The sequence below is a fragment of the Thamnophis sirtalis genome, unplaced genomic scaffold, assembly GCF_051295495.1.
Source record: "Thamnophis sirtalis isolate CommonGarterSnake01/CBP01778 unplaced genomic scaffold, rThaSir2_p1.2 scaffold_5, whole genome shotgun sequence".
NCBI classification, from domain to species: domain Eukaryota; kingdom Metazoa; phylum Chordata; class Lepidosauria; order Squamata; family Natricidae; genus Thamnophis; species Thamnophis sirtalis.
The window spans coordinates 22,665,441-22,809,619 of NW_028261385.1; the positions used below are offsets into that span (position 1 = coordinate 22,665,441).

Sequence of the window (144,179 nt, forward strand, 5' to 3'; positions counted from 1 at the left end):
ATGATTATCACTTATTTATTTTCTTTTCCAATAGTTATAGCCTGCCCCAATCCTGAAGACTTGACTGTGATACAAATTCAGATCAATGACAGTTATACAAAATTAAAAGGATATCATAAAAGTTCTAAATAATATTAAGGGCTGAATGCATGCTGGATTAAAATTGTGTTGATTTGCTTACAAAATTTAATTATTTTTATTATTGTTGTTGTTGTAGTAATAAAAGGAAACCAGGCCTCTAAAAAAACATGGTGACTGGATACCATCAAAGCTGACATCAACCAGAGCATAGAACAACTCAAAGAAGTAGTGCAAGATTGGAAGTTGTGGAGAGACCTGATCCAAAGAAACACCAAAAGTTGGATGGGTGAATGGATATCATCATTGTATTATTATTTATTTAAATTTATTTTCCACCCATCTCGCTATAAAACTGATAGCTAGGTCAATTCCTTCAAGGGAAAGGTACTCTATAATGTATAGGTCACGAATCATGAAAGAGACATCAAAACACGGTACTTTTGTGGCCAGACCTAACAGTCATCAATCTCCATGGAAGAGAATCTTATGCTGTTTGCTGTGCAATCACAGATATCAAATTTAATTATTTTAAGTTTAAAAAGAATTCAAAATTTTACAACATCACAACATTTCTCTTACAAGTTATCATTCCTTTTTAAAAAAAATATAAATTTGTATTTAAAGTTTTAAAAAGATTAAAAACTAATACTAACCAAATAAAAGTACAAAAAAAGAAAAGAAATACAATAAGCTTCCAATTTTCTTTGCAGCAAATACAAGTATGATTCCAAAGTTATTCTGTAGTTACAACATAGATCTTGGACCTTCTTCAAGCTAATCATACCCTGTATTCTAAAAACCAGGTTGATAACTGTTCAGTGGCAATGATGCCTTATAGTTGTGGTGCCTATTTAAGAATAAGTGAAGACATTTGCAATGAAGAAACATGACAAAAAGCAAGCCACCATATAGAAAACTTTAAATCTTTATTTTTTTTAGAGAACAAAATCTACAAAGATTAAAAACGTAATATAATGCATAACTCCAAACTCCTGGATGCCATAGCAACATGCTACTATAATTAAGTCAAGAGTTCCAAGGATAGAATCTGAACACAAAAGAAAATGTTAAAAAAGGCATAAATTACATTGACTATTTAAAAAAAAATGCCTTTATAACTACCAAATAAGATAATTAATTCTCTAGGGAAGTCGTATTCTATCTGTCATGCTAAAGATTTTTGCATCTATATTTTTGTAGCTTGGAAACAGTTATGTAGTTATGCCATTTTATGCATCAGCATCCATCAACTATGTAGGATTGTCCTATGATGGATAATCTTGTGGACCAGAAAATGAAGCCTAGCATCTTCTGTTTGTTTCTCCTGTAATCAATGCTGTCTCTAAACATTGTGCCAGCCTATGTGCATGGGCAATTACTTCCCTACTTTTTCCTCCCATTTAAGGAGGATTTTTTTTTTGCCACAGCTAGCAGGGTAATTGTTAGATGGCAACTCCTTTGACTTAATGTTTTCAAAAGGATGTCAGACAGGAAACATAACCTGTTCATGTATACAGGTAGTCCTTAACTTACAACCACAATAGACACCAGAGTTTCCATTGCCAAGCCATGTGGTTTTTAAGTGAATCATGTCCTGATTTTATGACCTTTTGGCCACAGTTAACTGAATCACTGCAGTTGTTAAGTGAATCATGTGGCTGCTAAGCAAATCCAGCTTCTCTCATAGGCTTCGTTTGTAAGAAGCTGCTGGGAAAGTCACAGATGATGATCTCATGACCATCAGACACTGCAACCCTCCTAAATATATGTTGGCTGCCAAGTGCTGAAATTTTGATCATGTGACGGGGGATGGTGCAATGGGTGTAAGAGCCAGGACTGGTTGCCACTTTGAGCTGTCATTAATGGTTATAGTCAAGGGCTACCAGTAGAAGACTGAAATATACGGTGAAATATTTTAGTCTACATTCTGCAACAAAGAGGCCATCCAGTCATGAGTCCTATATCTAATCTCTCCAAGCGCTTAATCATTTCTCTTTACCAGGTGGGTTGAATAGAGAGATGAAATGACAAGAGAAAGAGTGGATTATGGTAGGTCTTTGTGCAATTATTTGTGTATGCTATATTTTATATTAGAAACCAGAGGTGCTATGCTGGGTGAACCGGTAGTGGTGGCGGTGCGAGGCTCCGCCCGTCCGTGTAAGTGCAGAAGGTTCGCGCACGCTCCCGCTACCGAACCAGTAGTGAAGAAAATAGAATACCCTTACTGTTAGAAATCAATCACTGTTGGGTATACCACATTGAATAATTTTGGATGGGTCATATTCAGACCGAAATGGGGCTGTTCTCTTCGGTGTATGGACTAACATGTTCACATTAGGGAAGGTTGCAGTTCAGAAAGTTTTATTGTTGTACTGTTTGGGGACATTGGCAGACAGAGTGGAGGAAAGTTTGATTCTGGAAATTTTGAGATGGATGGGCAAGTGAGATGATGCTGAAGACCACAGTCGAGAACTTGCTTAATGCACAAACTCTTGACATGATATGGCTTGATTGCAAACAAGAATGAATCTATACAGTATATGCCCAAAGAATCTGCCCACTGCAGTACGCAAAAATGAAAGATCTCTGTTTTTAAAATCTAGGTCCCCATCGCAAGTCTAGGTAATTTTGGCTGTTTTTTCTCCCCACAACTCTCAGATTTGGAAGCGTTTGTTCAGTGGGGTCACAAGGGTTCTTTCTATGCTGGTTTTTGCCAGCTTCATTTACAATCTGCTGTGCTGGGAGTTGTTGAGGGGAAAGAGGAGTTGACACATGCCAGCCTTATTTTACTCTCCACATAAAAGTATTCTGGGATTCCTTTTGTTTGAGATTAAACCAGAGATGGTATTTGAATTTGAATTTGAATTTATTAAAATTTATAGGCCGCCCTTTTCCCTGAGGGGACTCAGGGCGGCTTACAATCACAAGGGAGGGAAGTGCAACATCAAAAACAAAACAAAATGTGAACAAAGAAAAAAATAGTAAAACACAACTTTCGTTCAACAATCAAACACTCGGGCGGGTGAATTAGGAACCTATCCCCAGGCCTGCTGGGAGAGCCAGATCTTGAGGGCTGCGCGGAAGGTCTGGACGGTGGTGAGGGTACGGATCTCAGCGGGGAGATCGTTCCACAGGGTCGGAGCTGCAACAGAAAAGGCTCTCCTCCGTGTGGTCGCCAGTCGGCATTGACTGGCAGATGGGATTCGGAGGAGGCCCAGTCTGTGCGATCGAATTGGTCGAAGGGAGGTAATCGGCAGGAGGCGGTCTCTCAAGTACCCAGATCCACTACCATGGAGTGCTTTAAAGGTGGTCATCAGTACCCTGAAGCGCACCCGGAGACCAACAGGTAGCCAGTGCAGCTCGCGGAGGACAGGTGTAACGTGGGCGAACCGCGGTGCGCCCACTATCACTCGCGCGGCTGCATTCTGGACTAACTGTAGTCGCCGGATGCACTTCAAGGGCAACCCCATGTAGAGCCCATTGCAGTATTCCAGCCTAGAGATCACAAGGGCTCGAGTGACTGTTGTGAGAGCCTCCCGGTCTAGGTAGGGCCGCAACTGGTGGACCAGGCGAACCTGGGCAAATGCCCCCCTGGTCACAGCTGACAGCTGGTGGTCAAAAGTCAGCTGTGGGTCCAGGAGGACTCCTAAGTTGCGGACCCTATCTGAGGGGTGTAAAATTTGACCCCCCAGCCTAAGTGTTGGTACATTAGCCAAATTATTGGGAGGGAAGCACAACAGCCACTCGGTCTTGTCCGGGTTGAGTACCAGTTTGTTAGCGCTCATCCAGTTCCTAACGGCCTCTAGACCCTGGTTCATCACGTCCACCGCTTCATTGAGTTGGCACGGGGCGGACAGATACAGTTGCGTATCATCCGCATATTGGTGGTATTTTATCCCGTGCCTCCGAATGATCTCGCCCAGCGGTTTCATGTAAATGTTAAATAGTAGGGGGGATAAGACCGAACCCTGTGGCACCCCACATGTTAGGGGCCTCAGGGACGATCTCTGCCCCCCGACCAACACCGACTGCGACCTGTCCGAGAGGTAGGAGGAGAACCACTGTAAAACAGTGCCTCCCACTCCCACCTCCCGCAGTCGTCGCAGAAGGATACCATGGTCGATGGTATCGAAAGCCGCTGAGAGGTCAAGGAGAACCAGGATGGATGCATAGCCTCCATCTCTGGCCCTCCAGAGATCATCGGTCAATGCGACCAAAGCGGTTTCTGTGCTGTAACCAGGTCTGAAGCCGGACTGGAAGGGGTCAAGATAAAGTATTCTGCTGGTTAGTGCCCGTTTGGCCAAACCTGTTGTGGCAGTGGCACGAGGCTCCACCCACCCATTCATACATCATCAAGGATCTTCTGCGCATGCACAGAAGGTTCTGTGCATGCCCAGACGAGCTGCGTGCGAGCAAAGAGAATGCATGGGCATGCGGGTGCGCTCCCGCTACCGAATCGGTCGTGAAGATAAGAGGATTAAACCCTATAACAACAAAAACTGTTCTGAGTTATGTTTTTGCTGAAACAAGGCCCACCTAGAATGGTTGACAATAGGTTTGTAGAATAGGTTTGGTTACTTTCAGTCCCTAAATCCTGCAGCCTTTCTGTTCTTAGGAAATGTGCCTCTGCTAACCAATTGAAAAAAATGTAGAAATCTTGTCCAACTGAAAATGAGAAACCAGAGAAGTATGTTGCCAATAACACTAATTTTGCCGTAACTGTTAATAACAGTTATTAAAATAGATCAAAAGCAAGAAACTTACAAGTAAATCAGACTGTTAAATGGTAAGAAAACAAAAATAGGAGGAAAATGAGGTTGAAGAGAATCTTGGGTTAATTTTTTTCTTTGCAGAAATTGTTGGGTCAGAATTTCTATTTTTAAGAAGTGAGTGAGAAAACGAGGAAAAGTAGTGATGAGAAGCAAAATTCACACTCTTATTTACAAACTGAAAACACATCGCAAGAATGTATCATTAAGAATTCCAAAGCGACATTCTTAATATCCTCACTAAAAGTTTATTCTAGATTTGACGTTTACATACAAGTCTAAGGAATAGTACATACTAATGGCACACTTAAAGGGAATTAAGATTCTACTGGCTGTTATTTCTTTTAGAAAAATAGGCAGAAAGCATGTAAAATATAATGTGTGTGAGGAAGAGAGAGAGAGAAAAAAGAAAAGAGATTTTGTGGAAGAAAATAAATAATATGCACAAAGCACTTCTGTGCTACAACTATTTTCAATTCCAAGTCCCTCAGAAATAATTTTGAATCCAACCTTCATTTTCATTTCTACTGACTTTAGAATGTAGAGAATGCATCAATGCACTACAACCGAATTAGTGCCTTTCCCTTTAGCTTACTAAGAGTATTAAGAGAGTGCAAAGGATATCATCACGACCATCCCATTTCTCAGTTGTCTGATTGCAGAATGACAAATAACCTTTTAGATTCAGTTTCGCATAAAAAATACAGTCTCTCCCGTCTGTGTTTTCTAGTACATATATTCATCTCCATTTTGTGGAGATTTGCTATTGTGGGCAGCTATATGAAGGAATGTCGATTATTAAAAACATAAACAAAAGCACCGAACTTTTCGCAGAGTTTCCCATATGTGTTTTACTGGCATTTCTCTATTACATTTTAAAAACATATGTGGGGTGTCATGATCATAATGCTGGCAATTTTGAGGTTGGGTGCTTTCCCCAGTAGCTGTGGGGCTTGGAGAGTCAAGGGAAAAAAAGTTCTAAAATATATTTTAAACATAAAGCAAGAGACCAGCTCCAGGAACAGGATGCTGAACTTCTTCAGGAATAGGGTAGACCAGGGATGTCAAATCTGTGGTATCACGTTGTCGTCACATGACGTATCATGACTCCCCCCCCCTTTACCAAAATAGGTGTGGCCAGCGTTTGACGCATCCGGCCCGCGGGCTGCAAGTTTGACACCTCTGGGGTAGAGGAATAAGTTATGACTGGCTTGAATTCAGGAGACGGATGCAAAAAGAGAATCATTGTTAGGTTTTTAGTGATGTGGAAATTTGAAGAATACTGTATTACTTGGTCGATAATCTCAAGAAAAACAGCAGAATCAGAAATACCTTGACTCATTTTCCCCAACTAGATGATGGTGTGAAACCAGCTAGGTCTGGAGCTGGTCCTGAAGTGGTACAAATCCCTTGTGTGAAAGTGTCCTAGAACTATACAATTCCCTTAGCGGTGGAGGAAGAAGGACATAACTATTTATTTATTAGAATTATATACATACAGTATATACTAATACAACTTACCAAGTAAGATTGAGAAAGAGAATTTGTGGTTCTTAAGATAAAGGTGAAGTATAACAGAAATCCTCCTACAGATAAACCCTTTTCAAATCCATTCTTAAAACCATCCCAAATCTAAAAAAACAAACAACTTTAAACCTCGCGTCCGAAATTTAGCTATACCGAATTTCACAGGCACAACTGCAGGATATTGGTTGCCCATTTCTGAGTTATAGGAAGGCAGATTCTGCCTGAATATTACAAAAAAGTTCAATAGCAGGTTGAATTAGCCCAGCTGCTACCAATTCTATGGTTTTGTAGTACGATGACTAGATAAAAATAACATAGAACTTATGAAGGACAGGTATCACGTCTGTGGGCACATTGGAATATTTCCAAAGCCCATTGTATGAATATGAGGAGGAGTATTGTACGTGCAAATTGCTGATTTAATCTGTAGCATGCTAAATAGAATATTTTGGATTGCGTTGGGGGATTTGCAAGAGAAAGCTGTCAAGTTATCCCACACCCAACATTGATTTAATAACATCCCGATTTGAAGATTTGGCTGATGGTTGCAAATCAAGAACATATTTGTGTAATGTTATCATGCTTCTGTGATAAAACCTGCTTCACAGTCCAGAAACTGGCGGGCTAGCTTAACCAAATCTTTTGTACATACACATAAATCCGAACTCTGAATAATAACTTTCTCTCTTATATCCACCAATCAAAAAAGGTGAAGACTGTGCCAAGATGAGGCCTGGAGCTAATCATTGTCATATGAATCTACGAAAGAGGGAAAAATGAAAAACAAATAAGTTTTGGATAAAATCTTCCTATCCTTACAATTAAAAACAAACCTATAGAAAAATATTTCAGTTGCCTTCATTCTTAATCATTAGGATTCCATTTTACTTATATTGTATATCTTACCATCTGCAATATCATCATATATTTCTTCATCACTGTAAATTTAGAAAGAGAAAATATGAATTTAGTTACTTTACATACATTAGGAATTGAGAAGAAGCATTACATACTTTTTACTAATACCCTCCTCTCAAATATAAACATTTTAAAACTATCCTTTGACCATTCTGAGAGACAGATAAAGATTTACTATGAAATTATTGCACTTACTCATGCACTAGACAGCTTCTTTGGACATAGCCATCTGAAAAATTAAATCATATATTCATCGTTATTTTCGAACTGACATCTCAGCTAAGAGAATCCAGACAAAAGAAAATTCTAATATTAAAATGCTATTTGTTATCTTTGAGTTCCATCTAGACCATATGAGACATATTGTCATTTTGGTGCAATGAAGAATATGCTGTATGATGACAAGTGGTCCATCTATATGAGAAAAACCCGCCAATTCCACCCACTATAGAACATTATTTTCTCTATTTTACAGTCATGCATAGAAATCAGACAAAAGGCTTTTTCTCACAACCCTTGCTCTATTTTTGAACTGGATTGAAACCAAACTCAGTGATGATCCGCTAAAATCACAGACAAGATGCTCTTTACCAAATATGCTTCAATTCCACCAGTGCTTCCATTGCCCAACTCCACAAAAGCAGTTTGAAGGTAACCCATAGACATTCATGTTTACCAATCTCAGAACTCTTGAGAAAGAGTCAAAATCACTGCCTCATAAGTGGATGATCCTTACAGATCCTTCAACAAAACACACAACTTCCTTATTCTTCCCTTGGCTAGTTATCTGCACAGTGGTCCCAAGGTTTGAGAATTAAGCACATGGCAACTCCGCCCCCCCCCCCCGCCCTGAAGACCTGCCAGGAAACTTCTTAATCAGGAGATGAAACCATAACTGTCAGGCCTGGAAGCCATCTTTTGCATTAGGCCTTCAGGCCTGACACATTTATTGCTGTGGGAAACTGGGAAGGGGGATTTTATGGAGTGGGGTAGATATAGTCAAAATAACATTCCTTTCTCTCTGAGTCAAGGACATCTTGCCCTGCACCCGGAGTGGTCTGACTAGGAGGCATCTCCAGTTTTGGATGGTGTCTGATTGGACCATGTGATGGACATGTGGGTGCTAGGCAGGGACTTGAACTTTGGTTTGGGTGGGGAAAACCTGGAAATTTTCAGATTCGGGTTTTTGCAGATGTGCCAATATGACATCTCTAATAAAATGGAACTTTGAGGAAATTCAAGCCTCGGAGTCTTCTTTTGTTGGGGGTGTTATTTGGAAGCCTGACAAACTGCCTGTTAGGGTATGTTGAAATGACTTTGAGAAACGGGACTAAGAGCCGCAATCCAGACAACCATCATGCAAAAAGTATCTAAGCCCACAGAAGGAAAATGGGTGTGGGAAGTGTTTCAGAGGGAGTCCTCCCTAGTTTTCTGGAGAATAAAAGTATAGGAGGGGATGAATGTTTAGGGCTGATAATGTCAAACTGGGACAACATAATGAAATCATATTTGTAACATTTCCACTAGAGCTTCAAACTGTTTTTTGGTCTAGATGGGCATGAATTTTTGTCTCCTCCCATTTTCCAAAACCTGTACTTTATCCCCCTGCCACTTCAATGACCAAAGCCAAGATATAGCAATAGCAGTAGCAGTTAGACTTATATACCGCTTCATAGGGCTTTCAGCCCTCTCTAAGCGGTTTACAGAGTCAGCATATTGCCCCCACAATTTGGGTCCTCATTTTACCCACCTCGGAAGGATGGAAGGCTGAGTCAACCTTGAGCCAGTGAGATTTGAACTGCCGAACTGCAACTAGCAGTCAGCTGAAGAGGCTGCAGTACTGCACTGTAACCACTGCGCCACCTCGGCTCTTCTCATCATACATATCATACAGGTAATCCTTGAGTTGCAACTGGTTGCGTAATGGCCGAAGCTATTCTACCCCCACAGCTACTTACAACCTATTTTTGAAGTTACGATAGCTGCGCACATGCCTGGAGTCATGTGATCACATTTATAATAGTTTGCATTATCCCATCTCATGTGACTGTGATTTGCAACATTTTCTCCTGGTTTCCGACATTTACTTCCTTTTTTCTGGCAAAAAAATATCCATTGGAGAAAATTGATTACACCCAACGATTGTCACAAAATATTATGAAAAATTGGGTTCAGTTATATGATGCCTCAATGTATGACTGTAACAACTTATGACCATAAGAACTGAATTCCCAGGCTGAATTATGGTCGTAAGTTGAGGACTACATATAATGCCTTTCTGCCGTTCTTCTTGAAGCTGAAAAAAAGACAGCTTGACTGAGCATGTGATAAAAACCAGGATAAAATCCAGGATTTTTACTTCTCATGATGAAAGCCTTATAACTAGGAAAGAAAGACTGGGAGCATTGACTGTCCCCTCCCCACCTTTTCCTGTCCCTTTCTTCATCCTTTTGGATGTAAATTGTAAATTATATACAGCAATTTACTTCCCTCTGCAGGATTTCTGCCACCATGTATTTTCCATGAGGTTGCCTTGGACCAAAAAGATGAAGAAAATACATAATGGCAGAAATCCTGCAGAGGGAAGTAAATTGCTGTATATTGCACATGTGTAGTGCAGAATATATATGCTTATTAATCATCTGCACATATACCTGCCTTCTGATAAGATTGCATCATGAAGCTAGAATTCTGTCCCTTTGCCAACATTATAGTACAAACAACATCAGAATTTTGTTTTGTGTGCTTTAGAAAAATCTTGGGAACACCCATTTTCTCTAAAACATTCAAACTGGCTTTAAAGAAATCTCTATTGGGCTTATTTATTATCCAGATCACTTCTGAGCTTTAGAATCAGTCACCAATATTAAAGGAGCAGGCAGTCAGGAAATATATCGCAGATTAGCACTTGATAGAATAGCCATGAAGACCTAGGAAAAGATATTCAAATGTTAGAACCATGCAAGCTATGATGTTGTCTATGAAACTCTATGGAAGTGAAAGATTCGAAGAAGTAGGAGAGAAAGAGTTTTGATGAGAAGGTAGCTAAAAGTCCCATGGACAGCCAAGGATACAAAGAAATGGATTCTCAAACAAATCAACCTACTCAAAGATACAAATGACCTGGCTCAAATTATCATACTTTGAGCAACAGTGGCACAGTGGTTAGAACACAGTACTGCAGGCTACTTCTGCTTCCTGATGGCTGCCTGCAATTTGGCAGTTCAAATCCCACCGGCTCAAGGTTGACTCAGCCTTCCATCCTTCCGAGGTGGGTAAAATGAGGAGCCAGATTGTTGGGGGCCTCTGTAAACTACTTAGAGAGGGCTGTAAAGCACTGTGAAGTGGTATATAGCGTATTTTTCAGACTATAAGATGCATCAGTGTATAAGACATAACAAGATTTCAAAGAGGTAAGTAAGAAAAAATGTTTTTGTCCTCCCTAGCCCCCAGGAGCACTCTTCAGGCTGGGGGAAGGCAAAAACACACCAGTTTTTGCGAAAAACAGCCTGTTTCTTTGCAAAAAATGGGATGGTGGGGGGGAGGGCTTCAGGAGGCCAAAAATGGCAGTATTCAGTGTATAAGATGCACCAACATTTCCACACTCTTTTAGGGGGGGAAAGGAGCGTCTTATACTCTGAAAAATAAATCTAAATGCTATTGCTATTAAGATAGGAAGGAGAAATATCAAATATAAGAAGCATCAAGTATCATTTAGGTCGATTTAGCTGCTATGCCGAGCTTCTAGTGGATAAATATAACATTATCCAAAAGCCTACTGTCTGAAGAAGGCTTAAGTGCTGGGAAAGCTGGGAGGAAAGAGAAAGCAGCAACAGCAGCAAGGTGGATGGACTCAATTAAGTAGTGATGAGTGCATCACTGGAAATGCTGAAGGAACAGGTTACGGGAGATATATGGAGAAAAGCTATCTGTGTGGTCACTAAGCGTCAAAACAACTCGATGGCACATAATTAACCAATTAATTGTGCTTATTTGATGTAGCCTTGGAGGGTGAGTTTCTCATACGAAGAAAAACCCAAACTTCCTGTCCTCCCAGTTAGATTTAAAAACTGCAAGGCAGACATTCCAAGTTTGATAAAACACCTCCCTCCTTGGCCTTTGAAATTGGAGTTCCTGTCATTCATTTTAAAGCAGAACGACTTCCCCTTAAGTGAAGGATTGCAAATTCACCGTGACTCCCATGGGGAAATGAGCTCATATCTGGGGTATTCTAATCTCCTTTTCTCTCTCATCTAAAAATAATCCTTGCCATAAACAAAACCTTTAGAGAAAAATCATCAATTTGCGACCTGGAAAAAGACACTGGGAAAGGGTGGAGAGGAGAAGGGAAGGGAGAAGGAAAAAGATAAGGGGGAAAGGTGAGGGGCGAACTATTTCAAAGAGAAGATATGGTATTAATATTGTTTCAATAAATATGTAACCAATTTGTGACATTTCATAACAAGTTATGGTATGTTTGAGCCATTGAAAATGGAGTTGAGTCTTCTAATGGTTTTCAGCTGAACTAAACAATCACCTTCTTCTGTTTATTCCATTTTGCAACTACAAATCTACTTCCTCAAAATAATAATTTTAAATGGTAATTTATTTATTGTATTTTGATGTAGAAAACATACAGTATGTATTGTATATTTGCTGGACTTGGTTAATATGCCAAAAAACAAGAATTTGAAATTGTTATCCTCGCTCTATATAACTACTATCTCCAGAAATAATTTTGTCCCTGACCATCTTCTCATTATTACATGTTTTTTCTTCTTTTCCCTACTGTCAAAAACTATACATACAAAATGTTTCTCTGCCAAGACCATATGCCATATTTCCAACAAAATTGACTGTAATGCACAGACATCTAAGTGATAATAAAATCAAATGGATTAGACTTTGTGTCAGGGTTCCAAATAACATCCAAAAGTAAATCAGAGTCCAAGGCAAAGAATTCCTCAAAGTTCCAATTTATTAAGACAGCCATGTTGGCACATCTGGGGAAACCCGAATCTGAAAGCTTCCTGGTTTTCCCCACCCAGTTGAAAGTTCAAGATCCTGCCTCTACACCCACAAGTCCATCACATGGTCCAATCTTCCACTGCCATGCTGGCAGTTCCACCCATCCAATTCCAGTGAGGTGCAGAGGTGTAAAGACAAAGGATGACCTTGGCTTTCTAGAAAGATTTTTGTTATGGCTACATAGTATCTAACTCCAATTCAATCCCCCTCCCATTTTCTCTCAATAGAAAATTCATGGTAGAATAATAGAAAGTGTGGCAGGCCAAAGATCCAAAAGAAAAGATGGTGGCAGGCTTGACACTTTGAAGTGCCAGAAGACAATCTGTATTTGTGAAGCATTGGAAAGTGGTGAATTTCTGATCTTGCTAATAATCCAAAAGAAAAGTTCTCTGCTTCAAAGATTTCAATTTTATCAGTATCTGACTTCTTCCACTCTGTATCAAATGCAGAATCATCTTTAAAGACCTTCAAGCATCAACTATATTACAAAGTCTAGTCAGACAGAACAAAGTATGAATATGTTAAAGATACCCTTGATTCTGTTGGTGGGTTTAACTTTTTTTAGAACCTCTTCTGTGGCCATGGCCTGCTTTGTGGGAGTGGCTTGCCAGCCATGTGACCAGGTAGGTGTGGATTGGCAGTCATGTGACTGGGTGGGCGTGGCCCTTGTAAAAAGTAGTGAAACTCACTTAACAATGCTCTTGCTTAGCAACCAAAATGTTGGCTCAGAAACTCTGGCATTTGAAGCATGCAAGTCTTAAAGGTGTCAAGTTACAAGACCCTTGCAATGCTAACCCTTTAGAAAAAAAACCAGGGGTGTTCAAACTTGACAGCTTTAAGACTTGTGGACTTCAACTCCCAGAATTCCTCCTCTCACTCTTCATCTTGATGATGTGCGGACGGACGGGAGAGGGAGCTGGAACTGGTTCTAAACGGCACTGTAGATTTGTGGAACCTCTTCTATAGAAGAGGTTAGAACTGGCAGGAACCCACCCCTCATTCTGTTGTTTATACAGATCTGCCCCTGTTTATTTCTTGGCAACCATTAAAAAAAATGGGATTTTTTCCCCAGGATAGTTGGTATGGGGAAAATAAGAGGAGGGAGCATTAGGGAATGCCTAATAGGCACGCCACCTCCAGTTGTGTAAAATAAAAATGAAATGCAAACCAAATAAATCAGTAAGGATTGTTCTCATTTTTTTCCCTGAGATTAGACAAGGTTGGCTAACTGCTGCCCTCTGCTGTAGACAGAATGGGAATAAAATCAGAGAGAAATACTGTAATGAATTATTTGCTAGATGAAATTTCAAGTACAGTAGAGAGAGAACCTAGCACAACGCAAAGTGCCAATTCTCTTATATGCTGATGATGCCGCTATCATTTCACAAACCCCTGTAGGACTAAAGAGAGCAATTAGGGCAACACTCGGCTATTGCAGGCAAAACAAGCTGGTCTTTAACTTTGATAAATCAAAAATTTTAGTTTTTGCTAAAAGACCAAGCCAATACTCCTGGAAAATAGAAGGACATAGTTTGGAACAGGTTAGAACATTTAGATACTTTGGGTGGTTTTCCACTCACAAGGAACATGGAAGGCACACCTGGATCACACATTGCAAGTAGCCAATAGATCCTCAAATGCAATTAAACATTTCTTTTACACAGGTCAGTTAGTACCTGCTGCCTTAAAACTTCTTGAGGCCAAAACATTGGCACAAATTCTATATGGGGCACAAACAGGAATCCTTGCAAAGAGACACTTGCTAGAAACCATACAAACCAAATTCTTGCGAGCAATCTTAGCTGCACCCAATGGAATTCCCAATTAAGAATTGAGACAGGCATGCCTCAAATTCAGGTAAGAGCCTGGAAGATGATGATCATTCACTGGCTTAAAATGCATTTCTTTCCAGAAGGACTGTCCCCACTAGTGTTGACTGACAATCCCCCCCCCCCACCTGGAAACAGCCAATTGATCACAAGCTGAGCTCTTATGGGCTCTCATGTTATTCTTAATGTCCCTAGGCCAGTGATGGCGAACCTATGACACGCGTGTCAGTGCTGACACGCGTAGCCATTTGGGGTGACACGCACAGGATTTCATGCGATTCATCCTCGGCTCCTGCACGGCCGCCGAGGATGAAAGAATCTGTGCTGGAGGAACGGGGGGGGGGACGTGTGATCTCCCCCACCCACACTCACTTACTGTATTGCCGCCACCCCTTTCTGAGTGCAGGGGCTGCTGGTAAGGCGTGCGTGCCGTGCGCACACACGTTATCAGCGCGGCGAGGGAGGACCCGCAGGAGAGGAGCGCAGGAACAGTGCGCGCCTCTCTCCAGTCAGGCCGGCACAGAGAGTCTACTCCTTGGACTGTCGGTTACGACCGCACCACAGCAGGGAACAGCCGAGTGCCAACGGGAACTGTGAGCGCCATTAGCAGCAACTATTGGGGTGCCATGGACTTGTAATTGCCCACAATAACTGAGATAAGTGAGGGGGAGGTTGTGTTAGCTTGTTAGGCTAGTTAACCCCTAATTGGCTATCTATAATTCTATCTGCTGTCACTGGCCCCCTGATGGAGCACCCAAAAAATAAAAAACAAAGGTTAAGTAAAGGGAGTGGTAGTGGCAGTGGCCGACCCTTTCAAGAGACATGGAGCGAGATGTATGGCATTATAGAAAAAAATGGCAGATCATTTTGCGTTCTATGTACTGAAACGGTAGTAAGCAGAACGTGGAATATAAATAGACATTTTGAAACTAATCATTCCCAGCTCTTGGAAAAAAGTGAGGATGAAAGGAGGGAATACATTTCCAGGAAGCTACACCTTTATAAGAGCCAATCTAACTCCATCCTTAAATTTATGAAAGGCTCTACAAATTTAAACTCTGCAAGTTTGAGCATTGCTCACTCCATAGCTCAGCATGCAAAAGCACTTAATGAGGGAGAATTTATTAAAGAAACTCTCCTAAGATGTGCGCCAGTTCTATTTCACGATATGCAGAATAAAGATGCAATTATTAAGAGAATATCTGAGTTCTCTTGGGGCGGGCTGGAGCGGCATGTTGATGAGGACGTGGAGCTGGAAGCAGCCGACTCCACAGCCCTGGTTCACGGCACCCCAAACAAGTTCAATAATATCAAGGGCAACATATGAAATCGACTGATGAACAAAGAAGTTACTAAGCAGGTATGTTAAATAATTTGTTTTTGGTTTATTAAATACAATTATATATTGCAATTATACATTGCGCAAAATTATGTTTTTGTCGAAGTGACACACAACGTGAGTTATGCTCGATTTTTTGCCGATTTTTGACACACCACGCCAAAAAGGTTGCCCATCACTGCCCTAGGCTTTGATCAAGCAAAGCAAGTAGTAATTAATAGAATGAAGGACATGGAGTTCCAAGAAGAGGTTGCCTCTCCACAGTAGGGACAGAATCAAGCAGGGTGTGTGGGAATCAGCAAGATATCTAAATGACCTGATCTTCTCACAACAAAGAATAGCTTTCTTCAGAGCCAGATTTAACATTCTTCCTTTAGCACTCCTCCAGGCCAGGTATAAGAGAACACCTATAGCAGAACGGGTTTGTATATGTGGTAAAGGAGAAGTGGAAGATAATTCACATGTTCGATTACACTGCGAGCTATACAGATCTTGTAGGTCTGCACATATTCTCCCCTTATTAGAGAGATTGCCAGGGAGGGCAGACAATTTTTATCTAGAAAAATTGGTAACTGGGTTAGTATCTCCTCCAGGATACTAACCCAGTTACCATGTATGCAGTGGCAAAGTTCTGTGCTGCTGCAATGTCCATAAAGAAAAAAAATGGCTACAGAAGTATAGTTGTCATCTTGTACCAATTATCTGGACATATCTCTAACAATCTTTGGACCATTGTATTCACTCCTATACTTAACAGTGTTGCACCCAGATAACCCAGGGAGTGACCCGAACAATCTGAGAACATGTATGTTATTTTCCACTTTTAACGTCAATACCTTTCAATTATATCTTAATGTCAGTACTTTTTAACATAGTGTAAAAACTAATGTGTATTGCGGATCTTTGACTGTAATAAAGATTTACTTACTTACTTACAAGTACAGTAGAAGCTAACAGACGGTTATTATTTGTAAGAGAGGATAAGGTATTCTTGTTTTTTTTTAAATTTTCCTACATATTGTTCATTCTGTTTTATTATCAGAAAAATGTATTCAGGGATTTTAGAATAGGATAGGATAGGATAGGATAGGATAGGATAGGATAGGATAGCATAGCATAGCATAGCATAGCATAGCATAGCATAGCATAGGATAGGATAGGATAGGATAGGATAGAATAGGATAGAATAGAATAGAATAGAATAAGAGAGTTGGAAGGGATCTTGGAGGTCTTCAACCCCCTGCTTAGGCAGGAAACCCTACACCACTTCAGACAAATGGTTATCCAACCTCTTCTTAAAAAAGAATTTTCTATTCATATCCAGCCGATTCAATTCCAGGAAGTCACAGAAAGAGCAATAACTTTTCCTTTCTTGGGAAGCATTAGTTTATAGCAACCGTTTTTCAAACTTATCTTAGTATTGTGTATGTTTGCTGCCTTGAGTTATTTATAAAAATAATAAAGGCAGGATAAAAATGAAAACCAAAAAACATAAAGAACCACAGAGTCGATCTTAGAGGAGGAATACGACAGTTCACAAAATATGATTTAAGGCCAGGAAAAGAAGATAACATTGACAAGAAACTTAAAATAGTCCACATTAAAAAATTTCCTCTGCGCACATGTCAATCTGGAGTCACTGCATTAGCTATACATGCTGCTCCTCCTTTGTGCAAATCTATGATGAAGCTATCCTTGAAATCTTTTGCATCAACTTTGATTCACCATCCATTCTGTCTTCATCCTATCACTTTATGTTTTACAATATATTCTTTTAGATAAACAATTTTCTCCATTTTTAGTTAATCATCTACAAAGATATAAACATGTATCTACTTCCTCTTTTTTTTTGCAAATCCTTCAGTTTTCCCTTTAAATATATATACACCCACACACATTTCTCAATGACTTACTGAAGAACAAATATCTGGTTGTTAGAAATACTATCTGGCATGTGTTGTTTATTTGCCCCACTTTTATCCTTTCAATCAGGATTTTGTCAAACTCCTTCCCAGACACTCTTAACAAACAAACTTCCCTGAATTCATTATTTGCCCTTTGAGTAATAATTCTTACAATTATCAGGCATAGAAGTGGCAAACAAATCACACAACCACTTCATAAGCAAGCCACATCCGTATTTTGACATTTCTCCTATGACATCAGCACTACCATTTTTCCAATTTTACAGATCATTTAGGACTCCATTTCATCTGTTTTCACTTGGACACATTTATAGCATTTGTTTTAAATCAATTCTTTGACATATCACTATTACCCATACTCCTGTCTCACTAGTCCTCTAAATATTACCTCCCTTCCGCTGGCAGCCCCAAATTGTTACCACTTTTACTTTTAATCCCATTTACTGTCAGGGACTCCTTCCTTAATCCCTTTCACTCACTTCCAAAACAAAATGTTTCCATCAAAGTTGCCCTGCATTTCTTTGTGTTGTCTAAGCTTTACCATTCCTTGCATTCTTTGATTACATTCTCTTCACCTGTCCTTTTCTTGCTCTATAAAGCAAACAACTTTTTGGAAGCAATTATTCTCTTCTTTGTATTTCCATCTATCTTTAGCTTCCTTAACTATACCATCCCACCAAGCCCCCTTTTCATACCTACAGCACATCTGTTGTACTCTGTAGCATAATTTGTTTCAATCTTCTTCAAGCAGGAATAGCATGCATCAGAAGAAGAAACAGAAACAGGCAACAGGTAGGTGGGTCACAGAAGTTGGGTGTGGTGGTGAGGGACATAGGGGGCCACACTTGAACCCTTGACTCACAGAATCTGGCAAACCTCCTGCAAGCTCTGCATCACAGATTATGCTTTAATGTGGTAGACCAAATAATTATATGATGGATAAAATGCAGAAGCAATGAAATATTAAAAGGAAGTTCTCCCTGGGAACCAAAAGTATTGCCATAGGACATTGGCGTGCAATCCTATTTACTAAAATCATTTTGTGAATGATGTCTTTGAAGGGAGGAAGGATGGGCTACATTATCTGGATTCCAGAAGGCAAATAATATAATCTCACCCCGATTTAGGAGTATCCCCTGTTGTTAAAACAAAAGTTGTGAACTTAAAGGGAAAAAGCAAAGGAGCAGAGCTGTAGTGCCAGCTTTTGGGGCTTTGGAGAGAAATAAAGTGAAAGGTCACACACAAGCTGCAGTCTGCATTCCTAAAATTCCAATTGTTAATACCTCCCAGGGGAAAGAGATGCGTAACAAATGGACTTATTCATGAGAACCAGGTGCCTTCAGAAAAGCAAATTAAAATTGCCATTCATTCAGCATAATGCTGAAAAAAGGCAGTTGGCCATAACACCATCATCTCATGGCTCCTTAATGAATTCTAAGAATTATTCAAACAAAATTATATTTTGCACATGTTAGACGAGGCATGAAAAGTTCCCTTCCATAACCTACTACCTTCCCAATAGATTGGGACGACAACACCTGCATTTTACACAATGCTGAAAAGAGATTTTAGGAACTGAAGTCCCATTGCATCAGAAGGGAGATAAGATGTAGAAAGAAAAACAGTTTTGAATGAGCCATGATATCTCAAAGATGGCAAACTAACAGTCCTTTGTCAAACCTTCAAGGTAAAGTCATGCATGCTAATTCTATTTTTATTGTAGCAGAACCTTGAAAGTCTGAATGCACTTCCCTCCCCGCCCCCTTTATCTTCATGAGAAATAGGGGAGTGCGGTCTGAGATCCTGTGGTTACAGTTCTGGGCCAACTCAGATTTTTAAAAATCTGATTGTTGTTTTGATAGTGACTCTTCTTCCTGTTCAAGGTTATTCTTTCTGTTGGTGACAACCTTCGACTCTCTGGGTGGGTTGGATAGCAACTCTCAGAATTCTGTAGGTTGTGTTGAGGAATTTGGAATCATAATCTACTTATTCCGGAGAACCAAAATGTAGAAAATGTTGCCCTATTATTTATTATCATATCACTTTCTCCAATCCCAATACAAAAATAACAAGTAGCAAAATACAAGATTATTTTATACAGAGATAGGACTTGCAACTCATAAGGATCGCTAAAATACTTTTTGAAAAACATTCTTAGAATCATTCTATTTCATACAAGATTAATCTTTAATGTTGTTACATTAGATGCTGCAGTGTAGCATCTAATTTTTGTCTGTTAGAATGAAGGGATAAGAACGTTCCAGACAACCAAAAGCCAAACCTGCTGTTCTGACCTAGGCTTCCCAAGAGCATGCAGCAAACTCCTTATCCCGACATAAAACTCCTCTTATTAATTTTCTATGAATTCTTCTAATTCACATCCAGCAAAGTCTTTCAAGGGAGGATTTGCAGTCACAGACCTTATCTGGCTTGGAGATTTGCCAGGCCAATATCTGCAAAACTTGGCAAGGAGTCTCAGAGAGTCATGAACCAATTAAGCAAACTAATTGTCTCCTGCAAACTCCATTCCCCTTTCTCTCCTCTTTTATTTCCTCTGGCAGGGGGCATTCATCGTCAACCTGTGGCCTTACTCCCAAGTTGACCCCTGTTCTTTAGCTGCTCCCTTCGTCTGGCAACTCTGTGCATGCACACAATGGGAACAAGCTCCAGCTGTTTGTCTGCCTCACTGATGTCTGCCTCTGAAGGCAGCTGATAACTGGCATATGGCTCTGGCCCCCTCTCTGCCTCTGACACAGAGCCCTCATCAGAGCCTTCCCCAGACTCCAGGACTAGCCCATATTCCTCCCCAACCTCTTCACTGTCTGAATCGGATGCCAGCTCTGCTGGCTGATGGTGGGCCACAACACCTGCTTTGTTTTCCCCTAGACGAAGGAGTGTCAAACTTGTGGCCCGTGAGCCAGATGGTCACGGGTGGGCCATGTCCATCTCTGGTTTAGCGAAGGGGAAAATTTGTGATATGTCATGTGATGATGACGTGACGACGCTAGTTTGACACCCCTTCCCTAGAGGCTTCATTTATTCAGAACTATCTGTAAACCTTTATGCATCTAACTTTGTTCAGCCTCATTATTATTTTCTTTTTACTAGGACAAGTCAGAGTTTTGGAGATTTGCCTTGAGTGCATTCATTAACATTGTTCAAGTATGTTTATTGATTTTTAAATTCTTGATATTACTCAAGCAGCACAATATTCCAGAAATGTTGGGTGCTCCATCACTGGAGGTCTTTATGAAAAGCCTGGACAGCTATTTATCCAGAATGATGTAGGGTCTCCTGCTTGAATAAGGGGTTGGAGTAGAAGACCTCCAATGTTCCTTACAACTCTGTTATACTGTTACTGTTACTATACTGAAAGTGTATAACTTAGTGGCACTGGCTCTTCAATTCCTTCTGACCACATGGGCTGTTGGAATGTAAACAGGGAGTTAGGGATTCACTCAATGTTCCCTTGTATTTCACTTTACTCAAACTTTTGCTTTTTGAGACTGCTAATCTCAGGGTCTTCCTTCTGCCCTTGTTCCAAAGCATGAATGCATGAAAGCTAGACACATAGAAATAAACAGCATCTACATACTGTGCAAAAGAGACAACCAACAAACCAAAATTGGAACAGAAAGACCAAAATATGTCCCCACCAACAATCAACATCCAGATGAGCATAGATGAACTCCATGATTAACATCTGACCAACAATCAAAAAGTAGACAACAACAAAAGTAAACCCCAATCAAGGAATTGCCAAACAATCTAATACCCCTGAAAATAAGACCTCCCCGGATAATAAGCCTAATCGGGCTTTTGAGTGCATGCACTAAAATAAGCCCTCCCCAAAAATGTTGCAATACAGCAGCAGCCATGAGGTGACCATGCTCGCCGCCTCCTGTACCTTGAAAATAATAAGACCTCCCCACAAATAAGGCCAAGCACTTATTTTGGGGGTCAAAAGAAAATAAGACCCTGTCTTATTTTTGGGGAAACACAGGTAGTAAATGCCCTACCAAAGAATCTCCAAGACTACCCCCACCAACACAGACAGGGCAAGCAACTAGAACAGGGCTGTCAAACTCCAAGCCCGCAAGCTGGATGCACTGGCCACTCCCACACCTGGTTCAGCCAAGGGGGAAAAAGTCCCGATACATCATGTGACACTGCCATGACAACATGAGTTTGACACCCCTGCACTAGAATATAAACTGAGAGCAAACCCCACTTCTTACTAGAACTGATGATATTACCTACTTTGGGTAATGAAACATCTGTTTTAAAAAAACCAAGCTCAGAGAGCAGCAAGAACCTCTCCTCTTTATCATATATTGGCTGTGGAATATGGGATTTTTGGACAGAAAAAAAGAAAGTGAGAAAGAGAGAGAGAAAGAAAGAAAAAGAAGGAAAGAAGGAGAAAGAAGAAAGAAAGAAAGAAGAAAGAAGAAGAAAGAAAGAAAGAAAGAAAGAAAGAAAGAAAGAGAAAGAACGATGGGGAGAAGTTTAGGTATGGCCTTGAGATGCAGCTGTGCTCTCATGGGAACAGATGAGCTGCCTTACTGATAACCAGGACTCTTAAGAGGCAGGTGGAGGTAGTATTTTTATTGGCCAAGCTTAGTGTTGAAAGTGGGGGAATCTAAAGACCTGATCTTCTTAGTTGTGGAGGAATGTATTGCCATGTTTGAAGCTGCATTGTTTTCAGGCATCAAGAGAGAGAGAGAGAGAGAGAACCTTTGGAGAGATCATATGGGAAGCTGGTGGCTGGAATGAGACATCACTGGGAGGGTTCTGGGAGAGAGGGGTAAAAATGTTGATTGGGAAAAGAGAAGCCCAAACCTGGACAAAGCGGTGTGTTTTACCAAACCCTAAGACCAGGGTTAGGGTTCAAAATTTTTAGCAAGGGGTTCTCTGCCCAGTTGCTGGGTGGGTGTGGCCATGGTGGGTATGGCCTAGTCAGCCTCCTGCACCACGGGGGGGGGGGCGTTTTTGGCCTCCCTGGGCTCTGGAGGCTTTCTTCGAGACTCTGGGAGGGCAAAAACGGCCTACCCAGGTTTTGAAGGGCCTTTGGAGGCCAGAAATGGGCCTTCCCAAACTTCTAGTAGGCCCATTTTTTACCCTCCTCAAGCCTCCGCGTGCACCCTACACTTACCTGCATCCAAAGTGGGCCACGTGGGGACTCCTGGGAAGTGTGGAGTGAGGGTCCAGTCAGGAGTGGGATTTGGGGGTTCTCCGAACTGCATAGAATCTTAGCTAGAGGTTCTCCTGAATCCCTGCGAACCCCCAGGAGCCCACCCCTGCTTAAGACCAATGGGGATAGCGAGAGGTAGCTGCCTGCAAAGGACATGTGGGGACCTGGAGGAAGCCCAAATTGGGAGGAGCTGAAGGAGATAGTAACTAAGCAGTGGAATGGATGGCCACTAGCAAATAGCTCTGGGAAAGAGGTAGATACAGTTACAACCTTTAGAGAGACAGGAAGGAGGAAGAAACTTTGTACTGGGAAGTTTGAACAAACTACTGTAAATACAGTGGTTCTATTTTTTCCCCCTTGTTCCTGTAAATCTTCTACTTGACATAGTAATGGAAACAAAAAAGTCTCTGTCCAGCAAATGTTCAGCTTAAAGTCACACGGACGGCCCACTGTATAAGTACCATCAGTCACACTTTGAAATTGCTTGAAATAAATCTACTTTCTCTTATAACTGGCTTTGCAAACTGTAACGTTCAGCTCAGAGGATTGTGCACACACATACACAGGCAATTTTCTTTTTTCCAGCACAAAACAGCTATTACTGCTAGCACAGCATTCAAAATTGTATTCAGGCTGGTGTTGGCCAAGAACCTAGCAATTCCCCAAATTTGTAGCTAAGAACCACATAAATATCTAGATTCATGAATGACACTAAATTAATAATAGGATGTGTTTGCCTTGGCCCTGGCCATTGAATCAATGTAGGTTATAAAGCTTGGCTAATAGTTACAATACAACTATCCAACTGGAGTTTAATGAACAACACCTGGTTAAATAAACTGTGGCTTAGTGTGACGTACGAACCAGTGGTGGGATTCAAATAATTTACCAACTGGTTCTCTGCCCTAATGACCAGTTGGATAGGCGTGGCTCAGTGGTCATGTGACCAAGTGGGATTGGCCAATCAATGTCACTCAGGTCGATGGGCGCTTTGCCTCAGCTGTGACAAGGCAATCAGGGTTAACTGGAGAGGCAGTTTATGTAATCAGGGCAATAAAGATGAGGCTAGAAACAACACCAGAATGTTTCCTTCCTGCCTTCCTTACAGGATTAGCCCTGTAAAGTGGGGAAAAAAACAAAAGGAGTTTTCTTCCAACAACCGGTTTTCCGAACTGCTTAGAAAGTTAACAACCGGTTCTCCCGAATAGGTGAGAACTGGCTGAATCCCACCACTGATATGAACTCACCCCTTCCCTCCAGATATACAAAGATCAGTGATGGCAAATCTATGGCACGTGTGCCAGAGGTGGCACACAGAGCCCTCTCTGTGGGCATGTGCGCCATCGCCAGCTGCTCTTCTGGTTTCTGGCGTGCGCATGCGCAGCAGCCCAGCCAGCTGGTTTTTGCAAGTGCTGGAGCGCCAGAAACCCAAAGACCAGCTTGCCAGCCACCTGGTTTTGGGATTTCAGGCACTCTGGTGCCTGCGAAGATCAGCTGTCCGGTGTGCATGCATGCACTGGAAACCCAAAGACCAGGAACACATTCCAATGCACACGTTCCAGTTTGGGCTCTCGGTACCAAAAAGGTTTGCCATCTCTGACATAGATAAATATTCTCTGAAACCAATTTTTTCTTTTAGAATGGAAGGGTTTATTTTAACCATAAATAGATTAGTCTCAATGTAAAAACAGCAATAGGAGCTTAGTAAGGACATATTATTTATTAAATAAAAAACATTGAGCAGTGTTCAAAATAATTATGTCCTGTAATTAATCTGAAAATCATTTGAGCTATTGCTAGTAATGCCTGCATGGTCCATGGTGACCTTAAATGTACAAAGATCCTGTATACTTTTATTGCCCTTTAACTGTTACTGGATTATGAATCCCATCATTTCTTATGTTTGGCCATAAGCATTAAGGCTAATGGAAGTTGGAGTTCAATAATATTTGGATGGCCATGGTGACCACTTCTGCTTTTCATCACTTATTTTCTTCCATTCTGTGTTAGTACTTACATTTTCCTTCTTCATTCCTACAAAGCACTTTAGTTTCATCCACATCTTGAATAACCTCAACCAGTTCTCCTGGCTTGACTTGCAAATCTTTGGAACCTCTTTTCTTTAGGGAGGGTGCGTTAGATATGGTAGTAGTGTAGAGAACTCGAATATCACCTTCATACTATGGAAATAAAATGAATGATTCATAAATAAAAATTAAACATCAATTGAAATTATACTTTTGGCTTTGTATACAGTTGAATAAATGTAATCTTGTTAGAAGAATAAATTCCCTCTCAAAGCACACAGTACAAGACAATTTGATTAGATAATGAGTGATCTTTGTTCAACTATTCTTCTTGCCTGATGACCCAGGAAAGGGACTGGATAGGATCCATATCAGAACAATATTCCAGTTGGTCCATCTGTTGCTTCTCCATCCCTGAGACCACAGTGTCAGCTTCACTGGATAAAGCAGATGGGAATCACAACTAGATGACCTACTAAGCTTCATTGAGTAGAATTCTTCCCCCCACCATCTGCCTCATTTACAGGCCAAGAAACTAGGGAGGGTCTCTTCTGAGCATCTTGTCCCAATCACTATGAGGGTTGTGGGCTATGCTGACTCTTACTTGATCGTTTCCTTGGCAGTGTCTCTTTGCCTAGTCTCCCAAGGTCTTTCCTATATACAATTAAACTCCCTAAAAACACATTACAGTGTTGGCACAATCAGAATTTTAGAACAATTCCCCTGTAAGAAAACAGTACAAATTTCTTAGAGTTTCTGAGTATTTTAACTTACTGTGTCTGTGTATAGTTTGCCATTTGCACAGTGGCAGATAGGACAGCGTTTCAGAGGGTCAACATCATTGCCCAGAGGATTATTGGTTGCCCTCTCCCCTCTTTGGAAAAGCTTTATAGTTCCCGCTGCTTTAAGAAAGTTCAAAACATTCTCAAGAATCCATCTCATCCTGGGCACTTTTTTTTTGAACTATTACCATCTGGCAGACGGTACAGGATAATAAAAACAAGGACAAACAGGCTGAAAAACAGCTTCTATCCCAGGGCAGTAACCATATTGAATTCTACGGTACAGTGCAATATCGGGTTTTCAATTTTAATTATATAGAAAGTAAAGGATGTATGTTTCTGTTTTTATTTTTATAGTTATAATGTGCCCTGAAGATGGTATTTAATTTGATTGTACCATGTGCAATGACAATAAAGTAAAAATCATAAAAGGGGACCATAACTGAAGACCATATCCACTATATGCATAGTGTGAGAAAAGGAATCTGAGATTATGAATGAACTTCTAGGAGTCATTCAGGAGATTTAGGATAAGACTATATATATTTTTTCTTTACACTGAGTATAATTGTGCTATCCCAACACTATATAGCTAATGTAGGAATTAAGAGCTGTTTCCTTTAAGCAACTACCTCATGGGAAACGTAACTACCTTATGGGAAATGTAGTTTCATAACATGTGACCACATCTGTGCTCCCTGATTGGGCAGTGGGGTACTCTGCCCGGGAAAATTGATTTATTACTGACTACTCACTGAATTGCCTTTTGTTCTACAAGAAAAGCAGCTTTGCACCAGCAGCATGGGTTAGAGGATATTACCGTAATGTCTTTTTACGTAATGGGACAAATCATGAAAGGTCAGAAGTATCTTAACATTGAACTGTAAGTTTTGCTATTAAGAATGCCTGATAATAAAAGTGATCTGAAAGAGATTCCTAAGCATGGAGTTAAACTGCATGCCCCAAGCAAGCCTGCAACGTCCGGGGCAGAACTATAATTAATCTATGAAATATGCAATGTGACACTATGTAAGATAGCCTTAAAAGAGGCCTAGACAGATACTGGGAGAATAAGGTTATTTAAAACGAGTCAGGATGGTAATATTTTACCATCTGCATGAGATGCAGTTTAAGCCTCTAAACCAGTCACTAAGCAATAGCAATAGCAGTAGACTTATATACCGCTTCATAGGGCTTTCAGCCCTCTCTAAGCGGTTTACAGAGAGTCAGCATATTGCCCCCAACAATCTGGGTCCTCATTTTACCCACCTCGGAAGGATGGAAGGCTGAGTCAACCCTGAGCCGGTGGGATTTGAACCGCTGAACTGCTGATCTAACAGTAGCCTGCAGTGCTGCATTTAACCACTGCGCCACCTTGGAACATGAGTGGGAAGTTCCTAATGCCCTCCTATTCTTCTGATGACCCTGATGACCCTGATGACCCTCTCAGAGGTATTTTGTCAGAGTGTTGGCAGTATGACTACTATTAGGAGACAACCAAGGAGCAAAATACAGCACACAGAGACTTAGACATTTAACAGTGGCTTATATACAACGTATACAGAAATATATGTGGTAGCAAATACCTGACAATCAATCAATCTTCTTCTTAACATTACAAGGAGAACTTAGCAATGGATACTGGACACAAGGAGAGAGAAACACGAAGAAAAGAGGTGCCTTTATATAGACACCTCTTAGGGTGATAAAGACTTGTGTGGACCCTGTCACACTCTTAAATTGGCTATACCAATGCTGATTCATCTTCATTGTATCAGCCTTATATGTCATCAGCTTTACAGTTGAATCAGCCTTACATTGGCTGGTCAGCTTTAAATCATCATTACCATGAGGTGTTTTTTTTGTTTGTTTCATCAAGATGGTGACCCCCCCCCCCCATCCTGGGCACAATGTTTTGGAAGTCAGATTCTGCCTGTCATAAGCCAGGACAAAAGGTGAGTGATGGAGGAGTAACACCTCCTTAAAAAACCTTGGTCCAGCTGTAGCACCTCATAAGTCCCCCTTTTCCAGGGTTACAGGAGAAGACGGTCAACGGTTTTGAAGGTGGAAGAAGGCTTTACGCCCCAACGACAGATAAAGCAGCAGAACCATCTTCTAGGAGAAGGGAAACTCTGATTACAAACCTCTACTGCCTTGTGGCTATATCCACTACTAGAAAAGGCTTCAGGAGTCAACCTCGAGGCAAAATCCGGAGCCGGAGTCCCGGAAGCAGTTCATGACTGTGTACAACCACATTCTGGTAACTCCTGCGACGCAGCTGGAACCAATTGTATCGGCTCTGCCGTTCCATTGGACTATTTCAGCAACGTGGAGAGGGGGTATTTGCTGCTTGGGTAACAGTCTATCCTCCATACCCAGGCCTCGTGCTCTGGAGAGGACACCTCTTTCCAGAACACGATACCATAGTCTTTTGAGACTGAAGGATGCCAATGCAATGCATCAAGGTGGAAAAAGAAACTAAGCTAGTTAGTCTTTAGTCTGATTTATCAGAGGACTTCTTTAATTAATCAGTCGTGCAATCCAGTCCTATGTGTACTCGGTTTTAAAAATTCAGAAGAGCAGCTGCAGCGCAAGGAAAGGCATAGTGCAGTAACATCCTACAAAGTTGCATCCTTTTTAAATTTTCTGATTCACAGAGAATTTCAAGTCAAACAACATAGCATGTTCTTCAGAGATTTGCATTTCCTCTGGATCAAAACTTGAACCCTCCTCTGAGACTACTGAATGACTTCCTCTCGCTATCAGACCTGCAAAACGCTTTGCTAACAGTGTGTTCAATGGGGAAATATGCTACTTTCACATTTTTTCCCAGGGGAACAAAAGAAGAGTAATAATTCTCCAAGGCAGCTTTTTGAAATGCTCCTTGGTACGCTTTTATGAATTAAGATTCTAAAGGGTCTAACTAAACCTAACTATTACTATCAGAAAATGAACTCTACTCAGTTCAATGAAAATGGAAGTGTGCAATGGACTTTTTGAGTAAAAAGTTACTTCTGATTTATGATTTTGATGACTAGATTAGAATAGATCACAAAAAGAAAATTAAAAAGACACTTGGAATACTGCATGCAGTTTTGGTCGCCCCAATGTCAAAAAGATGTGGAGACCCTAGAAAGAATACAGAGAATAGCAACAAAGATGATTAGGGGACTGGAGGCTAAAACATATGAAGAACGGTTGCAGGAACTGGGTATGTCTAGTTTAATGAAAAGAAGGACCAGGGGAGACATGATAGCAGTGTTCCAATATCTCAAGGGTTGCCACAAAAAAGAGGAAGTCAAACTATTCTCCAAGGCACCTGAGGGTAGAACAAGAAGCAATGGGTGGAAACTAATCAAGGAGAGAAGAAACCTAGAACTGAGCAGAAATTTCCTGACAGACAGAACAATTAATCAGTGGAACAGCTTGCCTCCAGAAGTTGTGAATGCCCCAACACTGGAAGTCTTTAAGAAGATGTTGGATAGCCATTCGTCTGAAGTGGTGTAGAGTGTCCTGTCTAAGCAGGAGGTTGGACTAGAAGAACTGCAAGGTCCCTTCCAAATCTGTTATTCTATGTCAAAAAATTATTACAAGGTAAGAGAGAGAAAATGAGAGACCCAATATTATGAGTCCCATGTAATATTCACTGCCATGTGAGCCATAACAGCTAGATTTGCCTAACAGAAGATATAGAAAGGATTTGGAGGGAATCAACCCAATTAATTTTGAATTGCAGAGGCAGATAAATACAGAAGTCACTTCCTGAGATATTTTATTTGTCAAACATATTTACCTGTCAAACTTAACTCTATGCAGATCACTCTGTCTGAAGCCATGTAGGACCTTAAAGGCAACATACAGCATCTAAAACTATACATAGAAGCCAATTTGCAATCATTGCAACTCTTAAGCAGTGGAGTCACTATTTGGGGGTACACCTGTTAATCCCTGAGCCTGAATCCCTGCATCTTGTATCAATTGTAACTTACGATATAAGTCCCAGAGCTCACTGTAATAGCATTGCCAAAAAGGCATTAAGAGTTGTTAACCTAATTTTGCTAAGCTTCTTCTCCGGTAACATTGTATTGCTAACTAGGGTGGACAAAACCTTTGGCAGACCAATCCTTGAATACAGCTCGTCTGCTTGGAATCCACACTGTGTATCTGACATTAATACGATTGAGCTAGTCCAGAAGTATTTCATGAGAAGAATACTCCACTGCTCTGCTCACAATAGAATCCCTTACACCACCAGGCTTGAAATTTTGGTCTTGGGCAATCTGGAACTGCGTTGCCTCCCGTCGGACCTACGCATAGTACACAAAATTGTCTGCTACAACATCCTACCTGTAAATGACTACTTTAACTTCAACCTCAATAATACACAGGCAAACAATCGATACAAACTCAAGGTAAACCACTCCAAACTCGATTGCAGAAAATACGACTTCAGCAACAGAGTGGTCAATGCCTGGAATGCTCTACCCTACTCCGTTGTTATATCCTAAAACCCTCACAGCTTCAACCTTGGACCTCACCCCATTCTTAAGACCTCACCCCATTCCTAAGAGGTCCCTAAAGGGAGCATACATAAGCGCAACAGCGTGCCTACCATCCCTGTCCTAAAGTCCTCATTTATTCGTATTCATTTCCTTTGTTCATGTCCATTGTTTATACTTATACCTGCTCTCCTGTACATGTTTGACAAACTAATAAATAAAATAAAAATAAATAAATAAACTTCCCCTTGTACAGCGCTTTACAATATTCCAAGCAGGGTAACTACTGTAAGGCATAGATAACTGCACAGGGCTTCCTCATTCAGAATTGTTGCTATTGCTGCAAAAAGAAAATGTCACTATACAAAATCTTCCTGGCCACAACTGCCACCTATTGTTCCTGCCCAATTGCATAACGCTTCTTTTCAGAGACAAACATAAATTTTCTCTGGAGTTCATCTCAGAAAAAAGCAGAGTTAGGAAATATCAGCATCAAACTGGATCCCTTGTCAGTATTTAAGGGCTTTTGCGAAGCTGGGAAATTATAGAATGATCAGATGTTGCCTTGATATGTTTAAGATTGCTTATGCGTTTATTTAACATATTTATGTTTACATACAATCAAACAAATACTTACTTTGAATTTTTTTCGAAAATCTTTCTCTTCTTTGTCCATCTTCTTAAACTTCTGTGAATCACGTTCATCAGATTTGCCCCTCCCAAAGTTCAAAGATTTGATATTTTTCCCGAGGCTAAAACAATACATTAGAACAAAAGGGGGAAAAAGCCATCAGTACATTAAGGTAAAGGTTCCCCTCACACATATGTGCTACTCGTTCCCGACTCTAGGGGGTGGTGCTCATCTCTGTTTCAAAGCCGAAGAGCCAGCGCTGTCCAGAGACGTCTCTGTGGTCATGTGGCCAGCATGACTAAACACCTGAGGCGCATGGAACGCTGTTACCTTCCCACCAAAGGTGGGTCCTATTTTTCTACTTGCATTTTTTACATGCTTTCGAACTGCTAGGTTGGCAGAAGCTGGGACAAGTAACAGGACATCACCCCATTACACAGCACTAGGGATTTGAACTGGCGACCTTTCGATCAACAAGCTCAGCGTCTTAGCCACTGAACCACCACGTCCCTATCAGTGCATTACATTGGTATATTTAGCTGCAACTGCAAATTATTTTTACTAGTTTACACAAGTCAACCAGCCCCCACTCTGTATGAAAGAATACAAAGAAACAAACTTTTTAATTTATTTTAACTTGCCTAATTTCTTTTGGTGGGAGCGGGAAGTCAGTGGATTCAACATCATCGTAAACATCACTGTCTCCAGTATCTAAGATAGATTTGTAGGGAAAAAAAGATAATTAACATTGGTTATATTTATACATATAGTTTGGTGATAAATTTGGACAAAAATAATAAATTAGGATTTCAATTTTAGACGAAGGTCATACTTTAAAGCAAGACGTTATCTTTATATTATCTTAAAAATTTGCTTCACACTTAACTTCGCAGTTTAAAAATAAACCAGTTTTTGTTTCCTGGATTGTTTAGCCATTCAAATAAAGCTTAGGCAAGGCAAAAGTTACCATGACATTTGCCATGTAAACCTGGCCAAGTAAATTGAGTAATATGTTGTAACAGTGAATTTGTGTGTTATGATATGCCATGACAAATATAAACCAGGCTATTACATGATCTTTCTTATATGAACAGAACAACATGTGTGTTGAACAGTCTAGAAATCTTCTGAGTTAATTAAGGCTTAGCTAATGCATTTCAGGGCACTACTGGCTTATGTATACACATATTTCTGGAGTGGATTGTGTCCTGTGTTTGCTGTTAAACTGTGTTACTAGATGTTATTAATTTCACTGAGTTGGAATCTGAAACCAGGAACTGCTGGAAAGAAGCAACACATTTCAAAATAATTCACTAAATATTATGTAGGTCCAAAGCTGCTTGTCAGTATTTGTTGCCTAAGGAGCATTATGCTTGTCACGACTGCAGATACCCCAAAATATCCCTTTCAACAGTCTCTGGCCTCAAACTACTTATCACATTACAAGTGTTACAGAGAGGTTTTATTTAGCGGCTGCCTCATTTAGTGGCCTTCACAGTTACAATGATGATTTCGTTGCGCTCCTACGCACTTGCTGTCCAGTGGTGGATTCCGAATGAGCCGGGCGGTGTCCACATGGACACGCGCAGCGCATGCGTCTTACCACCTCTGCGAGGCTCCAGCTGCTCAACGGAGCGTCGCACAGGTGCTGTATGTGCCATGCACATGTGCAGAAGCATGGAAGCCTTAAAAGACAGGTAAGGAGCTCAGGTGGGTAGGTGGGCTCTCTGGAACACCGTACCGGAACTGTATCCGGTGGTCCAGGCAGGCTCTGGTACGCCTGTACCGAGGCATACCATCTGCAACCCACCACTGTCGCTGACGATTCTGTGCATGAGCGAAGCATGTGGGCAGGTGGGCAGAATCTCCTGCCGTTGCTACTACCAATTTGCCCAATCCGGGCTGAACTAGCAGCAACCTACCTCTGCTCTAAACACAGGCTGTTTATTAAAGCACACACAATTTTAGCAGTCTGTGAAAGCATTCCGTGGCTTAACACTTCATCGGTCTGAGGAAGGCGAACACCGTCTGCCATTTTGAGCAATAGTACATTTGTATCTAGGCCTTGTCCTTAAGATGGATGTTCTTAACTCAGGGATTGCCTGAACTGGAACTGGTTTTGAGTTAGAAAGTAAGTCATTCAGGGCCAGCATGGAGGAACAAGGCAGTGGTGGGATTCTTTTTTTTTTCACTACTGGTTCCGTGGGTGTGGCGGCCTGTTGGACGTGGCGTGGCTTGTTGGGCATGGCTTGTTGGGTGTGGCAGGGGAAGCATACTGTAAAATCTCCATTCCCACCACACTCCAGGGGAAGGTTACTGCAAAATCCCCATTCCCTCCCGATCAACTGGGGACTCGAGAATAGATGGAAGTGGGGCAGTCAGAAGTGGTATTTATCGGTTCTCCGAACTACTCAAAATTTCCACTACCGGTTCTCCAGAACTGGTCAGAACCTGCTGAATACCACCTATGGAACAAGGGCATCTTTTCCACAATTCCAATATGTTTTGTGAGATAAAACTTACAACAGTATTGTATTAGCAAGAGGATGCAGCTAACAGGCTTAGCTCAGGGATTTAGGCTGGGTGCAGTGTGACCCATCCTGCCTTTTCCAAAAAAAGAAAAAAACCAGGATAAACTGGGTGAGACTAGGATGAATGGCAGAGAAGTCGATGGAGTAGGACTTTTTCTTCCTGCTGGCATTAATGTAACCTTTAGGGTGCATAATGATATAACTAGTGGTTATTGCTGTCCGAAAAACAATATGCTAACCAATAGTTGGATAACAGTTGGAAGAAGAAGAAATCCATATGTTTTACATAGAAGAAAGTATCTATGACATTTATACAAATCAAACCAGTGTTTCTCAAACATAGCTGGCTGGGGAATTCTGGGAGATAAAGTTCACATATCTTAAAGCTGCCAAGTTTGAGAAATACTAAGTTGAAGATATTCAGTTGGCAAAAGGCCACAAGCATGAGAAGGCAGCAAAAAGCGACAATATTTCAGATCTCTTTGCTGCCATCTCATGGTTATCCAGATTTCTGCATTCAAGATATATTAGTTCTAATTCAATTCAGCCACAGTCAAAGAATTTCATCCAATGACTTACCCGTCCCTGTTGGTTTTGCTAAAGGACTTCTTCTAGAAATAAATTTAGAAACAATTAATTAATTAATATATGAAATGGAAGAATTAGAATTATCTCAGCTTTAAATCATATGTGACTAAATATAAAAGAATAAAGCATACATCTTGAAATTTTGTCATTGAACCTGCAGATTAAGATTGGTAGGTTCAATGTCAAGAGCGCCATAAAATATCCATCCTTGCTTTATAAAATTAAACAACACATCTATATATATATTATAATAGCAAGAACCTCTACCTATTTCACACGTGAACTTTTCTTGGCTATAAATAGACTTCTATTTCTAAAGCTATTATACCACTCAAATAAATACCTTGGCCTGAAATATGTCAAAGGATTTTAAACAATTCCAAAGTATTACATAAATGCAATATATTATTGTCACTGTTGCTATTAAAGCAATATAATTAAAAGGAGGAGCATGCTGTTGAATGCTTCCTATTTATCTGTGGAATCCTGTGAAATCCACACTGTCATTGTTCCACTAGGAGTCACACTCTACCAGTATATTTTCCCGGACAAACCCAGCTAATGTGAATTAGAGCTATGCAAGGCCAATAATTTTGATTCCAGTAGGTCAGATCTGCCTGCTCCTAATTCTGCTACCCAGATTGGTACCATGAATCTGTTCTCAATAGAAGCCATCTAGATGATTAGAAGCCTGGAGGCTAAACTATATGACTTGAAGAGCAGTTGTAAGAACTGGGCATGGCTGGTCTAGTGAAGAGAAGATCAGAGGTGACATGATAGCAATATTCCAATATTTGAGGGAGTGTCACAGAGGGGAAGGGGACAAACTATTTTCCAAAGCACCTGAAGGCCAGACAAGGAAATATCAATGGAAACGGATCAAGGAGAGATTCAATCTTGAAATAAGGAAAAGTTTTCTGACAATCAACCAATGGAACAACTTGCCCTCAGAAGCTGTGTGGGTGCTTCACCCACTGGAGGCTTTCAAGAAAAGCCTGGACAGCCATTTGTCAGAAATGGTATAGGGTCTCCTGCTTGAGCAGGGGGTTGGAGTAGATGACCTATAACCATGATGGTGAACCTATGGCATACGTGTGGCATGCAGAGCCATCTCTGCAGTTATGTGAGCTGTTGCCCCAGCTCAGTGCCACCATGCATGCATGTGCACTTCACACCGGCCAGCTGATTTTTGGATCTCTGGTGTGCATGCAGGAGATGCATGCGCATGCATGGGGGGAGGGAGAGGCGGGGCGGAGAAGCGCTCCCCCATATTCTATTTTTGGTCCAAGGAGGTTTCAGGGAGGCATGCTAGGCCCAAAATGGGGTATAGGAGGTCACATGCATATGCGTGGGGGGACATGTGGGGAAGTGTTGCATGTGCATGCACACGGGGGAGGTGTCATGTGTTCATTGCATTATGGATGTGGGCATGTGCACGCTTTCAGTACGTGAGGAGGAAAAGGTTAGCCATCCCTGACCTACAAGGTTCCTCCCAACACTGTTATTTTGTTATTCATCTCTCCTTGCTTCATAGAAAAAATGCTCCTCTTATCATACAACCATGATAGTTAAAAGTTATCAAGTCACTGACAGAAAGGCCCAGCTTTTTAGTCAAGTAGTAGTTTCATAGCTTGAGTTATCTTATGCATATTTGATTTGTGGCTTATTAGGCTGCTGTGAGAAGTGGTTAGTAGAGCACAATCATCAATGAATCCGTGGTATTAGCTTTAGTGAGCTTTGCGTGTGTTACTTTTCACAGCAGTCTCTTACAAGGAATTTTCATCTTCTGTCACATTGACTTTGGATGGTGCCTCTCGCATACTTTTCTTTTGGTAATCTTTTCCCTTTAAAATCTTCAAAAGCCCCTTGGACCAGGTGTCACTTTTCTCTTCATCCTGTGACACAGATCTTTGAAGTATGCACACAATTATTATATAGTAGAATAAAAAAAATGTTAGCAAGTACTTTGGCCTAGTGAATTAATTGAATAATTGAAATACGTATTCAGGGATTATTTAGAGCAGTGTTTTTCAACTTTGGCAATTTTAAGATGTGTGAATTTCAACACCCGGAGTTCTCTCTGGGGAATTCTGGGCATTGAAATTCACACAATCTTGAAGCTGGTGAGTTTAACACTTTAGGCAGTTCTCCCCAGGGGTAAATCAAATTTGTGCTCTCTGTACAAATATATTTCCTGCCATAAACTAATGAAGGGTGCCTATTGTGCATGCAGACAAATACATCTGAATACATATGTTTAATAATATGGCTAGCATACCTTAATTATCTTTGCTATGGGAAGCATTAGCATTATCAGTGTTATACACCATAATTTGCTATATGAAATATAGTTTTCTTGAATGTTTAAAGTATACATCCCAACATAATGTGTGGATCAACTAAGATATATTTGAAAACATAAGTAATGTTCTTGAGTGTCCATATGAAGGTACATTGAGATTAGTTGTTCTATAGTGCATGAAATGGGCTAAGATGACAACAACAACAGCAATAATAACAAAGAAGAGAATCACACATGACTCATGACTTTAGCCCAGTCATAAACCTGTATACATAGGAGGAAATGTCAATTAATTCCATGGGACTTGGTGAAGGAAATATTCATAGGACTGAGTTCAGAAACCAATTTATCAATGAACACTTCTATAATTTCATTTTCAACAACTTGCAAAATTCACCCAGTGTGTAACTTGTTAATTTCCTAACACATTTATATCTTGAACTAACACTCTGTGGATAATTCATACTTACTTTGCTGGAATCTCATCATCTTCTACACCGTCATAAATGTCATCTGATGGAGGTGGCGGAAACCCTATTTTAAGGAGATAGGAGAAGAAATAGGGAGTAATATTTATGAAACAAGAATTTATAAATACAAAGAATACCAACAGAACAGTTAAAATATAAATACATATACCCGAATACATTTAAGGTTATTTACCATGCACCCAATACATTTCTACTCAGAAGTAGATCTCACTGAGTTCAGATTTAAAAAGGACAGATATCCTAGTTCACAGAAGAAATCTTTCAGCCTTGTCTAAGCTGGGGCTTTCCACACATGTTGGACTACAGATCTCATCATTCCCACTCAGAAAATAATGCTCTTCTTTAAAGGAATAAAATCTAAGCTGGCATTTTATTGCCCGTTAAGAATTAGCACTCCCTTGGTCCTCCCCTGTGCAATGGAATGTCTTGGATGGATTTGATACTAGATTAAGTCACATTAAATAAATATCTGGGAAAAACCTGATCACATGAGTAATATACCTGATCACATAGTAATATATACTATATTCGCCTAGAGTCTCTAGGGCAGTGTTTCTCAACCTTGGCCACTTGAAGATGTCTGGACTTCAACTCCCAGAATTCCCCAGCCAGCATTTGCTGGCTGGGGAATTCTGGGAGTTGAAGTCCAGACATCTTCAAGTAGCCAAGGTTGAGAAACACTGCTCTAGGGAGTGGGCGGCATACAAATGTTAATAAACCTAAACCTTAATAATATACTGTAGCTTGTAGATTCAGTAGTTACTAGCTCTCTCCATTTGCAGCTCTTGTTAAAAAAGTTAACGTTTACTTAGTTTTAAAACAAACATGATGATTATAGTAGAGGCTTTATTTTATACTCATTGTTTAAAGAATAAAGGTATTTACTTTGAACATTTAGCACAGGGCAAGCTTTTCTGACTGGTTGGTGTTCAGTGAGAGGAAGTCAGAGAAAGAAGTTTTGATTTGCTAAACATTTTAGTAAAGGGAGCATTAATATATGAACTGATTGATTTTTTTTTCTTGAATAAACAGGGCATTTTACAATTGTTATAAACTTGACTCATCATTTTACTGTGAAATAAAACTACTGAAATGTTGTTACGGACATCATCTTATTTTGAGATTACTTTCTTAAGATGGAGCTGCTCCCATTCTAAACTACTCGTTACTTGGTAATCCATTGTTTATAGTTGAGGATCTTGTGTGAATTCAGACATTTGGGGTTAATTCTGTCAGTCATTATTAAGCAAATCATTGATTGCCTAACATGTAGAAATCACAGCTTAGTCATACTGGAATACTGACAAACAAACTAAAACTGAAGGGTTTCCAACCTTTGGAGGACAATAATAGTTGTTTGGTCAATCACAATTGCCTCATATACCTAAAGATAAACAAAGCCTTGCACAATAACTATCCACCATTTTATTTTCCAAGAATGCCTCTAGGACAGTGTTTCTTAACCTTGGCCACTTGAAGATGTCCGGACTTCAACTCCCAGAATTCCCCAGCCAGCAAATGCTGGCTGGGGAATTCTGGGAGTTGGAGTCTGGACATCTTCAAGTGGCCAAGGTTGAGAAACACTGCTCTAGGATCTATGTGGGGGCCCAAAGGCATTATTGGAAATACAGATTATGCATCACATGGATTAGTTCTAGTTTCCATTGTTAAAAACAGCATCACAAAAGAACAATACAATGCTGGAGATACTATATTTTTCAGAGTATAAGACACACTGAAGTATAAGATGTACCAGAGTATAAGACGCACCAAGGTTTTGAAGAGGCAAATAAAAAAAAAGTTTTTTGCACTCTGCAAACCTCCCAAAAACAGGCCCGATTTTTTTTTCCAAAAAAAGGGCATGAATAGCCCTTAGGAGGCTTGTAGAGTGTTCCAGGGGAGGGGCCAAAAGCGAGCAAAAAACGGCCCATTTTTTTGTGAAAAAGAGCCCATTTTTGTCAAAAAAAAAGAGCATTAGGAAACTTATAGAGTGCTCCTAAGGGCTTGGGGAGGGGCAAAATTGAGCAAAAAACGGCCCAGGTTTTGCTCATTTCCGCCCTCCCAGCCCCTGGGAGCTCTCTGAAAACCTCCTACAAGCTATGCATGGCGATTTTGGTGAAGGGGCGGGGTTTCAGGAGGCAACAATGCTGTATTCAGTGTATAAGACGCACCCAGATTTTCAGCTTCTTTTTTGAGGGAAAAAGGTGCATCTTATACTCCAAAAATATGGGTAATTATTATTTAAGACTTTAATAAAAAAGGGAACTCACCTCCCATGGTACTCTGACTTCCACTTTACCCATAAAATGAACAAAGAAAAACAAAATGTTGAATGCCAAGAAAACCAGATACATTTTCACATACATGCAAAGTCACGTTAAGGGTTGATCACTCTCATAAATTCTTTTCATATTGTCGCTAATCTCTATAACTGTTTCTTGAGAAAAATGACAATATTTTTTGGGCCAATAGTGATCTTAGGAATTTCAAGAACCTGTCACAGGTTGATATAAGGGTGCTGTGTTCTATAGGTAAAGGTAAAAGTTCCCCTCGCACATATGTGCTAGTCATTCCCGACTCTAGGGGGCGGTGCTCATCTCCGTTCCAAAGCCAAAGAGCCAGCACTGCCCGAAGACGTTTCTGTGGTCATGTGGGCGACAGGACTAAACACTGAAGGCACACGGAATGCTGTTACTTTCCCACCAAAGTGGTCCCTATTTTTCCTCTTGCAATTTTACATACTTTCGAACTACTAGATTGCCAGAAGCTGGGACAAGTTAACGGGAGCTCACTCTGTTATGCAGGGCTAGAGATTCAAATCACTGAACTGCCGATCTTTCTGATCGGCAAGTTCAGCATCTTAGCCACTATGCCAATGCGTCCCTTCTGTTCCATACAGAATAGCTTTGTTTGCGCAACATACTTACAGATGTTTAACTGACCCATGGTTTTATTCTACAGATTAATTGGCACAAAGTTGGTTACATTCTAGCCAATGTGCTATGCAAACTTAGCCAATGTCTGTTTTAATGACTGGGTCAGATATAACATGTTTCCTTAAAGCAGTGGGTCTCAACCTTCCTAATGCCGCGACCCTTTAATATAGTTCCTCATGTTGTGGTGACCCCCAACCATAAAATTATTTTATGTTTTCCATGTTTCTTTGAAAATATGTGTTTTCCGATGGTCTTAGGCAACCCCTGTGAAAGGGTCGTTCGACCCCCAAAGGTGTCCCCACCCACAGGTTGAGAACCACTGCCTTAAAGTAAACTAAGGCTGTGCAACAATCCAGATTCAAAGGACAAAACTTGCTTTACAGCAATGTTACATGTCAGCTTTACAGCAGTGTTACATGTCAGCTTCCAATTAATTCCATTTGGAGTTAAAATATGCATTTTAAAGCAAATTTTAATGGCAACAGTACTATACAGTTGTTATAGTCCTCTAGGGGAAAAAAAACAGGTTGGGAAGTGTCTAAAGATGTGGGAGGATGAATCAGCACAAGAGGATGGACTACACAGAATTGGTGATAGTATTTAGGGGTTAGACATGGTGCTCATCACTTTGTTCAAAAATCTGTGACATACCTGCTGATACTGTCCTGGTCTCCAACATCATCGTACACTTCTTGATCACTGTCTGGTTGCTTTGCCTGAACATGCACGGGAGGCCGTGGCCTCTTTTTTAATGTATCGTAGTCAATTGCCACCATGGTAGTTTTGATGTAGCCATCTAAAACAAATATCATTTGGTGATATGGTTGCTTCGGTATAAAAAAAATACAACTGAAAAATCATCAAGCAAAATATATTGCGGTATAGAACAAAGAGGTAGCGAAATATCCTACTAATTCAACAGATGCAGAATATGCCTTACCCAAATGAGAAAAAGAATTGCTCTGTTTTGTAGATTACTCTCAATGAGATTATAAATCTGATTTTGGACAGTACCAGGACTCTTGGGCTTATGTTTTCCCCATAGAGAAATAAATAAGACACACTACATGGAAATCAAATTTATCGCAGGAAAAACAAAATTAGGATCTTTCTTCTTCTTATATTAATTTTCTATAAATATTATACATAATATTTTTTCCATTATGTAACCTCTCATCTGTAGTCTGAAGCCAGACAGTCCAGGTTTTATTGTACACCACCCAGAAGCAAATGCAGAGATACAAGAACTATATTCTTGGGAAAATTCAGGTTCTTTAATCACTATGATGGCATGAATTTTCTTAACTTCCACAGTATACCTACATGAGCCTTTTAATCTTCCTAACCATTTTCCTTCTGGATTGTCTGTGACGCGAAGTATTTCAATTAGATCTCCTTGTTTGAATGACAGATCATACTTTCCTCCTTTACAGTCTGTGGAAGCTCGTGCCTGGTGAATAACTTCAATGGGGCCTTCAAGCTACATAAAAGATGAAGATACATAGTTAGGTTTTAATACTTAGGGAGATTGAGAGAAAGGGAAAACCAAATCGTAGCTAACTTTAACCTTAAACTTGTCTACTGTTGACCTCACCCCATTCCTAATCTTATCTTGTACATGAGTGACAAACTAACTAAATAAATATCATATTTTTTGGACTATAAGACTCATCGGTGTATAAGACGCACCAGAATTTCGAAGATGTAAGTAAGAAAAATGTTTTTGTCCTCCCCTGCCCCCAGGAACACTCTGCAGGCTTCAGCAGGGCTGGGGTAAGGCAAAAGCGCCCCAGTTTTTCACCAAAATGGGGTATTTTTCCCTTTCCTCAGCCCTGCTGAATTCTGCAGAAGGCTCCTGGGGGGTGGAGGAAGGCAAAAACACCCCCGTTTTGAAAAATGACCTGTTTTTCACTCATTTTTCACCAAACAGGGGCATTTTTCCTTTCCCCCAGCCCTGCTGAAGCCTGCAAAGTTGGCCAAAATGCCCCTGTTTTTACAAAAAATGTCCCATTTTTCACAAAAATTGGATGTGGGGGCGGGGCTTTGGGAACCAAAAATGGCTGTATTTGGTGTATAAGATCCACCAACATTTCCACGCTATTTTAGGGGGGGAGGGGGAAAATACGGTAAATAATAAAATAAATAATATTAAAAGGTGTGTGTCTTGAGAATGAGACCTCTCCATCCCATAGACTTTATGCCCGCTCCCATTCCTGTAGTAAAGCTGCAAAAAGAAGCTTTAAAGTTCTGCTTTGATAACCTCACTTGGCTGTGTCTTCTGAACCAAGAGTTGTTGTTGTTGTTTCTAACCAGCTGACGGGGAAATTCAAGTGGGAACAAAATCTCCATAGTGTTCTTCCCTCCTTCCTTGGAATGGGGTGCATAAATGGGGTGAAGGAACACTCAGTTCACTTTTGAAAATGCACGAAATGACAAGGATATTGGGTTTTTTTCAGCAAAAATCCCTGACATGCTTACAGAAGTATAAGGTTCTGTTCAGAGGTTGATTTGGAGCACTTCCTAGAATGACTGTGACCATACAGTGTCAAGTATTCCCATGGCCATGCTGGTTTTTTTTCTCTCCAGTAGAATAATAAAGACAAAAGGATCCAGCATTTGATTCAGTGGACTATGACTATTATCTACCTTTTTTTAATTGAATGAGCTGACTTTGTTATTTTTCAAGGGTGCAAATAATGAAGAAACAGTGCTAGTTAAGTTGAACTTAACTATTTAAGTTACTTAAATTAAACTAGTTAAGTTTGATTAGTTAATTAACTTACTGATTAATGTCCGGGAATGACTTGATGGAATCAAAAATCAAAAGAACAAATGCAATGGCAATTTCTGCTAGATAATTTGGATAAGGCCATCAGTTACCCGTGGTACAAAATATTCCATGCTCACCACCAGGTTCTTTAACCCCTTTGAATTGAAATAACTCCATAAATGAAGAACCAACATGCTAAAAAGTCATCTTCATTTCCATAAGTTTTCCTTTGGCTGCCACATATGTTCCAGAAATATTTTCAGAAAATAAAAATAGATTTGGATTTGGATTTGGATTTTATTCAATTTGTAGGCCGCTCTATTCCCCGAAGGGACTCAGGGCGGCTGAACAAAGCCAAGGGAGGGGAAATTACAAAAAGTAAGACAAAGATAATCAGACAATACAAACAGTTTAAAAGCACAACAGACACAGCAGATTCGAGTGGGGCGGGGGACTCAACCCCAGGCTTGCTGGGACAGCCAGGTCTTCACGGCCGTCTGAAAGGCCTGAAGGGTGGAGAGGGTCCAAATCTCCACGGGGAGCCCGTTCCAAAGGGCCGGGGCAGTCACAGAGAAGGCCCTCCTCTGAGTAGTCGCCAGCCGACATTGGCTGGCAGATGGAATACGGAGGAGGCCTAATCTGTGGGATCGAATGGGTCTGTGGGAGGTAATCGGCAGAAGGCGGTCTCTCAAGTACAAAAATAGCTGGGGTTGGAGCCTAGTGCTTTTATGTGGAAAAGGAGCAAATGTAAACGGAGTTAATAGAGAGCATCTTGGAAAGCTTGATCTTATAGTAATTAGAATAATTTTGTGACTGAATCCATCAACCATGGCAACTTTACCAGAAGACAGCCATTTTATGAAAACACACAATGTGATCTCAAAATTCCAGACATTCTCTGTTAGCTGCTTGCATCTTTTGATTGTTTATGGTTTATAATATTGCTCTATCAATATTTGCTGAGCCTTGTGGGCGCAGTGATTAGAATACAGTATTGAAGACTAACTCTACCACAGTCTGGAGTTGGATTCTGACCAGCTCATGGTCGACTCAGCCTTCCATCCTTTCGAGGTTGGTAAAATGAGAACTCAGATTTTGGGGGGACAATATGCTGACCTTGTAAACTGCTCAGGGAGTGATGCAAAACACCATGGAGCGGTATATAAATCTAAATGCTATTGCTATGAATTTGGTTAATTCACTTGATTAAGCAGGCATTAAAATATTAACTTTTGCTGCTAAGTAAAAATACCAAGTGACAATTTTAACAACTTTAAAAACATAGAACATAGAATTATAGGCTGGAAGAGTTCTTGGGGGGGGGGGGAGGTGTCTTCTAATACAACCTCCTGCCCAAGGCAGGAAACATTATACCATCCCAGTTCAATGGTTGTCCAATCTATTTTTGAAAAGCTCCAGTGATGGAGCATCCACAACTCCTGGTAGTAAGCTATTCCATTGATCTATCTGTCTGTCTGTTTGTTTGTCTGTCTATATGTATATGTATATGTATGTTTGTGAATCAGTGGTGGGATACGACTGGTACACCCCGGTACGGGCATACCGGTGCCTGCTGGGAGGACCAGGTACCATTCCGGTACACTGCTCCAGAGGGCCCACCCGCCTTCCTTACCTGTATTTGAGCCAATCAGGGCTTACGTGCACATGCATGCATGGAGCATACGGCACCTGCGCAATGTTCAACTGAGTAGCTGGAGCGTTGCGGAACATTGCGGGTGGTAAGTAAACATGTGCGCACTGTGTGTGTGCTGCGTGCATGCATGTGGTGGACGCCCAGCCCCATTGCAGTGTATCTGGAACCCACCACTGATGTGTATGTAACTATGTGTATGTGTGTGTGTGTATCTATCTGTATCTGTATCTGTATCTGTATCTGTATCTGTATCTGTATCTGTATCTGTATCTGTATCTGTATCTGTATCTGTATCTGTATCTGTATCTGTATCTGTATCTGTATCTGTATCTATCTATCTATCTATCTATCTATCTATCTATCTATCTATCTATCTATCTATCTATCTATCTGCTGGTCTTGTTGTATTCGGGTCTTTTTCCATGTAAGATTGAGATTGTCTTGGCAACGTTTCGGTGAGGTCTCACGCACCACACCAGCCTGAGGATGACAAGTGTGACCTTGCCGAAACGTTGCCAAGACAATCTCAATCTTACACGGGAAAAGACCTGAATACAACAAGATCAGCATACTTACAACCATGAAAATCTACGAAAACACACGCACACATATATGTATATTCTCCAGTTCTTTGCATGATCTTCTTGAAAGAAGTTTTACCTTGAATTTCTTTCTGAGTTCTTGCTCCTTTTTATCCTTCTCCCTTTGTTCTTTCTTTTGATCAGCTTTTTTCTTTTCCTCCTTTTTCTTTTTTTCCTCTTCTTGTGGTGTAAACCTGCACAATAAGGAGACTTAATACGTCATTCAGCTGTGATGATGAATTGCCCCAAAAGATCATTTTTTTTTTTCATTTTGTGGTTTTATTTGAGGTGCAGCTCAAAGTTTTAAGAAAGGGGGAAACTTAGCAAGATCTCTGGAATCAGATGATATGTACCACCCAGGGGTAGGTTCCGGCAGTGTTAATTTGCTCGTGGGCGCGCATGCACAGTGCAATTAAAATTGTTCTCCGCATGCACAGAAGTGAAAAACAAGATGGCAGCCTGGAAAACTGGTTCAGGGGTATGGCAGGCCTAGGTTGCTGCTGGTTCCAGTGACCTAGGCTGCCAAACCACTACCGGTTCAGATGAACCGGTCTGAACCAGTAAGAACCCACCACTGGTACCCCCTCACTTTCCTCAAATCAACATTTTTAAGAGGCATTTCAAAAAACAAAAAATTACCATTAGGGGAAAGAATTTCCCAAAATGTCTGTTAAAATGGGAAGTGTGTGTTTGGGGTGAGGGGATGTTGACTACCAACCTATTAAAGTTAGTAAATCTTGCTACTGCTTACATCTGCTATTTTGATATTCTAAATAGGGGATTTTGTACCAACATTTCTTGTATGCAACCTCACTTTTAGTGGAAAGACCAGCAAATTGAGTAACAATCTGTTTTCTTAATCATCCTGATTGTCAGTCAAATCCAGTATTTTGTAACCAGCCAAATTCCAAGGTCCAACTGCTTTTGGGTTATCCCAAAATATCTTCTGATTATGCTAACAAATTTCAGAAATAAAAATTACCAAGTTCTCCATTTGGCTGTAAAGCTCAGGCTTAGCAAAAAGAAAGGAAGGAAGAATTTTGCAATATTCTATCTAATGTAACTTTACATTAAAAATTGTGTTGATGCTGCTGGCTGCGGCTCTTGTCTGGGCTATCTCGAAGGGCTAACAGACGTAGTATCCAGAAAACCAGAGAAGGTCCCTTTTGAAATACTTCTCAGGATTTCCCCCCATTTGCAAACCAAGTTCCCTCTTATGAGACCATTGCTCAATATGCAAGTCTTCCTTCTATCCCACAAGGTCATTTCTGCATATCATCACACTCCCCCAGTATCTCCCCCTCCCAGTGACATGCAGTCACTAGAGGCAGGGGAGGCGGGGCCTCACCAGTCTCCTGAGGAAAAGGAAACTATTTTTAAAATAATTAAAAAGGTCAAGGTAGTTGCTCCCAGACTCTAAGTCACAGTGACTCTGAGTCTCCTTAGTGCAGTTAGTAGGAGGACGCTAGAGAACTATGGGACTCCTTTGCATAAGGAATTTTTCGCCTTTTAAGAGTCAACCAAGGGTTAAAAAGCAAAAACTTCCGTATGCAAATGAGGGATGTGATTCTCCCGCCTCCTCCGGCAGAGGGCACTTTGTTTAGAGCCTATTTTAAAATGTTTAAGCAGAGTCATCCACGTGGTGACTCTAGCCATTGAACCACGGTGTCCCTTATCTGATCTGACCTTCCCCTACAAAGACTTAAATTCAGATTATGACCAGGAAAAATTAGTCTGCTTGCATAGGACAGATAATCTTTTGGATCGGTTTTCAGATCACCTGGATTTTTAAAAAAAAATAGTGATGCAACCAGAAAATGGACAATGAATAGTCAAATAGGGTGTTTATACTTTTGCCCATTTAATGCATTCTTAATGTAATTCTTTCCAGTCTTTTGTAATTCAAGAAATATTGACATAGCTGAAAGGAAATTGACTTATTCATGGTTAGACCAAAAGCCTCTAAAACGTGCAGGAAAAGAAAAGTCATGGATGATCAGGAAATATTGGACATTGGTAACCAGAATTCATGCCTAGAATGCCTCAATTGGAGCTTTACATTTTCTTTTGGATTTTTTTTTGCAAATAACTTTTGTTATTGTGGCCATGATTTAATAATAGCTGCGATTATTATAATATGAACAAAGGCCCACTTTATATATCTTTTTCATACCTCATCTCATTTATGTCTTCATACGTTTCTCCATCACTGTTCTGATTTTATGAAAAGGGAAAAAAAAGTTTTAGTTTTTTACTGAACATTAAGAATAGTGAAAAGCGTACATATAAAGTTTTAGTTTTTTACTGAAAATTAAGAATAGTGAAAAGTGTGTATACACACACACACACACACACATTTGTAGATTATGAAGGGTAATACTTACGTCATCTGCATTTCCAGTATCTAATAGATAAAAAGGAAAACAATTGAATTACATTATTATGCAGTCTAGCAATCAAAATACTAAGTCATGGGCAGCCCTTGTTAGCTAGTGATGTATGTGGAGGTGCGGGGGGGGGCAGCAGGATGGGAAGGACAGGAATCAGGGTGGGTAGGCATATATAAGCAATGATGTCATGCAAATTCTGTCTGTTTTAACCTGCCTCGAGATGTTCCATACATGGCCAGGAGAGATGGAGTTGTGATACAATTCTATGTCACTATTTTTTATTATACTTCTTATATTCTTTATATAAAGGTAAAAGTAAAGGTTCCCCTCGAACATACGTGCTAGTTGTTCCCAACTCTAGGGGGCAGTGCTCATCTCCGTTTCAAAGTTGAAAAGCTACTGCTGTCCAAAGATGTCTCTGTGGGCATGTGGATGGCATGACTAAACGCTGAAGGTGCACGGAGCGCTTCCCACCTTCCCACCAAAGGTGGTTCCTAATTTTCTACTTGCATTTTTACATGCTTTCAAACTTCTAGGTTGGCAGAAGCTGAGACAAGTAACGGGAGCTCACTCTGTTATGAAGCACTAGGGATTCGAACTGCCAAACTGCCGACCTTTCTGATTGACAAGCTCAGTGTCTTAGCCACTGAGCCATCATGTCCCTGATTCTTTATATATTCCATAACAATTCTCTGAAAGCATCATCTAAATCAAATATTAGCTCATTATATAACATGAACGCTGCAATGGAGTATTATTAATCCTTGTATTAATCCTTGTACTTAATCTGAAAATCCCCTTCATCTTTAATTAGACTATTGTTTATCTTACGGTGACTCTGCATGCTTCAAAAATCCTTTGGAAAATGTGTTTTGGATCTTATAGTGGAAAAGACTAGATTTGGGCAATTTGCATGCTACTCAGTCTGTTCCTGATGCTGTTTATTCAATCTATATGAAAACAGGCTTACTGTATTTTTCGAAGTATAAGATGCACCAAGGTTTTAAAGAGGCAAATTGTTTTTGCACTCTGCGAATCTCCCAAAAATGACCCGTTTTCGCAAAAATGTGCCCTTTTTTTTCCTTCAAAAAAAAAAAAGAGCATGAATAGCCTTTAGGCGGCCGGGGGTGTATGTGCAAAAACAAGCAAAAAATGACCCATTTTTCATGAAAACAGGCCCATTTTTTGTCAAAAAAGGGGCATAGATAGCCTTTAGGAAGCTTAGAGAGTGCTCCTGGGTGCTGGGGGGGGGGCAAAATTGAGCAAAAATAGCCCATTTTTGCTCATTTCTGCCCTCCCCAGCCCCAGGAGCTCTTTGAAAGCCCCCTAAAGGCTATGCATGGCGATTTTGGTGAAGGGGGCGGGGTTTTAGGAGGCAAAAATGCTGTATTCAGTGTATAAGATGCACCCAGATTTTCAGCCCCTGTTTTGAGGGAAAAGGGTGCGTCTTATACTCTGAAAAATATGGTAGCTATGAAAGACCTTGAAGCAGAATATGGACCCTGTAGGTCCTTTTTCATTATCTTTAAATGGACAGGTCATATGCAGGGAAACCAAGGAAAAAGCACACACATCATGGCATTCTAATGATGGGGAAGTGAGTGTATTAAGATATCACATTTTTTGTAACTACATACGGAAATATCGAAGTTGGCTTATAGAGTTTGTATTCTGTAGTGGGCTTCAATAGGCAACATCATTTATTGGCTCAAAATTGGAACTGAGGAACTGCAGGCAAATGCCTGTGATTTATACTCAAGGCCCATAGCGCCTTAACCAATCATAGAACTAGAAAAATCACATCCAAATATAAATGTTATAAATTTTCCCCAAAACAGTTGGAGCAGAGGTGGGTTGCTCCTGATTCGGCCCGGTTTGGCCAAACCAGTAGTGGTGGCAGTGAGAGGCTCTGCCACTCTGCCCAGATGCTTCTGCACATATGCAGAAGTGTTGTGCACATGCATGAGCGTACACACGAGCATGAGCAAACCAGTAGTAAACCGGCTAGCAACCCACCACTGAAAGTTATCTAAAGGTTAGTTTCATCTAAAGGTTACTTTCACTTTAGCACAGTTAACAGTTAGGGTCATGTAAAGTTTAGTTTCGCTTTAGCACAGTTAACACAACTATATACATTCAATACAAAACAGTTTGATTGTCAATACATTTGAATCCAGAGTCCTGACTTATTTCTCAATTGTTATGGATTCCATACATGCTTCTCACTTGTCCTCCGTCCATAATAATAGGTTTTCTTACCAAATTCAATATCATCATAATTTTCTTCATTTTCTTGGCCTCTACAAAACAGCAAAAGGGAATTTGTTAAGAAAAAGAAGAAAACCAACTGAAATATATTTTCTTTTGTGAGTGAAAGTGCATTATGCTTTATAAGAAACCTTTACTGGAAAAGGTTTAGCTAAGATCTCTGCCGTCTCTTTTTATGTTTTTAATCACAGAATGTGGTTCTTTCTTCTAGGAAGGGCTGACATGTTTTTAACATTTGCACTTGCAGTAATTGAACAAGGACTATTTTCCACATTATTTCCATGCTAGAAAAAAAACTATGCTTATTGCATTTTTGCCTGCCATAGTAACCATACTAAAACGAGATCCATCCAGTTCTCAGTCCTATATTTTATACATAAACAGGACAATTTGAAATCAGGAGACTATGAGTTCTGGTTGTGCCTTAGCATAAAAGCCAGCTGGATAACTTTGCACCGGTGACATTCTGTCAGCCAATCCACTTCATAGAGTTGTTGTCATCAGAAAATAGGAGAAAAGATATGTTTGTCACTTTGAGATATTTGCAAAAATAATAAATATGGTAAATCTATCTATCATCTATCTATTATCTATCTATCTATCTATCTATCTATCTATCTATCTATCTATCTATCTATCTATCTATCTATCTATCTATCTATCTATCTACCTACCTACCTACCTACCTACCTACCTACCTACCTACCTACCTATCTAACTATCTATCTATCTATCTATCTATCTATCTATCTATCTATCTATCTATCTATCTATCTATCTATCTATCTATCTATCTATCTATCTATCTATCTATAGTTAGAATAATTAAACAGTGGAACAACTTGCCTCCAAACACTTCCAACATTGGAAGTTTCTAAGAAGATGTTGGATAACCATTTGTGATGTTGGGTTTCCTGCCTGAGCCAAGGTTTGGACTAGAAGACCTCCGATGTCCCTCCCAACTTACTACCTACCTACCTACCTACCTACCTACCTACCTACCTACCTACCTACCTATCATGATGGCTTTTGCACAATCTTCCCCAACATTGCTTTTTATTGTCACAAGAGAATAGTTCATATATAATGTGATTCAACTGAAATATCTTGATTAAGAAATCTGTATGAAACAACCATAATTTTTTTGCTGTACATAGCTTATTGCAGCTGTTTATTGCAGCTCTCTGTGATGAATACCAAAACATGGGCTTCAGTATGAGCATATGGAAAAGTCGTTTCAGTGAAGAGAAATACAGAGATTCATCTCACTTTTTTAAGAAAAAAGAAAATATGGAAGAAGGATTATAATTCACAACTATGTACCTGACATCAGGTCTGGATGGGATTTTCCCCCTTGGGGGGAGTACAGGAGTTTGTGATGGATGGAAACCTGGAGGAGGGGGAGGAGGAGGTGGTGGTGAGGATATATCTGTAGACTGTATGGCATGAATGGGTGGCGGAAGTGGGGGAGGCAAACCCACTGAATTGGATGAACTGGAACCTGGAACAGAAACAAGAAACACTTAACATATATGAAATCATCACAATTCCTTTCCATATTGCTAGGCTAGCTCTGCAGTCTGCGTGGCACATATTTTTATCAAATCCAATGCTGATTAATCCATTATGCTCTTGCATAACTTCTGCTTTGGATAAACTGGCCATATTCTAATAATTACAGTTTACCATGTGCATGTTCATGCCTGCTTTCATTCTTTCCTGTACTCTAGAAAACAAAGAAACTCTGAAAACATTATACATATATCATGCAAAACTGCTCCAGAGATCAGAATGGAAGTATGCTTCCCAGTGGCTTTTGTTTAACAAATGTCTAATCACTCTGTATAACGCTAATGTGAAGTGACAGGAGCATATCCACGTTATAGTTATAGAAACTTTTTTTAAAAAAAATACTGCAAATTGACAATGAAAGAGGAAAAAAAAAGAATACTTCTGAAACCCAGTAAATACTACAGAAATCCAGATAAGAGAGTCTTCCATTCCTAATATTTGGGGAAAAAGTAATCAACAAGCTGAGGGAGATGAACCATTCCGATTCCCACTTTTTACACTATTTTTTTTACAGTATTACACACTGTATTATATCAGGGGTTAGCGATATATCATGTTGACCAACAATAACTATAGCAAAAATAGCAAACAAAATTTAGGGTGACAATGCTGAAATCATACATTTGGCAACCTCATGAGGTTTCTAGCTGGGTTACTAGATTTCTGAATGGGCAAAGGAAAGCACAGACAATGGGAAAAGAGGACAAATGGGGGAAAAGAAGGACACCCTAACTATTGTATTGTCATCTCTGACAAAAATTTAAAGATGTGGAGACTCTAGAAAGAGTACAGAGAAGGGCAACAAAGATGATTAGGGGACTGGAAGCTAAAACATATAAGGAACGGATGCTGGAATTGGGTATGTTTAGTTTAATGAAAAGAAGGACTAGGGGTGACATGATACGGTAGCGATGTTCCAATAACTAAGGAGCTGCCACAAAGAAGAGGGGGTCAACCTATTCTCCAAAGCACCTGAAAGCAGGACAAAAAAAGCAATGAATGGAAACTAATCAAGGAGAGAAGCAACTAGAACCAAGGAGAAATTTCCTGACAGTTAGAACAATTAATCAGTGGAATGACTTGCCACCAGAATTTGTGGATGCTCCAAATTTTTAAGAAGAGATTGGACAACCATTTGTCTGAAATTGTATATAGTTTCCTGCCTGAGTAGGACTTGGCCAAGAAGTCCTTTAAGATCCCTTCCAATTTGTTTTTTTTTATATATTATAGTGAAAAACTACAAAATATATACTTACGTATATGAAATTACTTGTTCCACCATCAGAAAGACTGGTTTTTCAATCATAATATTTTTTTCAACAAATCTTTATTTTCAAATAGCCATAGTAGCGATAATATAGAATTGCTTTTAAATTTCATTATACAAAGGTGTGAGCAATTAGGGGATCTATGGACTAGAATGACCACAGATTTGAAGGGGTTGGATTGAAACCAATTACTGGAATTAAAAAATAAATTTAAAAATGTAAATCTAGGTTTTTCAGCCTGGAAGGACAGGAAGAAGCAGGCAATTTACAAATACACAAATGTTTGAATGAGTATTGTGAAATCAAGCCATAAAAATAAAAGTGATAAACTCATAGCAAGAAACAAATCAATAGCATGGCTGCAGTTACACTATATTGCCAAAAGTATTCGCTCACTTGCCTTTACTCGCATATGAACTTACTGTAAGTGACATCCCATTCCTAATCCATAGGGTTCAATATGACGTTGGTCCACCCTTTGCAGCTATAACAGCTTCAACTCTTCTGGGAAGGCTGTCCACAAGGTTCAGGAGTGTGTTTATGGGAATTTTTGACCATTCTTCCAGAAGCGCATTTGTGAGGTCACACACTGATGTTGGACGAGTTTACGTGGCCTACCACTTTGTGCCTGAGTTGATGTTGTTCCCAAACACTTCCACATTCTTATAATACAGCTGACAGTTGACTGTGGAATATTTAGGAGCGAGGACATTTCACAACTGGATTTGTTGCACAGGTGGCATCCTATCATAGTTCCACGCTGGAATTCACTGACCTCCTGAGAGGGACCAATTCTTTCACAAATGTTTGTAAAAACAGTCTGCATGCCTAGGTACTTGATTTTATACACCTGTGGCCATGGAAGTGATTGGAACACCTGATTCTGATTACTTGGATGGGTGAGCGAATACTTTTGGCAATATAGTGTATAACTGAATATCTGGGATGCAAAATCATCAAAGAAGAACAAAAAAACCAAACAGTCCACCTCCAAAATGAAAATCAGGCAAGAACATAAGATCAACATGCTGAGATCTAGCAAACTAAAATAGATGGGAAAAAAAATAACATAAGAAGACCAAAAATTGCCAATCAAGAAACAGCACCTAGAAAGAAGAAAGATCAAGGAAGCACTTGAAATAGAAATGGTAGAGAAAGAGAGGAAGATTAAGAATTGATCTGTATCATGTGGACATGAACTACATATTTTTTACTTGAAACATCTAACTGGTCTATAGCCACCCATTGCCAAGCAGTTTAACAACATACTGCAAGGAGGTGAAAGTGAAGATTGGTTAACATCTGCCAAAATCTACCTCTTAATGAAGGATACAGCAAAAGTGGCAGCATCAGGCAAGTACACGCCAATTACTGTCTTACCAACAACTTTCTAATTGCTAATTGCTAATTGATACAGTTCAGCAACATCTAGTATCATTGTTGCCCTAAACAACATGCTTAATGATTAATTCAGGGCTGTTCTTAGAACCAGCATGCACCATTTTCAATACAGGTAGTCTTCAATATACAACAACCATTCATTTAGGTACCGTTCAAAGTTACAATGGCAAAGAAAAAGTGACCTATGGACATTTTTCATACTAATGGACTGTTGTAGCATCCCCATGGACACGTGATCAAAATTTGGACACTTGGCAGCTGATTCAAATTTATGATGGTTGCAGTGTCTCGGGGTCATCTTCTGATAAGCAAAGTCAATGGGGAAACCAAATTAACTTAACAACCGTGCTACTGGAGCCGAGGTGGCGCAGTGGTTAAATGCAGCACTGCAGGCTACGTCAGCTGACTGCAGTTCAGCAGTTTGGCTGTTCAAATCCCACTAGCCTCAAGGTTGACTCAGCCTTCCATCCTTCCAAGGTGGGTAAAACGAGGACCCGGATTGTTGTTGGGGGCAATATGCTGACTCTGTAAACCGCTTAGAGAGGGCTGAAAGCCCTATGAACCGGTATATAAGTCTAACTATTGCTATTGCTATTGCTATTGCTACTAACAAGTTGTTTCTCACAACTGCAGTGATTCACTTAACAGCTGCAGCAAGAAAAGTCGTGGGGCAAAATTCGCGGTTTCACTTAGCAACATAAATTTTGGTCCCAATTGTGGTTGTAAGTTAAGGACTACCTGTGGTGGCAATCCATGTAGCTCAGGGTCGAAAACCTGGGATCTTGGTGCTTGCTGAACTTGGTTTGCATATGTTTCAAAATCAGACTGGGTAACTTTGTCAGTGCTTCGATCTAGCGAAATGGAGTTTGCCGGCTTTTTAAGGGGGAAAGCTTGCCCTGTTTTTCTCCTTGTCGTTTCTGTGCCCATTTCTGATCAATCTACTTGGTTTGGCTGGCTGCACTGTTTCAGCATAGATTATTTCCATTTATTGCGTTGGTTAATGCTTATCTCTCTATTGATTGCTTGGGCGTGTGATAAGGGAGAAAGTGCTTCATGCTGTTTGTTTTTAACGTGAGCCTTTGCTTTTTGGAACAGTTTGCAAACTATTCTCTATCTCTGCAGTATGTGTCTACTAATGACAGATCCATCAGAAGTCCAGGCTTACAGGAAATCTGTTTTAAAATTTGGCTTGATCTAAAACTACTACACTTTCCCACTTGAATTTGTGGTTATATTTGTGTTGTTATATTGCTAAGTTAAAGAAATTTCACCATAAATCCCAAGAGCCTGCTGGCATTCATGAGCACTTGCTGCTAATCCTTTGCCTGTTTGTGCTATTTAATAGCTTCCATAGTCCTTGCATTGTAAATTTTAAATAAATCCTCTTTAGTCTTCTGTAGTTGTTGGATCTTTGGGTTGGCTTAAGATGCTTTGGAAGGATTTTGTTTCTGTGTGGGCAACTGTAATATCTTGCAGTTGAAGTAACTTGCTGCGGTTTGAGATAACTTTAATATGTAGATAAGCAAAAACCAAACATAATTGACGGGAACAATCTTAAGATAATAGTACATAGTCAAACTAAGCCAAGGAAGTCCATCAGAAATAGGCATACAAACTAGAGACAAACCTGATTGAGACATCAGTTACACAAGGTAGCACAAATTGCCACACATAAAAAAGGCAGCAAACACGCTCTTTTAAATCAAAGCATTAAATATATTGCTTCACTTACAAATATAAAAGCAAGTTTGTCAAATACAAGTTCCCGACAGGAACCATTTCCTCCTCTCCCTCACTTAAGACACAGTATCAAAAGTGCAAGTGAAAGTATTTTTTTCTGAAATCCAACTTTCAGCTCTAGTAAGCTCTAAGCAAGTATACGTAGGTAGAGTGTTATCTAAGGTCAACCTCTGTGCATTATTCTAATTCTGCTTTTGCCTCTACTCTTCTTAATTCCAACATTAAGAAAAGGATTACAGACATTAGTGGCAAGATTTTATCCTTCTCTGGATCAGTCCGGTAACTCATAGTTGGCCTTGATCTGCTTGGTGCTTGTGACAAGTAAAACCTTTGACCTTCTTTCCCGTCATTTTCAATTTCCTGAGATGAACAAATAAGAAACTGTGCTAAGCCTTTCCCCCTTCAGCACTCTTCCTTGGACTAGATCCTTTGGACCTCTCAAATGCTTTGGATCACTGCTGAACACTGCCTAAACATGCATTTTAGGATCACTAGCCAATTTTTCTTTGAAATGAAACCAACATCCATCTTCAACAGCCACTGGAACAATCTAAATCCAAGTTAGCCATTTTAACTGCCAGGCAACACCTCACTTTTCAAGTTTTCTCCTTTCCACCAGTGGTGGGATTCAAATTTTTTTACTACTGGTTCTGTGGGCGTGGCATGGCTTGGTGAGTGTGGCTTGGTGGGTGTGGGAGGGGAAGGAATTCTGTAAAATCCCCATTCCCTCCCCACCCTGCTAACCTGCTTTCCAGTCTGTTCTCCTGTGCATTGCAACACAAGAAGACCCAGTTGATCTGCTGGGACTCAGGACGCAGATGAGGGCACAGCCAGTATTTGCTGGTTTTCCAAACTACTCAAAATTTCTGCTACCGGTTCACCGGAACTAGTCAGAACTGGCTGAATACCACCTCTGCTTCCCACAGTCTTCCTTGCGCTTCAAACCTTCCTCCTTTGTTACTTGATATTTGCTTTCTTTCGCTTATGAGAACAATTTCCTTTCAGACATTCATACCTACAGTACTTTCAGCTCCTTAGAGCAAGGATATTTAACAAACATTTGACAAGTTGGTTATTTTACAAGATGCCATACTTGTTTCCACATCATACTTTTCTTTTGTTTCTTTTAATATTTCCAAATAGCTTCCATAACAAGGGTCACTTCCTACTTTATCGCATTGGCAAATGATTGCTTTAAGCTAAGTTTCTTTTATCTTGGCTATGATAACATACAGAGTCCCATGGTTTGCTGATAGTACATCACATCATCAGAGGTTTTTCTTTTGATCTGAACTACTGAGTAACTCCTGCGAGTCCCTTGGACTGCAAGGCAATCCAACTGGTCAGTCCTAAAGGAGATCAACCCTGACTGCTCTTTAGAAGGCCAGATCCTGAAGATGAAACTCAAATACTTTGGCCACCTAATGAGAAGGAAGGACTCACTGGAGAAGAGCCTAATGCTGAGAATAATTGAAGGCAAAAGAAGACAGGGATGACAGAGAATGAGGTGGCTAGATGGAGTCACTGAAGCAATAGGCATGAGCTTAAATGGACTCCAGGGTATGGCAGAAGACAGGAAGGCCTGGAGGAATGTTGTCCATGGGGTTGCAATGGGTCGGACATAACTTCGCAACTAACAACTACTGAGTGAGAAACAATGCATAGTGTGCCTCTAATATTTATTATAAGTGTGTTTTTGAGTGTGCAAATATTTTAAATTATCCTATTCTTAGAATCTCTCTTAGACATTTTGAAAGAAAAAGCAAGGTCAAATGATCTGTTATGGAGTTCATTCATGATTCTTCTAATGTGATCAATTGTAATGGAGGTGGAAGGGGATATGTTTGAATAATGCTGTTTAAATATCTTGGAAGGATATCCAATTATCTGCAAAAATGAAGGTTCCCAACATTAATTTTAAATTCAACCAATACACTATCCAGAATGGCTGGCATTTCATAAGGTCACAAAATATTTGTTAGATTTATTTCCAATTTTTTCTTCAGGAGGCAATGTATAAGGGATCTTATTTAATTGCTCAACTCTCTGTGGTAGGTTGGGCTGAGAGGTTAGTTAGTAAATTTCCATGGTGGACAAATGAACTTGAATCTGGACTTTTCCAGTTCAGTTCTAAACATTTGCAACATTTAATGGCACATGTAGCCTGAGAAAGTTGTCAACCTTTAAGTAAATGGGGTAGATGCATTTTCCTTGAATCTGCGTAATCCTTTAAGGCCCCTAAGACAATGGCTATCATTATATGATGTGGCAATGAATTTCATATCTTTCTGTGTATGAGTGTATTAAAAATTTCCAAATGGTGCAAAGATGAAGAACACCCATGCACAAATATACTTAATATGCAACCTGAACTGATAAGGACCTGGCTACAGATATTCACCTGTTGAACATGTAAGAATTAGACTACTATGCATTGACTTGTAATGCACAGGTACCGTATAGCTGGTACCTTGCTCAACATTAGTAACTGTGAAAGGGATCTTGGAGTCCTAGTGGACAACCATTTAAATATGAGCCAACAGTGTGCAGCAGCTGCCAAAAAAGCACAGTTCTAGGCTGCATAAACAGAGGAATAGAATCGAGATCATGTGAAGTGTTAATACCACTTTATAATGCCTTGGTAAGGCCACACTTGGAATACTGCATTCAGTTTTGGTCACCACGATGTAGAAAAGATGTGGAGACTCTAGAAAGAGTGCAGAGAAGAGCAACAAAGATGATTAAGGGACTGAAGACTAAAACATATGAAGAACAGTTGCAGGAACTGGGTATGTCTAGTTTAATGAAAAGAAGGACTAGGGGAGACATGATAGCAGTGTTCCAATATCTCAGGGGTTGCCACAAAGAAGACGGAGTCAAACTATTCTCCAAGGCATCTGAGGGTAGAACAAGAAGCAATGGGTGGAAACTAATCAAGGAGCGAAGCAACTTAGAACTGAGGAGAAATTTCCTGACAGTTAGAACAATTAATCAGTGGAACAGCTTGGCTCCAGAAGTTGTGAATGCCCCAACACTAGAAGTCTTTAAGAAGATTTTGGATAGCCATTTGTCTGAAACGGTATAGGGTTTCCTGCCTAGAAGACCTCCAAGGTCACTTCCAATTCTGCTATTGTATTGTATTGTATTGTAATTGGTATACTGTATTATTTTAACTCTGCTTTTAAACTGCCTTTTGCAAATAATAGGTTTTCCTTCATAGTAAACTTCTTTGACAATCTTCTTGGCTGTAAAAAATGAGATCTAAATCCAATAAATTACTAACAGTACAGGTAGTCCTCGATTTACAAAAGTTCATTTAGTGACCTTCAGAGTTAGTAAGGCACTGGAAAATGTGACTTATGGCCATTTTCACACTTATGACTGTTGTAGTATCCCCAAGGTCCTGTGATCAATACTCAGATGCTTGGCAACTGATTCATATTTATGATGGTTGCAGTGTCCCAGAGTCATGTGATTACCTCTTGCAAGCTTCTGATGAAGTCAATAGGGCAGCTAGTTTCACTTAATTATTGTGTTACTTGACAACTGCAGTGATTCACTTAACAACTGTGGCAAGAAAGGTTGTAAAATGGGGCAAAACTCAACAAATGTCTCACTTGAAACATATTTGGGTTCAAATTGTGGCTGTAAGCTGAGGACTACCTGTATGGTCAATCAATGCTATCCAATTAAAAATAATTTTATCAAGCAGAAATGTTAAAAATATAGACGAAACAGGACAACAGAAAAGTAAAATGCTATCCGAATGGAATAAAAAAAAAATAGCTTTCATAAGAGTTTTCATAGCACCAGGATTAAATTAAATGTGAGCACAAAATATGCTGTCACATTTTTATGATTATAAGCTCAAAAATAGCAACAAGGAACAAGCTTTATTGCTCATATCATTTTCTTGCAGCGTGTTATCCTGGAATAGTGTTTGAGTACCTTTGTGTGGAGGTGAGGTTAAGACTCCTTCCCTCCTACTAAAGGCAGGTACTAACAGTTGCAGCTATTGCTATTTTCATAATTCCCTAAGACTGGAATGTTATAAACACATATTTCTCATGCTACTTGTTTAAACTCTTGGTGGACTTCCAATTTTAGAAATTTTATAGCAAAACCATAATAAAAACCATAGCATAAACTAAAAAATAAAAATAAAGAATAAAGAAAGAAAAGATGATGTTTGAATAAATATTTAGAGGATAGACCATTTTTTTACTAACTGAAGATCATGCTACATTAAAGGTGTGAAATCTACCCATTAATTACATATTTTACAGCGATATAGTGTATATCATTGTATAGTGCATATAGTCATGTGCTTTTTTTAAGATGGTACCACGGCCCGTGTGGGTTCCTACTGCCTTTGGTTCCGGTTCACTTCACCTGCGTGTACAGTTCATTGTAAATTGTTCGGCACATGCGCAAAGACCATGAAAAACTAATAAAAAACATGCTGGCAATGGCAGTGGAGACTGGGAACCTGTTTGTGGGCGTGGCCAGCCTGGGTTGCTGCTGGTTCTGCAACCCAGGCCAAATTACCACTATTGGTTCTCCCAAACTGGTGCAAACTGGTAGAAACCCACCTCTGTACCACGGGCAAGACTATGCAAACTCTTCTGACACCCTTTCCGCCAAATCCTTTTTCTCCCTCGATAGTCCTGTCAGTAACTCTAAACTGTTTTGGTATAAAAAAAAACCAATTGTGATGTAACATTTAAGATGTAGAACTGGGACTGGGAAAAACAAAACTGAGTCTTTACACAGCCATTGTTCACTGGGTAACCTTAGGCCTGGGTCTCTCTCTCACACACAGTGTGAATGTGAAGGTAAAATAAGGGGATTCTCCAATGTGTGTTGCCTTACGCTTGCAAAGGAAATATAATTTCTACCTGTCAGTCTGTATGTATAATTTCTAGAGATCATGGGTTTCATAAATCTAAAACTCCAAATTAGGAAAAAGCAGATCCAGAAAGATATATCTCCTTCTCTCAGCTGCTAAGAAACCCTAATGGGATAACCGTAGCCTCTTCTTACACCTTGTTTCTATGCTTATTTTGGTTGTTCAGTTGCTAAGTTGTGTCAGACTCTTCACAACACCATGGGCCATAGCCTATATTTTTTTCCACACATCCCTAAAATAGAGGCAGAAGTAAACATAATATTGCATCATATAAAATGTATCCCTTTTGTACAGATGGAGTTTCTACCTGTGCTTGAGAATAGAGATTATCTCAATACATATGGAATATTACTGTTGAAGCAGTAAGCCAGTACAACAATGTTGTGACATCCACAATGTGTGGGATAGGGGAGAGAAGGAAATGTTTAGCAATGTTGTGGTCACATTGTTGTTCCTCCAAGTTACCCTCTTAGATCACTTTGTATGAAGCATACTAAAAAGCAGAGGCATCACCCTGCCAACAAAAGTGTGTATAGTCAAGGCTATGGTTTTCCCAGGTGCAATGTATGGTTTTGAAAGTTAGACCATAAGGAAGGCTGAGCACCAAAGAATTGAACTCTGGTGCTGGAGAAGACTCCTGTGAGTCCCTCAGACTGTAAGGCAATCAAACTGGTCAGTCCTAGAGGAGATCAACCCTGGCTGCTCTTTAGAAGGCCAGAGCCTGAAGATGAAACTCAAAATACTTTGGCCACCTAATGAGAAGAAAGGACTCACTGGAGAAGAGCCTAATGCTGGGAAAGACTGAGGGCAAAAGAAGAAGGGGATGACAGAGAATGAGGTGGCTGGATGGAGTCACTGAAGCAGTTGGCATGACCTTAAATGGACTCTGGGGGATGGTAGAGGACAGGAAGGCCTGGAGGAAGGTTGTCCATGGTGTTGCGATGGGTCAGACATGACTTTGCAACTAACAACAACAATGAAATAGAGCTCAAAAAGCAAGAAAATGAGCAGAAGGATTTTCATGGGGAGGAAAGATAAATAAAAGAGGGACTTGAGAGAAAACAATAGCTGATGAGGAACATTAAGGACTATACATCTTCTTGGACCTTCTCAAAACTCTGTCATACATCTGGAACATGTCCACACTTCAGTACAAGTTGAAACAGAATCCCAGCAGCATCTAATAGCAAATAATAATTACCCCAACCACATGCCTTCAAATATTTAAGGCTGCAAATCCTGAAGATGTACAGGAAGATGTGAAGATTCACATTTAAATTGAATAACCATAGGACCATCTCGCAAATAATCTTTAAGCACAGAAAATCTTTTGCCAACTATAAAATCAACCATAAATCCAGACACATTACTTACCTTCCCCATGACTTTTCCTGAATTTTTCCAGGTCAACTGTCGGAGGCCTGCTAGGCTTGTTTGGGGCTGGTCCCAATGTAATTGTTGAAGGTAGTGTTTTTCGTCTGGGCAAATTCTTGTCTTTGTCTTTCTCTTCTTTTCCAGTATTATTGGCCCAAGGTCCTGCCTTAACTGTTTGAGATGAATTGGCCAATTTAGCAGCAATGGTACCAGAAGCAGATCCAAAATCTTCTTGTCTGTTTTGTAGGAAAATATTCTTGATGGGTTTTGGTTTTGCCTCTTCATTCAGCTGCCCAGCAGGTTTAGGGGGGATTTGAGGCAGGTTGTTCTCGTTGTTGACATGTTTCAAAGGTGGGAAAGGGCTGATGGGCTTGGCTTCGTTTCGGCTCTTGTCCTGTGGAGGGGTCGGATGGGGTCGGATGGAACCAACTTTCGACTTCAGGCCGCTGGAACTTGGTGACACCTGATTGAAACAAGCACTTTTGTTGGAAACTTCTTCCCCTTGGCTGAAACTTTGATTTGGTTTTTGCTTAACAGGTGGCTTTGGAAAAGGAGGCTTGGCGTTTTCCTGTGCAGCACTGTTGAATTTTTCTTTAACTCCAGCGACCGTGGGAAAGACAGGCTTTGCTTCACTCCCTCGGGGTTCAGGTTTGAACAATCTCTGTTCTAAAGGCTTTGGTTCACTCTTCTGAGGAGGAGAGCCAAGTAGCTTCTTCTCAGGAATCCGTGGGAACACTGGCTTGGTTTCGTCTCTTAGTCCTTCAGAAATCTTGGGAACCAAAGGCTTTGGATAGGTAGTCTTCTCATTAGCTTCTCGGCTAGCAGCCTCGGCTAGCATCTTCACTTTGCTTTGCAAAGGTGGTGTTTTAAAATCCTTGCCCGATGCATCGTGAAGAGGTTTTGCGCCTGGAGGCAATTTAAGTGATCCAGGCTTGTGCAAGCTGTTGGGTTTGGGAGGCAGACCCGCGTTTTCAAGCTGGGCAAACTTCTCAAAGGCAGCTTTTTTAGCCATCGGAGGGTACCCCCCAGTTCTGACCTGATGGCAACGAACGTCCTCAGCTGCGTTGTTATTAAACTTCGCCATGATGGACTTCACATTTCCCTTGCCATCCTGCAAAGGAGAAAGAAAGCAGAGTCAGAAAAGTCCCTTCTGCAGCAGCGTTCACAAAACGCTGCAGCCAATTTGAAGACTTTCCTGGTTTGAGGCTTCTGATCGCTGGTTAGAGATAACCCAGCGCTTAGCTTCCTGTATGGCTAACAATGCTAAACTTTTTGCTTCACACTTGTGGTGTGGAGAGGATTTCAAGACGTTGATTGCAGACAAGTGTCGCTTTGCTGACTAGATCTTTCCTTGCCTTGCCTACCATAATCTCTCTCTCTTCCTGTTATATTTGCGGAACACACTATTGATGTTCAAGTTCTGAAACGTATGCACCACTGTTTAGACTGAAGCCAAGACATTTTATGTATTTTTCCAAGACTTGCATTGTTTAGTAAGAAAATAATAAACTAAATCTCAGGTCTGCTTTGACCAAAATGTAACCTCCCCCCTCAAAAAGCTCCAAAATTTCAGCCTTCCAAGGAGGAAGCAGAAGGAAGGCACCCTCAGTGGTTCCCTTAATCTAAAATAAATACTACCATGTTTCCCTGGAAATAAGACAGGGTGTTATTTTCTTTTGACCCTCAAAATAAGCACCTGGCCTTATTTTCAAGGAGGTATTATTATTTTTGAGATACAGGAGGCGGCGAGTGTGGTCACCTCACGGCTGCTGTTGTGTTGCAATATTTTTGGGGAGGGCTTATTTTCAGGGGAGGGCTTATTTTAGCACATGCACTCAAAAGCCCGATTGGACTTATTATCCGGGGAGGTCTTATTTTTGTGGGGAAGAGGATATACACAATAGCAAATTAATTCTTTTTTCATGCTGCCTCAGCTGTCCTTTGTTTTATGGAAGGGCCCTCTCGACAGTAAAATTGCTAATGGTAGGAATCCAATATATTAGCATGACCTAAACATGTCACAATAAGCAATAAAGACATGGCTGGTGCAGTTTTCTGGTGGCTCAGAGACACATATAGTACGATGGCTGACATAAAATGCGCACATCAGAGGTGGGTTCCTGCCGGTTCGGACCAGTTCTGCCGAGTAGGTAGTAATTCGGCCTGCCCCCCCCCCCAACTGGTTCTCTCGGCAATGCCATAGGCGCCGCCATCTTGGTTTTTTTTAGTACTGCGCATGGGCGCATAGCACACATCAAGTGCAATAGCAGCAGCCGGAACCACCCCTGGCCCACATGCATATTTTGTAGCCTTTTCTCCTGGAAACGTTTTGCCTAACGGTATATAGAAATTATAATTTACCACAAATGAGAAGTTGTGCTACAACTTCCCAAAGGGAAAGCAGTTCTGCATTCATTGCTGTCTGTCATTGGTGGTAAAGGGATTGGAGTTTGAGCTACTTGATTCCTGGGACGACTTTGGAGTCTTTTTTCTTTCTTCCTTTGTCTTATGATTGAGATCATCCATATTTCTGAAGGAAGTTTGCACCCACCCCTCTCCTAGAATAATGAAATATTTTAGAAAATATTAAAAAGGCAGAATATTATATTTCCCTGGATGAGAAATGGAGAAACATGTTTTTAGGCAGGAAACAGACTACTCTTAATAGCCCCCCCATCCTCAATAGCCCACAGAAGATGCCCACACTTAAGAGATAAAGAGATAGCTAGATCTATTCATAGGCAAATTCCCTCACCCAAGATCCAACAAGGGTAGGATTAGCTCTCTGCCCATCTCATCACATGACACCTGGAAAGATTACATCACCCCGCAAGGCTCAACCAAGCCTGGACAGTCTACAGACTTGCCCCTGCATGGCCCCATGGGAGTCTGACAACCAATCAGAATACAAGCTCAAATTCAAAAGCCCAGAGAGGGTATAAAACCCAGGGACTCTCAGCATCTCTTCCCCCCTTTTTTCTTTCTTCACCCAACATTTACTTTTTTTTTACTTTTGCCTTTATTTGTATGCCGCCCTTTTCCCTAAGGGGACTCAGGGCGGCTCACAATTCAAAAGGGAGGGGGGAAACAACAAACAGTAAACAATACAGCATATTAAAAGAGAAAAAACGCAACAATCACACCATTCGAGTGGGGCTATAATCTTAACCCCAGGCCAGCCGGGACAGCCAGATCTTTACAGCAGCGCGGAAGGATTGGAGGGTGGTGAACATCTTCAAGGCATGGGATCCTGTCCATTATTAAAACCACATTTCCAAATAGCCACCATGTTTCCAGTATCCTTTTCCCCACTTGGAACTGAACCCAGATGGACATTTCTTCCAAATTTTGTTTACACCAGGAATTGAGAGACAGGTTCGTGTGTGGGTAAGGTAGCAGGCTAGAAATCAGGAGAAACTTGCCCAAAAAACGACAGGGACCTGAGCTGGCACTCTCCAAGAATCAGACACTGTTGAACATAAGGGGGGGGAACGAAGGTGTGTGTTTGTGTGAGAGAGAGGGGGGGGAAGTAAAGGAGAGGTGATATATCACCACCTTCAAAATTTACAGAATTTCTATATAAAAAGAACCTTAGTGAAAACAGAACTCAGTGTTCTGCCCTTACATTACACCACCTCATATACTTTTGGATACAGTATTTGCTTCCTGGATCACTCTTATAATAATATAATTTGCAACAACATGCCATGCTGGAAATTGTTTGCTAAAATAGAATCCACAAAGATTTTGTAACACAACATAAAGGTGTCTTTGGGATCTGGCTGGAACTACTGGAATATTTACAAAATATATAATACTGTCCAACTCATAATAACTCATAACAACTGACCTAAGCATAATACACAAAATTGTCTGCTACAATGTCCTACCGATAAACGGCTACTTCAGCTTCAACCTCAATAATACACAGGCAAACAATTGATACAAACTCAAGGTAAACCACTCCAAACTCTATTGCAGAAAATACGGCTTCAGCAACAGTGTGGTCAACGCCTGGAATGCTCTACCTGACTTCGTTGTTACATCCTCAAACCCCCACAGCTTCAACCTCAAACTGTCTACTGTGAACCTCACCCCTTTCCTAAGAGGTCCGTAAAGGGGGTGTACATAAGCGCACCAGCGTGCCTAACATCCCTGTCCTAATGTCCCCATTTATTTGTACTCATTTCTCTGTCCATGTCCATGTTTATACTTATACCTCTTATTTTGTACATGTTTGACAAACTAAATAAAATAAAATAAATAAAATAAACTCTACACTGTTACAGATTCCTAATATCTGCTCTAAGACCTAAACCCCATGGCTGACTGAAAAATAATATGCCATGTACCTTTAAAAGTGCAGGTTGTTCTTCACAGACTTTCCACTTCCTTTACTACTATCTCTTCCCCTACTATGCCACATTGTTTTTGCTGATGTAGTTGAGTTAGGCTTGAAATAGCTTCCACTTGCATATTTACTCCTCATTTCAGTAAGCCGTTTGTGGTCTACTAAAAACCTCTACAGCTGAACTGCTTCACAGGATGAGTTATAATTGAAAAAAATCTTCCTAAGTCCTCCTCTTCGGGAACTATCTAAATGTAAATATTAGCTGTGATTGTAGGGGCATTCCAGGCATATGGGAAGCTGACCAAAGAGCTGTGGTGTAAGATCTGGAAGAGTAGATCTGGGTTTCTCCCTGTAGGAAGTTAGCACCCACCCTTCTCCTAGAAAAATGAAATATTTTAGGAAATATTAAAAAGGCAGAATATTATTTTTCCCTGGATGACAAAATAGAGAAACGTGTTTTTAGGCAGGAAACAGACTCACTCTCAATATCCCCCCACCCTTTGTCAATGGGCCATTAAAGCCTGAGCCAGTCTATTCTACATCATAAAGATCTACCTCCTTCAGGCAGAACCATTTCATTGCCCTTCATTGCACCACCCACCAGGTTTCAAGAGCCAAGGTGGCGCAGTGGTTAAATGCAGCACTGCAGGCTACTGCTAGATCAGCAGGTCAGCGGTTCAAATCTCACCGGCTCAGGGTTGACTCAGCCTTCCATCCTTCCGAGGTGGGTAAAATGAGAACCCAGATTGTTGGGGGCAATATGCTGACTCTCTGTAAACCGCTTAGAGAGGCCTGAAAGGCCTATGAAGCGGTATATAAGTCTACTGCTATTGCTATTGCTATTCAACCAAACCTAGCACACAGGCAACCCACAAAGCTAGCTATGACTTTTGACAGCAACCAATCAGGATTCTCTTCCTGTGCCCCAGAAAGTTCAAAGCCCAGAGAGGGCATAAAACCCAGCGACTTTCAGCATCTCTTCCCTTTTCACCCAGGAGCTCCAAGCCATGTGATCCTGTCCACCATTAACCCATCTTTCCAAACAGCCTCCATATTTCCAGTATCTTTCTCCCCACTTGTAACTGAACCCAGATGGACATTTCTTCCAACATCCTTTCTGAGGAAGTGAAATCTAAAGTGATAATGGAGACAAGACTTTCGGTTGAAGTCCTCCCATTGAAAGCATTGCATTCAATGTCGGCTGGCGACTCCCCGGGGGAGAGCCTTCTCTGTTGCAGCTCCGGCCCTCTGGAACGAGCTCCCTGTTGAGATCCGGACCCTTACTACCCTCCCAGCCTTCCGCAAAGCCACCAAGACCTGGCTGTTCCAGCAGGCTGGGGGAAGCTGAGAAGCATCTACCTCCATGGAAATTGTGAATGTTGGTTTTGTTTTTAATATGTTGTCTTTGTCTTGTTCCCCCCCTTTCCCTTGTCTTTTGTGAGCCGCCCGGAGTCCTCCGGGAGTGGGCAGCATACAAGACAAACAAACAAACAAACAAACAAACAAACAAACAAACAAACAAATAAATAAATGGTGTTGGGTTGTTTTTTTTGGGGGGAAGGCCAACTGTTGTGGCTATTCAGGAGGTCATGGAAGCAGTTTTGCTAGATCTCCCATTTGAGAATTGATTTTGTGTTTTGCTATTCTAGATTCTAGAAAGAGTGCAGAGAAGAGTAACAAGGATGATTAGGGGAATGGAGGCTAAAGCATATGAATAATGGTTGCAGGAACTGGGTATGTCTAGTTTAATGAAAAGAAGCACTAGGGGAGACATGATAGCAGTCTTCCAATATCTCAGGGGTTGCCCCAAAGAAGAGGGAGTCAAACTATTCTCCAAGGCACCTGAGGGTAGAACAAGAAGCAATGGGTAGAAACTAATTAAGGAGAGAAGCAAATTAGAACTGAGGAGAAATTTCCTGACAGAACAATTAATCAGTGGAACAACTTGCATTCAGAAGTTGTGAATGTTCCAACACTGGAAGTTTTTAAGATGTTGGATAATTATTTGTCTGAAATGGTATAGGGTTTCCTGCCTAAACAGGGGGTTGGACTAGAAGATCTCCAAGATCCCTTCCAACTATGTTATTCTGTTCTGTTCTATTCTATTCCTCTTGGCATCGTCTATTGCAATAATTGCTTTTTTTGTTCCTCTGATTTAATGTTGTTAACCTTCGGAGTCCTTCGGAATTGGGCGGCATATAAATTCATTAAATTTCAAATTTCAGATTTCTTGCCCTACAAGGGTATGTGGGCCACTCAGAATTTCATATGTAAGTCCTAAGAGCAAATCAACCAATCCAGCAAATAAATAGGATTCTTCATATCAAAAATTCAGGTAGTCCTCAGCTTATGGCCATAATTGGGATCAGAAAATCCATTGCTTAGCCATATAGCCATACAGTGTACTCAGTGATCAGGACAAAGCCAGCAGCGCACCATCAGCCTCATGGCTTTCTCTAGTATATAATACTCCTTAGCTCTTCTATATAATATATTTGGTTTCCTGGAGTCATTACAAAATCCATCTGGAATAACCTTAAAGCAGGGGTATCAAACTCCCATTGTCACGGTGGCGTCACAGGACATATCAGGACTTTCTCCCCCACCCTCGCTAAAATGGGTGTGGGCATGGCCAGCGGGTGACTCATCCAGCTCATGGGCCGGGGGTTTCTGCCTTAGAGAAACCAATCAAAGAATATTTGAAGCTCAGGTTGGAAATGAGGTGTTCTCTGAGCTTCCTTGTTTTCTTGCAGACATTTCATTACCCTAACTAGGCAACATTATCGGTGCTAGTAAGGAGTGTTGTTTGCTGTCATGTTCTGGTGACTGGCCTATCTGTGTGGGTGTGGGGGGAGGTCTTAGAGATTCTTTGGTTGGTCTGTTTACTGATGGCTCTTTGGCAGTTTCTTGATTGGGGTATTACTCACTTGATAGTTGGTTTGAAGTTAACCTTGGAATTAATCTATGCTGATCTGAATGCTGACTACTGGTGGAGAGGGGCTGGAGTTGTTTTTTTCCTCTTTTGGACTGGTTTTATTATCTCTTTTGCATAGTCTATAGATCAGTGTTTCTCAACCTTGGCAACTTGAAGATGTCCGGACTTTAACTCCCAGAATTCCCCAGCCAGCGAATGCTGGCTGGGGAATTCTGGGAGTTGAAGTCCGGACATCTTCAAGTTGCCAAGGTTGAGAAACACGGCTATAGATGTTGTTAATCCCTCTGTGTCTAACGATGGCTGATTTGTCAGAGTGCCAGGCTTCTGGGAATTCCCTGGCATTTTTGGACTTGGCGTGGTCCCATTTCCCCAATTAAAACTATGGTTAAATCTGTCTACACATGTTGAAGTTAAAGAATTTTCATCATGTCTTTTGACTGCCAGTTGGTGTTCATGGATGCATTTTGCCACTTTTTTGGCCTGTTGGTCCTGAATAATGGTTGCTGCAGTTCTTACATTGTATGTGGTAAATGACTCCTTCTGAGGTTGCTGGGTCTTTTGGTCTGCTTAAGGATGTTTTTAAGGCCTTTAGTTGGCTTGCGTACTACTCTGATTCCGTGTGGTTGTAGTAGTCTGTTGGTGGTTTCTGAGATATTCTTGATGTATGGTAGGGTAATTGCGTTAGTTATGCTGTATTGGGTTGAATAGTCAGGAGCCTTTTGATAAAGTTGCGTGGATATCCGTTTTGTTGGAATGTGTTGTATAGATGAGAAACAACTGTGGCTGAATTTATTTATTTTTAATTGTGCACGTGTCAGAGTTGGAAGCCACTGGCTGCCACATTTTATCCTGTGAGAAAATGGGAAGGGGATTATACAGAGGGTGGGTGATATGTAGCCATAATAACATTCTTTCTCAGAAAATCAAGGTCAGCTGGTCCTGCAGCTGCCATGAGGTGACTGGGAGGCAACTCCAGTTCGAATGGTGCCTGATTGGATCATGTGATGGGCATGTGGGTGCAGGGGCTTGAACTTTCATTTGGATGGGCAAAACCTGGAAGCTTTCAGATTTGTTTTTTCCCAGATGTGCCAATAGGACATCTCTAATGAAATGGAACTTTGAGCAAACTTAAGCCTTGGAGTCTTCTTTCGTTGGGGGTGTTACTTGGAACTCTGACAGCATGTTTATTCCTGAGCTATTTTCCCCATTGTTACTATACAGAAGAAAAGATCTACCTGCTGCAGATACGGAATGGGAATGTAATGGGACTAAAGAGGAGGAAGGTTATCTCCTTCAAAAAAAACCATTCCAGGAATTTTGGGGCTTATTACAGGTAGTCCTCAACCAGGGGTGGGTTGCTAATCCCGTTCCAACCAGTTCGGTTGGAACGGGGCCGGCGGCGTCCTCGTGCATGCGCGCAGTTCACGCATGCGTCTTAACGCCTGCGTGATGCTCCAGCTGCTCGCGGAGACTCGCGCAGGCGCTATATGTGCCATCCAGCTGCTCGCGGAGAATCACGCAGACGTTGTATGTGCCATGCGCCTGCGTGGAAGCGCAGAAGCCTTCAAAGACTGGTAAGGAGCGCAGGTGGGCAGGTGGGCCCTTTGCCGTTCCCGGAAATTACTTACTTCCGGGTTCGCCGACCAACCGGTTCGCGGGGACCGCTGTGAACCAGTTGAAACCCACCCCTGTCCTCAACCTATGACTACAATTGAGCCAGAATTTATGTTGCTAAGTGAGAAATATTTTGCCCCTTTTTATGATTTCCCTTGCCACATTTGTTAAGTGAATTAATGCAGCTGCTAAATTAGTAACAGTCATTAAGTGAATCTGGCTTCTCCGTTGACTTTATTTGTCAGAAAGTCTCAAAAGATGATCACATGATCCCTGGACATTGCAACCGCCATAAATATGAACCCGTTGTCAAGCATCTGAATGTAAATCGCCTGACCAGGGGGAGACTGCAATGCTTATAAGTGTGAAAAATAGTCATAAGTCACTTTTTTTCAGTGCAATTGTAACTTTGAAAGGTCACTAAACAAACTGTTGTAACTCAAGGACTATCTGTACTACAACTAAGGAAAACAAACCACCAGAGAAGACACCTTGCTTGTTTTAATCTTGTAAACTGCCCGGAATCATTTATATTAGATGGGCAGCTGTATACATTAAATCAAATACATAAATAAATAAACAAGGCACAAATAAGGTGAAAATAAATCAAATCAATCAATCAGGCACACAGACTGTGCATTTAAATCAAATACATGAGGCACACAAAGTTGGCACATACCTTTCAACTAGCTGAGAACAACTGCTTGGTGTAGAGCTGGTTAACTGTCCTGCAGTTCCTAGGGTAATGTATGCAGTGGAGTTATCAGAGAATAGGGGGAAGGAAGGAGTGGCCTGAATTGATATCAGAATTGCTGGCTTGGATATGCTAGACGGCTTGGGAGAATTTGGAGATTGGATGGCTGCAAAGCTTTGGGAGGACTGATAGTCGCTGGGACTATCTGAGGTATTTAATTATCAACTTCAGAACTGAACAAGACGTCAATTGTCAAGAAGAGTTTAAGCACTGACACTGCAAAAGTTTTGTCTTATTGCTCCACTAGGCTAACAATGAAATCCGGGAGGGAAATTTCTCCATCTTTTCCACAGACGATTTATCAACTGACATAAAAATGAAATGTGTATCTTGACATCTTTAGCCTGTTGTGGAAGTCCTGATTATTAGTATCTTCAGATCAGTTTTTGTTACCCCCGTGATTGGCATTTACTTCTGGTGTTTTGGGGAAAAAATGCCCATAGCAAACAATGTGTTTAACAACTGTGTTTAACAACTGTGGCATTGCTTAACAACAGTGGTGGGTTCCTCCCATTTCGGACCATTTCGGACCGGTTTGGACGAACCGGTAGTAGTTTGGCGGCCTGGGTCGCTGTAACTGGCAGCGACCTAGGCCTGCCACGCCCCTGAACCAGTTCTCCTGGCGGCACCATCTTGTTTTTTTCCTTCTGCGCATGTGCAGAGCAATTTTTATTGCACGGTTCATGTGCGTACAACAAGCATCAAGCATGCATTAAGCGTGCATCAAGTGTGCATATGCAGCCACGAGCGAACCAGCAGTAGTGACTGCCGGAACCAACCCCTGCTTAACAACCATGGATTAACTTAATAACCATAGTGACTCACTTAATGACCATTGCAAAAAATGTCATAAAATCAAATCGGTCACCTGATGATTTGCTTTACAAACATTACCAATACCAATAATCAATGGACAGGCTCCATTATGGCTATAAATTGGGGATTACCTGCATATTCGGAGGATAGGCCCATGGCCAGAACGTCAGGGTAAAAAGAAACTATGGTATATTAGAGATAAACATTTCTGATCTGGACAGATTGGTACTATAGCCTGGACTTCATTCAGCACCAAGGGGATGAAAGAAATTTAAGAGATAAATTGCTTTTATCCCTTAAAAATAACATGGTTGGAGACTCTGGTTTAAGCAGCTGGGTTTAGCTTAAATGAAGATGTTGTTTTCACAATCTAAAGCAGCATAAATGAAATCACAGCACGGGTGGTCCATAAATGGAAAATACTCAGCACTTTTCTGGAACTGGCCCTGATAATAAGCCATGCATTTATGGTATCTTTATGTCTTTTCTTTTCATAAGACTAGAAAATATGACCTAACCTTGGAATATTAATGCTTAACACCCGGGTTTAACTGCTCTTTCATTGAAAGAGGAGACTGTGCCAAGGAATGTCTGAACTGCTTGCTCGGAAGTGAAATAAGGATGAATCTCAAGGCTGAAGAGCTAAGCAACACTCTTACATCAAGATAAGTGCGCCCTGCAATGCACACTAATCAGTACAGCTTTTGCTGCATTATTAAAGAGATGTTAACAGTTTCCTTCTGAAAATGTAGAATGTTTAATAATTCTAGTTTGAATTCTTATACAGTTGATGGCGTTAAAGACTGACATGGAGATTACTCATAATACTCATAATAAATGAGCTTTAATGTTGGTGTTAAAAGGGGTTCCTCTCCTCTAACCTGGCCTGTTTTCTGGAGTTGCACATCATGGTGGAATTAGAGATAAACTTTCTTAACACTTGAGGCTTTCAAGAAGAGATTGGACTGCCATTTGTCAGAAATGGTGTAGGGCAGTGATGGCGAACCTTTTTCTTTCTTTCTTTCTTTCTTTCTTTCTTTCTTTCTTTCTTTCTTTCTTTCTTTCTTTCTTTCTTTCTTATTTTCTTTCTTTCTTATTTTCTTTCTTACTCTTTCTTTCTTTCTTTTTTAAAAATAGTCTTTATTGGTTATACATTTTTTTAATAAGATATACAAATACAGCTTTAAACATACAACCCCCCCCACCCCCCCGGTGACAGTCATTCACAGCCCAACATTTTTTTCTTCCTCATTGTTTATTCTCTAACCAGCATCTCCTTGTTACAAAATTCAGGGATCTATTACAATATCCACGTTCCCATTGTTAACAACTGCTATTTAACTTTCCCAGTTTTAAGTCCCTGCTGTTCTCTTTGTCGCCCACATATACCATATCTTCCAGCTAAGATAATGTTCCGTTTCTCTTTATCTTAGTGAACCTTTTTCTTATGGCGAGCCAAAATTGTGTGTGCGAGCGCTATCACGCATGCGTGCGTGCCCACACCAATTCAATCCTCCCCGCCAACCTTTACATGAGTGTGCAACACCCACACCGCACACCCATGCACGCACGCACGACTCCTCCCCAGGCTCCGGAGGCTTTCCTGAAGCCTGGAAGTTTGGGAACAAACTTCCGGTTGGCCCATTGGGGTTGTGATCACAAGACCATGGGGATGCTGCAAAGGTTGTAATTGTGAAAAACGGTTGTAAGTCACTTTTGTCAGTGCTGTTGTAACTTTGAACGGTCGCTAAATGTACTGTTGTAAGTCGAGGACTACCTGTATATAGTCCAAAGAAGAACTGACGCAATTGATGGATTAATATAACTCACGGGGCTATTTGCTGTTTTCCTTCACTTTTGTTGTCTTAGTTTATTTGTGAATAAAGAATTTAAATTCTCTTAGGTACTTTCTACTTGAGAAAACGGAGCATATACCCTTGACTTTTTACATTCTTTTGTGTGGATTGTGCATGGTCAATATGTACGCATTATGCAAGAATTATCTCTGGCCTTAGCAGAAAATTTCCCATTTCTCTGAAGCAGAAATTTCTCTTTGCTCCAGTTAATTTTAAGGGCACCGAGATAAGGAAGCCTCTGTTACTGTATTTGCCAGTTATTGGGCAAGAATGACAAGAAGGGAACAGAATAAGGAACTAAACTCTTTGCAGTGCTGATGAGCCTGGGAATAAACTTTGGGCCCATGTGATTTCTTTGAAAGGAGAAGCAGCAGCTACTTTTCTTCATTTATTTATTTTGCATGCGGAGGACTATGTCCCAGGACTGAATTCTTCAGGAAGTTGCATATCATTGCTTTTATAAGTAGCAGAAGCTACAAAATGATAAAAATTATTTCTGGTAATAAAGACAAATGAGAAACTTCTTTTTAGTTCTTTTTTCTATCTACTTGATTTTGGGAAGATAAACCAAGAAGTGAAATGTTAAGCAACTGTGTAGTTATTTTAATGCAAATATGGATTAATTTATTGCTTTTATTACTTTAGTAAAGGGAAAATAGAAACATGTCTATGTAAAGTATAGCTTCAGATCAGTTCTCTAGGTCCAAGCAAGGATACTTATCCAGTTGGTCTCCGGACGCAATTCAAGGTGTTTGTTATTACCTTTAAAGCCCTACATGACTTAGGGCCAGCGTACCTTCGAGACCGCCTACTGCTACATACCTCCCAGTGGCCAATAAGATCCCACAGATTGGGCCTCCTTCAGATACCATCAGCCAGAGAGTGTCGGCTAGCGGGCCCCAGAGGAGAGCCTTCTCTGTGGCTGCTCCGACTCTTTGAAATCAGCGACCCCCAGAGATCCGGACCATACCCACTCTCATGGTCTTCAGGAAAGCTGTAAAAACTTGGCTGTTCTGGCAGGCCTGGGGCTGTTGACCTCACTGTTGAGGTCCAGCCCCGATTAGAATGAATGTATGAGGTGTTGCTATTTTAAACTGTTTTTTTTCCGTTATGTGTTCATTATGTGTCTTTTTTTCCTCTTTTTTATAAGCCGCCTGAGTCCTTCAGGATTGGGCAGCATATAAAATTTATAAATAAATAATAAAATAAATAAATTACAATTCAGTTCAATTTTATTCCCCTTATATGCATACATCAAGGGTGTCAAACTCGATTTCATTGAGGACCGCATCAAGGTCGTGTTTGATCTCAGGGGGGGGGAGCTGGGGGAACGGAGCTGGGGTGGGTGTGGCCAGCTCAATGTCACTCATGTCATGGGCGCCTGTGGTGGCCCGAGTGCTCTGCCAATGAAAATCGGCGCCCAAGCTCCGTTTCCAGCTGTGATGGCCTCCCGCAACCCTTTGCCAGGAAAACCCTTTGCCAGTGAAAACAGAGCCCCCCTGAACTCTATTTCTGCTGGTAGGGGCACCCAGGCTGGTCCTTTGCTGTTTACAGGATGGCCTCATGGACCAGATCTAAGCACCCTCCGCAGTTTGAGTTTAACATGATTTGTCCTAGACACTGGTCTGTATTTTTATTTGTGTTTATTTATTTATTTATTTTTAAATAATAATCACATGTTTATACTGGTACCTCTGTTATTAAATAAACTAAATGCACTGAAACTACATGGCTAACTGGTCATGGAAGTGTCATGTAAATCAACCAGTGGGCAGCTGACTTGAAGAGCAAAAGACATGTATATAAAATAGGGATCGTTCTCGCTGAAAAACTAACTAGAGTTAGCGTTTCAAAGATGTTTTTATACAGGAAGCTTTTCTGGGCACCCTGTCTTAAAATACCAGTAAAACCTAAAAATTGCCAGCAGGAAGCTGTGGTTAGAGAGCGGAAAAAGAATTGTACCGTCAAAGGAGAAAGTGCCTTCAAAAAAAGATGCCTTCTAGATGGTCCTATCCTTGAAGATGGTCCAGAAATTGTAGTGTGATGCACAATGTTTATTAAGGAAGACAACTAAATAAGACAAATTGATTCCTGCCAATACCAATCATACTGTGTGCTAAGATTAGTTGAGGGGTGGGCTGTTGCGGGTTTAAAGGGATTCGGGAGAACCTCTAGCTAAGATCCTGTGCAGTTCTGTGTCCCCACGTGGCCCATTTTGGATGCAGGTAAGTGCTCGGGGTGGGTGGGTGGATGAAAAACAGGCCTACCGGAAGTTCGGGAAAGCTGGAAACAGGGCTGTTTCTGGTCTCCAAGGGCCTCCAGAGCCTGGGGAGGCAGTTTTCACCCTCCCAGAGGCTCAAGGAAAGCCTTCGGAACCCAGGGAGGGCAAAAATCCCCCCTACCATGTTGCAGGAGGCTGACTCAGCTATGCCCACCCAGCAACTGGGCAGAGAACCCCTTGCTAAACTTTTTGAAGCCCATCCCTGAAATACTCCGTGTATAAGTTCCTGGGTAGATCTCATCTGTAGTATCTAAATCACACTTGAGTTTTGCACACTGAGTAGCTAGGTATAAATTCCCACACTGTTTGGTTTTAGTAGACAACTTCAAATATACAGACCTTTGCAGGACAACTGCCTAAACATCTTTGATATAGGTGAAAGAGTTGCTATGATGTCTTCTGATTATTGATCAATCACACTATCCATCTCTTATTAAGAGATCAGAAAACAATAATTTTATGAAATTTGCTGTCCTTATTTCCAGTTTCAGTTCTGCTTCCCAGTTGCCTCTCATCCCTTCTCAGACAGTGCTTATTATTTGACTTCTCTCCATCCAGAATGGAAGGCAAAACGTAACCATGTGACTGAGGGACACTATGAAGGTTTTAAATGTATGCCTTGGTTACAAAGTTATTTTCAGCATTGTCATAACTTCACATGGCAACTATATGATCTACCTCTATTCTTCCTTGTTATTCTTTTGTAAGCCACTCTATTTGCCCTCAATAAAATGAATAAAAAGAGGGGGAAAGTCATATGTAGGGAAGAAAGATTACAAGAAATTAAACACAGAATGCTTGGCACATACTGTACATTTATAATTCCTTTTTAAATCACAATCATGGATGTTGGTTGTCTAAATTTAATTTTAGATAGTTCACTGTCATCTGGATCATTATCAAATTTAGACAGCATTAAAGATACTGATCCCTTCTTTGGAATCATATGATAAGGATCTACATTAGAACCTTTGGTCATGACCATAATTTGTTCCATACGTTTGGTCACAACCTGATTTGGTTGTGACCCGAACCTACTTTTGGAAATTTGCCATTTACAAAAGAAAAAAAAATGGCACGGAAGCAGAAATTGGCCGTGAAAAATATATTTCTTTTGTGAATTTTTGGGTTGGAACCAGATTTGGTTGTGGTCAGAAGCATTTGTAACCAGAGGTACTACTGTATACAATTTGGTGTCATCAGCATATTAACATTTCCCAGTGATTTTATGTAGATGTATATCTTGTCTACAATGGACAGGGAAGAAGAATATAGATCAGTAGTGTTAGATATCAGAAACAGTACTAGTGGTTTTCACCAAGGTCCTCTGTTCCAGTGGGGACAGAGATTCAACCTGATTGGTCGAAGGGTCTGACAGCTCCCTATAAAAGGGCTGCTGTTAGACTGAACCTTCTCTGGATTGTACATACTTGTTTCAGAGTTAATAAAGAGCTGTTGCTGCCTAAGCCTGAGTGTGCCTTTCCTTTACCCAATCTAACAAGTAGTCTAAGCATCAAACTGTAGCAATGCTTTCTCACACATCACTTTCTAGATATACGGAACAGAAATGACCAGAAGAAGTGCAATCAAAAGCCAAACTCCCAATCCTTTCAGATGGCCCAAGAAGATATCATAGGCAATGGTATCAAAAGTTTCCTCCAAGAGAACCAGCAAAGCTCCACTTTCCCCAGTTTCCTCCACCATGTAACATATTGGACGACTTTAGGCTGATCGTTCACTCTTAGCCTTCTGCTGCACAAGATAAAATTGGAGAAGACTGTAGAGAAGATTAGGACTATGAAATCTTCAGTGGGGTGGACAAATTTGGACCCCTCATAGCAGATCAACAAAGCGAAGCAGTGGGATGCTTGAACAGAGAAGCCATCCCACTTCAGCTGTTTCTCTGATTCTTCAGATGTCCTTTGTTGACATACAGAAGTAAAAAGGAAGCAGACTGGCCCCACCATCATGCTTTTCAAGATACAGTACAGCATTATTGCTTCTGATGCTTTATTTCAAGTGCCAAGCTGGGTCGCACCAATTTTACACAGTTTTGATGCACCTAGTTGATATGCCACTTTGTATATTTTTATTTGGGATGCACACATAGCAAATCAAACAGCCTTTCTGTGCCTTTTATTCTGCTTTCAGAAATTCAGGATCTTTCAGGGTCAAAATATATCGCATCTTCCTAGCTGTTGCCATTTTAATACTTTGCATACCTCATTTTGCTTTACAGTTAAAACAACATAACCATTATGTCGCAAACAATATGTGTTCCTTCCAGATTTTGCATATAGCCTCATTCTTTGGCACCTGACAGGTGTTTTTCATACAATTCCATGGAAATGGGCTCTAATTAGCATACAGCCATAAAAGCTATTGATCAAGTAGAGCAAAAATAGATGCCTATGTTCCTTTTCAAGGACATGGAGATTGCTGAACAGTGAAGGAAGATGACCATCCTTCACTGTGTAAACATTAGGTAAAGGTAAAGGTTCCACTCGCACATATGTCCTAGTTGTTCCTGACTCTAGGGGACGGTGCTCATCTCCGTTTTAAAGCTGAAGAGCCAGCATTGTCCAAAGACGTCTCCGTGGTCATGTGGCCGGCATGACTAAATGCCAAAGGCGCACGGAAAGCTGTTCCCTTCCCACCAAAGGTGGTTTTTACTTGCATTTTTACATGCTTTCGAACTGCTAGGTTGGCAGAAGCTGGGACAAGTAACGGGAATTCACTCTTTACGTGGCGCTGGGGATTCGAACCGCCAAACTGCCGACCTTTCTGATTGATAAGCTCAGCGTTTTAGCCACTGGGCTACCACATCCCTTGAAAACATTTTCACAAAACATTACCATGCGATATATCAACTTTGTTAGGAATGCCAAAGCTCTAATTGGTTTTCTACCCAGCTGTCCCTGGACTTTACTAGGAGAGAGAAAGAGATAATAATTCGCTGGGATAGACACCCTTGAATCTGCTCCCCTTCTCAAAGCATAAGTTCTGTAATCAGTGAGTCACTAATAGGCACCAATTGGCATTGTCTCAAGAATTCCATTCTTTGGGGTGACATCAGTGCAATCCAGCTTAAAGGCAAACATATCATACTGTATTTATATAAGCAAGCACATATTTATGCAGTTGATTTGACCTGCATTCTTATCCCAACTCAGCATGGAGCACTTTAATGCTTGGTGAGAACAAGGAACAAAACCAGCAAGGAAGGGTCAGCGGTGGAATATACTGCACATCTGTGGCTCTAAGCAGCTGCTTGATAATGTAAAATTTGGTCTTGGCATTGCCCTTAAGACACTGAAAATGTACACCTGCGTTTGGATCTTAAGATACTGAAGTATTCAGCTAAAATGTGCATCTGTGTTTGAACTGTTGCTATAGGGACACATCATTTGTGAAGAGGGAGTAGGAGCAAAGCAGATATGGGAATTCATCTAAATTCCTTCTAAGAACAAACATTCATGAAGATTAAAAGTTGCTCCTATGTCAGTGTTTTCCAAACTTGGCAACTTTGAGTTGAACTTTGAGTCAAACATCTTAAAGTTACCAAGTTTGAAAAACACTGTCCTAAAGGTAAAGATTCCCCTCGCACATATTTGCTAGTCATTCACAACTCTAGGGGTGTGTGTGCTCATCTCTGTTTCAAAGCTGAAGAGCCAGCATTGTCCAAAAATGTCACCATGGTCATGTGGCCAGCATGACTAAATGCTGAAGGTGCATGGAATGCTGTTACCTTTCCACCAGAGGTGGTCCCTAATTTTCTACTTGCATTTTTACATGCTTTCAAACTCCTAGGTTGGCAGAAGCTGGGACAAGTAATAGGAGCTCACTCCGTTATGTGGCGCTAGTGATTCGAACCACCGAACTGCAACCTTTCTGATCAACAAGCTCAACATCTTAGCCACTGAGCTACTGTGTCCCTGCTATATTCACCAAGAAAACAGGTTCACCTTTCATGTACTTGCAATTACCTGAACATTCTTCTTTTTACAATGTAAAACTTTTATTTCTGGGATAATTAGTAGTCTGATGAATAACAATGCTGAGCTGATTTCTCCCTTGAATTTTTCTATAAATCTTCTTCCCTTGCCAAAAGGGTTCTTGTTTTTCTGTTTCCTAGGATGTTTGGAGATGGCATAAGGCACAATAAAAGGGCATTCCCATTAAATGGATTTTTTTTTTGACTTAGCAAATTGTGTAGATACTGCAGTGGTGGGATTCAAGTTTTTTTAACTACCGGTTTTGTGGGCATGGTGTGGCTTGGTGGTGTGGCTTGGTGGGCATGGCAGGGGAAGGATACTCCAAAATCCCCAATTCCACCCTGCTCCAAAGCAAGGATACTATAAAATCTCCATTCCCTGCCCACTCCACTAACCTGTTTTCCAGCCCTATTCTCTTTTGCAGGGTAACAGAAGAAGACCCAGCCAATCATCTGGGACACCAATCAGCTGGGACTCGGGAGGTAGCGAATAGGTGGGGTGGAGCGGCAATAAAGAAACATAAGACACAACACTTAGTGATAGTCATAGTTTACTAATAAGCAATCAAATTGTACTAGGAAACAAAACAATATAAATGGAAAGATATAAGTAACATGGTTATAGTCATAAGTGAGTACTAGGAGGTGGGTACTAGGAAGGATGAGAAGAATAATAGCAATAGAGTCTTAGTAAATAATTTGTCAGTGTTGTGGGAATTAGTTGTTTAGCAGAGTGATGGCATTTGGGGGAAAAAACTGTTCTTGTGTCTAGTTGTTCTGTTGTGCAGTGCCTTCCATCCTTCCGAGGTGGGTAAAATGAGGACCCAGATTGTTGTTGGGGGCAATATGCTGACTCTGTAAACCGCTTAGAGAGGGCTGAAAGCCCTATGAAGCGGTATATAAGTCTAACTGCTATTGCTATAGCATCGTTTTGAGGGTAGGAGTTGAAACAATTTATGTCCAAGGTATGATGGGTCTGTAGATATTTTCACAGCCCTCTTTTTGACTCATGCAGTGTACAGCATCCTGTCTTCTCCATGTCACTTTCAACACTAGTCATTTTCTTTCCTTTTCCTATTGAGTCCAAACTGTACAACTGTCTAGAAGTAAACCGTATCAGGCTTCACACTATGGTTCATACATAAATCATAAATGGCATGGAGTCTTCTCCTTTTCCTTCCCTTGGGAATAGGTAGATAATCTGCCCTGATTATGATTTAGGGAATGTACCAACCTAGAAAACTGGTTCTATAAAAGCCAACACATAAGATACCACTAGGAGCAGTACTGACAGCTAACATGATCTGTCCAATATTTTGCACCCTAATACTTTTCCTAATGTCGAAAAATAAAGGATCAGTCGAGCAACTTCCCTTCATAATAGCGTAGGGAGCGGAGGTGGGATTCAGCCGGTTCTCTCAGTTTCGGGCGAACCAGCAGCGGGTGCTGTGGAAGGCTCTGCCCACCCGCCTCGACATAATGCATGAGCACTGTGCATGCTCAGACGAGGTCCGTGCACTCACATTTGCGAACCAGCAGGGAAGGTAAGCAAATCCCACCTCTGGTAGAGAGTAACTTCTAACCCAATTTTCCCCAGAAAGGAACTTCTGTCACCCACTGATGCAGCTTTTCTGAAGAACAAGAGAGCTCTGAAATTGGCAAAGGTCCACTAATGGATCTGATCCTTAACAGGGGTGGGTTTCTCGCCTCGTTCCAACCGGTTCGGTTGGAACGGGGCCGGCGGCGTCCTCGTGCACGTGCGCAGTGCACGCATGCGTACTAGCGTCTATGCGATGCTCCAGCTGCTCCTGGAGGACCGCGCAGGCGCTGTATGCGTCCTGCACATGCGTGGAAGCGCAGAACTCGTCAAAACCGGGTAAGGAGCGCGGGCGGGCGGGTGGGCCCTTTGCCGTTCCCGGAAGTTACTTACTTCCGGGTTCGCCGACCAACCGGTTTGCAGGGACCGCCGCGAACCAGTTGAAACCCACCCCTGATCCTTAAGTTCAGTTTGGCCAACCCTAAGTGACGTCTCCTGCCATTTGTCACTCACATTTGAAACTTTGGTGAAAACAAAATTAGATCATTGTTTGTTTGTTCATTTCTTTATAATATCTATTTTTGGTCGTGAGCAAGGCGCCACATGTACTTTTGCAATGAAGTTTAGACTATGCTGATTCAGGATTTGAATACGTGGCTTGACCTATTATACACCACAAACTATTGGTCAATGCTGAGAACAAGAACAGGAAAACTTCTCCTCTCCTCTCCCCTCCCCTCTCCTAGATACATATACAAATGAATGAAAATGGATTTTTTAGTCCACACCCAATGCAAATGTAATCAACTATATTCTTCAGAATATACATTCTATTCTGCTTCTTTATTTTGTCTAAATGTTAACAATTCTACTAGAGGTTCAAAAACATCTCTAAACTAGGCACAGGAATATAAAACGGACAGCATTCCCAAGGTTTAAAAAACAGTTGAAAAATTCTGAGAATGCAGTTTGGAATTTTTCAAAGGAAGAAAAAAAAGAACAAGATCCTTGATAGATGCATTCAATCATCTTAAATCAGTTCAGTTGTTACTAGTTACTCCAGGAATTGAATTCATGCTCAAGTGGTAGATTGATTTAGCATCAAGAGAAGCATTTTCCCCATTCTGATGCTCTTTGATGCTGAGACTATAGTTCTTAGAATTCCTAGCCAACTGATGAGATTGGGATGGACTGAAGTGGGTTGTATAAAGTCTACCTACATGTAGTCCTTGTTAAATGTCCACAACTAGGACCAGCAAGTCAGTTGTTAAACAAAGAAGTCACTAAGTAAAACTGTGACTATATTTATTATCATACTTCTGCTTTTCTTAGCTTTACAGAATCTTCTCTCTTCTTCTCTCCTTCTTTTTCTCTCTCTTCCTCTCTCTCACACACATACACATAGATTTAAAGTTTTGATAATTTACATTAAAGAGCAATACTTTCACTTCATTTTAAAAAAATGTTCTAAACAGGGCTATAAATTGATTAAACTTGTAACTTCATGACCATCTATATGGAAATTAGTTGGTCTGAAATCAACGAGACATACTTCTCAGTAAACATGTATAAAATTTTGCTATCACTTTGGTAGTAGGATAATGTTTTTCCTATTATCATCACTTTCCCCTTTTGATTTTTCCCTTCTGTCCTTAATTCCAGTGCATGTGGGTATAAGAAAGACTATAACATACAATAACCAAGTACCGAAAAGAACATTTATCTTATGTAAAATGAAGTCATATTTTAGTCTCATAATGCAGAGAGATCCAAATTATGCAACCAATTGATTAACCATTCTGTTTGCAACTTCCTAACATCTAACAGACATCCCGATATGAAAGTTACATAGAGATCGATGTGCAGATATAATTTTAATATATTTCAGTGGTCTTTGCCTCTTATAGCTGTTTCTAACTACCAATTTCACAAAGGCCATAACTTCATCAGCTCTGACAATTTTATTAATTTAAAAAATGTGGCATTTAATCTCACTTTTCCTCCAAGAACCTCAAGCAACTTGAATGATTGTTTGCTATTTTATCTCGCCAGCCATGGTCTAAGATCGATTAGACTGAAAAATCTAATTAGCTAAATGCAGCCAGAGATTTTAACTTTCACACCTCTAATATCAATCCAAATACTGATCTTTCCACCATTTTGTTCCCAGTTCAGTCTACTGCTGCCATCACTTAAGCTGAACGCAACCTAGTTACCGTCCTTTAACAAACCCAGAGAGAAGTTCACAACTTGTTTCAAGGTTCAAAAGCGGTGAGATTAAGAAACAGCTCAACTTATGTAGCTGTTGGTTGAATTGAAGGAATTTAGCTGCCAGCTACTCATGAACAATTTGCCAAGCAGTCAAACTCCTCTCTTTTTACTTTCTCTCCTTTTTAAAAACCTGCTACAGTGAAATTAATAAAGATAAGATCCTTCACTTACCATTGTTGAGAAAACTGTGCGCTTCCTTGCCTGCTCGACAATGCTTTTTTTACAAGAGGAACATTTTCTCTGCCCTTTGCCTGGAACTTCCTATTTTGAGCATTCAGTGGTTTTATCCAGCATCTCAAGGAAAAACTAATCCGCACAATCCACGCTTTGCATATTGTGATCTGGCATCCACACGGTGTGTGGCAAGAGCTCGGTGCAGTTTAAAAGGAAAGGACTGGTGAAAGTAGAGGTCAGTGGCTGTAATATCTCCAGAAATTAGAAGTACCTTGTTACTTACACACAAACCATTGCCTTTTCTCATTAAAACTGGTTCTTATTTTGAGATTTTAAAGAAAGGATTTCTCATAGTAAAACCCCAGGCACACAGTAGGTCTTCTCCCGTTTATCTGGGGATTGTTCATCTTAACCAACCAGCTCAGTTTACTTCTATATGGAAAGATCAGCTCTTTTAGCATTAGGAGTGCTTACCTTTGTACATCCTATGGTGCAGGGGTGGGTTTTCGCAGTTACTTCTGCTGGTTCACTCATGGGTGTGCCACGCGTGCATGCACACAGTGCAATAAAAATTGCTCTGTGCATGAGCAGAAGCAAAAAAGCAAGATGGTGACACCATAGGCGCCGCATGGAAAACCGGTTTAGGGGCATGGCGGGCATGGGTCACTGCCAGTTCCAGAGAGCCAGGCCGCCAAACCACTATTGGTTTGGCCAAATTGGTCCGAACTGGTAGGAATCTACCACTGCTATGGTGTACAAAAGAAAAGCAAAAAAATCACCCTGCCAACAAAAGTGCGTATAGTCAAGGCTATGGTTTTCCCAGTTGCAATGTATGGTTCTGAAAGCTGGACCATAAGGAAGGCTAAGAGCCAAAGAATTGAGGTCTTTGAACTATGGTACTGAAGAAGACTCCTGCCAGTCCCTTGGACTGCAAGGCGATCAAACAGATCAGTCCTAGAGGAGATCAACCCTGTTTAGAAGGTGAGAGCTTGAAGATGAAACTCAAATACTTTGGCCACCTAATAAGAAGGAAGGACTCACTGGAGAAGAGCCTAATGCTGGGAAAGATTGAGGGCAAAAGAAGAAGGGGACGACAGAGAATGAGGTGGCTGGATGGAATCACCAAAGCAGTAGGATTGAGCTTAAATGGTCTCCAGAAGATGGTAAAGGACAGAAAGGCCCGGAGGAAGGTTGTCCATGGGGCCGTGATGGGTCGGACATGACTTTGCGACTACCAACAACAACAATGGTTTGTTTAATTATGCATCACGGAAAAATAAATTGTAATTTGTGGGGTTCATGCAAGATAAAAACATAAGCCATAAATCAGATGGAATAATGTCTGGGAGGTCAAGAGCTTTGTTAAATAATTTTGCAGGATCCTAGAGTAGATGGGACCACAATATACATATGGGTGGGATTTCTTTTTTCCTATTATTTTTTTACTTTGTCCCAGTAAATGAAGCCTTTTCCTTCTTAAATACCCACAGCCCACTACAGTGGGGCAAAAAACTGATCCTACACTGGTGATCTAACAGAACTGGCCATGTTGTCTAGAAGGACTTTGTTGAATCCTTGACGGCATGAACCTTTTTCATCTTTATTCTATATGAAATAATTTGCTCTCGCTCTCAGGCAGTGGTTGCCAACAGGTGGTGTGCGGTCCACTGGTGGTCTGCGAGAAAATGTTGGTTGTCCGCAGAAATATTATTACTAAACCAGGGGTCCTCACACTACGGATACATGCAGTGAATGTTTATGTTGCTGCAGAGAGTCTCCCCCTTGGGGATCTTTTTGTGTGGGTCAGAGGGAGGGAGAGAAATTCTGACTTGGGGTTTGCTTCAGTCTCCTGGTGCTGGGCTTTGGGTGAAGGCTGGAGAGAAGGGTCACTGGTGGTGAAGAGCCAGAGGGCCTTGTTCCAATGGGACTGTATCATGGCCTGGAACAGCAAGCTGACCATCTCAGCCTGCTGAGCCTCCAGGTGCCGGCACCTGGACTTCCACTCCTGCAGGTCTTCCCTCTGCTTGGAAAGCCTATGCTTGTAGTCCTCAGTCAGGTGCTTCTGCTGAGCCTCCTTCTTGGGCAGATCCAATTTGAACTGAGCCAGCTGTTTTGCCAACTCTCGTGCTGCAGCAACTGCTTCCTGTTGGGACCCTAAGGAGCCCAGGCGGGCAGAAGAGGAATGGCTGGGAGGGGAGGGGCGAGTAGAGGCTGGCGAGGTGGCCCTTGATGTGTGACATCAAGTTAGCCATGCCCACCCAATCACATGACCACCTAGCCACGCCCACCCAGCTGGTCATTAGGCAAATCATTATAGTGGTCTGCGGGATTTAAATTTTGAATTTAGTGACCCCTGAGGTTGGTGACCCCTGCTCCAAGGTATAGCCATGCCCCATAAACGTATTTGTCATTTTATTATCCTGCATTGCTTTTCATGCAACCACTAGCCACTGGTCTTTTCAGATGGACTGCTCTTACTGCTATTGGTGAAAAGACACCCTTCAGACACCCTATCGACTTTTTGATTATTTTTTCCAATGGGGGGGGGGGAAAACAAACAAGATAGCAGAAGATGGTAGGAAAACAGGAGGAAAGTAAGAACTCTGCACTTAAGACACCCTCCTAACATTCTGCAAAAGAGACAAAAGAATTGCATAACAAAAGCCTTGTGGCGTACATCCTTTGTCAGACAGGAAGGGCGTAAATGTTCAAAATAAAGTCAGATCCAGATTTCAAACCTATTGATCTTAGCAATCTTTGAATTTCATCACAGGCAGGCAACAGTTCTGGCCTTACTTGTACACTACCTTCATTTGGAGAATGAAGAGTACATGTGCTTTAAACAATGTCTTTTACAATATACTGGCAATTTCAGAGGAAGCTGGTCATTGAACAGGAAGAAAAAATTGGGAATGTTCTAAGATCTTGTCCTATCTTGTAAATAATACTAGCCAGAGTTGTATGGTTTGAATCCTATAGACCAGCGATGGATAATTTTTTAGACACTGAGTACCCAAACTGCACGCACACATTCCCAAACTGAAAGGTGTGCACACATGCAAATGCATGCAAATGCATGCATACATGCAAATGCATGCATACGTGGACATGCCTGAATGCGCACACACATGTGCAGACATGCACTCATGCATGCATGGACATGCACGCATACACAGAAGAGACCCGAACACCCGCTGGCCGACGGGAGTCCGGGCATCCCAACACCGGCAGCACGGCGAGAGCTAAGATTTTTTTTCTTTTGTAAGCTTCTATTTTGTCATTTGCAGGGAAACAGAAGCTCATGGGAAAAAATGCCACGGAGATCTGAACTCGGGCCACAGCACATGTGCCAGCAGAGAGGGCTCTGCATGCCACCTCTGGCACGTGTGCCCTAGGTTCACCATCCCAGCTATAGACTGTTTGTTGTTTGTAAACTCTATAGATGTGGTCGCAGAGTTAATTGTTGTAGCCCATTTTTTAGTCTACGGACTTGGGGAGAAGGCTCAAAGAGTTAATATGGATGTGTTAAAATATTTTGCCACTGGATTTTGGTGGCTTGGTCCAAGGGCTATAAATTCAGAGGATGGGAGGCTCTAAGGGGCACATGGTTTTTCTATTCTCTGTACAAGATACTAGAGTTAATAAAGCAATTATTAAAACAGCAGGAAGGATGTTCTTCAAACTGCAGTGACTAATTCACATACCGTATTTTTCAGAGTATAAGATGCACCTTTTTTCCCTCAAAAAAGAGGCTGAAAATCTGGGTACGTCTTATACACTGAATACAGCATTTTTTGCCTCCCAAAACGCCACCCCCATTCACCAAAATGGCCACGCAAAGCCTGTAGGAGGCTCTCAGAGAGCTCCTGGGGGCTGAGGAGGGCAGAAATGGGCGGAAAACAGGCTGTTTTTTTGCTTATTTTTTTCTCCCCCAGCCCCCAGGAGCACTCTATAAGGCTATGCATGCCCCTTTTTTGGGGACAAAAAATGGGCTCACTTTCGTGAAAAATGGGCTGGTTTTTACTCATTTTTGCCCCCCCCCAGGAGCGCTCTACAAGCCTCCTAAAGGCTATTCATGCCTTTTTTTTTGAAGAAAAAAAAATGGGCCCATTTTTGCAAAAAACAGGCCATTTTGGGGAGGTCTGGAGTGTGCAAAAACTTTTTTAAAAAATTTGCCTCTTCAAAATCTTGATACATATGAAAAATATGGTATCTTGACTACTACTTGAAGACTATATTCTATGAACAGATCTCCATGTGTGAAAGATGCACTTGAGGGACAGCACTTGCTCTCCTGTGGCTGCAGATGCATCCTATTAGTCTATGACTCTGAGAATATGTGGAAAGCTGCATTTTCTAGACCTCAAACTAAAAACTTTACACCCAGTGGACCAAATTTCCATGGGGATTTACATCTTTTGTAAATGACATTGTCACACAAGTGCCATACATTGTTCTAATTATATACTTCTGCATTTACTAGACATTTGCGAATAATGGATATCACCATTATTCATTACAAACAGGCTTATTTAATCTCCGAGTGGTTTCATGATAATATGTACTCAGAGGGAACATATGGATCTGAAAATACTATGCTTATATAATTATATAAATTATATATGTACTACTACTAATTTATATATTATATAAATTATATGTGTATTACCAGGTTATAATAATGAAAAGCAGTCTATAAGTATATTAAATTTTGGGTGTGCGTGTGTATTGTTAGTTGCGAAGTCATATCCGGTCCATGGACCTCCAGGCCTTCCTGTCCTCTACCATCCTCTGGAGTCCATTTAGGCTCCCGCCTACTGCTTCAGTGACTCCATCCAGCCACCTCATTCTCTGTTGTCCCCTTCTTCTTTGGCCCTCTGGGAAAGATTGATGGCAAAAGAAGAGGGGGATGACAGAGAATGATGTGGAGTCACTGAAGCAGTTGGCGTGAGCTTAAATGGACTCTGGAGGATGGTAGAAGACAGGAAGGCCTGGAGGAACGTTATCTATTGGGTTGTGATGGGTTGGGCACGACTGCTACAGTATTTAAAATTCACAGTGAAAAAAGCAAGATCATAAAAAATATATGAAAAAATAACCTTTATCCACAACTTGCTAATGGTGGTAGAAAGAAAATAAAGTCTGAGGAGTAGCCCTCCTAGACCCTTCATGTAGGGTGAAAATATGGGTCTACAACAGGTGCCTAAAAGATGTTATAGGAATTTGGGTTCAGGGAATGGAGCATTCCAGATGCATAGGAAGCAGATCTACCATGAACCCTAATTTTCAGTTCTCAGGTTGTGCAGGACAATGTCCCCTATATTGCTTGATAGTTGATCAGAGGTTATGTAATAGCAAAGATAAATCCTGAGTCCCAGATGTTTGCTTCTGTGACATATTAGGCTTCAAACTTGAATTTGTCTCAGTAGTTATTGTGTTTAAAATATTTTAGTATTTACTGCTTAATCCAAGCCTTTATGAAACACAAAAGTGGAATCTGGCCAAAGGACAAGAGATATCAATAAAACCCAATTTACATCCCATCTTTACATCAGCGGTGCATGCACAGGCCACTCCAGTGGTGGGTTTCACAATTTTTTAGAACCTCTTCTGTAGATGTGACCTGCTTTGTGGGAGTGGCTTGCTGGCCACGTGACCAGGTGGGAGTGACTTGCCGGCCATGTGACTGAGTGGGAGTGGCTTGGCAGTCATGTGACCGGGTGGGCATGGCCAATTTGTAAAATGTGGTGAAACTCACTTAACAACACTCTTGCTTAGCAACCAAAATGTTGGCTCAGAAACTCTGGCATTTGAAGCATGCAAGTCTTAAAGCTGTCAAGTTACAAGATCCTAACTCTTTACAAAAAAACCCCAGGGGTGTTCAAACTTGACAGCTTTAAGACTTGTGAACTTCAACTCCCAGAATTCCTCCTCTCGCTCTTCATCTTGATGATGTGCGGATGGGCGGTGGGAGGGAGCTGGAACCGGTTCTAAACGGCACTGTAGATTTGTGGAACCTCTTCTATAGAAGAGGTTAGAACTGGCAGGAACCCACCCCTGGGCCACTCCCACCCCAGCTCTGTGAAGGGAAAAAACATTGCAATACATCATGTGATGGCAACGTGGCACCATGATTTTGACACCCATGATTTACATCTTACAGATTCTACTCTTTTGTCTGACAAGGGGGCCAGTTGATGGAGTGTTTTTTTCAAGCTTACGGACTGGAAGAGACAGAATAATGCTGCATATATAGCAATGAAACAAAACATAATGTTAAAAAGTTATGATATTTATGCAGCTACCTACCAAGCACATCCAAATTATATTTAAGTTGTCAGGATTCCAAGTAACACCCCCAACAAAAGAAGATTCCGAGGCTAGCACTTCCTCAAAGTTCCATTTTATTAGAGATGTCATATTGGCACATCTGGGAAAACCCAAATCTGAAAGTTCCCGGGTTTCCCCCACCCAAATGAAAGTCAAAGATCCACTCCCTGCACCCATATGTCAATCACATGGTCCAATCAATCCATCATCCCAACTGGAGATGCCTCCAAGTCACACCACTCCAGGTGTAGGTTGACTCCCAGAGAAAAGAATGTTGTTGTGGCTAACCATGGATAAATCCAAGAAAAGAAAAGTTTCAGAAGAAAACAGAACGGTTAATTCAACTACATATTATGCTAGTTCTGTGGCTGCTCAGGAAATAGTCGGGCACGGGAAGGGTTTTGTGGCTCCCAGTGTTTTCTTTTCTGTAGGAAATGGGCCCAAATGGCTCTGAGTGTTTAAGGTTGCCGACCCCTGTCGTAGGCAGTCATCCTAGTAACAATCAACTAAATTCAATTTCATTGTTGTTATTTTTGTTTTTAGATTGGCCAGGTTTGGCTATATGCTGCAATAAATGTTTGGTGGGACAAGAAAAACAAACAGCCCCAAAGGGTGAGGATAGTATATGACTATAGAATTTTATATATCTTTGTACATCTCTTTGTGCATCTCTCTCTCTTGTTCTCTTTCACTTGCCCGCCTACATTGAATAAAATATTTGACTGATTAGCTGGCACCCTCATCAGGTGAAACATTTTATTATCAGCTCAATATGTATATTAAGAACTACAGCACTTTTGCTTTAAAACCAGAATGAAAAGTGCAACCCAATGGAACCAGGCCTTCTTCCTCTCCATAATTTTAACTTTCTTCACTTTGAGACAAAACAGGTTGATGCTTCTTTTACAATCTTTTTGTGATGGAATAATAAAATATCCACTGCAGTAAGACAAAAGTGAACAGGAAGTTTTGGGGAAATCAAGATGAAAGTGTTTGACACAAAACTGCCTTTAAAAAAAATAATAAAAATAAAAATAGTAGTCTCATGCTCTTTTTAACATTAATTTTTCCAAGAAGTGATATAATATTTGGTAAAACAAGTTCAAATCCTTACATTCATAAGGAAGGTCCTGAAAAAGTTACTATTGACTTAATTTCTCTGCTTTAGATTATTGTAAAGTATGTGTTCAAGTCATTAATCACTATGAACAGTGGTTGCTGCCAAGTTTTGATAGTTCTTATAGCAGCCTTTGCTGTTTGGTGAAATGTAGCTGCCAACTCTCTTGCATTTTGGGGAGAAAGAAGATGCAGTTGCAAGAATGCTACATTTTTCCTGCAACTACTGTCTTCATCTGGGTAGTAAGAGGAGATGGTATAGGAGGCTGCTAGAATAAAAAAAATGTATCAACTCAGAATGATAGTTGTTATAGAATATCAAGACTGATGGAACTGCTGGCACCAGTATGTCTTGGCTCGAGGCTCATGATTTAATTAGGGCTTCTTTGGGAATCCCGCCACTGAGGGCTTACTCCACTATAACGCTGGGCAGGGGTGGATTGCTGCTGACGTTACTGCCAGTTCGCAACCAGTGCGCAACATGCATGCGTGTGTGCAGTTCAATGTAAATAGTTCTGCGCACATGCGCAGAACAATTTACAGTGAATTGCACATGCACAGTCACTAAAATCCAAAATGGCGGCACCCAAGCAACAGCGAAGGAATCAGTTCAGGGGCATGGCAAGCCTGCCAGTTCTGCGGCCCAGGCCTGAATTCCACTACCGGTTCAGCCAAACCGGGCCAAACCCACCTCTGACGCTGGTTATAAAGCATTCAAAATGAAGCTGATGGAGCAAATAGCCCACATGTGTATTCTGCAATCCATCAAGTTTATTATTTAGTACAAAGTGGAGCTCTTAAATTTATTTATTTATATTTATTTATAAAATTTTAATACTGCCCATTTCACTGACAAGGGACCCCTGGCAACTGTGAAATCCAGAGATTAATAATAACTTTTAATTCAATCTACTCACAGAATTTTAATGCATAGCTCTAATAGGGACATTCAGGTTTCTGAAAGACACACAGAAATTAATTACATGAAAAGACACAATAGAAAAGGGTGTGGGGAAAAAATTGGTGTTTTCCAACTTGGACTACAACTTTTTCCTATCTGTCTCCTACTGTTTGGAACTGACTCGCCCTTGGATTATGTCTGGAATCTGATCTCTTGATGTATATTTTTATAAATGCAGAAATTTTCTGTACTTAAGAAAAGGAATAAAACCAGGCGAGATATTCCTTAATTAAAAATATGCAGAAATGATTAAGTCTCTGTATTATCAATGGAGTTTTCCTTTTCCTTTTAAGGAATGACTGGTGGAGTAGGCTTTCAACACACCTGTGCAAAGACTGCTATACAGAGAACCTCAGTATTTATGTCTGTCTGTCTGTATGTACGTACATACGTACGTATTTACAGTGGTGGGATTCAAATAATTTAACAACTGGTTCTCTGTACTAATGACCAGCTAGGTATGTGGGGCTCAGTGTTCATGTGACTGGGTGGATGTGGTCTATTCAACGTCATTCACATCATTCAGATGCTACAATGTCATAAGGGTTAACTGGAGAGGCAGTATCTGTAAGGAAGGCCATGAAGAAACAACACCAGAAAGTTTCCTTCCTGCCTTCCTTACTGTTTAACTGTTTAACTGTTTATTAAATTTATAGGCCGCCCAATCCCGGAGGACTCTGGGAGGCTTACAGCAACAGAAATTAAAAGAATTAGCCCTGTAAAGTGGAAAAAAACAAAATGAGATTTCTTCCAACAACTGGTTCTCTGAACTGCTTAAAAAATTAACAATTGGTTCTCCCGAATAGGTGTGAAGTGACTGAATCGCACCATTATGTATGTATGTATGTATGTATGTATGTATGTATGTATGTATGTATGTATGTATGTATATATGTTGTCAGTCCATGGTGAAATGTAGCTTCAAAAAAGTAACTACGCTTATTTAATTTTCCCTGAAATTATTTTCCACAGAAACTGTACTCATTATTTAATTCATAGGTGTGCATGTAACATAAAAGTTGGCTTTCTTTGCCTAAATGTTTGCTGAATTGCACCCAGAATACCAAATATAGTTCTGTAAAACTAAAACTTTGAGTATGTCCTACAAAAAACTGTCCAAAATTTGCTTCTAAACAATCACTGTTGTGTGACAGAAAGGAGTAAACGTGTTAAACATACAGAATACATTTCAACTGAAATTAAATGATGCACTAAATTCTGCTTTACTTTTTGTGTCCTTCTTTGCTTTGGTCCCATTTACTTTTTGTCCCTCCCCATAATAGGCAGCTAAAAGATCAGAGGTGAGTCTCATTCCAAACAAGACAAAGACTTCCGCTGGAGAATATTGTATTGTAAAGGACGGACCAGGGCACATGATCTGTAGTGATTCTCAGTCATCCAGGTCACGGTTGTCCCAAAGGTGCTTTTTCAGGAGGCAACTGGACTTCCTTGTTTATTTGTTTTCTTTGAAGGCGTTTCACTTCTCATCCAAGAAGCTTCTTCAGCTCTGCCTGGATGGTGGGGAATGGAAGGATTTATATTCCTTGCAGACTGCTGGAAATCTGCATCCTTTTAGAAGCACTTGGAAGTTTATCTGTGTCCTCAGGGTCACCTGAGTAGTGCTCCTGGCTCCTGTGCACTCAGGTGACCTGGAGAACACAGATAAACCTCCAAGTACTTCAATAACCCTCTAAAAGGATGCCAATGTCCAGCTCTCTGCAAGGAATATAAATCCTTCCATTCCCCACCATCCAGGCAGAGCTGAAGAAGTTTCTTGGATGAGAAGCGAAATGTCTTCAAAAGAAAAAACAAGAAAGTTCCATTGTCTCCTGAAAAAGCATTTTTGGGACAACCAGGACACATGCCATTTTTGATCACCGGGATATTAATTTCATTATAATCAGAGGTGGGTTCCTACCAGTTCGCACCTATTCGGTAGAACCGGTTCGTCAAATCTACCGAAAAGGTTAGAAGAGGTTCCACCAATGGACCAGGAAAGCAGGCCACACCTACAGAAGAGGTTCCCAAATTTTTGGAAACCCACCACTGGTCCTTTGATATGATTATTCTACACTATCATGCTCATATTTATAAAACTCAGTGCCTCTGTGAAAGGTAAGGATGACTACTGCGTTTGTGGTGCAATCAGAACATTGCGTGTGTTGAAGTTGTTTTAACGCAAACCAAAGATGCCTTTTAAAAAACAAGTTTACATCATATTCTTATGCATGCCAGTGCTGTGTGTGAGATAATTTAAGGTGGTTCTGACAAGTGTCATTGGCATCTTCATATCCAGTCACATGGGCGGCAAGCCACTCCCATCCAGTCACATTGGCAGCAAGCCACTCCCACAAAGGAGGCCACACCCACAGAGTAGGTTCGAACAATTTTTGAAACCCACCACTGATTATAATAAACAGTCAACATAAATCCCAAATTGACATTCTGGAGCAGGATCTTTTTTTTCTGTTATGGGCAAAGAGCACATAGTGCAGTCTAATTCATATCATTGTTAATCACCAACTTTTCAGCAAATTTATCAAAACAGGCCTTGAGTAAGTATATGGCCTTCCCCTATTGATATTACAGTGTCTTCTATTGACACTACAATTCCCATACTTATCAACACTTTGCATGAGTCACAAAATATCTTAGTATTATCAACTCCAATTTTTGGATTGGAAAAAAATGTTATAGGATTGAACTAGTAATAACTGTATACTGATCAAAGTTTGGACAAAAGTTCTAATTTTTAAAAAGTTTGTTTTAATTCAGATCATAATATAAAATATACAATAAATGAAAGCAAAGGGAAATGGGGAAGGAAGAAATGAGGAAAGAAAAGTATGGGACTAGAGGGAAAGGGAAAAAATAAAGCAATGACTTCCAACTTTTTTTCCAGCATAGTAAATAAAAAAAAGAATTACAATCTCAACTTTTTACTTTTACATATTTAGTAAAAACTAACCATTTCTAACCACAGCAAACTAATGTAATCAACAAAACCCTAAATCTAAATTAATTTTTTTTCTTATTTTGAACATAAAATCTAGAAGGGGTGTCCAAGTAGAAACAAAACTAGATGTATTCTTTTCCATGATTAAAGCAGTCAATTTTGGCATCTCTGCAATGCCATCACTTTTTCCACCCATTCTTCCATTGTGGGGATTGACATATCTTTCCATCTTAGTGTCAGGCCTGGAAGCCATCTTTTATGTTGGGCCCTGACACTTGACACATAAAATTTTCACTGCAGTCAACGTATAATGGCAAAATCTCATATTTTTTAGCTCCAATAGTGCTAAAATAAAGCATCCAGTTTCAATTTTATATTCATTTTAAGAATCTTCTGAATTGGAGCATAAATCTGCCCCCCCCCATACTTCTTTGCTTTATCACAAATCTATCAAACATTATATAAAGTTCCTTATTTACAATATTTCCAAAATACATGTGAGATACCTTTATACACAATTTGTCGAGTGTTAAGTACCAATGATACATCATTCTATAAAAGTTTTCTTTCAAATTATAATTCAATGTAAATCTCAATCCAAGCATCCACATTTCCCCATTCCTTGAGCATTATGTTATATTCACACTTTTTCGCCCATTGATTCATACAATATTTCACATATTTGTTTTCCAGATTCAGTTTCAACAACTTTTTGTAAACCTTGGCAATAACATGTTAAACATTAGCACACAGTAAAATTTCAATTTTACAGATTCAAACCCATAACTTCTGGTTTAAATTAGATTTCTTTTTTTGTTGTAAATAAGTGAACCAGTGGCAAACATTTCCTCCTGATTTCAATTCTTCTTTGATTTGAGATTATGTTCCTCTTGAGTAAAAGGTATTATTTCACCATAATTCCACCATTTTAGTCTCACCATGATTTTGTTTTCTGAAAAATGCTTCCTGATATGACACTCAAAGAGGTATCTTAGGAAAAAGCTTGATTTTATATTTATTCTAAATTCTTAGGATGGCACACCTAAAAAATGATTTAAAAATCAGCATTTATTTTAATTAATTTATTTTATTTTAATCTTGTCATGCCATAGTAGGCATGCCCTCCAGTTCTACCAACATATTATTTTTAATGGTCACCCAGTCTTTCAGCCAGACTAAACAAGTAGTATCAGAATACAATTCTAAATCTGGTAAACACAAATCTTTTCTCTTTTTAGCAACTTGCAACAATTTAAATTTTTTTTTTTCATTGCTATGTAAACTTAGAAAAATCTGTTTGCCGTTGTTTAAATGGAACATCAGTCATCAATATTGGTGACATCTGCAATAAAAAGAACATATTTGGTAAATATTTAGTGCAGTGTTTCTCAACCCTGGAAATGTTTAAATGTGTGAGCTTCGCCTTCCATGCTGGCCAAAAATTCTTGAGTTGAAGTCCATTCACCTTAAAGCTTCCAAGGTTGAGCAACATTCAGTTTGGGAGTTGGACTAGGGCCAGGAGTGTGCTGCTGGGGGTTTGCAGGGATCTGGGAGAACCTCTAGCTAAGATTCTGTGCAGTTCGGAGAACTCCCAAATCCCACTCCTGGCTGGCCTTGCCCACCCCTCCCTTCCCAGGAGTCCCCACACGGCCCATTTTGGATGCAGGTAAGTGCAGAATGTGTGTGGAGGCTCAGTGAGGGCAAAAAAAGGGCCTACCAGAAATTCGGGAAGGCCAGAAACAGGCTGTTTTCACCCTCCCAGAGGCTTGAGGAAAGCCTCTGGAGCCCGGGGAGGGCAAAAATGCCCCCCCCCATGGTGAAGGAGGCCAACTAGGCCATGCCCACCATGGTCACCCAGCAATCGGGTAGAGAACCTCTTGCTAAAAATTTTGAAGCCTACCCCTGACTAGGATTGAGGAGAGTCCAGTTCAAGTTGACCTTTGCCTACAGATGTTGTTTGGGTGACTTTGGGATAGTCATTCTCTTTCTGCCCAATCTAACTTACAGGGTTGCTATTGGAGGATTTTCTTGAACTTCCGTCCCTCTTGCTATTGCTTGTTGTCCCTCCCTCCCTCCCTCCCTTCCTTCCTTCCTATTTCCCTCCCTCCCTGCTTTCTGACTAAACCAGCAAATCTTTCATTAGTTTCATTTCTCCATAGGACGTGCATAAGCTATTTCCAGAAGCATTAAATCCAAAGCATCCCATATTCATTATACATATCCAGAAGCTAACAAACCTGTTAGCAGCCTTCTGCAATTAACAATAGCCTGGTTCTATGTTTGCTCCAGGACATGACCTGCCCCTATATCCAGGGGCAGGATTATCACATTTTCTTGTTCGCCGGCGTCGTCCTTGCTGACAGGCAGACCAGCTAGACCAGCAGCTCCAGCTTCCATGAACGGCTGTATCAGCTGCATCAGGATCAGAAAGCATTTGTCTAACTTCACAACATTCAGAACTTCAGAAATAACTCCATCTACCTTCAGAATCTCACAGACACACAGTATACCTTAATTGTATATTGATTGGCTGTTTGGGCTAACTTATTGCATTAAACCAATATTTCTCCCACCCCCATGAAAGAAAGATTAAACCGTACATACTTTAGTAAAGTGTGTGGACATGGTCAAAACAATAAGAGGACATTCTAAATCTATGGGAGAAAATTCTTATTTACCCTGTATAGTATAAAGGTAAAGGTTCCCCTCGCACATATGTGCTAGTCGTTCCTGACTCTAGGGGGCGATGCTCATCTCGGTTTCAAAGCCAAATAGCCAGCACTGTCCGAAGACGTCTCCATGGTCATGTGGCCAGTACGACTAAATGCCGAAGGAGCTCGGAATGCTGTTAACTTCTCACCAAAGGTGGTCCCTATTTTTCTACTTGAATTTTTACATGCTTTCGAACTGCTAGGTTGCCAGAAGCTGGGACAAGTAAAGGGAGCTCACTCCATTACGCGGTGCTAGGGATTGGAACCACTGAACTGCTGACCTTTTGATCGACAAGCTCAGCCTCTTAGCCACTGAGCCTTTGCATAGACATTAGCTTTGTTCTAACATTCGAACTATTCTATGAACATGTACTCATAGTTGCAATTTTACCCAATTAAGAATAAGTGGTAGCATTTTCTGATTTGCCATTGATGGCTTTGATTGGAATGCCATTTATTGGGTTATGGATTTTATTTAATGAAATAGTCTCTATTATTTTATTTGCTTACAATTCATGTTTTTTTAAAAAAATATTTTTAAATAACCCAGTAGAGCTTAGAGAGCCATTAAAATATATGGTAAGTCATTGAATGAATTCTAACCTGGTGTCTCATTTGAAGCCGGTGTTTCACAGGCGTCTCCCTTGTAATATGGAGTGCAGGCGCATTCACACTTTCCATCTATCAGCATCACTGTCCCACCATGCAGACAAGGTTTGCATTTGCATACATTGTATTCAGCCACATAATCCTCTACAGCTCTGTCCAGATTTACTTTCTTACTTCGGGAGTCTGGGATAGTCGTCGGGATAAGATCCGAAATCGGGGCCATCTGCAAAAATATTTAACCACATGTAGTATGTGTGCTTTTGTTTCAGTTTAAACCTTTGCTTACCATTATTATGGAGTTCTGTGCAGAATATAGCACTTCATCCTGAGAACATCCATGTTCTTCTGGAGTTACACTCACCTTTACTAAAAAAATACTCTGATTCTTAAAGATGCCGACTTTGTAACATTTGTTTATTACAGACTTCTTTCTACTACGATTGCATATAAACAGAGGTGGTATTTACTTACCTCCCCTACCGGTGTGCAAATGTGAGTGTGTGTGCACTAGCTTGGCTCGCATTTGCTGCCTCCGTGCATGTGCTCAGCTGTTCTGCACATGTGCTTTTGGTGAAAAAAGGGCCTAAATGGGATGCCATTGAGCTGGGATAGGTGGGCGGGGCCACCCACAATTTCTGCTACCGGTTCAGGCGAACCAATCCGAACCGATAGAATACCACCTCCGCATATAAATATAAAGGTTGCTGGGAAAATTAAAGAAGAGGTCCACGGGTTTCAAAACTCTTGCATGAGCAATGAAATGAGGAATGAATGAATGAATGAATGAATGAATGAATGAATGAATGAAGGAAGGAAGGAAGGAAGGACTTTGAAGTTACATCATTCTAATGTGAGCGAAAGGAATTTAAACTTAGCAAATGTACAAACTGGAACACGATATCTGATGCTCAATACTTGGTAGGCCTTTGCTGTTGAGTGTTGACATTCTAAAACTTTGATGGATGAGGCCAACAACCTCCTCTCAAGGTTTATTTCAAGGGTAAATAGCTAATATAAGAACAGCATGGAAGAAGAATGAGCTAAATACTGCCTCTTTCCGTGGTGTGCTGACAGTAAACACAAGGCAAAGGGAGGCTCATTAGGAACTCCAGGCTTTTTGATTAGAATGTAAAGTGTTGGAAGAAAGCTGTAGCAAACCAAACCTCATGGAAACGTTCACTTCACCACCAGAAGGGCAATTTTAGATTTACAGCTGGTCCTCAACCTACGACCACAACCGAGCCCAAAATTTCTATTGCTAAGTGAGACATTTGTTCAGTGAGTTTTGCCCCATTTTACAGCCTTTCTTTCCCCAGTTATTAAGTAGATTCACTGCAGTTGTTAGTTAGAACATAGTTGGTAAGCGTATCTGGCTTCCCCATTGACTTGGTTGGTGAGAAGGTCTCAGAAAGTCACATAGCCCTGGGACACTGCAACCATTATAAATATGTGCCAGATACCTAATCTCCGAATTTTGATCATGTGGCCAAGCGGATGCTGGCATGGTCCTAAATTTGAAAAACAATCATAACAGTCGCTTTTTTCAGTGCTGTTGAACTGAGGGTTGACTCAGCCTTCCATCCTTCTGAGGTGGGTAAAATGAGGACCCGGATTGTTGTTGGGGGCAATATGCTGACTCTGTAAACCGCTTAGAGAGGGCTGAAAGCCCTATGAAGCGGTACATAAGTCTAACTGCTATTGCTATTCCTATTGCTATTGTTACTAAACAAACTGTGGTAACTCAAGGACTACCTGTATTTGACTAGAATTTTTAATTCTGAAAAGATTTTAACTTTTATATTCTCCAGTTAGGTGGCTTTTACTGTTCCTCTATGCAATCAAATCAATAATTTGTCGAAAATGACCAAAAAATCGAACCACAGCCTCAAAATGCATTCACAAATTGTCCAAATTATTCTTTTTGTTGTTTTGAATTTCTCCAGATCCAATTTTATTAGTCAAATTCTCCTTGGGTTTGGTATTTGCACACCGTTTCCCCCTCCTTTCTTTCCCCCCTCCTTGTTCCAAGTGCCTTTTAGCTGCTAGTTTAGCTCTGGAAAAAATTTCAAGCACCAAAACTAAGATCTTTTGTTCTTACATCGGCCAGTCCCAACATTCCGTTCATTACTCTGCTCCTGCACCAGTCTTATTCTGGTTCTCCTTGCTCCAGAGCGGTCTTTTGAAGGCAGCCGCCACCCCTGCCGTCCATCTGGAGACTGTAATTTCCAACCTGCTGGAGACCTTGCCTCAATCCCCGCAGTCACCCGAAATGCCTCTCCTTGTTCCCTGTCCCTTCAGGACATTTTCGATCCACAAGGGACCTCTTGATGGTGGTTTGCTGGCTGGGTATTTGAGTAGCTCCACAGAGCTCGCTATTTCCCCAGGCATTCTCGCCACAACACTTCTAGCTTTAAACTTTTAAATTGTGTGGCCTGGTAGCAAACTTGGATGATGAGGAGGTTGGGGAGGAACTTGGGCCAGTCCTGTAGTCTGGGGACGGCTCTAATGGATGCTCTGAATCAGAAGCAGAGATACAGCCAGGGCTGTCTGACATTTCCCAGCTGCCTTTGGAGTCGGAGATAAGTAGGGAAGAAGAACAGCTGGGGCCTGTTCCAGATCCACCTATGGGCAGAGTTGTCAGGAGAGGAAAACAATTGAGGCCCAAGGGCCGACTCAGGAAGAAAGGCACATCGAGATGCTGAGTGGCCCTTCCCTGGCTGGGGAATAAATAGAAGCAAAAGGGGAGTGGTGTCCTAGGAGACAACTGTTTGGATTTCTTTCAGAAGATCTGCTCATCATGGTTCGTGTCTCAGAGTTTAATTTGAAAGAGTTTAATTTACAGCTTTGTGGCTGGAAGCTCCCGGCCTGGCAATTATCCAAGGAACTGATAAAGTCTGTACTTCAGTTAACCTTTATTGCCTGGATTTTTCTGTGGGTGAATGCCATGAATTCACAGCAGTTAAATAAAGATGGGTTTTTCAAGACAAGGAGTCTGTTTCTTGGTTCTGCTAAGGCTGGGTCAGAACATAAATATTTATTCAAGAAAGAAGAAACATGTTCATTTGTAGGTTCATATTTATTTTAAAAAACCCTCCAACTTATTGCTGGAAAAAAATAATCCTCTCACCTCTTGTTTGATCACTGCTGGAGCTTGAATTAGTGTATTAGCCCATTTAATGTAATGTTCGACACCGATTGAATTGAAATTTGAAGAAAGCAATTCATTCAAATTTGTTAAAGTAGCTATTGTTCCACCTTGAATCAGCGAGACTACCTCGTGGATAAGCCCATCTTCGTTATTCGTAGACTCTGGAAGAGAAAAGAATAGGAGGTAAAAAAAAGAGGAAGAGTGGCTTAACAGAACAACTTCCCTGGGTAATGGAGAAGATGATCATAATGAAGATGATATAAGTGAAAATTATTATTATTTCACTACAATTTCAAAGAAAGGAAAATGATGAGGTTTACTATGGTTGAAAATGGAATAACTGTGAGTTTCTACCAACTATATTTGGCCAGATAGAGGAAGTTCAATCCCATATATTCATTGGTCACAAATGATTTGCTGGGGTTATCTTTCAGGTAGTTTGGCATTCCCTATTCCAATTTGTACACTAGTGACTCAGTGAATAATTCAGGAATTCCTGCTTGAATCCCATGGTGCCTGAATGACCAGTCAATTTATTAGAATAGGCATCTTACTTGATCACTCTTCAATTATTTCATGATCTAGAGCCATGATGGAGAACAACAATGCAAACAACAAAACAGAAGCTCACGAAAGAAAAATATCTTACCTCTTGCATACAATGTATGCAAATCAGAGGTGGGTTGCTCCCGGTTTGGCCCAGTTCGGGTGAACCAGTAGTGGTGGTGGTGGGAGACTCCATCCACCTGGCTGGATGCTTCTGTGCATGTGCAGAAGCTTCTGCGCATGCATAAAAATCACCGCACATGAGCGCATGCGCAAGCACAAGCAAACCAGTAGCTCTGGAATTTGGAACCCACCTCTGATGCAAATATAGTGTATTTGCATATACTATATCAGTGTTGGTGAACCTTTTAGACAGTGAGTGCTCAAACTGCATGTGCACATGTCTGTGAATGCACACATTTGTGCACGTGTTTGCACCTTTCAGTATGGACATGCACACGTGTGCACTTGGTGTCTAAAAGGTTCGCCATCAATGACCTAGAGATATACAGATATAAATTTGCCTTTGTTGAATAACACGTGCCTACAAAAAGAGGGTATGTTTCAGCGGTGGGCGTGCACATTTGCACCTAAAAAGTTCTGTGTGCATGAGCACAACGTTAGAAAAGGGGAAAAATGTAATCTTTGCACGGAAGATTGTTCTGCGCATGCGCAGAACTGAAAATCAAGATGGTGCCGCTGATGATAGAACTGGTTCTTGGGCGTGGCAGGCCGATTTAATACCTACTCATCTGAACCGGTAGGAACCCACCTCCGGTATGTTTGTGTGTGAGAGAGAAAATCCAAGATGGCACCTTCAACTGTGTGACTGGAGCCCTACCCTTTTTATGTAAATGGCAGATATCGGAATGTATCTCCAAATACTGTTCTATTTCAGTTACTCAGACACCTAAAAACAAATGCACATTTGCTATTCTTGTTTACATTTTGAGCTGAAAACTTCTCTTGCCCAATAGCATCTACCCAATTCAAAATCTAGTTTGGCTAGGCTAACTTATACCATAATTCTCTAAGTAGGACACCCATATAGAAGGTTGTTCTACAGAAATATTTTTGCTGGGGATATCACCATGAAACTTACAATAAAGAGAATACATATTTAATTATTCATATATTAACTGCAGCTAGAATTGTATTTGCACAGTACTGGAAATGTGAAGACATTTCTACGGAAAAGAAGGTGATTAGGAAAATATTAGAATGTGTAGAAATGAATAGACTAACATGGCAATTAAGGAGAAAGAACAATCTGATTATGATATGCTATGGGAAGTGTTTTATCAATGGTTAGAGAATACAAAAGGAAATTGGAAATAGAAGAAGATAAAAAGAAGAATAAAAAATGTACTAAGATAGAGATAAGAATAAAATGATGATTGTTAGCATGAATATGATAGAAATAAATATAAACAATGTTATTATTGTATATAAATCAGAAGATATACTAGAAGATACGTTAAGAAGGAAATGAAGAGATTTACAAGGTTTCATTGTATAATGTAATATAATTTATGGAAGAATGTTGCACAGATATCGGTGTCCAGACAACACATTGTTTAAGGAAAGATGGAATGTATGTATTTTAAAATTGAAAAATTAAAAAATTTTTTACAAAAAGAAGAAGGTGGTTGTTCTACATGAGGGGTTTCACAGACTACACTTTTCTGTAATTATACCACCAAAGAGACTTGACCTATCTGCTGCTATGAGGCCAGTCCCACTTCAGCACTTTCCACATGTCTGAGAGGTTGCCTCATTACTTCAAGAAAAATATAACTTATTGTCCCTTTAATGCATTCTCCAGTCTCCATTCTTCTTCTTCTATACACTGCATTTGTTGAAATCTTCCTGAGCAAAACTGTCTGCCTTCTTTGCTTGCTTTTTTGCAAGTCTAATATACTTTAACATTCACGAAAGTCCATTCATACAAATATGCGACATAAACATTACTACTATATCATAGTATTATATAGTGATTGCCATCAGAGGTGAAATCCCCTTACCTTTGCTATGGTTCAGTAGCAATGTGAGAGCGCGCCCATGCATTCACGCATGTGCAGGACTTCCTGCGCATGCGCAGAGTGTCAAAAACAGATGTGATGATGCCCGGCGGGTGGGCGGAGACTGCTACTGAGCACCTGCAAAGGTAAGCGAAGAGCAAGGGGGGGGAGGGGGAATCCGCTGTGCCATGCGATTTAGATTAGCTAGAAAGCTAATCACGGGTCACAGCTGATTGTTGGAAAAACTGGGGGTTTTTTTACTACTGATTTGGGTGAACCGGTCTGAACCAGTAGTATTTCACCCCTGATTGGTATGCTCGTGAAATATACTGGCATTCATATATTTATTAGTATTGTTCATTACCTTATGTAATGTAACTTATAGAGTACATGATTGACCTATTCCAGCAATACAATTTAGTTCCAGTATGAGGGATACAACGTACCAATTAAAATGCATACTTAGGGATCAAAATGTCAGAAAAAGGCAGGAGCTGAGGTACTTACCCTTTTCCGACTTTCCGCCTTTACATTTGTTACTGTTAATATTCAATTTGAGGTCTGTTGAAGGTATATCTAGTCCAAGATTTAAATTAAAGCCTAGGCATTCGTTTACATCCTTTGTAGTGATCCCTGAAAATACAGTCAGTAAAAACGATTAAAGGTGGGAAATAAATAGCAGATGTCCAATGCTTTGCAATGTTTTTATATGTTTTCATGTAATAATAATAATAATAATAATAATAACAACAACAACAACAACAACAACAACAACAACATTACAATGTCCTAGGCCCCTGGGTGGGGCCCGACTAGTAACCAATGCCAAATCCGGCGAAACAACTGGCCGCTGTGATAGAATTGTATAGTAGTAGTAGTAGTAGTAGTAGTAGTAGTAGTAGTAGTAGTAGTAGTAGTAGTAGTAGTAACCATATTTTTCGGAGTACAAGACACACCTTTTTCCCTCAAAAAGGAGCCTGAAAATCTGGGTGCATCTTATACACAGAATACAGCATTTCTTGTCTCCCAAAACCCCACCTCCTTCACCAAAATGGCTATGCAGACCCTGTAGGAGCTTTGCAGAGTGCTCATATGGGCTGGGGAGGACAGAAATGAGTGGAAAAATTGGCCTTTTTTTGCCCCCACAGCCCCCAGGAGCACTCTGTAAGTCTGCTAAAGGCTATCCATGCCCTTTCCTTTGACAAAAAGGGCCCATTTTTGCAAACAATGCCCCCCCCCCCCCAGAGCACTCTACAAGCCTCCTAAAGAGCCATTTTTGGTTTTAAGTTCTAAGTTGATTTTCTCCTTGATTAGTTTCCACCCATTGCTTCTTGCTCTACCCTCAGATACCTTGGAGAATAGTTTGACTCCCTCTTCCTTGTGGCAACCCCTGAGATATTGGAACACTGCTATCATGTCTCCCCTAGTCCTTCTTTTCATTAAACTAGACATACCCAGTTCCTGCAACCGTTCTTCATATGTTTTAGCCTCCAGTCCCCTAATCATCCTTGTTACTCTTCTCTGCACTCTTTCCAGAGAAGCCTTTCTATTGAAAGGCTGGTGAGGCCTTAGCTCAGAAAATGTCAAGAATTTATTGAATGCAAATAAAATTCCTTTCAAGCTTAGTATCACAATGGGTTAATAAGTCCTCTGAGGCAAAGGCAATTGTAAAAAGTAGGTGGTGGTTAAAACCATAACTTCACAAAAGGGTTTGCATGAGGAGTTACAATAAGGCTCCCTGGCACCAAAGGTGGTTGCTCCCAGTTCGGCCTGGATCAGGCGAACTGGTAGTAGTGGCGATGGGAAACTCTGCCCACCTACCCACCCAGATGCTTCTGCGCATGTGCAGAAGCATTGCGCATGAGCGCACACACGTGCCTGAACAAACCGGTAGTAAAAAAATTGGAAATCCACCACTGCCTGGCACCCTTTCTAACTTCTCCCTACCCCAGACCTCCCAAAGCCTGAGGCATCTTGCAGTCCAATTCCCCCACCTCAGGGTCCCCGCACTCCAATTTCCCACCCCACTAGGTCCTACATACTCCTCCCCACACCCTCTCACCAATCACTCATCTGCTATAAATATCCAGAGCTTTGGAACTTGCTGTGGGGAAGGAAAGCAGGCTGTTTGATCCCTTGCAACCCTGCAGGCCACATGGAAGCAGGTGCCATTTTAGGAGCTGCCTCAATTCATTGGAGCCATTCTGAAAATGGCATCCCCTTTCAGGATGGGAGCCAAGAGTAACAGGTGGCAGAGTGGACTGCTCTCCTTTTTCAACATGCTTCTGGAGCAGTGTTTCTCAACCTTGGTGACTTGAAGTCCCGCACAGCTGGCTGGGGGATTCTGGGAGTTGAAGTCCACGGGACTTCAAGTCACCAAGGTTGAGAAACACTGTTCTGGAGGAATAGATGTTGCAGTGTCCCTGCTATTGGTTGTAAGGGCAAATCTACTCTCCCCCCGCCTCATAACTGTGGGGGCGCTACAGTAGCCATAATTTCAAAACTAGGTTTGTACATAGCTTTTCAGAGGTCTGTTGTAACTTTGCATAGTCACTAAGCAACTGGTTGTAAGTTGAGGACTACTTGTACAGGGAATCCATTACTTGTCTATGAAGTCAAGGAATCAACAAAAAAACTAAGGGCAGCTCAATATAAACATCATATAGTGTGTAGCATCATAATGGATTAATAAGCATTAGATACAACTGGTATCCTGAACTGATCCTGCAGATTATCCTGTGGAGATTCGTACCGTCTCCACCGTCCAAGCCTTCCGCACAGCCCTGAAGAACTGGCTCGCCCGCCAGGCCTGGGGATAAGGATAGTTACCCCTCCCGAATGATGAATGTATGTTACTTACCATTTTAGTATATGTCTCTATCTTGTTGTCTGTATCCCCCCCTTCCCAGTTTTATGTGAGCCGCCCTGAGTCCCCTCAGGGAAAAGGGCGGCCTACAAATTCTAATAAAACTAAACTAATAAAACTAAAACTAAACTAAACTGATCCAACTTAAGATTTTTGAAGAACTCAATTTGAAAGAAAACATGTTGATGGTCAGAAATCAGATGCCCTGATTGACAGTTTCCCCATTATTTACTCTTGGTTATAAGAGATTACTTTCATTATGTCCTTACGTTTGGATGTCATAGTTCGGTTATCCAACACGTATATTAACTCATATTTTCCTCCAATGATTCCTCTCTGTGAATAATGAGTTCCATATGTTTCCAGAAATGTAAAATACTCTCCCTTCTCATAGGAACTGGGCAACATCTTTAGATCTTCCAGGAATGCCTCACTCAAGCGCAAACCACGTTTTCGCATTAGGAAAGTTCCCAGTTGTATACTAGATTTGACACGTAAATATTCATAATTCTATAATGAGAAAATAGTAATATATATAAGTTATTGTATCTAAGTAGAGAGAGAGAGATTATGATATTCTTTCACACTGTCCTCTGATTACTGCAAACTTGTTTATATGGTCAGTTCTCAGTTTATCCTAGACTCTGTAGATAATTCTTGCCCATAATGGACAACATATGGTACTCAAACATGGGAGGTAAAACTCTTCCATCTCTTCCATCAAGGCAGATTTGATTTATATACATTTGAAAAAGAGGAAGTCCTAGAGGTAATCCAGTTGAATAATCTGTACTTTTAGCAAATTATTTTAGATATCCTCTCTTTTTTATACCACTCTGTAGCTGCTTATTTAAGACACATATCTTATACACAAATCACTAAGATATTGGAAGTTATAGGCATGTGCAAATGGGAATGTGCAAAATGTATGGAAATCATAATCCTGCTTGATGATGTACTTCTAACTTTTAGGCATTTCAAATGACCCAAAAAGTGTTTGTCCAAGCGTGGTGTCCAGTTCTGATGCCCATGACCATTTTTATTGGAGATGTTGGGCCCTGAAAAGAGCAGGTGTTTTTCTGGACAAAACTCACAGTTTTACCATGGAGTGGTCTAGGAAACATTACCAAATTATATATTGCTAGCCTTTATTGTGGTAATAAGTGGAAGAATCCTTGAACAAGCCCATACTACTTCATACAATAAAGCTTGTAATGAACTAGAATTAATATTCAAGAACTTTGGTGCATAAAGAAAGCTGTTTTTTTTTTAAAATCCCCAGCTAAACAAGCATTTGGAAATCATGATTCTTCCCCAAGGAGACAAAGTCACCACTAGAATTTAGAATAACAGAGTAGGAAGGGACCTTGGAGGTCTTCTAGTCCAACCACCTGCTCAGGCAGGAAACCCTATATCAGCGATGACAAATGTTTTTGTCCTTGCATGCTGAAATGCAATGTGACCCACTCATCTGCACATGTGCATGCAAACACACACACACACACCGTGCATGCATGTGGTGTGTGGGGGAGTTTTCACCCTCCCCAGGCTCCGGAGGCCATTTTTGTCACCAGGAGGCTTCAGGGTGGGCTGTTTTTGCCCTCCCAGACGCTCAAGGAAAGTCTCCGGAGGCGTCTCCAGTTGCCCCCTGGAGGCCCTCTGGAAGCCAGAAACAGTCCATTTCTGAACTTCCAGTAGGCCCGGAAGTTCTATTTTTCACCCTCCCCAGGCCCCGGAGGCTTTCCTTGAGCCTGGGGAGAGCAAAAACTGCACACATGTGCATGCTGGAGATGACATAGGGCAACGGCTGATGTGCCCACAGAGATGGCGCCAAGTGACATCTGTGGCACGCGTGCCATAAGTTGGCCATCATCACGGCCCTATATCATTTCAGACAAATGGTTGTCAAATCTCTTCTTTAAAAACTTCCAGTGTTGGACAATTCACAACTTCTGGAGGCAAGTTGTTCCACTGGTTAATCCAGGGGTAGTCAACCATTTTATACCTACCGCCCACTTTTGTATCTTTGTTAGTAGCAAAATTTTCTAACCGCCCACCGGTTCCACAGTAATGGTGATTTATAAAGTAGGGAAGTAAATTTACTTTATAAAATTTATAAAGCAGAGTTACAGCAAACCCCTACCGCCCACCATGAAAGCTGGAACGCCCACTAGTGGGCAGTAGGGACCAGGTTGACTACCACTGGGTTAATTGATCTAACTGTCAGGAAATTTCTTCTTAGTTCTGGACATTAAGACCTAGATGAAAGACACTAAGATCACACATGTTTTTAGTGGCTTTGTTGTACGGTTACTGTTGTGCTGATGTGACTCAGTAAATAGAAAGAGAAAAAGAGGAGAAAAAGCTCCAGTCTAGCCTACACAAGTTCAGGTGTTCCATCCTGTGTGTTGTTGAGCTGAAATAGCTGCTAACCAATACTGGTAGACAGTATTCCCATTGGTCCAACCTTGGACAGAGGAGGTGGACACGAAAGCACTGTGAAGCGAGTCATACTGCCAAGTCTAACCCAACAATGGAGGTTGAGAGACGAGAAAAAGAGGAGAAGAATGAAGAGAAAAATTGCCAACAACAACAAAATGTTGTAGAAGGGAATGGCTGGAGAGATATTTGGGGAGTAAAGTTGATGTGAGTACGGAGACCAGTTGTCAGACCTTGGTCAAAGAGGGGCAAAAGAAGTCAACAGGTGATTTGCCTGTAGGAAGAAAAACAAGATCCCTAAGAGATGGTATCTACACTGAAGACCCAGGTCAGGAAGGACACAGCTGGTTACAGATAGAGAGTCAGAAACTTTGGTAGAGCCAAAGTCTCTGGGGAAGAAGAGATGCAGGTGAGTATATGCTAAGCAGATCCAAGAAAAGGGAATAATTTGTGAGCATCACTCTAAGCAAGGTCAACATTAAGGAAGCTTAGCTTATGCAAATGTAGACATTTGGTATTTCAATAACCCAATTTAATATGAACACAACCAACATTGGTTCAGTGCTCCTTTGGACGTTTGAATTTTTGTTTCCTCTAGAATAATTCATATTTACCTTTGTTTTAACAGCTTACCTTTCCTTTGGTTTTCTGTAAGAAGTCACTCAGGTTGGATGATTTGGAAAAATTTATGCCTGTCTTCAAATTAGCTGGGAACGAAGCTGATTTCAATTTAAGAGAGAGGCTGGCATCTACAGAGTGTGATTGTGTTTTGACTATATTTTGCACTGTTGATGCTTGGTTGCTGTACAATTCACTTGAAATTTTTTTGTCTCCTCTTGTCTTGAAAGGCAGAAAATATAGAGTTAAATGGCTGAGTAACAGTGGACAACACTTAGGCTATGATGACGCCCTGTGGTAACTCATGATGGGCTTAGTTCAGACAAGATGTTAAATCAGATTTTTGCCTTAGCACCACTGGTGAATGGTATGGGATGCTTATAATTTTTTAAACCATTCCTGTTAGTTTCCTTAATGTAAATGATCAATCCCAATTTCTGGGGAAATGAGGGTTCTTCTATAACAGGCCATGGGGAGGGAAGAAGGCTATGTCTAGTGGTGGATCAAGAGCCAATGAACTTTCAGCAGAGATGCCAGGAGCTATTGGAATGGACACATCTCTGTCCACATCCCTGGAATATATTTTGAATGATCACTTTGAGATCATCCTATGCTGCCATCACAATTCCAAAACTAGGAGACCTTTAGATTGCTCTGCATACCCTGAACTGTATATCTGGGGTCATAAAAATCATCAAAACCTGTGAGGGGTGAAAAGTATATGAATTGGTTTCTCCTACACTAAGGTAAAGGTAAAAGTTCCCCACGCACTTAAGTGCTAGTCATTCCTGACTCTAGGGGCGGTGGTCATCTCCATTTCAAAGCCAAAGAGGTCTGTCCGAAGATATCTCTGTGGTCATGTGGCCGGCATGACTAAACGCCAAAGGTGCATGGAACACTGTTACCTTACCACCAAAGATGGTTCCTATTTTTCTACTTCCATTTTTATATCCTTTCGAACTGCTAGGTTGGCAGAAACTGGGACAAGTGAAGGGAGCTCGCTCCTTTATGTGGCGCTAGGGATTCGAACCACTGAACTGCTGGCCTTTCTGATCAACAAGCTCAGCATCTTAGCCACTGAGCCACTGTCTCCCTATGCCTATACTAAACAGACTCATAAAGTGGTGCTAAGGTCAATGTGAGGCTATTTCTTCTTCAGACTTCTGACCGAACAATAACAAATATAATTTGGCAGTGTGGTGATCCCTAGTGTCTTCAGGTAAATGTCTGAATGACTAAAGTTCCACATTTGTGATAAAGAACTAAACTGTTTGCTTTTATTGCAAATAAATTAAAACACCTACACACAGAACACCAATTGTATTGTTGCAGCATAGGAAATGTTTTTTTAAAAAAATCTGTATGGTGTTAAGAGCATATAACAAAATATTTATAACTCATGCCCTTCAGCCATTTAAGGGTTACAGCTGATGGGAATTTCTGGGTGTGTCAATCCCAATGCATATGGTCAACACTGTGATGGGAAACTCTGAATTATCAAATATGCATAGGGGGACCTTGCTATAGATCTAGTTCTCCCCCACCCAAACACACACACACACACACACACACACACACACACACACACACACACACACACACCTAGACAATGCTGCATTTTGTTTTTGCCTGTTTGCTTTTCTGTAACAAAAGCACAGTCTTGATCTTGGCTAATCTCAAAAAGCAAAGCGGGACCAGAACTGCAGACGACCTGAATGGATCCCAGGGATGTAACCTAGACGAGGCAATTTTAAAGAACATTCTAAAGGCAACGGCAAAACATTTAGGTAAAGTTGCCAAGAAAAATGTATATGGACACACCCTTGACATTTTAAAAGTGGAGGCTGAGGCAAAGTGGCACCTTTTGATGCAAAACAAAGCTCTGCTTTACACAAAGAAGCTTACTTCATAACTGAGGACAGCCACGTTCCATGGCTTGCGGTAATAAGTGGCTGTGTTCCCATCACGGACTCTGTCACAGAGGCCATTGTAGAACTCATTGTAAAATGGCTTTTGAGCCGGTTTCATTCCCAGTACATTCACACTTCAAGAAAAGGAAGGAAGAAAAGTTGTTATTAATGCACAACCATTTCATGGTACTATTAAATGCCATATATCCATGATGGCAAACCTATGGCATGCGTGCCACAGGTGGCACACAGAGCCATATCTGCCAGCACGCAACCTGTCAGCTGCAGCGCGCATGCGTGCACCAGCCAGTTGACTTTTGCCCTTCTGGAGGGCTGGGGGAGGCCGTTGTCGCCCTCCCTGGACTTCAGGAAAGCCCACGGAGCCTGTGGAGGGCAAAAAACAGGCTCAATGGGCCGACCAGAAGTTAGGACATAATCCGTTTCCGGCATCCAGAGGGAGAGGCCATTTTCTCCCACCCCAGGCTCCGGAGGCTTTCCTCCCCTGCCCACCCCCGAGGAAATACCAAGCTCAGGTTGGAGGCAAGCTGTGCGGTGCGCATGAGGGGAACATGGTGGGGATTTGTACACGTATGTGGGCATCGCTTTGCATTTTGGGTGCCGGCCAGAGGTGGGTTCCTACAGGTTCGCATCAGTTCGGTAGAACCGGTTCGTCAAATCTACCAAACCAGTTAGAAAAGGTTCTACCAGTGGACCCGGAAAGCAGGCCACACCTACAGAAGAGGTTCCAAAATTTTTTGAAACCCACCACTGGTGCCGGCACATGCACCACTATCGCATGTGGGGCCTTGGATTTTTGGCACTTAATAACAAAAAGGTTAGCCATCACTGTCATATATCATCAGAAATAACAAGCAGGAACAGCAAATGCAACTCAATAATATACAAAAAAGTATCAACTATTTTTTTCTTCCTAGAATTTTCTTCCAAGGTCATGTTCTGCCTTTTTCACAAACAAAAAAAAATGTTCCATTGGTTACACCAGGAACTGATAGACCAGCTTGTCATCGTGGACATCAGCCATGAAGTTACTCAGTCCATGGTGGGATTAGAAGTGAGTCTCTTGGCTAACCAGAGACCAGATTGGCTCTCACCCCGGGGGCAGCTCATTCCCCTTGGGAATGAGCTGCTCCCAGAGCTTCGCATAATTCCCAACCTCCAGTCCTTCCGGCGCGCCCTAAAAAGTTGGCTTTCCCAGCAAGCCGGCCTGGCCTGAATAAAATAAATTATTAATTTTAATTGTTAATTTTAATTTAATTTCTAAATCTCATTGTAAATGTCTATTGGTTTTTTTTTTTGGATATTCTATTTAATCTTTCTTTTAACTTTTGTAATATGTGTTTTTATGTTGTACATCGCCCTGAGTCCTTTGGGAGAAGGGCGGCATATAAGTCCAATAAACCTAAACCTAAACCTCACTCAAACAAAAAGGGGTGGGATTTTTTTGCACCTTAAATATTAAACACTTACTGTCTGGAAGATTTCATTTACAAATTATTTAACTTGGCTATCAGGATATCAGACTCTTCAATGCAGGGGTGAAATGCTCTGAAGTCTGCTACCAGTTCGCTTCGCTACTGTTTTGCTTTGCACATGCGCACCAAATGCCCGCTTTGCGTGCATGCACACTGGACTAAGAAGCCTTCTCTGCAAAGGAAAGTAGAAAAGCGAGGGAGAGGGAGCAGCTGTGCTGTGAGATTTACATTTGCTAGAAAGCAGGATTTTCTGCTTTCTACCGAATGTAAATTGCGCGGAACAGCTGATTGTTGGAACTACTGGTTTGCCTGAACCGGTAGTAAAAAAATGCTAATAAAAGTTTAAAAAAAGTTCCAACAATCAGCTGTGCAACAATCAGCTGTGCCACATGATTTCTAGCCTTTTTTAACTACCTATTCAGGTGAACTGGTAGCATTTTTTACTACTGGTTTGGGCGAACCACCTTAAAATAATAACATTTCACCCCTGCTTCAATGTCTCTGGATGGCTTAGAAGTAACAAAAAGGTCTCATAGGTCTCTCTCTCTCTCTCTCTCTCTCTCTCTCCTCCCTCCCTCTCTCTCTCTCTCTCTCTCTCTCTCTCTCTCTCTCTCTCTCCTCCCTCCCTCCCTCCCTCCCTCCCTTCCTCTCTCTCTCTCTCTCTCTCTCTCTGAATAGAACTGGGAGCCTGATGAAATCAATGAAAGTCCGCAGAAGCTTTGCATTCTTGGAAGTCATTTTGAATCCAGACTTAGCAGTTAGCACAACATGCAATTCTGCACTTTGGAAGTTTGGCCTGGTATCAGGCATTTCATTTTAATAGTTTCAATATGCTTTAATTTCTGATTGGGAGATGCCCAGAGTTTATTATAAGATGGGAGCATTTATAAATGCAATATATAAATAAACTAGCTGGATACCCATGCTCCGCTATGAAACTATGAGATCGGGTTTGTTAAACTGACACGTATAGCTCGAAAATTAATGAGTAGTTATGATTGGACTCTCCGCTCCCCTTCTCTCCCTCAGGCTTGCCCCAAAGAAGCCTCTCCACTCCCATCCCCTTCTCTCCCTCAGTCTAACTCCTTAGCATCAGATAATTTTTCAGGGGGGGGGGGAGTAGAATGTCTAAACTCCCAGCCGCAGGCCAGATAAGATGCCCACACCTACACGGACATGCTGGCCACGCCCAGTATAGTTGGAACAGAGTTCTTTTCAGGTGGGGAGAGGGGAGTAGAACATCTAACTCCTTGGCATCAGAACATGTTAATAATAATATAAGAAATACTAATTATTAGCATTTTGAAAAATAGCGAGTGCCTAGAAGCCAAGAGGAACATACGTGCCAAATTTCAAGTTTGTAGGCTTTATGGTTTTAGAGATTTTGTGATGAATTTTCTAAAGCTCACCCTTGGCCAGCTGTTCTTCCAAGTTCTGATACGTCAATGTCACGATTCCCACAAGGTGGGCGTTTGGTTTCATCACAATTATCTTCATCAGAGAAGTCACCACACTCATCTTCTGTGTTACACACCAACCTACCCTTTATACAATGTCCTTCGTATGGAAGAAAGAATGAAACAATTATAATGATAGATGTTTAGATATTTAGAATACCTTCATAAATCAACATTGCTTTCCCAAATTGTGCCTTTTAGATAAATTGGGCTTCAACGCCCCAAAATTTCAGCCTAAATAAAGCAAACTGCCATTTATACCAGAATGACCAACTGATTTACAATTAATTTCTTGGTGGGGGGATGGTGCAGTATTTAGTTGAATGATATAGGTAATATGCTTTTATAAATCACTACACTGATAAAAAAAACTTACTGAAGCTTTTTGGTTTGCATTTCAGTGCAAATTTAACTTAATCTGTTCTTCCTGAACCTATATGCATATTAAAAATGTTTCATTTGGTAAAATAAAACAATCATCATCATATAATATAATAGTACAATGAAAATCATACATGGTTGTGATCAAAATATACTAAAACTGAAAAAGATCTTCAGATTTTTTAAACGGGAAACATCATAATACTTTGGCATTTAACATTTATCTGAGCAATGCAGTGTGGTTCTCCCATCAAAACATGGCTTATAAAAATGCATCATTATCATCATCTTTTAATGACCCCATGATCCCTTGCAGGGTGGAGTCTGGGCAAATGAATTCAGCTGAGTGTTTACTGGCCAGATGCCCTTCTTGCTGGCAATGTGGAGTTATATCTAGCAGATATATGCTCATTGTGCCCAGAGAGAGAAATATTTGCTTCTACCTAGGATCAAACTTGCAGCGAGAGCACCACCTCTAGGCCACCGCACCACCCTGCTTGTAAAAATGCATGCAGAAAGAAAATGCTCTTGCACAAATGACATTAGAAAACACAATATTCATCATCACACCATGCTATGGACGTTTGCTTAGAAAAAAAAAAGTGTGATGGGAGAAAGCTGCTTAAAAAGCAAAAACACATCAACCTGTATGTCATTTCCACCCTCTGGAAGGTGATCCTGGAGGTTCTTTTTGCTAGACAATGATGGCAGTGGAGAAATGATGTCAACGTCTCCATACCCATACTGCTTTTCTTGCAGTTTTAGAAACATATCAGCCAGTGTGCAATTTTCCCCATATGGAAAGTGATTCTGGAGGCTCTCTTTGCAAAGAAGCTCACTGTCCTAGAGTTTTAAATCACTGACATCCGGCAAGGGGTGGGCTTCCAAAATTTTAGCAAGGGGTCAGGGGTGGGTTGCCACAGGCATTAATGCTGGTAAGGCATGCAAAACTTTTTGCGCACGCACGTTCACTTCCCTCATGTGCATGCCAAACGCACGCTCTGCATGTGTACGCATTCACACCAAAAAAGGTTTGCACATGCGTAGAATGTTAAAAAAGGTGAAAAAAAATACATTTCTGCAATGGGGATTGTTCTGCGCATGCACAGAAACAAAAATCAAGATGGCACTGCCGACAATAGAACCGGTTTGGGTGCGTGGGCGGCCGAGTTACTACCTACTCGGCTGAACTGGTCTGAACTGGCAGGAATCGACCTCTGCAATGGGTTCTCTGCCTGGTTGCTGGGTGGGCGTGGCCTACCTCCTGAACTGGGGGGGCGGGGCTTGGAGCATTTTTGCCTCCTCATGCTCTGGAGGTTTTCTTCGAGCCTCTGGGAGGGCAAAAATGGCCTCCCCACGCTCCGGAGACCCTCTGGGGGCCAGAAATGGGCCAGTTTCCAGCCTCCCCAAACTTCCAGTAGGCCCATTTTTTGCCCTCCTTGAGCCTCCATGCACACCCTGCACTTACCTGCATCCAAAACGGGCTGTGTGGGAGGGGCAGGATGGGGTGGGCAGGGCCAGCCAGGAGTGGGATTTGGGGGTTCTCCGAAATGTACAGAACCTTAGCTAGAGGTTTTCCCGAAGCCCTGCGAATCCCCAGCAGCCTACACCTGGATCTTCTAAATCTTCATCTTGTCATCAGACCACTATAGTCAGTGATGGCAGTAGAGAAATGATGTCAGAGACTCCATACCTACCGTTTTCACATTCAAACTCTTGGTCCTTACATTGCCCTGTCTCATCCAGGCACGGAGTTCTTGTCTTACAGGGCTCTTTATCGTTCAGGGACTCAATGCATGGCTTTCCTCCAAACTGTCCAAATCTCAGAATACTCCTTGAGCGGTACTTTGTGGGAGATAGTAAAAACTAAATTAAAAGGGGCTCAGAATCAGCCAGCTGGGGAGGGAATGAACGGCTGGGGAAAATGAGGCTGACCCAGAACCCCCCCCCCCGCGCCTTTTAATTTAACGTTTATCATTGAAGTTTAATTATCCTCGCCTCTTTTTAAATCTTAAATTTGAGATACTGTTTTTAGTCCCTCCATGAGGGAAACGGGCAGTAAAATAAATAAGCCTGATTTTTTGCATTGGGCCTTCAGGCCTACCACATTCAATGATGTGGGAAAAGGGGAGTGGGGGATCATATGGAGTAGGGAAGATATATAGTCATAATAATATTCCTTTTTCAGAGAGTCAAGGACAACTTGCCCTGCACCTGGAGTGGTGTGACTGGGGGGCATCTCCAGTTGGGGCCATGCTTGATTGGGCCATGTGACGGACATGTGGGTGCAGGGGAAGGGACTTGGACTTCCATTTGGGTGGAAATGAAAACCTGGAAGCTTTCAGATTTGCAGTTTCCCAGTTGTGCCAATATGGCATCTTGAATAAAATGGAACTTTGAGGAACTTCAAGCCTCGGAGCCTTCTTTTGTTGGGGGTGTTACTTGGAACCCTAACATATGCAAGGTGAAAGAAATGGAAACTTGTTGCAGTGCCCCAAAATGGAAAGGATGGCAAATTCAGGATTCACAGTTATTCAGGAGAGACTAACAGTCCATCACTAGATGGACATCTACTCAACCTCAACCTCAGCAAATTTTAAGAAAAAATGGCTGATCTACAGCTAGAGAGGCTATTATAGTGTGGACACTTACACTGTGAAACGAGTGATCTCTTATTATCCATTCAAATTTAACACTCTATGATTAGTGGATAACCAGTTATTCCAAACAAGAAACTGTTCTTTTTTCGTGACCCAACAAATGCGCGCACGACAAAAGTGCGATTGAAACCGCGGCGCGAAAACCACGACGTCTTCAACACACCCACAACAGCGTGCCGACAGAAGCGCGATTTAAGTTAAGGTAAGGGTTAGGTTCAGGGTTAGGGTCAGGGTTAGGTTTAGGGTTAGGTTTAGAGTGTGCTTCTGTCGGTGCGCTGTTGTCGGCGCGCTTCTGCACTCATTCGTCGGCGCGATTTAGAACTCACGGTTTTCTCGCCGCCATTTCGTTGGGCATGCTTCTGTTGGGCGCGCTTTTGTTGGTGAACCTTTTTCTTTTACTATTTAAAACTAATATCCACCAAGGACCTTTGCTTCACAAATAAACATTCCTTATGAAGCCCTTTCAACGAAACTTAAATTATGGAAATGGCACTTACTCTTTCTTCTGAGCATGGACTACATGGCCCCCAATCACTCCAGGTAGTCAGCAAGCAGTCAACGGGCTCTGGAGAATTAGGTTCCCGTTTCAATCTTAAAATAAAATCATTTGAAATGTTTCTGGTTTAATACATTGTAAGTTTGCATATATATTGTTTGTATATTGCAAACAAGCAATTTAGAAACAATACAACATTTTTAATAGAGATGCAATGCCATCTTTTTGTAGGTCTCACAATGAAACATTGCATGACAATATTTGCTCTGGACTATGCAATTTCAAAGGTGGCTCAGTGGCTAAGACGCTGAGCTTGTTGATCAGATTGTCGGCAGTTCAATGGTTCGAATCCCTAGTGCCACATAACAACGTGAGCTCCCCTTACTTGTCCCAGCTTCTGCCAACCTAGCAGTTCAAAAGCATGTAAAAATGCAAGTAGAAAAATAGGAACCACTTTAGTGGGAAGGTAACAGCGTTCCGTGCACCTTCGGTGTTTAGTCATGCCGGCCACATGACCATGGAGACGTTTTCAGACAGTCCTGGATCTTCGCTTTGAAACGGAGATGGGCACTGCCCCCTAGAGTTGGGGACAACTAGCATATATGTGTGAGGGGAACCTTTACTTTTACCTATGCAATTTCAAGATGCATGCTATTGGAATATGCACATGAAAACTGCATGAACATAGCACAGGGTTGAGTTTTGCAATTGATTTGCAGTTTCTATGGGCAAGCTTCTTTTGAAAACAGAATTCAAGCAAGAAAGATTGTAGCTGGTATGATTTAATACAAAGAAGCTTCAATATATAACTTGATGGGTTTGTACATTCACATTTTAAAGAATTCTCAGGAATTTTCTCTGCACCGCTGATGTAGGAAAAGTCAAGACGCAAGAGGTGTGTGTGTGTGTGTGTGTGGTTTTGTTTGGGTGCCTTTTGTATTTGCTATCGGCTCACCCTGGAAATTTTAGTACCACGGTACTAATAAAATAATGTATATTCGACAGTTTGATTTTATATTTGACGCATGGACATAGCAATAGCAATAGCAGTTAGACTTATATACCGCTTCATAGGGCTTTCAGCCCTCTCTAAGCGGTTTACAGAGTCAGCATATCGCCCCCACAGTCTGGGTCCTCATTTCACCCACCTCGGAAGGATGGAAGGCTGAGTCAACCTTGAGCCGGTGAGATTAGAACCGCTGAACTGCAGATAACAGTCAGCTGAAGTGGCCTGCAGTACTGCACCCTAACCACTGCGCCACCTCGGCATTCTATTGTCCTCAATAGGGCTGACATATTGTTCAAAATTAATCAAAGCATCAGGATTTGTAAAATCACTTAGAGTTAATCAAAGCATATAGAAAATGGCAGGAAGCAGGTATTCTCTTACTTTCCACCTTCCAGAAATTAAAAACAGGGTACCAGGAGCTTTGGAGAAGATTGTCCACAAATGCTACAAATTTACTTTCTATCCCATAAAATGAACTCACCTTGCTTTCCCTGCAGAGGCAAAACCATTTGCTCCTAAAATGCATAGAACTCCGATAAGAAGCAAAGCAGAAACCATGATGATAGCTCCAATAAAAAATAAGATGCAGATTCAAGTCTTTTATACTGTTCATCTTTGTTAACTATTAATAGGGCGGTAAACAAAAGGTGATGCTAGGTGAAGGTCAAATTTCATGCTGATTTTTTAAAAGTGCTATGGACTTCCTTGTATATATATGCAATTCAATAAGTCTCTTTGTGTGCATAAACACACACACACACCCATCAGTTCAAAAGCTTGGGTTTATCAGCATCTTCAGTTCTAACTTCTAACTTTTTGGATGAGAAACAAAATGTTTTCAAAGAAAAAAAAATAAAGAAGAAAATCAATACAGAAAAAACAAGAAAGTCAACTTGAGCTGCATCAACGGAGGGATAGTAACAAGATCAAGAGAATGCAGTGAGACCTGTGCAGATCTGTACATTGGAGAAACAAAACAATAACTTCACAAACATATTGCATAACATAAGAGAATAATATAAGAGAACAAACCCATCAGGTCATTATTGAGGAGACATCTGCCTTTGAAAGACAAAGGCCACTCTTCTAAAGATGACAAAATACACATTCTGGACAGAGAGGACTGTTGGTTTGAAAGAGGAGTCAAAGAGGCCATCTATGTTAAAAATTGAACAGTCCTTTCTCACAACAAAAGGTGAGTTGAGTTTGAGTTTGAGTTTTATTTCATTTGTATGCTGCCCTTTTCCCTAAGGGGACTCAGGGCGGCTCACAGCTCAAAAAGGGAAGGGGGGATACAGACAGTTTAGTAACAACACAAAACAATACATAATTAAAAAGCACAACAGTCATACCATTCGAACTAGGGGCAGCGAATCTTTAGCCCCAGGCCTGTCGGAACAGCCAGGTTTTAAGGGCTTTGCAGAAGGCCTGGAGGGTGGTGAGGGTACGAATCTCCACGGGGAGTTCATTCCAAAGGGTCGGAGCAGCCACAGAGAAGGCTCTCCTCCGGGTAGTCGCCAGTCGACACTGGCCGGCAGATGGAATTCGGAAGAGGCCTAGTCTGTGGGATCTAATTGGTCTAGTGGAGGTAATTGGCAGAGGGATACAACACCACCTATCTCCTGTTTACAACACAGTCCTTCCAGCAGTTCCAAAAAGGTTGCACTATCAGGTGACCCCGGGGGCACAGATAAACCTTCAAGTAGCACCAATGACTCTCAGAGAGAGTACTGACAACCAGATGACTGCAAGGAATATAAATTCGCCCATTCTACATCATTCAGTCAAAACTGAAGAAGCTTCTTGCATGAAAGGTTTTCAAGGAAAAACAAAGAAAGTCCAATTGCCTTTTGAAAAAGCACCTTTGGGAAAGCGATGACCTGGATGATTGAGAATCTCCATAGACAAGATCAAGAGAAGTGACAAAACTGCTCCATACCACACTAGTGAAGCCACCTTTGGAATATTGCATCCAATTCTGGTCACCACAATCCAAAAAAGAACAGAAGGTCCTAGATGAATGCAGAGAAAAACAACAGATATGACAAGGGGCCTGAAAGATGGCTAAAGAAATTAGGTATGTTTAACTTAATGAAGATGAGATGGTTGGGAGATATGATAGCAGTATTCCTTTTGCATCCCAACTTTTTTCAAATCTCTTTGGGAGCTAGACATGGTTCTTTGGCACATGCAGTGTTAAAGGAAATACTTGCTTCTGTAAATCCCAACAGCAGGCCAACAACACACAGCAATTAATGGTAGATAAGGCTTAGCTTATCTAAGCTAAAATTTCAAACTCTAGCAGTTCAAAATCAAGGTGAAGAATTACATGCCAAATCAAGGAAGAGACAAGGTTGTGGCTCGTCAACAAGCCAGGGTTTTAAATGCAGTAGAACCTCTGGTCACAACCATAATTTGTTCCATAACTTTGGTTGCAAGCTAATTTGGTCGTGACTAGTGGTGGGATTCAATTTTTTTTTTACTACCGATTCTGTGGGTGTGGCTTTGAGGGTGTGGCTATCAATATGCTGGTGATATCCTGCTGTACGCTTCATTACTCTATGATTTCAATTGCACCAATTGCTTTTATCCCTAAAAACACCATGGTTGGAAGACTCTGATTTAAGCAATTGGGTTTAACCCAAATGAAGTTGTTGTTTTTACAACCTGAAGCAACTTAAATGAAGTTAGATAATTGGAAAACACTCAGCACTTTGCTTAAACTGGCTCTGATAATAAGCCATGAAAATTAATTAACTTCCTTCCTTCCTTCCTTCCTTCCTTCCTTCCTTCCTTCCTTCCTTCCTTCCTTCCTTCCTTCTTTTGAGGTGGCACAGTGGTGAGAGTACAGTACTGCAGGCTACTTCAGCTGACTGCTAGCTGCAGTTCGGCAATTCGAATCTCACCAGGCTCATAGATGACTCAGCCTTCGATCCTTCCATGTGGCTAAACTGAGGACCCAGATTGTTGGGAGCAAAAGGCTGACTCTGTAAACCACTTATAGAGAGCTGTAAAGCACTGTAAAGTGGCATATATGTCTAAGTGCTATTGCTACTCCCTTCCTTCCTTGCTTCCTTGCTTCCTTCCTTCCGAACTGATTTTGCTGAAAGCCTACTCAGAAGTGAAACAAGGATGAATTTCAAGGCTGAAGAGATAAGCAACTTTCTCACATCAAAATAAATGCATCCCACAATGCACATTAACCAGTGTAGCTCTCACTGCATTATTAAAGAGATGTTAACAGCTTCCTTGTGAAAAGGTAGAATGTTTAATAATTCTAGTTTGAGTTGTTATACAATTGATGGCATTAAAGATTGATGTGGAGATTACTCTTAATAAATGAGCAAGGGCACATTGGTGTTAGAAAGGTTTCTCTCCTGTAACCTGACCTGTTTTCTGGGGTTTCCCATCATGCTGGAGCTAGAAATAAACTTGCTTAACTATGTTGGGCTTATAGTGTATATTTCCAAGAAGAACTGATGCAATTGATGGATTAATGTAATTGATAGGGCTATTGAGCGTTTTCCTTCACTTTTGTTCTCTTAGTTTATTTGTAAATAAAGGAAGTAAATTCTCTTAGACATTAAGAAATAAAACCCATAGCACTGGCTCCAAACCTTCTTTGTGCTTGAGGAAATAGGGCGTGTGCCATTGACTTTTTAAATTCCTATGAATGGGTTGGGTTATACACTATGCATAGTGGATAATCTACACTAATACGGAAGAATTGTCTTTGGTCTTAGCAGAAAATTCCCCCTTTTTCTGAAGAAGAAATTTTTCTTTGCTCCAGTTAATTTTAAGGACACAAAGACAAGCAACACTCTCTTACAGTATCTTGCAGTCAGAGCCTAGGTGGCGCAGTGGTTAGAGTGCAGTACTGTAGGCTACTTCAGCTGATTGCTAGCTGCAGTTCAGCAGTTCAAATCTCACCGGCTCAAGGCCTTCCATCCTTCCAAGGTGGGTAAAATAAGGAGCCAGATTGTTGGGGACTCTGTAAACCACTTATAGAGGGCTTTAAAAGCACTAGGAAGCGGTATATAAGTCTAAGTGCTATGCTATGCTGCTACAGTATTAGCCAATTATTGGCAAAGAAAAGGAACAGAATAAGGAACTAAACTCTTTGCTGTTCTGATGAGCCTAAGAATAAACTTTGAGCTCAGCAGATTTTTCCGAAAGGAGAATGGGCAGCTACAGTTCTTCATTTATTTATTTGGCATGCTGAGGACTATGTCCCAGGACTGTATTGTTTAGGAAGTTGCATAGCCTGACCTTTGTAGCAGTGCAATCTACAAAATGATAACAATTTCTGGTAATAGTGACAAATGAATTGTGAGCCAGCCAGAGTCATTTGCAGAGATGGGTTGCTATAGAAATCAAATCAAATCAAACCAATCAATAAAAATAAAAATGAGAAATTTCCTTTTAGCTCTACCTTCTATCATTATCCAACTAGACCCCAAAAGATTCTTGGGAAGGTGAGCCAAGAAGTGAAATGTTAAGCAACTTCCTAGTTATTTTTTCTCAAACATAAATTGATATTTTCCTTCTATTTTTTGCTAGAGTTTTCTTGGATTTTCTTTCCTTTTTTCTCTCCCCACCAATGCTTAAGCAATCCCTCTGGATACCTGACCCATTTTTGTCCCCACTCTAAGAGAACAGAGGCATAGGAGAGGAAGATATTACAAGAGAATAAATAGACAAAATGGGGAGTGCACTCGGCTTTTTGTGTAGCGTACAGGTAGTCCTTGACTTACAACCACAATTTAGCCCCAAATTTATGTTGCTAAGTGAGACATTTGTTAGGTGACTTTTGCCCCATTTTATGACTTTTCTTGCCACATTTGTTAGTTGTAGTTCTTACGTTAGTCACCCAGTTGTTAAGGGAATACAGCTTCCCCATTGATTTTGCTTGTCCAAAGGTCGTAAGAGGTGATCACATGACCCTGCGACTGTCAGCTCCTCTCCATTAGTTAATTAGGAAAGAAAGACCATGAGACTCCATGCGTAGAAATCAAATGTACTTTTACTAATTAAAAATGGTTAAAAGGCAATGCATACCGAAGTCTGATTAATTAGGTGCGAAAGCAGTTGATATATAGAATAGCCCATTCCCCACCCCTTGGCATCACAGTCCCAGCCCAATCATAAGTCTTCCAAATGACAGGTGCAAGATAACTTCAAAAGGCATCACGAAGATGGAATGTCAGTGCCGTTAGACCTGGCGGGAAACACCCACGCATGCGCAGTCCGATCAGTCGGTGAACTCCAGAACCTTCCACCAGCACAATGAGTAACCCCTCTCAAATACCATGCCCTCCCTCCCCGTTTCATGGCAGCTGAAGCGATAGCAAAGCAGAAGCTGACAGCGACACTGCAATTGTCATAAGTATGAGCCAGTTGCCAAGCATTCGAATTTTGATCAGGTGACCATGAGGATGCTGCAATGGTTATAAGTGTGAAAAATGGTCATAGGTTACTTTTTTCAGTGCCTTTGCAACTTTGAATGGTCACAATACAATACAATATAATAGCAGATCTTCTAGTCCAACCCCCTGCCTAGGCAGGAAACCCTATACTGTTTCAGACAAATGGCTATCCAACATCTTCTTAAAGACTTTCAGTGTTGGGGCATTCACAACTTCTGGAGACAAGCTGTTCCACTGATTAATTGTTCTAACTGTCAGGAGATTTCTCCACAGTTCTCAAGTTGCTTCTCTCCTTGATTAGTTTCCACCCATTGCTTCTTGTTCTACCCTCAGGTGCCTTGGAGAATAGAATAACACTAAACCATTGTAAATTGTAAATTGAGGATTTACCTGTACTCAGGATTACTTGCACTGTTTTCTTTATGTGTCTGTTTCCCATTGTCTGCTTGCTAACTCTTTTGTAATCCCTTCTTCTCCACTCTCTCCATTCTACAGAGCAGGATGAAAAGAAAAAAATAGATCAGGTCAAGATAATGTATGCAGAGTGAAACAGTGATCATGTGACTGAGGGACTTTATGAAGGTCAATCCTTGGTCACAAAGTTACTTTTCCAGTCCTGTCCTAACTTTGAATGGCCACCGTGTGAGGCAGTCACTAAACAAAAACCTGCCTCTATTTTTTTTTGTTATTGTTTTGTAATGCACTCTGGAAATATTATACAAAATAATTTGCCATCAATAAAATGAGTAAAAGGAGAGGAAAAGCCATATGTAGGGAAGAAAGAATACAGGAAGAAATTAAAGCATACTTGTGCTAATTTAAACATAGACATGCATGTTTGACATATATACTTACAGTTATTCTATTTTTTCATCTCAGTTTTCTGTTCAAAGAAGTATAGATGTGATGGCCTCTATATAATTTCAGATAGTTCTCTATCATCTGAATCTTCATCAAATTTGGACAGTATTAAAGGTACAGATTTCTTCTTTGAAATCATATAGTAAGGAAGGATACACAGCAGGATATCACCAGCATATTGATAGCACCTAATTTTTAACCTCTGAATGACTTCTCCCAGCAATCTAGACTGGGCCAGGTAGAAATCTGTAGAACAATATAGATCAATAGCCTCAGCGTCAAATTGGAGCAATGATTCCCTACACACATCACTTTTTAGATAAGGCCAGAGGAAGTACAATGAAAAGCCAAATTCCCAATCCTGCCAGGTAGTCCAGGAAGATATGATAGTCAAGTTGCTGAGACCTCCAAGAAAACCAGCAAAGCTTCACTCTCCCCAATATTTCGAATGCACCATCCAGCAAGAAAAATGCAGTCTTAGTGTCATAATCTGGATGAAAGCCCTATGGAAATGGCTCTGGTCAACCATTATAATTTAGATGCACCTGGAAATATAAGGCTACCCCCTTCTTTCTCAGAAAAATGACCATAGCAATTTCCAAATCATTGGATATTTTTTTCAGTAAAGTCCTTATTACTGTAGGCAGAAAGGAAACAATCCATTATCCCAGGGATGTCAAACTGGGGCCCACTGGCCGGATGCGTCCTGTGCAGGCCACACCCACCCCAGCTCCACGAATGGGGAAAACATCACAAAATGTCACGTGACGGCAATGTGCCGTGGCAAGTTTGACACCTGTGCATTACCCCATCAAGCAGAAGACATTGATCACCAGTCTTAACTATTGACCCAGTCCTTTGCTGATCAATTTAATCATCTGATCAAGGCAGGGGCTATGTAAACATGTAGTACCACTTGTCCCTCCACATCTTCAAGTTCTACAAACTGAGAAATAAATCCATAACATCACAACAAGCAGTAGCTAAAGTTGCACCGCTGTGACCTGCCCTAACCCTGGATATAACTGATCTAAGTATGTCATTTATGAATGGCAATTGTATCTAAGATTGTTTTTCACTAGATTGTTTTTAACAAGGAAATATGCAGATGAAAATGTCTATGCAACACAGATATCAAGGCCTAGAGATCCAGCTTTAAAATACCCCTCAGCCACATAATGTATTGGAGGACTTCAGGCTAACCCTTCACTCTTACACTGGCTGAGCAAGATAAAATGGGGGAAAACAAAGAACATTGATTAGGACTGTGTGGATCGGTGGTGGGATTCAATTTTTTTTACTACCAGTTCTATGAGCATGGCTTTTTGGGCGTGGCAGGGGAAGGATACTGCAAAATCTCCATTCCCTCTCCACTCCAGAGGAAGGTTACTGCAAAATTCCCATTCCCTCCCAATCAGCTGGGACTGGGGAGACAGAAAATGGACGGGGGAGGAGCCAGTCAGAGGTGGTATTTACCGGTTCTCCAAACTATTCAAAATTCCCACTACCGGTTTCCCGGAACTGGTCAGAACCTGCTGAATACCACCTCTGGTATGGATCTTGACTGGATTTGAATCCCTGAAAGCAGCTCTGCAAAGCGAAGCAGTGGGATTCTTTGAGTTTACAGAGAAGCCATCCCGTTTTAGCTGTTTCTCTGGCTCTTTGATCATCTTTGCATGTGTGCAGAGGTCATTTGCCTGGAAATGCAACACCGTCACTTTTCAAGACAGAGCCAAGAACTGAGGGAGAGAAATTGGAAATTAATGCTAGCCACCTCGTATAAAGAAAACTTATACAAAATGCTTTATAGGTGGCACCAGAAGTGTTCCTACCAGTTCGCACCTATTCAGTAGAACCGGTTCGTCAAATCTTCCGAACCGGTTAGAAGAGGTTCCACCAGTGGACCCGGAAAGCAGGCCACACCTACAGAAGAGGTTCCAAAAATTTTTTTAAACTCACCACTGGTCCTTGGATATGATTATTCTACACTGTCATGCTCATATTTATAAAACTCAGTGCCTCTGTGAAAGGTAAGGATGACTACTGCGTTTTTGGTGCAATCAGAACATTGCGTGTGTTGAAGTTGTTTTAACGCAAACCAAAGATGCCTTTTAAAAAACAAGTTTACATCCTATTCTTATGCATGCCAATGCTGTGTGTGAGGTAATTTAAGGTGGTTCTGAGAAGTGTCGTCGGCATCTTCATATCCGGTCACATGGGCAGCAAGCCACTCCCATCTGGTCACATGGGCGGCAAGCCACTCCCACAAAGGAGGCTACACCCACAGAGTAGGTTCGAACAATTTTTGAAACCCACCACTGGGTGGCACGCTAACCCTCCTACAAATTTAACAAAAATGAATAAAAATCAATCTCTGCAGTGTTGGAAATGTAACTTGGCTTTAGGGTCATATGTGATGGTTATGTACAAAAACCAAGGAATTTTGGCATCAGAAAAAGACATGGTTGGCAGAGATGTTACATCAATAGCAATAGCAATAGCAGTTAGACTTATATACCACTTCATAGGGCTTTCAGCCCTCTCTAAGCGGTTTACAGAGTCAGCATATTGCCCCCAACAACAATCCGGGTCCTCATTTTACCCACCTCGGAAGGATGGAAGGCTGAGTCAACCCTGAGCCGGTGAGATTTGAACAGCTGAACTGCAGAACTGCAGCTGAAGTAGCCTGCAGTGCTGCACTCTAACCACTGTGCCACCTCGGCTCTATCAAAAGATAGACTTAAAACTAGAATTATTCCTATTAGGAATTACAAAAGAGAAATATAGTAAAGGATTGAGATATCTAAAGCTGCATGTTATAACTGCAGCAAGATTGGTTTATGTGCAAAATTGGAAAAAAACCGGGATGCCCCCACCGAAGAAGAGGTAATAAAGAAAATTTTGGTTTGTGCAGAAATGGATAGACTAACGCTAGAAATAAAAAATAAAGACACGAGAGAATATTTGAAATTTGGAACAAAATTGTTAGAAATGAGGAAAAGGAGTCGGAACAGAATATACTGATGATTTGCAAAATTGGAACTGGATAATACATAGACAAATATACAAAGGAGGGCAAGAGATATGTTTATAAGATCAAAGTAGCTATGAACGATAAGTAGAAACTGTATTTGTTGTTATGTTAAAACATGTACGAAAATGACAAAGCCAGAAAGCTCGTTTTATGTCCAATGTTTTAATGTTTATTTAAAAAGATTTATTTAAAAAACCAAAGACAGTGCAATGTTGCTTCTGATGCTTCATTTTGAGCACCAAGCTGGGATGTACCATTTTTATACAGTTTTCAGGCACCTAATTTACATGCCACTTTGAATATTTGTATCTGGGATAGACAGTCAAACATCCTTCTGTGTTCTTTATTCTGCTTTCAGAAATTCAGAATCTTTCCATGTCAAAATATATTGCATCCTGCTAGCTGTTGCCATTTTAATACTTTGCATAGCTCGTTTTGCTGTACAGTTAAAAGAGCATAACAATTATCTTGCAACTAGTACCTGTTTCTTTCAGCTTTTGCATAGAGTCTCACTCTTTGGCAACTGACAGCCTGAAGTGAAAAAGAAAGTCTGTCTGAAGTCCAAGCAATTAAGGTGTTTTTCGTACAATGCCAGCAGATGGAAATTGGTTCTTATCAACATACAGTTATAAAAGCTAGTAGATAAACATAGCAAAAATAGATGCCCATGCTCCTTTACAAGGACCGGAGATTGCTACACCTATGAGCATACTTCACATTGTGAAAACATTACCATGCAATATGTTTATGTTTTTATGTTTTATTTGTCATTTATAGGCCGCCCTTTTCCCTGAGGGGACTCAGGGCGGCTTACAATTCGTGGGAAGGAGTGCAAGACAAAACATAAAATATGTGAATAAAATAAAATAAAACAGTAAAACACAACATTCATTCAACATTCGGGTGGGGCGGATTAGGATCTTATCCCCAGGCCTGACGGGATAGCCAGATCTTAAGGGCTATGCGGAAGGTCTAGACGGTGGTGAGGGTATGAATCTCCACGGGGAGATCGTTCCAAAGGGTCGGAGCTGCTACTGAGAAGGCTCTCCTCCACGTAGTCGCCAGTCGGCACTGATTGGCGGATGGAATTCGGAGGAGGCCTAATCTGTGCGATCTGATGGGTCGAAGGGAGGTAATTGGCAGAAGGCGGTCTCTCAAGTACTCAGATCCACTACCATGGAGGGCTTTATGGATGGTAAGTAGCACCTTGAAGCACACCCGGAGATCAACAGGTAGCCAGCGCAGCTCGCGGAGGATAGGTGTTATGTGGGCAAACCGCGGTGCGCCCACAATCACTCGCGCGGCCGCATTCTGGACTAGCTGAAGTCGCCGGATGCTCTTCAAGGGCAGCCCCATGTAGAGCACATTGCAGTATTCCAGCCTAGAGATCACAAGGGCTCGAGTGACTGTTGTGAGGGCCTCCCGATTCAGGTAGGGCCGCAACTGGCGCACCAGGCGAACCTGGGCAAATGCCCCCCTGGTCACAGCTGACAAATGATGGTCAAAAGTCAGCTGTGGGTCCAGGAGGACTCCCAAGTTGCGAACCCTGTCTGAGGGGTGTAAAATTTGACCCCCCAGCCTGAGTGATGGAACACTGGCCAAATTATTGGGAGGAAAACACAACAGCCACTCGGTCTTGTCTGGGTTGAGTACCAGTTTGTTAGCTCTCATCCAGTTCTTAACAGCCTCAAGACCCCGGTTCATCACGTCCACCGCTTCATTGAGTTGGCACGGGGCCATATATCAGCTTTGTTATGATTGCCAAGGCTCTAAGTGTTTTTCTACCCAGCTGATCCCGTATATTTACTGGGAAGGAAGAAGAGATAAGACTGCACTGGGATAGACACCCTTGAATCTGCTCCCTCTCTCAAGGCATAAGTTCTGTAATCAGTGAGTCATTAATAGGCACCAATTGGCATTGTCTCAAGAATTCCATTGTTCAGGATGACGTCAGTGCAATACAGCTTAAAGGCAAACATATCATACTGTATTTATATGAGCAAGCACATATTTATGTAATTGATTCAATCTGAATTCTTTTTCCAGCTCAGCACACTCTCATGCTCGGAGAGAGCTAATGAACAAAGAGGGAAACCAGCAAGGAGGGGTCCACAGTGGAATATACTACGCATCTGTGGGTCTCAAAAGCTGCTTGATAATGTAAACCTTCAGTCCTGGAATTGCTCTTAAGAAACTGAAGTATTTACCTAAAAATACACCTGCACTTGAAGTAGCCAGCTGCCATAGGGATGAATTATTTGTGAAGGAAGAATGTAAATATGGGCGTACGAAGGAATGCTTTCGAAGAATAAACATCCACAAAGATCCAAAGCTGGCCCTTTGTCATTTTTTTCCAAACCTGGCAATTTTGAATTGCTAAAGCCAGTCATCTTAAAGTTGCTAAGCTTGAAAAATGCTGTCCTATATTTACCATGGAAACAGGTTGATGGGACTATCTTTCTCAATACAATCACAAACGGGACCAGATGTTCCAGTGCTAAATAAGACAGTTGTTAAATGAATCATATCTGATTTTATTACTTTTGTCATGGTTATTAAGTAATTCACTATTGTTGTTATGTGAATCACGCCATTGTTTTGCATAAAAAAAATATTTTCCATTTTCATAGCATATAATCACATGTATACTATTACATAGTCAATATCATGTTGTATTATTAAGTAATTACATCAATTCATCTTGCCATCAACTTACAAAGGGGGGGAAAAACAGTTGTTGGCTCTTCTGCTCTCCATGCACCATATTTAAACCTTATCCGACACTTTCTTCCCCCTCTCTCCTCCCCCTTTCTACATTGTTTCTTCCCTCCATCATTTTCTATTCTACTTCCCCTTCCTTTCTCCTTCTCCTCTCTGCCCTTACCACTCCTCCTTATAGACCTCATCTTCCCCCCTCACCCTCTCTCCTGTCCCTCTCTTCCTCTCTTTCTTCTCTCCTCTGCTTCCCACTCTTCCTCTAATTCACTTGGTGTATTTCAGCTTCTGAGCAAACTCCCTTTTGTGTCACGCCATTGTTAAGTGACTCCGGCTTCTCCCATTGAGGTTGCTTGTCAAAACGTGGTCTGGAAAGTTGCAAATGACAATCACATGAGCCCAGGATTCTGCAACCATCATTAAATACATGCTGGTATCACCTATTCAAATTTTGATCGTGTGACCATGGGGATGCTGCTATATTTATAGCAGGGGTGAAATCCACTTACCTTTGCTACCCGTTTGATAGCAATGGGAGCGTGTGCAAGCGTGCGTGTTTGCTCGCTTCACTCGCACCAGAGGTGGATTCCTACCAGTTCAGACTGATTCAGACAAGTAGGTAGTAACTCGGCCTGCCATCCCCCCCCCAATTAGTTCTATTGGCAGCACCATAGGCACCGCCATTTTGGTTTTTGCTACTGTCCCTGAGCAAACCAGTAGTAGCAGAAGCCAGAACCCACCCCTGGTTCGCATGCGCCACCTCTGTGCATGCACAGGACTTTCCGCGCATGCACAGGGTGTCAAAAACGGACCTGTTGACACCCAGGCAGGTGGGCGGAACCTGCTACTGAGCATACCTGAAAGGTAAGTAGAAAACCATGGGGGTGTGTGTGTGTGTGGAAAATCCGCTGAACCATGCAACTTAGATTATAAGTATAATATAATACTTACAATATAAATAGCTTGTCACAGCTGATCGTCAGAAATACTGGTTCGCCCAAAACGGTTTAATTTTTTTTATTACTGGTTCAGGTGAAATGGTAGCATTTTTACTACAGCCTTGGGCAAACCAGTCTGAACTGGTGGCATTTCACCCAGATTCATAGGTGTGAGGACTAGTTGAAAGTCACTCTTTTCGATACCATTGTAACTTTGAAAAGTTGCTAAATTTATTTCTGTACATCGTGGACTACTTGCGCTATTTTTAGCCCTACAATCATTCCTTATGCTGCTTCAGATAAGAATTCCATTTATCTCAGAAAAAGAAGGTTCCGGCCATTTTTACAGTTGCATATTTAAAAATACTTTTAGTCATTGGCAGATGAGACTCGTGTACCCATTGGTGTGAATGTCCAAACAAGTCATCTGTTTTTATCCCCAAAAATGCAAAGTAAATTCAAATGTATTATTTTCAGGAAATGTGCAAACCTCCATGGGTGGGAACAAGATATTTTGTTCAATGCCTACTTAAAGGGATCAATTTTGCCTGCTAAAGTTGAGTTTTTCAGCCTCTCACTCCAATAGAGGTGAGCTTAGAAGTCATTGTGGATTATGATTAATTTCATCTGTAGCCATCGGACATGCTAGCTAAAGCTAATATAAACATCCATAACATTAAACTTACTGGCCTTCCCTCCTGTATGGTTTCTCTCTCACCTTTCAAGTGAACCCAAATCATCCTAATCCATACTCTGCTAAACACAGTTTAGCAAAAAACTACAAATAGCCATATTCACCATAAATCATGGGTTAATGGGTAGAATTGCATTACACTTAGCACTTAGGTTTATATACCACTTCATAGTGTTTTTACAGCCCTCTCTAAGCAGTTTACAGAGTCAGCCTATTGCCCCCAACAATCTGGGTCCTCATTTTACCTATCTCGGAAGGATGAGTCAACCTTGAGCCTGATGAGATTTGAACTGCCAAATTGCAGTCAGCTGGCAGTCAGCAAGCCTGCATAATACAAAGTATTATGGTTGGTCATGTTTCTTATTCTATCTTCTTTTTGTGTGGGAACAGTAAAATAACCAGTACGGTGACGTAAAATAAAATGAAGTGCCATTATATTGAGGGCACTAAGTTTAAAGGATTAAACATGAAGTTGATAAGAGCAAACAACACAGATGTGCATTCTGCAAGCCATCAAATTTATTGCGTAATAGAAAGTGATGTTCTGAAATCCAGAGACCAATGGATCAATAGCTTTTAATTCAATCTGGTCACAAGAATCTTGATCCGTAGATCTGAAAGGGACGTTCAGGTTGCTGAAAGGCACAGAAAACATCCATATGAAAAGGCACAATAGAAAAAGGTCTGATCCAAAATTGGCATCTTCTGACTTGGATTACAAGCTTTTCCAATCTGGCTCTTACTGTTTGGAATAGACTTGCCCTTTATACAGGGGTGGGCTTAAAAAATGTTAGCAATGGATTCTCTGCCTGGTTGCTGGGTGGGTGTGGCCATGGTCTAGCTAGCCTCCTGCACCACAGGGGGGGGGGGGCATTTTCACCCTCCCAGGGCTCCAGAGGATTTCTTTGAACCTCTGGGAGGGTGAAAATGGCCTTCCCGGTCTCCAGAGGCCCTGCACTTAACTGGCATCCAAATCAGTTCGTGTGGAGACTCCTGGGAGTGGTGGGGCAGGGTGGGCAGGATGGGTGGGGCCAGCCAGGGGTGGGATTTATGGGTTCGCCGAACTGGGCAGATCCTTAGCTAGAGGATCTCCCAAACCCGTGCAAACTCGCAGCAGCCCACCCCTGCATTTATATCTATAAATGCATTTGTTTTCTGTACTAAAAAAGAGAAAGAGATGAAACTAAGAGTAAAGCTTTAGTTTAACTAAGCTTTTGTTAAATTCCTTAACTAAACATCTGCAGAAATAATTACAGTAAGTCCATATGCTCATCAGCCTAGATCCCAAGAACAACTAGTGATGGAATAGCAACTGAAAGCAAGCAAGTTCTATCAATCTTTGCTCTCTCTGAGTCAGTCAGCTGAATTCTGAGAAAACATTTTCCATTCCCTCCTGTGACAGGAAAATCAAAATTACCAAATATTTTCCTTCCTTCCTTCCTTCCTTCCTTCCTTCCTTCCTTCCTTCCTTCCTTCCTTCCTTCCTTCCTTCCTTCCTTCCTTCCTTCCTTCCTTCCTTCTTTCATTCTGTCCTCCCTCCCTCCTTTCTGATATAACCAGCAAAACCTTCACAGTTTCAGCTCTCCATGTGGATAAGCTGCTTCCAGAAATATTAAATTCAGGATATTCCATATTAAAATAGTACCATATTCATTATGCACATTCAGAAGTTACAAACCTGTTAGTAGTCTTCTGTAATTAACAATGGCCTTGTTCTACACTCGTTCCAGGACATGGTTTGCCCCCAGATCCAGGTGCAGGATTATTACACTGTCTTGTTCGCCGACGTTCTTTATTCCCACATGTGGACCAGTTAGACCAGCAGTTCCAGCTCCCATCAATGGCGATTTGAGCTGGATCAGGATCAAAAAGAATTTGTCTAACTTCAGAACATTCAGAATTTTAGAAATCACTTTGTCTTCCTTCAAGAGCCAAGGTGGCGCAGTGGTTAAATGCAGCACTGCAGGCTACTGCTAGATCAGCAGTTCAGCGGTTCAAATCCCACCGGCTCAGGGTTGACTCAGCCTTCCAGCCTTCCGAGGTGGGTAAAATGAGGACCCAGATTGTTGGGGGCAATATGCTGACTCTCTGTAAACCGCTTAGAGAGGGCTGAAAGCCCTATGAAGCGGTATATAAGTCTACTGCTATTGCAAAAAAAAAAAAAAAATCTCACAATCATAGAGTATTAAAGATCCCTGGTGGCGTAATAGTTAGAATGCAGTACTGCAGGCTACTTCTGCTGCCTGCCAGCTGCCTGCAATTTGGCAGTTCAAATCTCACCAGGCTCAAGGTCGACTCAGCCTTCCATCCTCACGAGGTCAGTAAAATGAGGACCCAGATTGCTGGGGCCAATATGCTGACTCTGTAAACTGCTTAGACGGGGCTGTAAAGCACTGTGAAGCGGTATGTAAGTCTAAGTGCTATTTCTATTGCTATATTTTAATTGTATGTCGATTGGGTATTTGGACTAACTATATTGCATAAATCCAAATCAACCAATACAGTTTTCCCCCCAAAAAACATTGATTAACAATGCACTGTCTAATTACATTTGAACTGTTCTATAGACCTATAGTTACAGTTTCAATTCCTGCTCAGTTAAAAATAATTGGTAATATAGAGGTAACTCTCTATTATATTTTATTTGTTTATAATGTACTTTTCTAGGGGCTGTCACTTGCAGTGGCAAATTACTATTATTTTTCTTCTCTTATCGTGTCTATAGATAGTCAACCAGTAATCTGTTTCACAATGACTTGCCCCGGGCTGAGAAAGAAAGAATCTCAACAACAGAATCTCAACAGAATGACTGTGAAGAATTTTCTAGGCACCTGACAGTCACTCCAGGTTAGAGTTAAAATGGGCAGTTGCAGTTGAATTGACCGAGACATGGTTTTGCCCTAATATCTTGGAAGAATCTAATCTACATTCCTTACCCTCCTTATGCTCATGTAATTCTTTAGTGCGTAGATAGGATTCTCGGGGCTATAAATCCAAACACCTGTACATTAGATCCATGTCCCTCTAGATTAGTTAAGAGCTCCCAGGAAATCACATGTGCTTGGATCTGAGTCATGGTGACTTCATCCCTAATGGACAAGGTATTTCAATCAGCATTGGAGGTGGAGGTAGTAAACACCTTCTTGAAGAAGCCACAACAGGTACATCACATTGTGGTTCAGTGCAATATGTGAACATCTGTTTGAACCTCCGCCTTGAATCTGGGCCTCCAGACTCATACGTTCCTATTGTTCCCCTTCACCTTACTTACCAACTCTTAATTTTTAACTCCTGCCTTCCAATCCTAACTTCACTGTTTGAGCCTTCCCAGCCAGTATTCGATGAGCAAAGTCAACAGAGGAAGATAAATTTGCTTAACTGCATCATAAAATCTGCCGGGACTTGAGCAACTATGCTTACTTAATAACAGAAATTCTGCTCTCAATGGTGGTCATAAGTTGAGAACTGCATAACTCTTTTTTATTTCAGATGACAGGATGGGTTAACTCCACATAATTAACTTTTGTACATTTTGTATAGGTTTTGTATATTTGTAAATAACACAGTAGAGACAAAAGTGTCATTAAAATATATGCTAAGTCACTAACCTGGTATGAAAGGTGACTTGGGTATTTCACAGGCCTCCCCCTTGTACAATGGAGTGCAGGCACATTCACACTTTCCATCTATCAGCATCACTGTCCCACCATGCAGACAAGGCTGGCATTTGCATACGCTGTATTCAGCCACGAAATCCTCTACAGCTAAATCCAGATTTTCTTTCTTTTTTCGAGAGTCTGGGATTTTCAGCGGTACAAGTTCCGAGATTGAGGTTAACTGCAGAAATATTTAATGCACTTTTTTAGTTTAAATAATTGTTTAGCATTATTTCGCGGCTCTGTACATAAAGAAAATACGGATTATAGCACTTCATCCTGAGAAGATCCACGTTCTCCTACGTTATATTTACCACTTCTCAGTAATTGATTTTTTCAACTGCAGATTTTAGTGATTCATTTTACTACAGATCCATCATTAATATCTGTCAAGTGTCAATCTTTCTATCAAATTCCCAGTAATTCTTTCATGATATTAGAGATGTCTGTGAGGGGCTTTAGAAGTAGGCCTCAGGAAAGTAGCGCCATCAAGATAGGGCAAGAGATCAGCATGTTCACTTAGAACAGGGGTGTCAAACTCAATTTCACTGAGCGCTGCATCAGGGCTGTGGTTGACCTCGGAAGGCCAGGCATGCATGGCTGTCTGGGTGGGTGTGACCAACTGGGTGGGCAGGGCTAGTTTGATGCCACTCCCCAAACTGCTGGCATGTTTCCACTTCGCATTGGGTAGATCGGGCTGAAGCCACGCTGGCCTGATCTTTCCTCTTCACATTGGGTAGACCAAGTTGGCCCTGCAGGCCGGATGCAAACCACATTGCGGGCTGGATCTGTCCCATGGGCCTTGAGTTTGACATCCCTGACTTAGAACAATTTTATTTTATTATATATTACGCAGAGCTGAGGTTGCGCAGTGGTTAGAGTGCAGCACTGCAGGCTACTTCAGCTGACTGCAGTTCTGCAGTTCGGCTGTTCAAATCTCACCGGCTCAAGGTTGACTCAGCCTTCCATCCTTCCGAGGTGGGTAAAATGAGGACCCAGATTGTTGGGGGCAATATGCTGACTCTGTAAACCGCTTAGAGAGGGCTGAAAGCCCTATGAAGCAGTATATAAGTCTAACTGCTATTGCTATTGCTAATTTAAAATGAGAGAAATGTTGTTTGTAAACGTTAAGTACTGTAAGACAAAACTTGTTGAGATGAAATTTTGTCTATATGATGCATACAGTTTGGATTGTGAGATTAGGTGGACTAGCTGGAACTAGTCAACCAGGATTCTAATGCAAATGATATGAATACAAAACTCCTGCTGAGGCTAGTTGTAGAAATAAAGTTTTTTGGAAAATTAAAATAGGAGTCCATAGGTTTCAAAACTCTTACACGAGGTCCCCAATGAAAGATTGTTGCATAATTATAACCATAAATTATATAAATGTATATAATTATAAAAGGAATAGAATAGGACCTTCTAGTCATTCATTCTCTCCCATTTCATGTGATTAATTTTACTATAAATTAAAGTTAATGCTAGTTTTTCCTCTTAATTCCACATACTTCTTTCTTCGGGTTCTGAAGAAGGGCTGATCATGGTCCATAGCTGATCATGGTCCATAGCTCTAAAAAATTACATTCTTGTGAAATAGAAGATAACAAAGAACTGCTTTGTTATCTAGGCAAAGGCAAGAAGGAAGGAAGGAAGGAAGGAAGGAAGGAAGGAAGGAAGGAAGGAAGGAAGGAAGGAAGGATGGATTATTAGGAAATCCCAGGATTTTTGACCAGAATGTAAAGTGAAAAACAACTTGGAAGAAAGCTATGGTGAGCCATTCCTAGAAAACATCATAGAAACCACAGCAGTTAAACTTCACTGGAGTGCGGCTTTAGCTTTACTTGATCAGAATCTTTGACTCTGAAAAATTTGCAACCTTTAAAATATTTCTTCAAGAAAGAGGAAAACTCTTTCATTTGTGGGTTTACATTTATTGAAAACTTCTACAACTTATTTATAGATAAAAGAAAACCCTTTCACCTCTTGTCTTATCACTGCGGGAGCTTGAGGTAGTGTAGCAGCCCATTCGACATAGTTTTCTACATCAATTAGCCTTACATTTGATGAAAGCAACTCGTTCAACTTGGTTAAGGCAGCTGTTGTCCCACCTTGAACCATAGAGACTATATCTTGGATAATCCCACTCTGTTTCACTTCATCAACTGGCGGAGAAAAAAAAAAGGAGGTGAAATAATACGAAGAGTAGTCTGAAGATTTTTCTTGGGTAATAAAAAGAGGTGGTGATGATGGTGATGATACCAGCAACTGAACATTCATTTGATTTGATTTTTTTCGCTTTCACTTGGAAGAAAGGAAAATGATGATGTTGATTATAGTTGGAAATGAATTACCCAAGAGTTTCTGCCAACTACATTTGCCCAGATTAAGGAATTTAAATCTTTCTACATTCATTGGTATCAAGCGATTTTCTGGGATTATCTTCCAGGTGGCATGGTGTTGCCTATTCTATCTTGTATATTGGTGATCCAGAGAACCAATGTATTATCCAGAAATTTCTGCTAGAATTCCATGGTGCCTAAATGACTGGGGCAATCTTTTAGAATAGGCATCTTGCTCAGTCACTCTTCAATTATTTCATGGTTTAGAGTAGGAGTCCGCAACGCATGGATTGGCACTGGTCTGCAGCATGCCAGAAACCAGTCTGAGCAAATAAGTAAAGCCCCATCCACAGGATGAAGGCAACACAAAATTATGCCCCCTTTGGTGCATGGGAAATCCTCTCTCTGCAGAACTGGTCCCTGGTGCCCAAAAGATTGGGATTCACATATTTAGAGACATAGAGATGCTGTGCTTCTAAAGATGCTTTCACTTTCCTTTTTTCCATCAATGCCTGCAAGCCAGCCTTAATGTCAATCTATGGGCTGACAACACACATCCCATGACAGCACATATCCCATAAGTCTCCAAAATGCAACCAGATTAAATGGCCCCAATTTGGTGACATGCTAGCAAATTCTTGTCAGTTTTTCTGATGTTCAATGGTATTGAAGTCTTTGAGAGGTTAAGACCATGCAACATCCCATCCTGTTCCTGCCAGAGATAATATAGAAGTATGATCAATGACATCTCAATCTCTTATCCAGGTTTGAATCCTGACTGAGAAGGGTCCAGATGATTCACTTGGTGAGTTCTCAGGAGCTATCATACAACTATCTTCTCCATCAATTTCAGCCTAAAGGAAAGGCTACAGCTGGACAAAAAATGTCCAGAATAGTTAGTCCATCAATGGTCTCTGAAGGAAGAGTTGGACCATCATCTTCTTTACAGCTGGTAGACAGCCCTCCTCCCTGGGAATTTATTATTACCAAGACCCAACAACACAACATTTCTGTGAAAGAGCAGACTACATACACAATGACATTCATCCTGATTGGATAATCTGATCAGGTTACATGGCTGCTAATATGTTACCTGAAACTGCAGTAAGATTGGTCTGAGAGTACAGTCCACTTCAGTGGGTTCCTACCAGTTCAGACTGGTTTGGCTGAACCGGTAGTGGTTTGGCGGTCTAGATAACTGGAACTGGCAGCTACCCAGGCCTGCCACGCTCCCGAACTGCGCAGAGGCATTTTTATAGTACTGCACATGCACATGCTGCGTGCATAAAGTGCACACATGCACTGTGCAACCATGAGCAAAATGGCGGTAGTGGCTGCCAGAACCTACCCCTGGTCCACTTCTGCATAGAACACAACACACCATACGCAGCGTGTGAAACAATTGCTCTCAAAGCAATTGTCAATTTGCTACCTGGAAAACCATTCTCCCCAGATTCATGCAGAAGCAGTTTGGCAAAATGAGTCTTGCAATATGCTAAAACTGTGAAACTGGTAAATAAATGCAGCATCCACACTATGTTTATGTATTATTAATTCTAATGAATTAATTTTCTGGGTGTTCAGAACAGCCACTTCAGTCTAGTAATTAAGGCATCAGGCTTAGAACTGGTTAGGTGCAAAGCCATCTGGTAACATTGGGCCACTCATTCCTGGGAAGAAGATAATGGGAAACCACTTCCCAAAAAATTGCCAACAAAATGGCAGGAATAATCCAGGCAGGAGTCAACACTGAACAAACAAAAGAAACCAAACAACAACAACAACAAAAACAACAACAACTGGGTGCTCAGTTCAGATTCAGCCAATATTTAAAGTGTTGCCACTGATATTACACAGTGATGTGCATCTTATTTTTTCTTCCTCACCTGAAACCAGAAAGCCATGGACAAAAAGAGTGACTTGCTTTACTTAGTGATAAACAAACCCCACTCTACGACCAATTAGATCCCACAGATTAGGCCTCCTCCGAATACCATCTGCTAGCCAATGTCGACTGTCGACCCCTCGGGGGAGGGCCTTCTCTGTGGCTGCTCCGGCCCTCTGGAATGATCTCCCTGTGGAGATCCGGACCCTCACCACCCTTCAGGCTTTCCGCAAAGCCATTAAGACCTGGCTGTTCCGACAGGCCTGGGGCTGATGAGTTCCCAGCCCCACTTGAATTGTTGCGACTCTTGCTTTGTTTTTAACTTGTTTTGTCTTTTTTCTGTGGTTTGTATTTCCCCCCCCCCCCCACCTTGTTTGTTAGCCGCCCTGAGTCCCTTGGGAATACGGCGGCATACCAATGGAATAAACATTTCCAAACATTTCCAAACTCTCTCTATTTTACTGGATTTGTCTTAGCTCAACATTTCTAACACTTCTACAATGCTTAGCTGACCTTGGCTGTTCATGAAAAAGCAACATGGGGTTGGATATGATAAGTATTTGGGCAGGAGACTATGAGGAAATGCCAGGCTTATACACTAGATTGGAAAGTTTTAAAAAAATAAAACAGGAAGAAAACAATGGCAAATAATCTTTGTTGCTATAGACAACAAGCAGCCAGTCACTTAGAGTTGAGCTTAGCTGAAAGAAGGCTCAAGCTAATAGTATACAGTGATAGTATATATTTTTCTTAGGTAAGGTAAAGGTTCCCCTCACATATATGTGCTAGTCGTTCCTGACACTAGGGGGCGATGCTCATCTCTGCTTCAAAGCTGAAGAGCCAGCACTGTCCAAAGACATCTCTGTGGTCATGTGGCCGGCATGACTAAACACCGAAAGCACACGGAACGCTGTTACCTTCCCACCAAAGGTGGTTCCTATTTTTTCTACTTGCATTTTTACATGCTTTCGAGCTTCTAGGTTGGCAGAACCTGGGACAAGTAACGGGAGCTCACTCCGTTACACAGTGCTAGGGATTTGAACTACTGAACTGCCAACCTTTCGATCGACAAGCTCAGCATCTTAGCCACTATGAAATAAAATGCAGTTGAAACATACTGTAGCATGGGAAATATAAAATCCACTATGTCAAACTGCAGGTGGATGGGTGCTCTGCATAGATAAGGATTACAAAACTGATTTTATTTTATTTTTAGTACATAACTAAACGAAAGTTTGAAATACACAAATCCATATTAAAGAAGAAGAATGGAAATAGATTATGTTGAGCAGGGAATAAGTCAAATTTGCCAATAACACACACACACACACACACACACACACACACACACACAGAGGGCCTCTGGTATATGTGTGTGAGAGAGAAAATTCAAGATGGTATACACACAACACACACACACAGAGTTCGCAGCAGATACTTCCTTCTTTGTGTGGCTATCTAGGATTGAACTCTCAATCTTCCTAGTGACAGGCAAGCATCCTCACCACTAGGCTACCACACCGCTCATTATATATTGTATGATACTGGCATTAATATGTATATCCGTATTGTTCATTACTTAATGTGATTATACAGCATGTGATTGATGCAACACATCCTAGTTCTTGTATGAGGGATACAATGTGCCAATCAATATGCAAACTTGGGCATCAAAATGTCAGAAGAAGGTAGCGGGTGATGTACTCACCGTTTTGAAATCCACTGGCTTTACATTGGTTAGCTTTAATATGCGCTTTGGCTTCTGCAGTATCTGCAGTGACAGTAGCTCCTAAATTAAAGCCTAAGCATTCGTTTACATCCTCTGCAGTGCGTCCTGAAAATAGAGTCAATAAAAATGATCAGAGGTTTACACAATTGTTACACAGAAAATATGCTATCAAATTCCTGATTTTATATCCATTGGAAGAAGTTGCAAGGTGGGAAGTATTGGAGATTTTTTTTTAGCTTTGTGACACTTTCTTTTTATTCCCCCGCCCCCACCAGGCATGTCTATTTGTTTTTCAGATGTCATTGCTTTCCTAATAGCTGCTTTCAGGGAAACAATAGTAGCTCTTACTAGAGATCTGAGCCAGTGGTGGGTTGCGGATTCTGTTCCAATCCGTACAGTTGGAACGGGCTTGCCGGCATCCATGTGGATGTGTGCAGCAGACACATGCGTCTTGGTGGTTCTGCGAGTCTCCACAACACTCCAGCCGCTCAGCAGAGTGTCAGGCAGACGCTGTACCCGCTATGCGTGTGCGTGGAAGCACTGAAGACGTAAAATGATGGTAAGAAGAGAGGCCGTAGCACCGGAATGGAATGGTATCTAGTGCTCCGGGCTGGCTCCGGTACACCCGTACTGGGGCGTACCCCCGGCAACCCACCACTGATCTGAACCAACCTCTAATATAAGAGTTCTCAAGTAACTGAAATCTTTGGCATTTGGGTTTTATTATTGCTTTGAATGTAGGGTACGTAGAATTCCTTTATTGTAAGATGGGAAGGAAGGAAGGAAGGAAGGAAGGAAGGAAAAAAGAAAGAAAGAAAGAAAGAAAGAAAGAAAGAAAGAAAGAAAGAAAGAAAAAAGACCATAGGCTTAACAAAAGTTGTTCCATGTGGGACAGTGCAGTAATCACCTTACCAATGGTGAGGTGTGAAATTCAGAGGCCAGGTACCACTTCTCAGCCTGACCATGGGTGCTCTCAAGCCAGGGGTAAGCTGCTACGGGCTTCCCCGGGCTCGGGAGAACCTATAGCTAATGTTACGGGTGGTTCAGAGAACCTCCAAATCCCACCCCTAGCTGGCCTCGCCCACCATGCCCAACACCCCACCACGCCTCTCCCAGGAGTCTCCGCACGGCCTGTTTTGGATGTGAGGTAAGTGCAGGACCTGCGTGGAGGCTCGGAGAGGGGAAAACTGGCCTCCCAGAAACCTCTGGAGCCTGGGGAAGGCAGTTTTCACCCTCCCAGAGACTCGAGGAAAGCCTTCAGAGGCTGG

At 41.1% G+C, this 144,179-nt stretch overlaps 3 protein-coding genes and 1 long non-coding RNA gene across 6 annotated transcripts in view; all 4 read right to left on the reverse strand.

Annotated features, from left to right (window-relative positions):
* Nucleotides 1-4,353: 4,353 nt before the first annotated feature.
* FYB1 (FYN binding protein 1) lies at nucleotides 4,354-84,034 on the reverse strand. 3 transcript variants are annotated; one of them, XM_087715442.1, is made up of 19 exons: nucleotides 83,902-84,034; nucleotides 61,322-62,432; nucleotides 50,381-50,558; nucleotides 49,049-49,089; nucleotides 46,784-46,803; nucleotides 46,573-46,613; nucleotides 44,479-44,593; nucleotides 40,718-40,874; nucleotides 40,046-40,190; nucleotides 38,729-38,751; nucleotides 36,438-36,501; nucleotides 35,436-35,573; nucleotides 33,657-33,688; nucleotides 31,188-31,257; nucleotides 30,553-30,667; nucleotides 24,625-24,787; nucleotides 7,491-7,524; nucleotides 7,284-7,315; nucleotides 4,354-7,136 (listed from the first exon to the last, which is right to left on the reverse strand). In XM_087715442.1, exons 1-19 carry the CDS (start codon nucleotides 83,902-83,904, stop codon nucleotides 7,117-7,119), a joined length of 2,502 nt encoding a protein of 833 aa, XP_087571568.1. In that variant the 5' UTR covers nucleotides 83,905-84,034; the 3' UTR covers nucleotides 4,354-7,116. The 3 variants fall into 3 exon arrangements, with proteins under 3 accessions (XP_087571568.1, XP_087571570.1, XP_087571569.1); XM_087715444.1 differs by lacking the exon at nucleotides 35,436-35,573; XM_087715443.1 differs by lacking the exon at nucleotides 83,902-84,034 and having other exon boundaries at nucleotides 61,322-62,559.
* Nucleotides 84,035-95,042: 11,008 nt separating this feature from the next.
* LOC106546497 (complement component C9) lies at nucleotides 95,043-120,235 on the reverse strand. The gene is made up of 12 exons (XM_087715446.1): nucleotides 120,113-120,235; nucleotides 118,624-118,717; nucleotides 117,164-117,311; nucleotides 115,038-115,185; nucleotides 112,131-112,269; nucleotides 110,241-110,447; nucleotides 107,438-107,678; nucleotides 104,810-104,935; nucleotides 101,715-101,896; nucleotides 98,582-98,810; nucleotides 97,505-97,679; nucleotides 95,043-96,609 (listed from the first exon to the last, which is right to left on the reverse strand). Exons 1-11 carry the CDS (start codon nucleotides 120,187-120,189, stop codon nucleotides 97,525-97,527), a joined length of 1,746 nt encoding a protein of 581 aa, XP_087571572.1. The 5' UTR covers nucleotides 120,190-120,235; the 3' UTR covers nucleotides 95,043-96,609; nucleotides 97,505-97,524.
* Nucleotides 120,236-124,947: 4,712 nt separating this feature from the next.
* LOC148045306 (uncharacterized) lies at nucleotides 124,948-126,847 on the reverse strand. Its single transcript, XR_015696557.1, has 3 exons — nucleotides 125,913-126,847; nucleotides 125,448-125,546; nucleotides 124,948-125,069 (listed from the first exon to the last, which is right to left on the reverse strand). It is a non-coding gene; the product is annotated as an uncharacterized LOC148045306 (long non-coding RNA).
* Nucleotides 126,848-133,796: 6,949 nt separating this feature from the next.
* LOC106550325 (complement component C9-like) overlaps nucleotides 133,797-144,179 on the reverse strand; it is a 22,868-nt gene continuing 12,485 nt past the window's right edge. The window contains exons 8-12 of the mRNA XM_087715445.1: nucleotides 142,891-143,016; nucleotides 138,939-139,120; nucleotides 136,908-137,136; nucleotides 134,978-135,152; nucleotides 133,797-133,934 (exon numbers count right to left, since the gene is read on the reverse strand). Of these exons, the coding sequence (XP_087571571.1) occupies nucleotides 134,998-135,152; nucleotides 136,908-137,136; nucleotides 138,939-139,120; nucleotides 142,891-143,016 (692 nt within the window). The 3' untranslated portion in view covers nucleotides 133,797-133,934; nucleotides 134,978-134,997. The remainder of the gene's footprint in view (nucleotides 133,935-134,977; nucleotides 135,153-136,907; nucleotides 137,137-138,938; nucleotides 139,121-142,890; nucleotides 143,017-144,179) is intronic.

What these genes read in the sequence shown, in the direction of transcription:
- LOC106546497 (XM_087715446.1), bottom strand. Translation starts at nt 120,189, where the DNA reads ATGGTTTCTGCTTTGCTTCTTATCGGAGTTCTATGCATTTTAGGAGCA. An exon ending in TACAGAAAACCAAAGGAAAG is followed by an intron (nt 107,679 to 110,240) that starts GTAAGCTGTTAA and finishes TTCTCATTATAG; the next exon opens with AATTATGAATATTTACGTGT. An exon ending in CCGAACTATGACATCCAAAC is followed by an intron (nt 104,936 to 107,437) that starts GTAAGGACATAA and finishes CTGTATTTTCAG; the next exon opens with GGATCACTACAAAGGATGTA.
- FYB1 (XM_087715442.1), bottom strand. An exon ending in CAGGAAAAGTCATGGGGAAG is followed by an intron (nt 50,559 to 61,321) that starts GTAAGTAATGTG and finishes TTTCTGTTCCAG; the next exon opens with GTTCCAGTTCATCCAATTCA. An exon ending in ATATGATGATATTGCAGATG is followed by an intron (nt 7,137 to 7,283) that starts GTAAGATATACA and finishes CCTCTTTCGTAG; the next exon opens with ATTCATATGACAATGATTAG.